General features: G+C 40.1%; 9 protein-coding genes across 12 annotated transcripts in view; 2 read left to right on the top strand and 7 right to left on the bottom strand.

Annotated features, from left to right (window-relative positions):
• Positions 1 to 29,975, bottom strand: part of vps13a (vacuolar protein sorting 13 homolog A) — a 47,238-nt gene extending 17,263 nt beyond the window's left edge. For all 3 annotated transcript variants that reach the window (XM_078250826.1, XM_078250827.1, XM_078250829.1), the window contains exons 1-51: positions 29,809 to 29,975; positions 29,055 to 29,098; positions 28,916 to 28,958; positions 28,732 to 28,827; positions 28,172 to 28,273; positions 27,873 to 27,982; positions 27,604 to 27,663; positions 27,383 to 27,442; positions 26,968 to 27,048; positions 26,415 to 26,472; positions 25,836 to 25,963; positions 25,534 to 25,640; positions 25,219 to 25,390; positions 23,312 to 23,374; positions 20,865 to 20,997; positions 20,641 to 20,735; positions 20,346 to 20,488; positions 19,808 to 20,009; positions 19,609 to 19,723; positions 18,460 to 18,596; positions 18,197 to 18,329; positions 17,716 to 17,833; positions 17,432 to 17,576; positions 17,113 to 17,221; positions 16,785 to 16,945; positions 16,481 to 16,637; positions 16,259 to 16,338; positions 16,059 to 16,118; positions 14,892 to 15,084; positions 14,646 to 14,762; positions 14,240 to 14,343; positions 13,791 to 13,958; positions 11,981 to 12,288; positions 11,682 to 11,829; positions 9,783 to 9,954; positions 9,471 to 9,595; positions 9,138 to 9,307; positions 8,478 to 8,734; positions 8,007 to 8,191; positions 7,743 to 7,886; positions 6,918 to 7,127; positions 6,549 to 6,692; positions 6,135 to 6,236; positions 5,869 to 6,021; positions 5,529 to 5,787; positions 5,008 to 5,168; positions 4,573 to 4,676; positions 3,172 to 3,484; positions 2,483 to 2,619; positions 1,112 to 1,406; positions 106 to 210 (exon numbers count right to left, since the gene is read on the bottom strand). In XM_078250826.1, coding sequence (XP_078106952.1) covers positions 106 to 210; positions 1,112 to 1,406; positions 2,483 to 2,619; positions 3,172 to 3,484; positions 4,573 to 4,676; positions 5,008 to 5,168; positions 5,529 to 5,787; positions 5,869 to 6,021; positions 6,135 to 6,236; positions 6,549 to 6,692; positions 6,918 to 7,127; positions 7,743 to 7,886; positions 8,007 to 8,191; positions 8,478 to 8,734; positions 9,138 to 9,307; positions 9,471 to 9,595; positions 9,783 to 9,954; positions 11,682 to 11,829; positions 11,981 to 12,288; positions 13,791 to 13,958; positions 14,240 to 14,343; positions 14,646 to 14,762; positions 14,892 to 15,084; positions 16,059 to 16,118; positions 16,259 to 16,338; positions 16,481 to 16,637; positions 16,785 to 16,945; positions 17,113 to 17,221; positions 17,432 to 17,576; positions 17,716 to 17,833; positions 18,197 to 18,329; positions 18,460 to 18,596; positions 19,609 to 19,723; positions 19,808 to 20,009; positions 20,346 to 20,488; positions 20,641 to 20,735; positions 20,865 to 20,997; positions 23,312 to 23,374; positions 25,219 to 25,390; positions 25,534 to 25,640; positions 25,836 to 25,963; positions 26,415 to 26,472; positions 26,968 to 27,048; positions 27,383 to 27,442; positions 27,604 to 27,663; positions 27,873 to 27,982; positions 28,172 to 28,273; positions 28,732 to 28,827; positions 28,916 to 28,958; positions 29,055 to 29,098; positions 29,809 to 29,908 — 7,086 coding nt within the window. In that variant the 5' untranslated portion in view covers positions 29,909 to 29,975. The remainder of the gene's footprint in view (positions 1 to 105; positions 211 to 1,111; positions 1,407 to 2,482; positions 2,620 to 3,171; positions 3,485 to 4,572; positions 4,677 to 5,007; positions 5,169 to 5,528; positions 5,788 to 5,868; positions 6,022 to 6,134; positions 6,237 to 6,548; positions 6,693 to 6,917; positions 7,128 to 7,742; positions 7,887 to 8,006; positions 8,192 to 8,477; positions 8,735 to 9,137; positions 9,308 to 9,470; positions 9,596 to 9,782; positions 9,955 to 11,681; positions 11,830 to 11,980; positions 12,289 to 13,790; positions 13,959 to 14,239; positions 14,344 to 14,645; positions 14,763 to 14,891; positions 15,085 to 16,058; positions 16,119 to 16,258; positions 16,339 to 16,480; positions 16,638 to 16,784; positions 16,946 to 17,112; positions 17,222 to 17,431; positions 17,577 to 17,715; positions 17,834 to 18,196; positions 18,330 to 18,459; positions 18,597 to 19,608; positions 19,724 to 19,807; positions 20,010 to 20,345; positions 20,489 to 20,640; positions 20,736 to 20,864; positions 20,998 to 23,311; positions 23,375 to 25,218; positions 25,391 to 25,533; positions 25,641 to 25,835; positions 25,964 to 26,414; positions 26,473 to 26,967; positions 27,049 to 27,382; positions 27,443 to 27,603; positions 27,664 to 27,872; positions 27,983 to 28,171; positions 28,274 to 28,731; positions 28,828 to 28,915; positions 28,959 to 29,054; positions 29,099 to 29,808) is intronic.
• Positions 29,976 to 33,062: 3,087 nt separating this feature from the next.
• On the bottom strand, positions 33,063 to 34,337 carry LOC144517561 (C2 calcium-dependent domain-containing protein 4C). The gene has a single exon (XM_078249645.1). It carries the CDS (start codon positions 34,335 to 34,337, stop codon positions 33,063 to 33,065), a length of 1,275 nt encoding a protein of 424 aa, XP_078105771.1.
• Positions 34,338 to 46,506: 12,169 nt separating this feature from the next.
• On the bottom strand, positions 46,507 to 47,466 carry foxb2 (forkhead box B2). The gene has a single exon (XM_078249734.1). It carries the CDS (start codon positions 47,464 to 47,466, stop codon positions 46,507 to 46,509), a length of 960 nt encoding a protein of 319 aa, XP_078105860.1.
• A 43,824-nt stretch (positions 47,467 to 91,290) lies between these two features.
• Positions 91,291 to 100,715, top strand: LOC144518280 (protein prune homolog 2-like). Its single transcript, XM_078250825.1, has 6 exons — positions 91,291 to 91,483; positions 95,997 to 96,176; positions 96,620 to 96,719; positions 96,922 to 97,053; positions 99,712 to 99,798; positions 100,613 to 100,715. Exons 1-6 carry the CDS (start codon positions 91,336 to 91,338, stop codon positions 100,713 to 100,715), a joined length of 750 nt encoding a protein of 249 aa, XP_078106951.1. The 5' UTR covers positions 91,291 to 91,335.
• Positions 100,716 to 106,375: 5,660 nt separating this feature from the next.
• On the bottom strand, positions 106,376 to 110,972 carry LOC144518279 (beta-1,3-galactosyl-O-glycosyl-glycoprotein beta-1,6-N-acetylglucosaminyltransferase-like). Its single transcript, XM_078250824.1, has 4 exons — positions 110,599 to 110,972; positions 110,395 to 110,488; positions 109,131 to 109,535; positions 106,376 to 109,010 (listed from the first exon to the last, which is right to left on the bottom strand). The coding sequence occupies exons 1-4, from the start codon at positions 110,910 to 110,912 to the stop codon at positions 108,453 to 108,455; spliced, it is 1,371 nt and encodes a 456-aa protein (XP_078106950.1). The 5' UTR covers positions 110,913 to 110,972; the 3' UTR covers positions 106,376 to 108,452.
• A 2,915-nt stretch (positions 110,973 to 113,887) lies between these two features.
• rfk (riboflavin kinase) lies at positions 113,888 to 117,351 on the top strand. The gene is made up of 4 exons (XM_078250823.1): positions 113,888 to 114,464; positions 115,358 to 115,509; positions 116,074 to 116,176; positions 116,446 to 117,351. Exons 1-4 carry the CDS (start codon positions 114,383 to 114,385, stop codon positions 116,616 to 116,618), a joined length of 510 nt encoding a protein of 169 aa, XP_078106949.1. The 5' UTR covers positions 113,888 to 114,382; the 3' UTR covers positions 116,619 to 117,351.
• Positions 117,352 to 118,400: 1,049 nt separating this feature from the next.
• Positions 118,401 to 122,710, bottom strand: LOC144517560 (proprotein convertase subtilisin/kexin type 5-like). The gene is made up of 4 exons (XM_078249644.1): positions 122,701 to 122,710; positions 121,936 to 122,036; positions 121,544 to 121,754; positions 118,401 to 121,379 (listed from the first exon to the last, which is right to left on the bottom strand). Exons 1-4 carry the CDS (start codon positions 122,708 to 122,710, stop codon positions 120,958 to 120,960), a joined length of 744 nt encoding a protein of 247 aa, XP_078105770.1. The 3' UTR covers positions 118,401 to 120,957.
• Positions 122,711 to 124,950: 2,240 nt separating this feature from the next.
• LOC144517559 (proprotein convertase subtilisin/kexin type 5-like) lies at positions 124,951 to 137,415 on the bottom strand. Its single transcript, XM_078249643.1, has 14 exons — positions 137,321 to 137,415; positions 136,896 to 137,032; positions 135,184 to 135,384; positions 129,079 to 129,139; positions 128,837 to 128,982; positions 128,356 to 128,562; positions 127,977 to 128,060; positions 127,576 to 127,762; positions 127,267 to 127,481; positions 125,967 to 126,209; positions 125,631 to 125,864; positions 125,363 to 125,543; positions 125,056 to 125,273; positions 124,951 to 124,958 (listed from the first exon to the last, which is right to left on the bottom strand). Exons 1-14 carry the CDS (start codon positions 137,413 to 137,415, stop codon positions 124,951 to 124,953), a joined length of 2,217 nt encoding a protein of 738 aa, XP_078105769.1.
• A 5,163-nt stretch (positions 137,416 to 142,578) lies between these two features.
• pcsk5b (proprotein convertase subtilisin/kexin type 5b) overlaps positions 142,579 to 143,808 on the bottom strand; it is a 61,424-nt gene continuing 60,194 nt past the window's right edge. For both annotated transcript variants that reach the window (XM_078250821.1, XM_078250820.1), the window contains exon 21: positions 142,579 to 143,808. This exon is cut by the window's right edge. The gene's annotated coding sequence lies outside the window, so the exon portion shown is untranslated.

The raw sequence follows: 143,808 nt of genomic DNA, 5'->3' as shown, positions 1-143,808 counted from the left end.
TTAAAATTCCAGTCAATACATCTGGCTTTTTAAATAAAGCATATGTGACAGTATGCCTGAATAAATGTTTGTCTGAATATATCAAACTCTGTGGGAGAATCTTACCAAGTAATCTTTGAATCGGCCTTTACATTTGACATCTCCATGGCTACCAACTGTATCCAGGGAGAAATCGTCAGAGAGTTCACTGTCTGAGATCATAAGACGGACCTGAGGGATAAACATCACATTCAAATACATTAAGAAATTACAGCAAATGGTTATGGATATGGATATTTGGATCATCTTAATGTTCCAGAGTCTAAGCAAAAGAAACATTGACTTTAAGTTGGACTCAAAGCTACAGTATTTTTTAAGGGTTGTCCATGATTAGTTTCTTAGTTTAATAACAACTAGTGCAGTGCCATTTCAAAACATGGCTGGTTGGAACGGGCTGATTCCAGCTTCCTCCAAAACCATTGTACTCTACTACTTACAGAAGGACCTCAAAGCACTTAATATGCAACTTAACTGTCTACTACTGACTTCCTGTGTACTTCTACTTCATAGGAAAACATGGTTCAATCAGGCTCAGTTTGGCTGCGGCTCATCTGGAGATTCGGCATGTCCCCTTTTTTTTCCCGTGTAGCAGTCACATATCGTGGCTGTTTTAGGCGATGTGGCCCGGGCGGGTGAAGCAGGGAACGCGGCTCAGCAGCGTGCAGAACGGCCATAGAAATGCATGCAACTGCCAGCAACAAAACAATGTGCTGGAGAGTCCGGGCATTCATCTACCAAGTGTTTGTGTACGATTAATTTTATCATTTTCATGTAGGGCAGACTGCAATCAGTTTTTGGCGGATGGCCACTTTTTGGCCAGTGAACCGCAAACAATGAGCCTTCTAGGGATGTAGCAAATCCCCAGCCCTGCTGGGAGACACACACACACTCAGAGATTCGTTGATTTATAGTTAGATGATAGGATTTCTTTAACTAATTCACTTCACACTTTAGCATTAAGCTCTCACCATAAAGCTGCATAATACAAATCATTTCATTTTTTTTCCCGAGATATCAAATTGAAAACATTAAATAAACTTTGTTCTTTCAACTAACTCTTTCTAACTCTTACCTTATTGTTTTTCAGGAAGTAACGAGGCTTGAAGGAAAAGAGCAGGGGCATGTCGTAGTCCAGGGGGTGTTTTCGGTGGATATCATCAGCCTTGTACTGCAGCAACCTGCCCGTCTTGTTCAACATCCAATATGGTGAGTGGATAGCAACCACCATCTGTCCCAGGTCATATTTGACATGCACTGCTATATCCAACTCAGCCCTCTTACTCTCTGTCCCTTCACCATTGTTTTCGTCATTCTCTCGTAGAGACTGGAACACTATGAAGGTGATCTCTTCCTGGTCACTGTGGAGACTGTATGACAGGATGATTTGTTTATTCTTATGAGAAATGTGATATATATATATATATATATATATATATATATATATATATATATATATTAGGGGTGGTACAGTTCATGAAAAAACATCCGATTCGGAGCGTGTGTGTGTCGCACGGTTCGTCAGTACACTGTTAATGTGCACTAACCACTTACTGCCGTAGTGCCCACTTTCGACACCTATGTTAAAACACTTACTGGAAACGACAAGGGGGATGACCGTGACGAATGCAACACATGGCAGCTGATTGGACGAACGCCTCACGTGGTTCTTGCTGCTCCCGAATTTCAAAACAGACTCTAATGGCGTCTCGTTCTGAATACAATCTCGTATTTTACGAAAATAGTTCACCAAAAAGTGTTCCTGAAAACATTTTAAGCGAGAAATAGGCCATACAGTTGCTGAATCTGTCTTCTTCTGACGTTTTTTTGATAGACAAAAGTCAGTTTAAAAGATTTTCGTCAGATTTTGAGAGGCGCCGAGCCGACTGCTCCTCAAGTGGAGTGTGGCGTGCTGCAGGTCACGTCACATTCAGAAATGTCAAGTGGGAGAGATAAGGAAGGCTGCCCGGAGTTGGAGGATGCGCCAGCGTCGTATATAGTCTGGTGTGTGGGAACATTTTGGATTTCATGTTAGCTATGATGACAGCGGAAATAAAACAATAGATAGAACTGCCACTGTATGCATGTATTGTGCAACATGAATTCAATATGCTAATTTTAGCTATATAGCATATGCTATAGTATATTTCTGGAGTGTTAAAGATTAAAAGAAAAAATAACAAGAACCGTACAGAACCTAAAACCGTGACCCTAAAACCGTGATACGAATCGAACCGTGGATTTTGTGAACCGTACCACCCCTAATATATATATATATCTCAGTTCCTGTGTTGTAGGCTTAAAAACATAGTATCTGGGAACTGTGGCCCTACGTTACACATAATTACCTTGAGTTATGACCAATATGCTCAAAATATGTAGACAACAAGAACACAATAACAATGGGAAATTAAAACATCAACAATGAATGAAACTGAAGTCAAACCTGTACTTAGCAGACCAGTTCTGATCAAAGTAGTTCAGTAGGCAAAGATGGAGACTTGATTGGTTGATGACTGCAGTGTGAAGCTGAGCAGAGTGGCCTGGGTTCAGAGTGGCCTCAGGGGCAGAAACTCCACTGTCCTGTTGAGTAGCAGGCAGAGAGGGACATTGAGTTCAGCTGTGATTCTTAAGTATCAGATTTTATGTTTTTGGCCAAAAAAGCACAGCATTAAATCTGATAACATTCTGTAAAAAACAGAACAAAGCAATTCCCTCACTCAATTTAGAGCTTGTACCACGTTGGTATGGTGAGAAATCCAGGAAGAGTAATATTTACTGTACTTAATATTAATCATGTAAAATCATGCACACCCTTTGTATTACAGGGACCATGACGGTGAATTTGCACATCTTCCCTTCAAACTGTGTACACATACTGACAATTTTCTTAAGCATAGCATATTTTTTGTATTTTTAGGTATCTATCTTCCAGGCAGCAATACAGTTGCAAGCAGAGACTTAAGGCTTAAACATCGGTGATCTGATATTTATCTCATAGAAAGCAACACATTCACAAGCTGTGGTGGAAAAAAAATAGAACCCAAATTCACAAGCTGTGGTCTTAAAAATATAACCCAAAAGATAAACAATAAGCTAACATGAATGCTGTCCTGTCAATATGACACATCATACCTTTAGTTTGTAAGAGATGGGGTAAGGCAGCAGGTTGCGTAGCAGCATGGAAGGCCACAGGTGAAGCACAAAGGGCACATCAAAGTTCTCCCCAACACCACCCGTATGTTTGAATGTCACAGCATCTTTTACTGGCACCATGTTGACCATCAGCACACCACCCTGATCTCCACGGCGATGGCAGGTCTGCTTGAGGCATGTCTCAGGCTGCTGGTTGCTGACGTCTTCGTAGCTGAAACCTTCTGAGCACTCAAACTGCTCACCCTGGTCGTCAGCGTCATTCTCGGTTATCGGCCGTAGGCTCAGCTCAGACCTAAAGGGGGGGCAGCAGAGAGCAGATGTGGATAAAGTAGTATGTACCCCTTTATAGCCCTTTCACACTGAGGGCTGACCCAGGGTTGACTTTGTGTTTGAAAGGGTTAACCCACGTTGATCGACTTGGCTTCACACCCAGGGCGGGACAAATTATGTCATTTGTTTGATAAAGGAGGGGGGCAAGGGTGGGGGGGGGTGTCACAGACTGCGCACACTTTAAAAAACCAACAACAACATACTGTGCTTTACACTGGGTTTTCACAGGCAGATTCAATAACAGCAGAGTTCAATTCACTCCCTATGAGAACAGCGGTATGAGGGAAGACCGCTGACAGTGGCGAAAGTGCCCGGACGTCCACTGCTCTGCCCAAGTCAACGTTGGAGAACGGTAGCGGAGTTGCAGTTCGAAAAAAAGCTGCCTGTGAAACCCAGCGTTAGAACATAAACATATGCAAATAGGTTTTATTAAATTATTTCATTCATAGCACAGCTAAGCCTATCTTTACTTTTAATATTATTAAAGAGACAAATGCTCTCCCTTCCTCCTAAAATGGTCGTAAATCGATAGAGTAGCCTACTTCCTTGTTTACTGATGAACCTGCAATGAATGAAATGAAGAAGAGGAAAATGAAACTACATGATCGTCAGTCTCAACAAAATGTATGTTTGTTGGTTATTCATTTGTTCTTTAGAACGTAATCGAAAGCGTACTGTACAATGAGTAATTCAAGAACTAAACATCAGTTCTGGTGGTGTACAGCTGGACTGGAGTATGTGACATTAGCTGTTCACTGAATATGATCTTTACAGCCCCTGCCCATTTCTAGTGCGTAAGGTAATTTGTATACTCAGGTTGCATCTAAATTATCATAACCAGGGATAAACATGTGTTGACTGGTTTGATTTGAATTGACAAAAAAAGGGCTGAACATGGGTCAGATAACCCTGGTAGGACCCTGGTTATTGGTGTGAAAGAGGTATCAATGAAAGTGAGATTAAGAGAGACAGAGGAAAAGGGAGACAAAAAAGAGACAGTATGAAAATGTAAGTGTAGATGTGCAGGCTTGTTAATGTGTTTGCCCTCACCTATAGGAGTCCAGAGGCACACAGAACTCTTCAGTAGGGAGAGCTGTACCCAGACATGTTGCTCCTTCAAAAACTTTGAATGGGATTGAGAAATGATTGATGATCTGCATAAAAGGAGAGAGACAATCAAGATCAATCAAGTTTATTTTTTATTTTTTTTTGTATTCCAGTTTGATCTCTAGTGCTATTCTATTTCAATACATAAAGTTCTACCTGTGCTGGGACTGCATTTTCATTTATATTGAAAATAATTAAATTATGAACTTGATATGCCATTATAAAATGAAGTTTGCAAAAGATCCAGTAGCAGATCAATGTTTATTGAAGGTAAGGTGTACTTTATATTATCATAACACACCATGACATATTTTTCACAGATAAGATAAACATATGTTTAAAAATGAGTAAACATGTCTAAGATAATCAGTGTAGTACCTGGAAAGGAGAGCGGATCTTGATGTACTTGCTGCCCTCCACAGAGTAAATCTGACAGACCAAGAAACGAGTGACTCCTGAGTCTTTGTGCATTACACTGTACATTCCCCTGCCCACCTTGATCAGGGGGATCACACTGGCTGAGGTGTGGCCCATGGGAGCTGGAGGGGGCAGAAGAAATAAGAGAAGTTTGTATGCGTTTGGCTAAGTATTTTATTTTGACATTTGTCACATTAGTTTGATGAACAAAAACAACAAGAAATACAGGGGAGGGAGAGGGGATGGATGACAACATTCATCAGAGAAGATAATTACCTTTTTTTTAAAAGCATATTATTATTATTATTATTATTATTATTATTATTATATTAAAAGCATACACCAACAATTAGGTCATCATTTAAGAAATGAAATATCCTTTTATCATTTACATGTTGAGTTGTGCTTTACCTTAATTGGAAGTCAAGTTGACTGCATGTGCATACACAGTATAATTGTGTACACAGGTTCATTTAACTTACTAGGCTGTATGTAGTAGTCCTTTTCACTCAAGGAGATCATGGCTGAGAACTGGTCGGAGTCAGTTGTGGTGGAATAGTTCATCTCCAGGGTTTCCCCATGCTGCAGCTTCACCATGCCGTTGGTGCTCTGCTGGCCGATTGGACAAAACATTGCACTGTGGTGGACGGACACTGGCAGACCCAGGCGGTTTTTTACTACAAACGGAGCTTCATCCTTTTGGAAGGAGTCAGCTGTCTGTTTTGCAGCCTCTGCAAATGCCTGGGGAAAGGCAAGAACAGGAACACTATAGATGCCTATCCTTAAGACTTCCTAATCAAATCAGTACAGCCCTTCTCTTACCGTGCCCAGGTTACTCAGCATGGCCAGACCACACTTGGAGAGGGTGATGTTGAGCTGGTCTTCACTGCTGATGACGATGGCTGTCTTATAGTCTGGGACATTGCAATCCACTTCATCTGACAAACCTGTGTACTTCACTGGCTTCTTCTTCATCTGGTTATAGGATAGTGAAACGTTAAAAACACTGTGTGCATGTACATACACTGGGCATAGTGTATGTGTGTGTGTGTGTGTGTGTGTGTGTGTGTGTGTGTGTATATCAGTACCTTCAGTTTCAGTCTCCATGATTTGAAACCATCTCTTGTCTCATCTTCTAAGGGCTCTAGCAGTGGTTCCCACACTCCCATCACCTCATTGTAATAGTGAACCTAAAGATAAAACACAAAACAAAACACAAGAACACTTTAGTAACCTTTACAGCCACGAGTTCTGACTATAACAAGCTGGAATATGTTTGAAATATTGTGGTAAATTACCATCAATAGGTTTATGGAAAGTATAAGTTAAATGGACTAAACAATATCAAAAACACAGAAAACAACTGCAAGAGTCAAACATTATTTTAGGGCTTTTTTACAGTGAAATGTTAATGTTAGAATTAGGATAAGGTCCTAGGATAAAGTTTAGGAAATAAAGATTGTGTGTGTGTGTGTGTGTGTGTGTGTGTGTGTGTGTGTTACCTCCAGATTGAGCTCGCTGTGTAAGTTAATAAGTGTGGACCAGTTTGTGACATCTCCCTGGAAGGAGGACTTGGCCAGAAGCATGGGGATAGTGTGGTGTCCCACTCCAGCCTCCAGAGTCAGACAGATCGATTTGATGGCCACCTGCAGAGATGGATAGCCAATGAAATGACACAACCTCTTCTTATGCATCAAACTGGAATACCTTTTATCTGTATAGAATAAAATACCATTGCAAAATAGATCAAGGGTTTGTGCTATAAATGTGACCAAATTAATAAATACAAACTGCAAAAAAATCCTAACTGACTATATAGCATACAATCCACAACACAGGATTATCAGTTGAGTCACAATGCAGCCAAATACCTGTAATGACTCTCCCTGTGGTATCAGTGGAGCCAGTGACGCTGTATCTTCATCCCCCTCCTCTTCTAGGAACCAGAGTTTAAGCTCCTTCCAGGGCCGCTTCCGCCACAGGTCCACAGGAACAGGACTATCCAGCTCCTCAGGGGTCTCCGCTGTGGGAGTCAGTGCAGACTGGATGGTCATCACTGTTTTGATGATGATCGGAGATACCTGGGCAGAGAGTCAGATAGCAGAGATATACAACTGTTTTATACCAATTTCATAGTTCAAAGCTACATTTTAATGTTTCTAATCTTACAAATGGTGAACTTTCTTTGCTTCAACATTTGCTTTCACTTGATGCCACAATTTCCATCGACGGAGGCTGATACAAACCTACTGTATATGAGTTAAGATGATATGTGTTGCCTAGCTCTGACAATTATTAGAAAACATGCCACTCTGAAAAGCTCTATGCTTCTTATAAACCAACACTGACCTGTGAGAAAACTACTACATGAGAGGGACACTTGAAGTGTGTCATGATCATCATTTTCTGTATATGTAAGATAGTGTAACCAGACTGTAACCAACTGGCTGACTGTATGTCTCTTTTAATGAAATGGATGCATATTAGGCAGTGAGTTAAAAAAGAGACAAGTTGGATCCCCCATTAAGGATGGTACTACAAGACACTACGGTCGGTTCAAGATGTTAAAAAAAAAGAAGCAATTTATTTGTTAACAAGGCATTTATTATCCTCCAAGTCTACATAGAACAACTAAATTATTTCACTGATTTCATTCCTGGATTCAGAATGTGTAATGATAATAATATAATAACTACCTTCAATGTGAGAGCATTGATGGAGACCTCCATAGCCTGGGGGGAGGTTGGGGACTGAGTACTCCGGAAGAACACCTGACATGGCTGCAGAACTGTGGTCACATTGTTTCTCCTCTTCTCTTTCAAGAAGGGACACGCCATCACCTAAAGAACAACCATAACAAAAAACACTTTTATATATTGGTTACTTTTGTATAAAAGATAACTTTTTAAATCTTTTGATAATCAGATTTTGCAGGGTTACATTGCAATGACAATACAAACCTTGAGGTCTTTGATAACAGCAGTCATCAATGATCCCTCTGCATCACTTTTCATCACTAGTTCACACTCTGTGGTCATCACCAGGGCCGGGGCGTCAGCACGTGTCAGGTCAGCCACAAACACAATCTCCGGGTTACGCACCTGAACATTCATCTCTGTCTTAGACACCACGGCTGGAGCTACAGCTGACAGCAGCAGAGAGCATCAGAGGAAAACATCAGGTCAGGTCGTAAGGCCATAGGGTACAAATTAGGTCTGATGAATTAAATTCTTCTTTAACTCTACTTACAGTTATAACGCACAATTTATGACCCATTATGTTACCACAGAAACACAAAAAAGATCCAAAAAATAAATTCTTCCACATGCTCTCCACTTGATTGTGCCTGATTAAAAGAACTTGCATATATATTTATTTTGCAGAATCAAAAATCACTTTCGACTAAATCAAAACTGATATGGTTAACTCACTAGACTCTTTAGATGTGACAGAGGAGTTAATATTCTTTTTCTCTCCCGCTCCAGTACTGATCTTGGGTTGTGGCACTTGAGCAAAACCCTGCTGGGTGGCCTTGAGAAAGACATCTGCCACCGTGAGAAGGAACTCCATGCTGGCACACAGGTAAACATCCTGCACCACTGTGTCCAAAGTGGTTCCATCACGGCCCTGACGGTAGTTCACCTCCACCATCATGTTCTGTTCTGCACCAGGACGCATTGCAATCATCCTGGAGAAGATATACAAAACATTTTTTGCCCCTTATTATATTGTTAGACACAGGAATTTTATGTTACAGGCTGGACCAGCTCATTCTATTTTTTTTAATAATCTACCTTTACCAGTTTTCTACATCTGTCAGTAAGATCACACTCACACTGTTTACAAACGCTTCAACAGCACAAACTGAGGACAGACAACAAAAATATCTTATCAATCAGATATATTGTAATTTATGCTAGCAATATGCATAATGTTGGTAGAATTTTAACAAAACATTTGATCGGCAAGACATACCTGTCTGGATGTGCATAGAACATGTACGTCTCAATGTGTGTAAAAGTGTTAAGTGAGGTGTGTATCTATACTGCTAACTATGTGCACGTGCATGTGTCTGTGTGTGTCCGCAGTACCTCGGGGTGACCATCTTGATTCTGGGTCTCTTGTCATCTAGAAGGCAGGCAGCCAGTTGGACTGAGGCCTTCATGGAGCTGTCGGAGAACATGTGGATGGAGGTGGAGATGGTGCCCAGAGTAAACTCTGCCAACTTTAGCTGCTCATCGTGTGAATCCAACAGCTGTATCTAGATAATGACATATACAGTGTGTAAGACTGTGCGAGTAGCCATGCAATTCTTGTAAAATGATGATGGACAGGCCTAATTTTACATATTACTTGAGTGTAGCCTAGTGTGTGTGTGTGTGTGTGTGTGTGTGTGTGTGTGTGTGTGTGTGTGTGTGTGTTACCTCATTCCCATTAGGGCTATACAAGACCAGTGTCATTGAGTCAAACTTGAAGTCAACTTTGAGTGTGCTCTTCAGCTTGCTGCTTTTCTGGGGCTCCACAACAGCAGCTGTCACTACTGTGTTACCTACAAAGTTACACAGCACAAACCATATGTTAAAAAAGGTTCATTACATTTCGGTTACAATGGTTTAAAATATTTCCATTTGAAGAAAATGTATTTTCAGATTTTGTAAGCTTTAATGTCTTATATCTAATTTTAGAACCACTATACACACACATGAACACAAACAAGCATAACCAAAGAGCATTACTGCTGGCTGGTCCAGTGGTTCCAGAGCTCTGGGACTCTTTGTTGGATACAGAGTCAGAGAAGTGATTAGTGGTGATCGGAGAGGCTGGAGGTGGAACAGCATCAGACTTCTCAGACAGATTCTCACTCAGAGTCCTCAAGACCACGGTCATGTCGTCCTGGCTGAAGATCAGCTGTTGGGAACAGACACAGGATTTGATTATAACGGTTTTTGATTTCGATTTTTACCATAAGCCTCTACCTTAAATGGGTGATAGAATGCAAAACTGAGTTTACCTTGTCATAATTGAATAATGACAGTTCGGTGGGTAAAATAGGCATACACAGATCCTCAAAGTCCCATTGACATCCCTTTCCTATGCAAATCTCACAATTTGAAACTGCAGCTGAAAATGGGCAAATCTCAACAAAGCTAAAAGTTTACGTCAACTCGGTGGCTGTACCTTATTTGCCTCTAGTCTGTACCTTTGTCATGCCCCAAAATTTACATACATTTTCTGAATACAGGTCGCGCAGATCTCAGAAACGTTATACATTGTTCGTCTGCTATTTCATCACTTCTGAGACTTTTTTTATGCGAGAAATCAACAATGTAGAGCTCAAATATGGGCCGTTTTACTAAACTTGATGGCAATGGCTAATTGCAAATTTGGTCCGACTATGTCGGAGTTCAGAAGCTCCACAGTCTGACGTGACAGCCGGCGGCTGCCTGCCGGGTTCGCTGGCATGCCGGTCGGTCTGTCCATCTTCACAGACCCCGCTGTGAGCTGGCTGGAGCTCTATCAGGAGACTCGCGGACAAGAGGCGTTTATTTCCCCGATCGTTTGTTTAAATAACTCAACACACATATCCATTATAAGATTAACTGGAACCTGTGGTTTTTCGAAATTATAATGCTCCACAAGAGATTGTGGGCGTAAGCTCGCTGACCGGGCTGACACTCGCACACACTGGCCAGGGAGCAGGCAGAGGGGAGGGAGAGCAGCGACTGACAGGGCAGAAAGATACCCGTCTCTCTTTGACAGTCTTGTAAATAAATTATATTATGTATATTAGAGCTGTCAGTCTTCCTCTATAATATCATTCGAATTTCATTTGTACTGCAGTAGCTCACAGTGGGGTCTTTGAAGATGGACAGGCCGGTCGGCAAGCCAGCGAACCAGGCGGGCACCGGCCGGCTGTCAAGTCAGACTGTGGAAGTCATCTGCAGTATGCATTAGGCGATTTCAAAAACGGCCACAGTGTAAGGAGCTTGTGTTAGGGTTTTACTGTCGGTCTGGCACATTGAAAGTTTCTCACAACTAAAACAGTTTTTTTTTTTTAAAGAAAGCCTCATATTTCCTGGATTCGGGACAACTGCATTGATTTCGGGACACATCTGTGTGTGTGTGTGTGTGTGTGTGTGTGTGTGTGGCGGGGGGGGACATGGAGACGGTGTGTACAGAGGGGAGGGGAGGGGCTGTGTGTGTGTGTGTGTGTGTGTGTGTGTGTGCGTGCGTGCGCTTCGCTCGTTGTAAACCAACCAATCAGCGCACAGCTCATCTAAATATTCATGACCATACCATATAAGGGAGAAAACCTCTTTTTTCATTCTAGGCTATTTCACAGGGTTGCATTAGGGCAAATAGAACAGCACCCGGGCCATTTTCAGCCCAACCAATGTTACATACCCTATTAGGAGACCTTAAGGAACAGTGTGAAATACCCTATATAATCATTCTATCACCCCTTTAATTGTAGGCCTATTTAATTATTAATCCAATAGGAGTCATTTAACAAACTACCAACAAAACAAAAAAGAGATGTAATCACATAATATGTCCAGATACAAATAAACATTTTATCTGTCTATACAAATTTATTTTAAATTATTCTTATGTTACCATACAGCATTACTTACACTCATGGGCTTAAGATGAGCAGTGATCTCTATGTCAGGTATGCTGTGGTACCAGTTGGATGAAAGATTTCTCTTGATTTCCAAGTCCAGGCTGACCGGCATCAACAGCTGGGTCTCTCCATGAAAACCTTCATCTTTGTATGTGGTCCTGGAAACATCAACAACACACAAGTAACGAGAGAAGTTATCCAGAGACTATGCGATTATTGTGATTCTATCAATCACATTTTTTACTGCTCTGCAAATAATCATACTTTCCGCAAGTAAACATTTAACCCTAAATACGGCTGGTGTCTGACCTGTACATCTTGAGGTCAGTCAGTTTCACAGTCATTACATCCACAACAGGCGGGATCTTAGCATCACTTTTAAAGGGCTGCTTGGAAAATCGGTTCTTGACAGACAGCAGACCAAGGTCAGCTACAATGACATTGGAGGAAGAGGAGGACTGGGGTAGGAAGATGACAGGTGCATTGAAGTGGACGTTCAGAGCGATTCGAGTGCTCCGCTCGGCCAGCTCCTTCACACCCGACGCTGCCTTTTCTGCAGCATGGACTGTCACCTCAGCCAGGGCCTCTTTAGCCTCCTGGAAGTTATTGATAAATGCCTGGGGGAAGAAAGAATGGAAACCAACAAAATATAGGAGAGAAATTAAAAGGAGTTTGGCTTGGAATGCAGAAGAAAATTAGGTACAATGAAAAATGTTCAAGTATATCATGAGAAAAGAACAGTTTTAAGTAAGTTAGTAAGTACTTCATACCATTTTTAATTATTACCTTATAAAAGATACATATAAATGAAATGCTAATGGGACAAGACTAACCAGGGCTCTAGAGTGCGACCAAAATTTGTAAGGGTGCGACTAAGATTTTTCCTAGGTCGCACCGGTGCACCTAACGTCCTCGCATCCGCTGCCTCTCCACGAACGAAGCAATGTCATTTATATCGATATGGTTTAATGTTGCGTTACATGACCCATTCCTTCTGTAAAGCCGTGCCTGTTTTTGGATCTCTCCTCCGTGCAGCCCCGCCCCCATTCACGCACACACGGCTCACCTGCAACATGGAGAGACACAGCGCCGCCGGTCCACATGCTGACTGTATATTGTTAAGTATGAGAGGGAAACCTGTATTGGTACCAGTGTTTCCGCTGGTAACTCTCTGTTATTGCGGCCGCCACGGCGAAAAACACATTAGAAGTTATTAAATGCAACTAACTTCAGTTCGTTGAGTAGGCTAATAGCGTGTGAGACGGAGCCTGCTGGACCTGGGTGAGAGATGTGACCCGCCAGAATATCATAGTTCATAAAAATGCAGCGCAGTGACGATACAGACATTTCATAGCCTACACAAGACGTGTGTAACGCCGCTGACCCGCCAAAGTGCATAATGAGTCAGCTGTCACTCTGTGAGTAACATACACTTCAGTCCATCGCACTCCCCCTCTCTCCCTCTGTCTTTCTGTTTGTCTGTTTGTTTGTTTTTTTGTTTTTTAAGATTTCGGCCTTTATTTTGATAGGACAGCTGAAGACATGAAAGGGGAGAGAGAAGGGGGGAATGACATGCAGCAAAGGGACGCAGGTCGGAGTAGAACCCGGGCGTCATCTCTCTCTTTTAATCAGCCTGTTATTGTTGTTGAAAACAAGTGAAGGAGCTTTCTCAGAGAGAGAGAGAGAGAGAGAGAGAGAGAGAGAGAGAGAGAGAGAGAGACACAGACAGACAGATATTTTATATATCCTAGGCTATTTATTTCAGATAACTTTCATTTACATGTGTTGCAGTTGTATATTTTCAAACTGGTAAAGGAAACCATGTCTTTGCATTTTATTTGAATCACAATCTGTTTTAATAAAAGAGCTTGTGAAAAGTGGCTTTGACTTAAAACTGAACATTTAGCCCACTTTGTAAAAAAATACAGAACTATATATTGTGTATCGCCATTCAGCGTTAACGGCGACGCAAGGAAAAATGTGGGTGCACCTACATTTTGTGCTGGTGCACCTAAATAAAAAAAGTTAGGTGCACCAGTGCAACCAAGGCAAAAAGTTAGTCTGGAGCCCTGCTAACTGTGAGAAGTCTTGGATTGTGACAAGGATATGTGATTCTCACCAGTATGGAGGAGACAAACTTGTTGAGGAAGATGACCTGGATGCATCCCACAGTCAGTGTGACAGAAGTGTCAACTTGGGACATGTCCAGATAGGCGTCTCCTTCTGTTGCGTCTGTATAGTTTACCATGCGGAAGGCAAACACTTCCTTATCTGCTATTGACACAGCCTAAGAAATAAATGAGAGACAATAAGAATTAAAGAGCACATCTGCATAATCAGTCAGCTACTACTCTTATCCAGAGCAACGTATGCTTACTAGTCAACACTTATGAAGCCAGAAACACAAGTACTGGTAGTTAAAAGCTGAGGAAGAGACAAAGTATGAATACAGTCTTAAGACATAGAATCTGATTATTATAGAACAAAGAGACAAGTTAAGGGTACATTAAGCGCATTGCTACAAGATAGATTAGCATAGAGTCAAAGAAGACCACTTGCTGATTGTACCTTCTTGTAAAACGCATCTTTGTCGCAGTCTAGGATCACAATGTTCTTCAGGTGGGCCTGAACCTCCATCTCCTTTTTCCTCATCAGAACCTCAGAAACCAGACCTGAATGGTTGAGAAAGTGAGACGGTGAGAAAGCATTTGTTTGCATATCCCAGCTAATGGCTTATTTGCATGCAATGCATAGAGGACCAAATCAGAAAGGTTGAATCATAAGAAAAATTAAGAACTTTAGGTGGCAACAAGTTTGTTGCTGGGGCTACCAGTGGGACACAGTGGACATGCAACACCATTTAGGATTGATGAAACACTGACAACACAAGCAATATCCACAAAAATGCAATGGAGAGGGACTGAATTTACATCTTCTGGGTCATAGAGCAGGAGATGTCACAACCCTTCCATACCTTCGATCCTAATCTCAGAGATGCTGGCTTTCTGTCCTCGAATGAAAACCTTCAGACAGCGGAGATCAGCTCTAATATGTAGATTCACCACATCTGCAAACTTTGATCTCTTTGTACCTGTGAGGAAAAAGGTGACGTGAAAGAAAAGGTGAGTAATAAAAGACATATAGTGAAGACGACCACAGGAGAATGATGGCTTTGGAATGTGAAATTGAGTGAATTGAGTGGTTTATTAGGACCAGTTACTTTTTTTCCTGGTTACAGTAGCTTCCTCCTTCTTCTCTCCCTCCCTCTCTGCCTCGTCCTCTTCAGGAATAGTGGGGAGCTCCTCCTGCCCTCCCTCCTTCTTAGTGGATGGAGGAAGGAGGTTGTTGAGGAAGTTCATGGTGTTGAGCAGAGCCTCTGTATGGAGATGGACATCCAGTGATGAGAAGGTCACCTGATGGGGAATGCAATGTCAAAATATTAGTGGAGAAGAACAATAAAATGGCATGTCTGCATATTTTGTTCTTCTACTTACTTGATTTTATACTGTCAAGAACATAAAGATAAGTTTGATTTTAAATATGTACTTTGCATCATCTTCAAGTATTGAATAAGCTCCATTAGCATGCTATAAATTTATTCCAAAACAGCAGAAATAACAACATAGAAGCTGCAAGGGTTAAGCTTAGACAATACAAGATATTACACAGATATTATTACACACCATCTAGACTGTATAGAATGAAACTGTGAATGATGACTTATGTTGGAAATGTAAAAGTGAAACTGGAACTTTCTTTCAGTGTATTTGGGAATGAGCTTTGGTCGAACCCCTCTGAACTCAGATTTTAAATATGTTAAACAATTGGTTTGGCTTAGAAATCCCTTCAAGTCCAGAGCTATGTTTACTGGGGGGATACATCTAAAAAACCAAACATATCCAAGTGTTAGTTCTCTGTAATTTTCGTGGGTACATTAACAGCCTGAATTATTCTGAGACACTGGAAGACATCCAAAGCCACACAGGTGAAAGAACGGGTCAGTGCAATGACTGAAACTGCATGTTATGAAAGTAGGCTGAGCAGCTAAGTGATAACTGGGGAGGAAGGGGAGACCCTTTGGGACAGGTTCTGGGATTACACAAAGGTAGACGATAAGTCTGACTAAGATATTGTTTTTTTCTAAAGTGGGATCCTGTAAAACTGTACGGTAATACTGACGTAACATCTTTATATTATTTTTTTATTATTATTATACACTCACTTCCATCTATATATGCTGCTCCATCTGTTTATGTTCACTGGAATATAAAGTTGGAGTCTGCCTCCATGACAATTGTATTCTACATGCTTCTGTATCCTGAAACAAAGTATGTACAGTATGTGTCCATCTACATATTAATTACTAGTAAATTGACATTTCCCTCACCTTGATGAGCTGCTCTGTATTGTTGTGTTGAGACTTGAACTCAGGACCAGTCTTATCAGCCTAGAAAAGACATACAATCCTCAGTGAGAAAGCCATGTACCTCCATTTGGAAAATAATCATTCAGGATACTGACAATTTGTTGAACTACTGTAAACAAATGGATCTGAAAGTGGTATGTTTTAACCTATATCACACGTACTTTAATATAGTCCAGGGTGAGCAGATCAACCTCTGTGTTGTCTAGAGTAGTGATCAGCTGAACCTGCTTCTCTTCAGAATCTACACAAGGAGGAAACAAATTTAAAAAACACAAATGCTTATTAGAATGTTTTTAATCACCAAATGTTAGCCAAAATTAAATTATGAAGAATGTCTCCTGAACTGTCTTAGATAACATACAGTCCTGCAAGCATCTACTGACCCACGTATTCAGGGCACTTGAGGCAGATCTCTCGTAGGTAGGTGTTAGACGTCATGTCAAAGGTGCGTAGTTTCAGTTCAGTGCCCAGACCCTCTATGTCCAAGTGGAGCACTGTGACCTCCTGATCCCCAGACAGACGACACAACTGAACAGAAAACTAGATGAACAAAGAGTGCATAGAGGAAGAGAACATGTAGAGGGACAAAGAAAAAAACAGATTAGAATAATGGCAAAAGACAATTAGAGAATTAAAACGGCGTCACAGACTATGTTTGCCACCTAGTTCAACAAGACCTCTTTGTACCTCACTGATTTCAAACTTCATGATGAGGTCAGTCATGTTCTTCTGAGCTTCTGAACTTTTCATTTTGTTTGCATAGCGCAGCGGCATGGGATTATCTGGAAAGAATGGCCGATCACCGACAGGAGAACTGGGAGCATCGTAGAACAAATCTTCCTCTGACCCTGAGGGGTGACAAAACCAAAAACACACACACAAGCACCCATCTGTTATACTGTAGGTACACATACACGGCATTACAAGGTATGTAGTGCGATAATTATGCATGTACGGCTGTGTGAGGGGTGCAGAGCAAGGAGGATATAGCTATAGAATGTGCAGCGGGTCTTACCCAATGAGGTGATACTGATGGTCTCACATGACTCGAACATGAGAGAGGAGCGCTGGTCAGCTAAGTTCAGAGGTTTTCTGGGAGTGAGCTGTGGGGTGAACGACTTTGGCTGAAGAGAAAATAACACCAAAACATTAGCCATACCAGAAAAAAACATTAACACACTGAATTGATTCAAATCTGTTATTATTAAAGTACACTGTATTCAATATATCAATTGATACCCATATTGTTTTATTTCTCCATTTTGTTTTATTTCCTCTAGGTAATTTATCTGATCCACACACAATGTGAAAAGGGACCATCCGCCTGTTCTTACCTTTGGTGTGGAGGATGAAGCAGTGCCGTGTGCAGCAGGTTTGGTTTCAGGCAGTGGGATACTTTCTACCAGCTCCAGAACATTTCGAAATTTAACATCAGAAATACGAAGAGACAGCCGAGGGAGCTCTCCAGACATTTTATACCTGGAACACATGCAAACATGGAAACAAAGATACACACGCAAACGTATGGCCTTTAACTTTAGTGTGCCTAGCATCTTCAATCTTTACAGCATGGGAAACAAAATAGGTGTGTGTATGGAAATAAAACTACTAAACTCACTTTGCCATGCGGGAGTCTTTGATGACCATCGCCCTGCAGAAAACCACTTTTAGATCCACTGGCTCTAGAATGTGGAGTGGTGACTGTCTCTGCTTACGGGCCATTTTCCAGTCGCCATCTTTAACACAGAAAATATTTACATTTCTTTTTTTCTCCACACAAAATTTTTTTTTTTAAGCATTTATGAATTTCCTTTTCCCATTCTTTTTTCCCCATGTATTTATGTATGTATGTATGTATGATCCCTCAACACCAAACATCTTCACATCATATTCATTACTTTCTTGGCAGGGCTCCAAGAGTTAACCACTGACTACAGCGAATACGGTATTCTATGTATAAATTGTGAAATACTGTAAAATGTATTAATATCTAAAAAGTCTGAGCTTCATGACTTTTAAACAGTATCTTGAATAAACTCTCAAACATACAACTCAAAAAACCCTTTCAAACGTGAAAGGCCATGCTCCTGTGAGTGTACCTGGTTTGCTATAAAGGAACTGCAGGCTGCTAAGCTGTATGTCAAAGCTGTCATATGCTCTGGACATGATGTCTTCAATGTTGCTGGAGCACGCCGACAGCTGAGGCAGATGCTTCTTGCTTTTACTGGACATCTGAAAAGACATCAAAATTAAAATGGTCAAACTTTATTACTCTAAAGCCTTCAAATTAAGCCTTTGAAAAACAACACAATTTTGTGTGGGTTGGAGTTTCAGCCCAGTGTCAAGCTTTGCCATCTCTGACCTTGAAATGTCCAAGATCCAACAGTAGGATATTCTGAGTGCCGTTGTAAAAGCCAGTCTGTGGAATGATGACATAGGAGGCCATCAGGTTCACCTTCAGGTCGAGAACTTTCTGTGTTTCGATCACATACATCAGACCTAAAAAAAAAAATCTCATTAACTTATTTGACATAACAAGATTTCTTCTTTTTTTTCCATTAATGACGACGATGATAGAGACAATCCTTGATAAAGTTCAACATCAAGCACTACGCTCAACATCATGTTTGCAATATGCAGATTATGATCATATCAGATCTATAATACTGATTTAGTTATTGGCTGAATTTAGTTGGACTGAATCATAGACTGTAAAAATAAGGATTGAATACATACACGTAATTCAGTAATTTGCTCATTTTATTTCAGATGTGGGTCCAGTGAACACTGAAACATTGAAAAAGTTTTTCATCCAGTGTTTTCTCGTATAATTGTACAGGCCTGCAGGCTTCCAGGCTAGGATTTTTTTTTTAAGCCATAAAATAATGCCAAATATCTATTGTGTTTCCCCTATATCCATTTTGCAGTGTCGCATTGCTGTGAGTCTATGAACAAGGCAACTGTCAGTGGTTAGTTCACGTCTGTAACAGCAGGACAGTCGAGTGTGTTAGCATAGCTGTTAAAGTCAGTTGAACAGGTGAAGTGAAGATAGCGTTGTCAGTAGCCTACCGGTTACAAACAGGCTCAGTAGTGAACACGCTAATGTGCCAACGGATTCGGTGTTGTGTTTTTAGCTGAGCTGGACCAGAGAATATTCAGTTAATAACATCCCCCCCCCCCCCATTGGCCAGGGTTAAGCAGTAAACCTATGGGAAACACTGTCATCCCTAAATTGCAGTATGATATTATCAATATCATAGAGCCTTGATGAATGTACCCAAGCAAACAAACTCAGGAAACAATCAGTCTTAAGAAAATAAACAGGAACACCCCAATCCAACTGACTCAGAGGCTGAGACGTGCAGGCTGCGCGTAAGCACATGGGAAAATGAAAATGACCCAGTAAAAACAAGGACTGAGGAATGAAAACATTTCCCCATCAGAGAGTTGACACCAGGCTTGGATTTAACCCCAGTATACAGTAGATGTTGTACATGTAAGTGCAACTGACCGGTGGCTGTGCGGTCTCTGAACTGCTCTAGTTTCATTAGGGTTGCATTGGTGAGCTCATCCAACTCCAGGTCGTCAGGAGGCATGAAGAACGTTGCCATGCTGTTCACCGTTATCTACACAGAAAAAAATAATACATTTGATATACACCCCTTTCATGTTTTATTCATGCTCATAGATTGCACACAGACATCACTCACAGCATCATAGATGATTTCCAAGGGTTGTGATTCCACATGAAGCCGTTGGTTTGCACTTTCATCCAGCGGATTGGTCTCAAACTGGATGCAAAGCAGTGGGGTCCCTGCTCCTGTGGCCGCCTTCCTTGATGACAGGAGGGTTGGTGCAGGCCGGTTACTGGCCAGACCAGTCACTTCAAACAAACTAAGCTGGGCTGTGATTCTGAAAAAGAGAAAAATAAACTAAATGTCAGTGCCACCCATGCCAGGATCCTAAGGATGAGATATACTGTATATATACTGTATGTGTAAGTATTGGGAGCAAAAGGGATGACCTACAAAGCCAGCTACAAAATCTCCTACAGGGATTTGGTGTTTATGAATGTTGTTTTTTTTAATTGACCAAAAGTAGATTCTTTTTTTTTTCAAATTAAACAAAATCAAAAAAAGAAAAAAGCTGGTATTTGCACTTGATATCTTATCAAATATAGGCTACTATCAAAAAGCCATGGAGGACACCCCCCCCCCCCCTAAAAAAAACCAAGATGTTATGACAAACTTGATGGCTTGTGCTCCTGATCTCTGTGTGAGTGTGGACTTGAGCTCTCCCACAGTCAGCCTGATGATCTCATTTTTGTCCTTGTTGTCTTTGATGGACACAGACAGCTTTTCCATGTGGAAATTGACCTTCATGTCCTCAAACTATGAAGAAATGACAACATAGTACAATAGTACATAATCAAAGTATTTGACACAGCTTTTGCATTTTGATCTTAGTAATGTTGTTTAAGTGGAATGGACAGCCAAACGGAAGTCTATTATTAATTGACAGGTGGATGTCGGGGGGGACTCACCTTCTTTGGCAGGTTGGGATTAGCAGCGGTTTCACTGTATCCAATGGCAGTGTAGAGTTTGGCTTTTTCAGCGGGGGTTAAGAGCTCATCAAAACCTGAGGCAGGGCAAGAGGGAATAAATGGAATATGAGGAGTAAGAAAAGCATTAGCTAACACCATAAAATGTTACTACAAAAATACACTGGAGCACTTTTTTATATCCTTGTCCGTTTTCTACATCCTACCTCCAGTCTTGACCTCTTTTGTTCCTGTACTGGCCTCTCCTCCCCAATTCCACATCCAGCCCAACCAACCCTGAGACTCCTCTTCCTCCATCTTAAGCCCTGGACGGTAAATGCGTAGGCCTGCCTTGCTTACCTGGGGAAGTAAAAAAAGACAGTTGAGTTTTTTTTGTTTTTACAATTTTCAAACAAATGAGAAATGTGACATCTTACCCTGACACCAAGACTGATTCAAAACATCTCAACAACTTGTATAGAGAATGTTTTCCCTGTGTTGGCAGTTGCCTATTAAGGCTAAGCTTAAACCATTTCTCTGGTTCATTTTCTCTATTGAGTTTGTGTCAGTACAGAGATAAATTAGACACACATATTCAATGCATTATGTGTCACATGAAATCAATCCAAAACAAAATATTATTTTGCTGGGCACTCATATTTATTTGCAATAAATTGTATGAGAAATATTCTGTTGTAGAATTGCAGTCTATAGCAAAGTGCTGTGCAGGAAAGCCAAGATTATGTAAGAATTACAGCTGCGTCATAGTGTAAGACATTTCACCCAAAACCTCAACCACTGGATGCAACTGCTGATAACTGTTACCACGGTTTGTTTTGTGCTTAGTCTTGTACAGGGGCGTTTCTAGGATTCAAGGAGGTTCGGGGCTTAGCCCAGACCCATTTAAATAAACTGAATGCAGTGCAAAACGATTGGCTTGCGCAGCTTGTTAATAGCCAGTGTATGTTCATTTCAGCTGGCCAGTTTGTAGATGTAATTTAGATGGCGCCAACATTTGGCCTAATCATAACTGGCCAGCCAACCCAAAGGCCAAGGTTTTGTTTCCTGTGGTGACTATGATGGGGGGGGGGGGGTCTGGGAGTCCTCCCCCAGAGCATTAAACACTTCATTTCCTGCATTCTTGTGAATTTTTATGCACCTATTTATACATTTTTCTGAATCAATATGCTGGAAATATCTTTATGTAAAAGGGAAACATAGATTACAATCCAAATATAAAAACATAATGGAAAATATTGCAATAAGGCTCTCAGGCATTCTGTATTGCTTTCAACTATTTATTCTCCTCTAGAGCGACTTTTCTAAAATCTGAGTCAGCACACACTCCTCTTTTGCGTCTTTTGTTGGGGAAAATGTGCATATGCCAATTATTCACCTCAATGATACATTATTCATTTTAATGTATTAATAAACCCCTGGACTGTAATATTTCAGATGTTTGAGCAAGATTTCTGCTCATGTCCAAAACTTTGTGCACATTCAAAATATAACTCATCCCATCTGTGTTCTCTGAGATTTGGAGGAGTCGTGATACTTTGAGGAAAATAAAGTTATAATAGGCTATTACAAGAATAAAGTCACTATATTTCAGAAAATAATCTACCTGCACCATAGCCTGCTGTGCATTACGTGATTGCTCTGCTGATACGGTAGATCTCAGACCGTCTGACAGACACAGAGCCCCGTTTGGGTCTCTGAATGAGACAAAGTTTAGGGAAGTGGCTGTACGCTGCTCTACATCGGAGGTGGAAAACCGAAACTACTGCAGAAATACACGAAGCAGAAATGAGTCACATCTGCCGCAGCATGTTGAGCAGAGCGCATCCATAAACCTGAAGCTGCGCAGCTTTTTACAGAGAGAGTGGACACTAAGCGACGCGCAGGTCTGCTTCAGAGCTCCGTGTGTTTTAGTCTGAACCATGGACTGGAAACGTCACGTCACAGGAACTTCAAACTAAATCATTAGCATTGCGCTCCTAAACTTTGTGTTAATGGCATCAATGTATTAGACTGATTTGGCTACGATTCCTCCGAAAATTAAACCTTTCACAGAGCTTTCCTCGCGTAGAGACGGTTGCTAGGTGATAGCAACAAATACAGCATGGTCGGACCCCGCACGTATCTGCCCGTTCTATTCGCCTCAGAAAAATAAACTGGACAAAGTTACAATTCTACCATGAGTTCTACATGGTTTTCTTTTCTTCTTAACTTGCATGTGCCATTCTGGGACTTTTTTATTCAATTATAGGCTACTTATTTTTGTAAAAAAAAAAAGAAAAAGAAAGAAAGAAAGTAAGAGATCCGGGGCTATTCATAAAACATTCAGGGCTGTAGCCCCGGCAAAATCGGCTGACGCTGCCTATGGTCTTGTATCACTTCGGTCAAATGTGGTATGTTGGTGGAAATACAGACATTTCTGAAACGGAATTTTTCTTAAATCCATTGGCGTGAATGGAAAAGTATTAACTCGTTTTTTCTTTGTCGGTGAAAAGTAGAATAATGGCGAAATAAGGATTAAAAGGACATTAACAGTTGAGCACAGAATTTGTGAGCTAAAATGCTGCAGTCATTACGATTTAATGCTACAGACACAGTACATAGTAAGTATACAAAGTGAAGATGCCCACTATAAAGTAGGTGAGACAGAGCTTACCTCCACCTCAGCCTGCTGTCTGGCCAATGTGATGTTAAAAATGTCCAAGGTCTTCTCAGGCTTCTGAAAATAGATACAAGACAAGCTGATTAGAACTTTTAGCGGCTTCTTGCTACCCCATGCAGGACTGCCTCAATTACTAAATGTCCATTATTAATCAAATCTGGAAAAGTTGATGCTTACAGAGCAGAGTAGAGACAGAGGAAAATACATTTAGATTTAATGTTGTATTTCTCAGAGGTACATAATCAATCTCAAATGCACTTCAATCAATCCTTTTATACGGTTGAACACGTTGAACAAGTGGCGTATTATGGCTAGAGCAAAGCATCACTGAAAGGATATTGAAAATGAATTATCGTTGTTATTAACTTCTTGCATATTATATTACATTTACATGTAATATAGGCAATGAATTATGGTCACTGTGGTCAAATCGGTATTTGCCAGTGTACAATTAAGCGGAAACAGCAGGTCTGAACGTCCCACCAGAAATGCATTTAGTGACGCAATAGTTGGCCACAAATGTCCAGAACTCAAAGCCACAATAAAAACACTTATAGTCAAACAACAATAATATTAAGGACAGCTTGGCTGAGATGTGATGGCTGGAAGAAAGTAAATAGGGGGGAATGTTATTAACCTTCCTTTCCCTTCTTCTTCTACATAATTTGGCTCCTGCACTCACAAATCCTGATTTCAATCTATCTATAAATTGCAGGAACGTCTGTCTGTCTGTGTGGGTGTTATGCGCATATCTCTCGAACCGTTAGTCCGATGGATGTCAAACTTGACAGGTGTCTTGCTACGGGCACAAGTAAGTGCAGTGCCAAGTTTGACATTGTTTGGATTAGAAATGCAAAAGATATCATTAAATATATATCGGTAAAAGAAGCACACGTTGGCTTTTGCCGCTGGCCACTCCCCCTCTCACACTGCATGCACACACTGACTGAGCACTACACCTGTTTGAGTTGTGACTCACTCGGATCTTTCACCCGACTCTTCAAATTAACTCATGAGTCACTCATACTACAGAGACAACACCGTCTCTCCAGTGTTGAGCCGGCAAGACGAGTGCTCAGGGACTGTCTACAAACTACAACACCAAAAAGAGATACAAAAATATTTTCAAAAATAGGAAAATGCTTATTTTTAAAAGTGCTGTAGTACAACTAGCAGGAGACGAGTTATAATTTAAGTTTGGAGACTACCTTATTTAATCATTAAATTAATAAACATTTTTGTATCTCTTTTTGGTGTTGTACTTTGTAGACGGTGCCTAACCACTCGTCTTGCCGTCTCAACACCGGAACTAAACAGAGCTGAATTAACACAATTTTTATGCATTTCTTTCACATCTACTGCAGTCAGATTCACTGTGTTCACTCGGAAGGAATCACTTCACATGGGTAGGCACTTGTAATGACATTTCGAACATGTTAAGAGGCTAAAAGCACGTTTAAAACTTGCCCGGTTTCAGCTTCCTGGGTGCTAACTGTAGCAGGAGGATAACACGGTGTAGGCAACACCGATTGTTTTCGTTTTTCTCGCTACTGACAGCACTCCAAATTTACAAACAACAGAGCTACGTGTTGAAATCGACCGGAATTCTCCTTTAACAACAGAATTCTAAATAAAATTGCTATGGGGAAGCAATGTAATAATTGTATCTATTTGAAATCAATGCATCATAATATAGGAAAAGAAGTTGGATGAAGGGTCATTTCTTCTAATAATCAAAGGCTTAAAATGTATCCAGAACTTGGTGACATTTAACATATAGTGTTTACCCCTTCTAATAACATCATATGAAGGTGTCAGTGGTTCAAATATGATCTAAGAGGTAAAAGTGGAAAACTAGACATATCCTTCCCCTCCTTGTGCTCAATTCAGCCCTGTCCCACCTCTAGTGCCTTGAGCAGCTCCTCGCTGGGTTTCTTGCTGGTGATTTTGGTCTTGTAGAGGTCTCGGTAGCGTTTTACCATTTTCCGGTGACTACGAATGTGTTGCCATGACCACATTTGGAGACGAGGCTTCACATCCACCTCCAGGATGCCTGTGATCACGTACCTCCACCTGCAAGTTAGGAAGAGAGAAGCATACAGTCAACTTTACAATCAATATTAAGTATTGGTACATACAGGGGTGGTAAAAATGTCCCTTCATATGGTCATTTGGCATTCAAAAATCAAAGTCAAATAGTAAAAGTGTTTTCTGACCATATGCGGGCATTCTTGTGAACGTGGACCATAGGTCTGTACTTCCTGTACGGCAGATTCCGCGACATCAAATCTATTGAGCCCAGCAGCTCCAGGATGCTAATGTACTGGAAAGAGAGGAAGGAAGCAATTACACATTAGCAAAGAGTACTGACAGAAATGCAGTTATCATCATTTAACAACCTTTTTAACAATTTTGAATTAGTTTTCTCTCACCATTTGTCTTTAACCTGTTTCTCCAAAAAAAAAAAAACTTGGTTTTAACCAGGCTCACACACACACACACACACACACACACACACCTGTGGTCTGTTGAGTTCAATGGCCACCTCACTGAGATTGACCATTAGGTCCACTTTGGGAGAGGAGAAGTCCACATCTGACCTGGGATTCATCCGCAGTTTAGCGTCCGCTGAGATGGGACGAAAAACTGTGGACCAGCAACAACAAATGGATTATTTAAAGCAAATTGTTAATCTTAATGATGTTTTTATAAACGTTGGTGTTGTAGTACGTGGATTAATGTTTGTATGGGCAAAATGGACCTGTATTTTGGTGGGATATGAAAATTGTGAATATGGTTTTGTGTAGCAAAGTTAACCCTTCAGAAATCTTTGAGCTCGTGCCTCAAAACTAAAATCTGCTGACATGTACTGAAAATCTGTTCAAATGTGTTGGTGATGATGGTGCATCAAGCTATGTAATTCACAAATTTCTTTCAGGCACAGCTGTGCCATTGCAAAACATTATATTCCAAGTGCAAATTCACACATTAATGATTCATGCATGTCAAGTAACAGGTAGCTTTAGATGGGTCTTATAGTGAGCATATTAGATAACAGTATAAAACTGTGAATGAAGGATGACAGTGAGACACTCACTGAAGTCATGGCTGACAGAAAGAGAGTTTTTGGTATCCACGCTTCTCTGGAGACATTGCTACAAAAACACAAAGGGAGAGGAGAGTCATTTACATTTTACCCGCTTTCTTTACTCAATAGTTCCTTAACCTCTTAAAAATTTTAATTTCTTTTTGTTACTGCTTTAACAACATGATGTAAACCATCACAACCCCACATTTATAAACATTCTACCCATTGGGCTTATACTAGAAAGAGCCGTTGTTGATGAAATAAATGGGTAATAAAATCAGCATTGATCTCAGAAAAATGTGCAGAAGCCTTGTTCCAGTATTCAACGGAGATCATTTAATGACAAAGGCCTTAAAAGGATTTGAGAAAAAGGCCTTTCATATTGTGACTATGTTACTTTGAAACTGTTGAGGGCGAAATCCTGATAAAGTTGTGTTCTGTGAGCCCACAATAATGAGGTTGTGTTGAGCCTCAATAAAGCAGAATAAGACAGACAATGGCTTGACTATATCTAAGCTGGTGGAGACAAGGGACAACACAGTAAAATAAAAGGGAGACTCACCAAGGCCTCGTCTGCACTGTGATTGGAGAAGAGCAACGAGTTGACATTCCAGTAGGCAAACAAGCTGTCTAGTTTAACCAACTGAGAAGAAAGAAAACACAAAGCAATTAAAATAGTGCCGATGCTTACCATGAGGACAAAACAGAAGACGATGTACAATGCTATCTAAAATTTAGTTATGAGAAAAAAGAATTGGTTCCTGAGGCAACTGCTGACAAACCGAACCAACTGGTTCAAATTGCCAAACACTTTTCCAAAAGGTTTCAGTTTCAGTTTACTTAAAGAGATGAATTAATCAAATGCAATGACAAAATGACAAAAAAGCGTGCAGTGTCAAACAGGATACAGTTAATATTTCATATAAAATATAAACGTATTGGTTATAAAGTATAGATTAAGTGGTTGAATTTCTTACCTTGAAGAAAAGCCTGGAATTTTCGTCCAAAAGTCTGGGATTCCAGTTCTTATCAGATGTCTGTAAGGCCAAACAAGCAGTGAGATACGGGGGCCTTCATGAGATTACTTTAAAATTGGACATATAATTATGTGTGATGTATTATTCATAATTAAGAACACCTTAAATGCTGAATGTAATATAGGATATAAGCTGACAGGAGGGACATTACAACACATTACCTGAAGACTGAGGTTTTTAAGTGACACTCCAAATGACAAAGGACAGTTTGGATTAGTGACCTGTGGAAAACAAACGAGAAAAATAAGCCTGAATAAGGACTGGCTAAGACTTTATTTACTCTGCGTGATCCATGCTGTCATTATTGGCGGATCTAAAAATGCAATCACCTCTTGCTCCCTGCGTTTATCCCTTACTGCTCACTTTACAAACACACATTTGAGTCATGCTGTACATACAGTACATAAGGTAAATCAGTTTGAATACTCACATTATCTTCATAGCGTACATGGATGTTAGAGATCTTGACCTGCAGGTTTTTGATGACCTGAGTAACAAGCTTCTCCACAAAAGTGTCCTGTTTTTCCAGATCAGGGTTCTCTGTCAAACATAAACAAATATGATAAATAAAAGAGAAAAAAAAGACCTGATTTGGTCCTGCAGCATTCCTAAATCTTTACTTTAAGAACAAAAATTTCAGATTTCTATTGCCACCTGATGACAAAGGGACACACACACACACACACACACACACACACACACACCTTAAAATCAAAGCTGAACCCTGACCTTGCTCGGCAGCCTTTAGCTTTGTCTCCTCTATCCGCTGTAACTCCCTCTGACGAGCCTCCTGTAGCTGCTTCTCCTCCTTTTCTGCATCATACTTTATACCTGGAAAGAATGGGGTCAACAAAAAATACTATTTGTCTGCACATCTCTGAAACTAATTAAATATGCATCAGGTTAACTTTACAAGTACTTTAGGGTCATTAATAAGTGAGAGACCTTCTTTGTCTGAATACTGTTGTGCTACACTTTGTTGTGTCTGCTAATCTTAAGGGTTATTCATTCAACTGAACTTGATATTACTGCTATTTTAAATGCATGCTTTGGGATTTTTCACTACAATACAAGTCATTCAAATGCAAAGATAGTAGAATGTGTTTTTTATTTTTTTAAATGTGACCATGTAAATAGCCTCATCATCTTAACATTGACATGCAGCAGGTTGATGTCCTTCAGGCAATGTATGTGTCTACTGAAATGGTGGGAATTAAGCGTATACGCTATATGATAAGTCCTTAAAACTTTTTTTAAGGTATTTAGCTGGACATAGATGACGATCATACTTGCTGTGGGGACTATGAGCAGATAGACGCCATCCAGTGTCGCCTCTACTGACTGGGTGTAGAGGTTTTTCCATGGTATCTTTAGCTCCAGCCGTCCTATTAACAGAAACACAAAGAGAGAATATCTTCTTTTGTACCAAAGGGAAAGTGGCAGATAGGGACAGTAACTACTGTACAATCTCACCTATATGGCCGGCTCTCACTTTAAAAGGAATGTCAAGTTGACTCTGCAACAAAAGAACAGTACATTATTGTAACACAAATCCATCATGAATGCCAAAATGGAATGAGCTTACTAACTTATGCATTTATTTGCAACTTACCAAGGCATTTTCCTTTATTTCAAGATTTGTAAGAACAGCATCCCCTGTGATCACAAGAGTATTTGTTTACTGATTGTTTCTATGTCCATTCTGATAGGCCAAACACATTACTTAGTATTGTGTTATAAGGCTCACAGAAACAGTCAAATCTACAAAGGAGGTATTTGGTCTTAGTCAATTGATTTAATATAACACTCAGACAACGGAAAACATATAGCATTAACGCCTTTCATGACAGGTTTGGTAACACGAGGGGATTCACTCTGTGGTTTAGCTAACGTTAGTTAACTAGCTAGTTGCTACAAATTGGTACACGTTTAGCAGTGGCTCTGAAAACTCTATTCTAGCTAACCATCTCATTTGCCCGAATAGTGTACAGAGCTATGACTTTCTGGTTATGTTTGTGAAAGGAACTAGTTTGACCTGGCTGTGTGAAAGGGTGTGACCTCAAACTCCTCGCTTCTTTGAAACTCGCATGAATGCACTAAGCAAACAGCCTTGCAGTAGCAAATAAGGCACGTTAACATAAGGTAATTGTAGCAGTCAGAAATTAACTGACTGGTCTATCCATAAACTAGTATTGGGCTGCACTATCTTGCTCACACTGGACAGCTTACGTTGAACTAGATAAACTGACACTAAAAGCTGAAGGCGGCTCTCTAACACGACTGGTAATGTCTGTTAGCATTAGCTAGCTAGCTTGGCGAGCTAGCGTTAGTCAGTCCACTAAAATGATAAACACAAGTTTAGTTACCTCCCCATATGCCAAGCTTTAGCTGTGAGCTGTCAAGGTTGACAACGTAGTCCCCTAAAAATCGGTTGAGGACATCTACCACCAAGCTTTCGAAGACCATTTTGGCGTTTCTCTCATCTAACGACACCTGTCACCATGTTTACGTTCTGAGGACTCGTCTGCCTCTGTTTGCCTCAACCTCAACGTCAGATTAGGACGTCCTGCGGTGGGCAGTGCTTTGACGTCATGTCGTACTTCACCCACTGCGGCAAGAAGCAAGATCGAGGGTACCTTTTCTCATAGTCACTTAAGCTAGATTGTTGAATAACAAAAAAAGTATTAAAATTGAGGAAACTGAAGAGCTTTCTTTTTCTTGAAACCTCTGACTAATTGTAAATTTATGTTTACATGTACCTCTTTTTATTTTTTTCTATGTAATGAATCTGTTATTTCATCGTTTGTATTACTTCGTATGGTTTTTATATATCTTCATAAGTTTGTACACTTGATGTAGCTATATGTGCTATTACTGTTTACCTGATTCTCTGTATACTGCATTTTGTCAATAAAAAAAAAAAAAGTCAAGAGGGGGAAAGAGGTACGTCCATGGAAGTATAATAATAACGGGGTACATCCATCTATCCACCGTACATCATTATAACCAATTATTTGGCGATCTATCTGGTATATATATTTTTTTTAAATCGGTCTATTTTTTTGTAGTTGTTCAGCATAGTTTTTTTTTTTTTTTTTAACTTTAACTTTTTCTTCATCTCCATATTGTTTATTTTTAGCCTGTCATCTGTCTTTTTGACGTTAGGTGTGAAATCTATGATGTCTGAATTTGTGCCATTCTTAATAAAGTTCATTTAAAAATAGAGGGGGAAAGAAGGGAACTGAGGGTAAGTACAGTGGGTACGAAAGTATTCAGACCCCTTTAAATTTGTCACTCTGTTTCATTGCAGCCATTTGCTAAAATCAAAAACGTTCATTTTATTTCTCATTAATGTACACTCAGCACCCCATCTTGACAGAAAAAAACAGAAATGTAGAAATTTTTGCAAATTTATTAAAAAAGAAAAACTGAAATATCACATGGTCAAGGCATTCATACTTTGCTGTGACTATATTTAACCTGCATGCTGTCCATTTCTTCTGATCCTCCTTGAGATGGCTAAAATTCTCATTGGAGTCCTGCTGTGTTTAGTTGCTAAACTGATTGACTTGATTAGAAAGGCACACACCTGTCTATATAAGACTCCAGCTCACAGTGCATGTCAGCGCAAATGAGAATCAAGGAGGTCAAGGAACTGCCTAAGGAGCTCAGAGACAGAATTCTATAAAGGGCACAGATCCGGCCAAGGTTACAAAAGAATTTCTGCAGCACTCAGGTTCCTAAGAGCATGCGCCTCTTATAATCCTTAATGGAAGAAGCTTCTGGGACGACTCAGAACTTTCCTAGACCTGGTCATCCAGCCAAACTGAGCAATCAGGGGAGAAGAGCCTGGTGAGAGGTAAAGAAGAACCCAAATATCACTGTGGCTGAGCTCCAGAAATGGTAGGGAGATGGGAGTGGAAGTTCTACTAAAGTCAACTATCACTGCAGCCCTCCACCAGTCGGGCTTTATGGCAGAGTGGGCCCGACGGAAGCTCTCTCTCAGTGCAAGACATATGAAATTCGCATAGAGTTTGCCAAAAATACATGATGACTCCTAGACTATGAGAAATAAGATTCTCTGGTCTGATGAGACCAAGATTGAACTACATGAATTTGCCGTATGTGTGAGAAAACCAGGCACTGCTCATCACCTGCCCAATACAATCCCAACAGTGAAACATGGTGGTAGCAGCATCATGTTATGGGGACTTCAGCTGCAGGACAGGACGACAATTGCTGCAATTGAAGGAAAGATGAATGCTGGCACAGCTAAAATAACAAAGGAGTGGCTTCGAACAACTCTGTGACTATTCTTGACTGGCCCAGCCAGAGCCCTGACCTAAACCCAATTGGAGTATCTCTGAGAGACCTGAAATGGCTGTCCACCACCCGGCACCACCATCCAACCTGACGGAACTGGAGAGGATCTGCAAGGAAGAATGGCAGAGGATCCCCAAATCCAGGTGTGAAAAACTTGTTGCATCACTCCCAAGAAGACTCATGGCTGTACTAGCTCAAAAGGGTGCTTCTACTCAATACTGAGCAAAGGGTCTGAATACTTATGACCATGTGATATTTCAGTTTTTCTTTTTTAATAAATTTGCAAAAATTTCTACATTTCTGTTTTTTTCTGTCAAGATGGGGTGCTGAGTGTACGTTAATGAGAAATAAAATGAACTTTTTTGATTTTAGCAAATGGCTGCAATGAAACAGAGTGAAAAATGTAAAGGGGTCTGAATACTTTCCTACCCACTGTAGATACACATATTGTACTATAATTATAGTTCATATCATTTAAGATAGTAAGTGGCCATTTTTATGCAGGCTTTTTATGTAGGCTAAAGGTATTGGCAAAATACCTTAACGGCACATTCAAAACATTTATTTTTATACATTTTATTTATTTCATTAATGAAACCAAACCGTACCTTGACACCAAATTGATGGTCCAAACCATTGTTATGAAAGCTGTTAAATTGAATGACATTTCTTTTTTTTCACCTTTTTATGTAAAGACATTCTTCTGGTCTCATCAGTGACTGAAATCTAGTAGTAATTTATTTCGGTTCTTATTAACAAGTTTTCATAAAATAATGCACATAAAAATAATAAGCCATTAAATTAAAAGGAAAACAAAACATAAGAGTAAATAGTAAAGTAAGTAATGTAAGTAAACTGTCTTTGAAGCACTTTTCAAATCAGTAGGCCTACTTAAAAGGTGCTTTACAGAAGGTAGACAATAACCCAGATATCTCTATTTTAACTTGCAGATCCCAAACTGTTATCGTCTGTATGGTTTTGTCTGAGAACATAACGAACATAAACATGCTACAAATCACACTGCAGTTTGGTTGGTGGTTGGATTGCAAAAATACAATTACATTTTTAGTACCTATAATTGCATACTGCATGTGTACATATTGACATATGCTACTGGTTTCTTTTTGCTTAGCTTAGGCTATACCATCTGGGATTAGTTTTTTACATAGCAGCTGCAAAATGCTGGTACAAACTATATTATTTATTATGTCCCTCTCTTTAACCTTTGTCTTTCCCAAATATTGTTATATTTATCACATATCATGTGCTGTTTTGCCACCAAATTACACAAAATGAGTTATTCCTCTACTGTTTTTTTAAGAGGGAGTAACTGAGACAGTGGTTTGGTGATTACTCCAATCACTGTCCCTCTCCTCAATGTTCCAGCTGCAGGTTTATCCACCACTTTTAAACAGAGCTGCAGTTCCTGCAGATCCTCTCTCCTGAGCTCTGTAAAGAAGAAATCTTCATTAAACACAGGGCTGCGACAGTTCCTGATGGTGGAGCTCTCCTGTTGCTGCAGCTTCCCCGGGGTCAGGCACAGATTCACTGCACAGTTCAGGGTTCGTCGGTCAGTATCATCCCATGGGCCTTCTACAGACACCACACGGACTCTAACTGTGGAAAGGGATGAGAACGTGTTGGTGGAGAAGGTGATGTGCTCAGCGAAGAGGCGCACTTTACCACGGCCTTGCAAAGGGAGGACTTGCTCATGCTGAAGTCTCTCCTGGCACTGCAGAACATCCAAGGGGAACAGGACAGGTGGGGCTAACGTAAGTGAGCTTCCCTCTAAGCTTGGAGGGCTACTGGGCGAGTTTGTTAAACTTAAAAGCCCTCTCTTCCACCTCCCTCTGTCCTCCCTGCTGTCAATTAACGATGGACAGGAGATTGATCCTTTAAGACGGCCATTGCCTGATGGGAAGTAGAGGGAGGATTTAGCACTATAAGAGGAACTGAGGGGAGATGAGTCACTGGAAGAAGGTGTTTCACTTCCAGTGCTTCCTGTCTTTGATAGGTTCTTGGATGAAAACAGAGGGAGAAACCCTGATAGTGAAGTGAAAGTTTTGTTTGGCAGGTTTGTAACTTTTGCCAGCTTGGGTGCTGCAGTAAAGCTTCTATCATACATGTAAACGGGGCCCACTGAGTGGAACAAAGACTCTTTCCTTCGAGTGTTGAGGCTCTCATATATCCCAGCCAGACCATACCCCTCTGCAGAGAATGGCAAAGGTTTCTTTGTAGCCTTCCAAGCCATTGATGCATCACTATTCTTCGTCTTCACATCCTTCGTCTTTACATGTGTAGTGTTTGAAGAAGTGCTGTTCTCGGGCATCTGGTTCTGGTGGTCTAGGTAAGGGGCCATTGTCTTAGCTTCCAGCAGCGGGCTTCTTTTGCAAAGCCTGGGGGGCAGGCAGAACTCTGGGATCGTGTCTGGGGTGAGGATGTTGATGTGCAGATTGTGAGAAAGACTGGCCTTAGAAGACAGAACGATATCCTCCTCACTCTTCCCCATGTAACGACTCAGCTCTAGAGGAATGCTCTCCATGCTCTCCCTAATCTTCCCAAAGACCCACATAGTTATTTTCTGATGATTTAATAGGATGTGAAGTCTTTATAGAATCCAAACTTTTTTTCCTTTGACAACAAGAATAAAAAAAATAATAATTTAGGTAAATCAAACAAACCATGCATGAAACAGAACATACTTTTCAGAAGTAGAAAAAGACAAAGTCAAAGTTTATTCCAAATGGTGAAATGACAAATATTTTCTTCTCACCTGCTGAGGTCTCGATGTGTCCACCTCCGAAGAAAGATCTGTATGAGTGTGACGGTTATTACAATGACAGATTTTAAAGGTGAGTGCGAGGCTCTGCATCATTGGTCTGTTGCACCTGCCTGCGTCAGAAAACAGGCTGTCCACAAACATACACACCACAACACACAGTAGTTGCGGAGTGTCTTTCGGAAACTGGGTGGATGGCAATCAGAATCAGGTGCATCAGTGTGCATTTAGTATGTAATGATCCAATGATGTGTTATGTCAGCTTTTCAGTTGATGCAATTTACATTAACACTAAAACATGCATATTGTAATGTAAATAAAGGAAGCCATAGTCACAAAGCATTATGTGTGATGCTGTAAATTCCCCTTAAACATGCAGCATACAAATTTGAAATACAATTAAAACATTTTGAGGCTACACTACAAATACATTTTGGTATCTGAGGTCAAATATTTAAAACATATATTACTATTAGATTATGTATGACCCAGTACTCTACTCATTAAATTCAGTAACACATAACACATTGACATGTCGTGTATATTGTTGTGGTCATAATGTGGTAAGTACAATCTGCTTTTGAGAAAGCTGACCTCTTGTTCAAAGGCTATTCAAAGAGAGAAGCGCCCCAGGCCTACAGAGAGCACCCACCACCTCAAAGACCTACTGACCTTTAAACAGGTCCAGACGCATAAATGACCTGATGTGTACGAGGCAACACATCACTACTGAATCTTAGTAATTTTGCGTTGATCCTTGAAAGGAAAAGAACGTCATAGCAATGAGACCAATACTGTTTATATTTACTTTAACAAATGTCTTTTTTTATTACACAACAAATGTACGTGTGCATTCAGACATGGCTCCTCTACACTCAACAGAAGGAAAGGTGACCACACAGTACATTGTGCCAGAATTGTAGGTTTACGTAACATACAGCATATATTAGTTTGACTGCCCTTACTGATTTTTAATAAACTTGTGACAGTGAATGAATAACACATAATTATCTTGTTTACTGCAGCCTCTCTACCATGATATGACTTTTTTTTCACCTTGGTTAATGTCCAAATTTTGAATGGAATTGAATTGTGATAGTGTGTTTCTAATAATTAGTACCACATCTATTTTATCTAGTCTAGATTATTCTGTTTTTATAGACTCTTCATTCTTCATGCCTCTCTGGAAAATGTTCTAATCTAATCTAAGAACACCTAACGCATGTTAGTATGATTTTTCTAAACCTCACCATGTGAAGAAACTGAATATATTTCATGTTATCTCCATACACAGACGAGGCCTGTTTGCTAAACTGGAAGGCTCTGTGAACAATGTTAAGAGTTATTCAGCCACAAGAGGGCATACAGGGATTACATTTACTTTTCAGGCAACCTTTGTCTCAGTTAAAACATCAGTGGGATATATACTTGATATTTGAGTATACATTTTGAACATTATAACATCTATACAAAATATTACAAAAGAAATGGAATGGAAATCGAAGGGTTAGTGAAATTTGTTTGCATGCACTAAAATGATCCTCTCCTCTTATTGATATAATTAAACAGTAAGTAAGTGAGTAGCAACATATTTGCCTGTGTGCCTGCCTGTTTGCATGCAGTGTGTGTGTGTGTGTGTGTGTGTGTGTGTGTGTGTGTGTGTGTGTGTGTGTGTGTGTGTGTGTGTGTGTGTGTGTGTGTGTGTGTGTAACAGAGAATGAATATGAAGATGATGACTATGTTCTGGAGGAGTCAGGAGGCTTTTTGTGGTAGTGAAGAGCAACTTTATTACACCAATAAAAACCTAGAGTGCTCTATGTAATGGAGAGATAAATGATTAGGAGTCAAAGGAGGACCTTTGCCTTTAACGGCTGTCACACTGCAATTAACACTAACGAAAGAATTGTGCATTGTTGCCAAATCTTCTACCGCTGTAAAGTGCTTCAGTGTTGAACCTTTTTCTTCCAGAGCTCTACATTTAAAAAAAAATAAAAAATTCATAATTTTTTATTTGGTGGGCTTCATTTAGTTAATTCATTGGGTAGAAAAATATGTTAACTAGTCACCCAAAATGCTTTGAAGCTTTTATGGAATATACCCTTTGTATTTTTACTTTAGGGTTAATTATGAAGACTTTTGTAGAACTCAAACTCAGAACCTCAGAAGGGGTTTCTTCTTCACAATAATCTCTATCTTTTATTGAACCATGTTAATTCAATACCCAACTTTTGAAAAACAATATACTGGTTCAATATTAGCTAAAGTTGAGTCAATCTGTGTGAAGTGCTCGGTAATTTAAAACCCTCTCATAGAACTACACTCTCAGGCCCTGACCAATTTGGTGTCTTAGGCAAGATTTCAGTTAGTGCCCGTTGCATCACATCCAATTCCACCATCAATCACCACTTCATACACTCACACAGAAATGGCGTAGCTTAATGTCTTTGAGGTTGTTTTTATTTTAGAAACATAACAAAACACTCTTGACGAAGATCCAGAGGGACCAAAACTAAATAGTAATATCAATGAATGTTAATGCTGAACAAAAGCAGTGTGCGGTATGTTCTTTTCTAAAGACTTATTTTAGAAAAAATAAGAAGAAGAAAAAACACACAAAAACAGTATTTAGGAAACAAGTGACATCAAATGAATTATGAATAGAATATTAAAGAGGGTATTGTACAAAATACAACATTAAAGAAACCAGTGCAAACAGAAAGATTTTGATATGTTTTCGATGCACCGAATTGGCCCTGTACACTCTAAACAATTTCCCTTTTATGCTACTCACATACAAGCAGCAAAGCTGTACTTCTCCATGACTTGTCCAAAAGTCTTTATTGATTATGTGGTTATCTTTAGCTTCAATTTAAATGATTAATCAGTTTCATGTTTGCAATCTGCTGCTGAATTGTCATTTTGCCATTTGAAACTCCTACTGATTTATTCAATAATCTGTTTGCAAGTTGATGAGCTAAACCTTATATCCATATTGTGAAACCATACCTTCAATAATAAAAGCACAATAACATAATCATGCATCATGTAAAATTAACATTTGAATGTCTTTCAAAGATATGGTATACATAAACAGTACAATTAAGTAAGTGTCATTTTTAGAAATTAGTATGATGAAAGCCTCCTTAAACCCATACAGAGATTATGTGGAACAAACTCTTGTGAATAAGTAGCCAAAACAGACAAGAAAAAGCATACACAACTAAACTGAAACAAATCAACTTTGTGTCACGCGCAAGATCATATTTTTTAACGTGCCTCGTCAAAGAAAATATTTATTTTCTACTATTATTACTTACTATTATTACTATCTGCAATACTGACGGACAAAAAGATGAAACTGAACAATATACAGGGTAAAAAATGACAGTAGTAATTTGAGACCTGTATTTGTAATGCTACAACATTAACAAACTCTAAACAAACATGTAACTCTTTCATACATAATTTCAAGTATTAAAACCAAGTATTATAGATTGTTTCAAATGTTTGGGCGCATAAATAAAATTGATCAAAATCAATTACAATAAAAAAGCAAGTTTTTAAATCCCTAGATTACACATAGGCTCACAGAAATGTGTCAGAACAATCAATGGTTAAGCAGTTTGACAGGGGCTGTAGGAGAAAAAGTCTGATTACATTTTGCACACTTTTTCACTCTGTACCTTCATGTAACCAAACAGGTCCTGCCTAGATCCAAGGCAGTTCGTAAGCCAAACCTTTGTTATAAGGTTTTCTCTGTAACACTGCCAATTATTATGTTTTGACATTGTGAAATGAGATTTAATATTCCAAGTACAAACTCTGAGCAGGGTAAAAGCTGATGACACACTTTGTTAATTTCCATTTCACTTTAATCATTATTATTGAGGAGTCAAATGAGTCTACATCTATGGTCTACAGCAAAGCACTTAACCTCTTATAAAAATTGCTGAAGTTTTTTTGCCAGAGAACTTCTTTGCCTGTACTCCGAAGAGAAAGTGAGAAAGTAGGGAAGTCGGAGAGGAGACACATTGGGAAGGAGGCCAGAATGGCTGAACTATTGACCTGTTTTGAATAGATAATAAAATGTAGTAATGACTAATAAGGTGCAATAATTTGGGCCAATAAAGAAAAATGGCAGATCGAAGATGATATGAGCTTCATCAGAAGACCTTACTTTGAGGACGGTGCAGAGACAATACACTTTAGCCAGAGGGGGGCGATTAAATTTGACCCCAGATCAGTGAATCATTGTCTAATTATTAAGGACAAAGAGAGAGACAGAGAGAGGAGGGAGAGTGCAAGAGAGAATAGGGGGAAGGAAGGTAAGGGGAGAGGGGAAACTGTTTTTGGAGAAGAGGGGAAAAGAGTGTAACAAAACAAACAAAAACAAAACAGACACATTCACATCTCATATGGCTGAGAGGATCAGGTCAGTGCACTTTAACCCAACAGAGGTGAGAGAGAGTGAGAGAAACAAAGTGAAAGTGTAATCAGAGAAAGAGAATGGAGTACATTATGGAGAAAAAACAGAGAAGAAGAGTTACTGTACAGTAATGTGCAGTGGTCCAGAGTGACCTGTCGTCTGGACTCTCCCCTGACAACTTCTCTCTGTCTCCAGGCCTGATGCCAATATGCTAATCCCCCGCAGATGGCCTTTTCATTGGCTAATGCTGACTCCTGTCGACACGTCCCAGATGACCCCTCGTCCCACTATTAACCACGGCAGTGAATATGGCAAGGTGACCATTACCAAGATAAGAGCAGATGTAACCGTATGCCGGCTGCCTGCTTACACTGAATCACATATACTCTTAAAATAAGTTCACAGGCACCACAACTGTACCACGTACTATTACAGTAAGTGGACAAACACTATTGGTACTTAAGCACATGGTGTTTTTGCACATGGTAGAGTAGATATTTAGGAAAGTAAATAATGTTAGAAGCCATAATTTCCAGTGTTGTGAGCAAGAAAAAGCTCTCACTAGCCGATCAATGACAGCTCCCATTTCTGGGAAGTGGGTTGGACCTTTAATATTCAGAGTGTGGCAGACTACAGGTCTTTAAATTAAACATACTGTAGGTGTCTTCATTAAAGGTCCAATGTGTAGGAATTTCTCCCATCTAGCGTTGAGATCATATATCGCAATCAACTCTCTCACACCACGCAGTTCAAAGTACGTATTACAGCTACGGTAGCCTTCATGCTTCAAAAAGCTGCTCTCTTGATCTTTTCAATATCCTTTTTCTTTTTCTGGGCGAAGAAGAACACTCCTGTTCCTGAAATTTGGATTTTGAATACGTGTGGTGCTCCATGTTTCCTTCTTCAAACTTGCCGGGGCTGGGAAGCTACGATACCCATTAGCAGCTCCTGTCAGTTTATCATGTGACAGTGAAAACACGAAAGGCGGAGCAGTATGTCCTGTATGTCCCTTACCGGCTAACGTATTTTAAGATGGCGCATGAATATGGAGCGTATACCCCAGTTCATGCGAATGCAAATGTAAAATTTCAAGCCAAAAGGAATACTTGATGAATTGAGAATTGAGAATTGAGAATTGATGGTGGTGGTAAATATTCATGAAAAAGGACAAGTTTGTGAACGGGCAACACAGATTTTGATAATGAACAACTAAACACATTACACACTGGCCCTTTAAACTGTGGATAAAACTAAATGTGGTATTTGTTAATGCAAACGTTATTAAATGATGTGCAAGATTGAGTATTAATCACAGACAAAGAGTGACAAAGTTAAGAGTAACATTTCAAAATGCAAAACATTGTTTTTAATAACCTTACAATTTCCTGTAGAATGCAAAACCGATTTTACCTTGTCATAGTTGAATAACGACAGTTCGGTGGGTAAATAGGACATACATAGAAGCTCAAAATCCCATTGATACCCCTATCCTCTGCAAATCTCACATTTTGAAACTGCCGCTGAAAACGGGCGAATCTCAACAAAGCTGGAAGTTGACGTAAGCATCCCAACTCCTAGTCTTTGTCACGCCCCAACATTTGCATAGGCTACACCACTGACCTGAGGTCAGCTTAGTCTTCTGAATCTAGCTAGGTCATGCAGATCTCCAGAGGTCCGCTATTTAATTACTAAATTCACTTCTGAGACTTTTTTTTATGCGAGAAATCAACTATGTAGAGGTCAAATATGGGCCGTTTTACGAAAATTGATGGCTAATTGCAAATTTTGTCCGACTGTGTGTCGCAGTTCAGCAGGAGCTCAGCAGTCTGCGTGACAGCGGCCGGTGCTGCCTCGCCGCCCGGCGTGTCCTACTTCATAGACTCCGGCTCGCTGTGAGCTAGCTGGATCTCCGTCACGAAGGGAAGCCCGCGGCGCTCCATACCCGCGCAAAGTCACCGTATCTGGGTTACTGAACTAAAATGCTGAGGCCCTGATGGAGCTCCAGGGCCTGCAGCTAGCCGCGATCTTTACCCATAGGATTGAAGGGACAGTAGCAGCTAATGAAATCCCTAATGTTCACAAAAATGCATTAAATTGAAATCGGACACCATAGTTAGCTTTATAAGACCTTGGGGTAGATGTTATTTAAGTGGCGTGACAAAATTCAAACTGTAAATATACTTTAATTATGCTGAAAGTGAAGCTAACTAGCCGCGATCTTTACCCATAGGATTGAAGGGACAGTAGCAGCTAACGAAATCCCTAATGTTCACAAAAATGCATTAAATTGAAATCGGACACCATTGTTAGCTTTATAAGACCTTGGGGTATATGTTCTATAAGTGGCGTGACGAAATTCAAACTAAATATACTCTAGTATGCCGGCAGCTGGCAGCCAGCCAGCTCCGCGGAGCCCCGAGTCCCAGTAGTCCAGTAGCCGAGAAACAGTGACTTTCACTGGGTATGGAGGTTGCCGTTTTCTCGTCAGATTACAACAAAATTAGACAGCCAGTCCATAAAATGTGAATTGCTGGACTGAGAACAATTTCAACACCATGTCATATTGTATTTATTGTCACTGTCTCTTTAAATTCAATTCAAGTCAATTTATGTAATTTGGTTAATTGTCTCTCTTAATTGTCTGTCTTTCTGTTTCAAGGTCCTCATGTACAAATCTCGTCAGACTGCATTAGGAGGTCAGCAGTCATCCTGTAATCTGTGACAAAAAGAAACCTCTTAAGAATATTACAGTTTCATTAGTTCTGTAAGAGGGTATGAAGACCTCTTGACCTTGTATAGCTGTACATCTCTCACACACACTTTTCTTTCTTTCTTTCTCTTCTTGCCTAATTTGTATTATTTTTCTTTGTCACACTCTTTACTTTCTCATTCTGCTTTTTTCCACCCCCCCTTTTTTGTTTTCATTTCTCATGGTGGTGGTTAGAAAAGTGAGTAAGCCTAAACCAATTTCCAGTAGTGAGAGCTATTTTTTTAATGTACTCCCTTCACTGTATTTTGATTCTGCAAATAATGAAACAATTGGATGCATTTTTATCTTTTAATAATGATGGCTTTTTGAAGGTCATTTAATAAAGATTTCTGTTCTCAACAAAGTTAATAGTTGCTGTAATTTAAGTTTTATGCCTCTATGTACTGTTTAAATGGTTAAATGGCTCCACTGAACAAGGAATCCCTACAGCAATAATAGATTTAAAGAAATTAAAACAAAGTTAGGTTGTATAACTGACGTTACCAATACATTGAATAAAAGACTGTGGTCTGAAACAAAGAATAATATTTAAGGTTGTTCGTGTGTGTGAATGTGTATGTATGCCAGTGTGCTGGAGTTAGTAAGACAACAGATCAGATCAATAAATTAAGCTGCTCATTATGATGGCCTGCTCTTGCTGGTCATTAAGAAAAACGCATGTAGAATTTGCCACCCTAACCCCTATGAAGTGTGGGTAATTACCACTAATGTATCATCACCTATTCAAGACTGTAACGTTTTGTTTCTGAGGGCTGACAGTCAAACACCTCTGACCCAAATGTTTTATTCATTCATAAGACTCTTATTATTCATTTTAAGCTTATATTTCACATAATTAACAGTTAACCTTTTTTTCATATTAATGTGAATACACTTTTATCATTGCTAACTGTCTGTTAAATGGTGTAATAATATATTTGTGTTGTTCAACAAAATATCACCGTATCACTGTCAGCCCTTCTAAACCTATAGGGTTGTTGTTGTTCTAGATGCATGAGTAGAGTCAGCTTGTTAGGAAAAACAAAGCCAACTTAAATTTGTATTTGTATTTCAACTTACTTACAAACGCAAACTAATATTACAGGCTGGTGCACACACCACTAAGTTATTGAACATTGTCCTTGTCATAAGTCATCAATGTTTTCACTGTTATTTAGGAATATTTGTATAGTGCTTGTATACATGCATGCATGAAAAGTATTAAGTAACCACGTCATTTTAAATTGCCTTCACTTCTGACTTGGCGTTTGGGTGCATTGTGTTATAACAATTCATTCTAATATAAGCTGCTGTTTTGATGTTCAGATTTAAAAAGAAAAGTCTTGAATCTTCAAGTTTAATATTTTTAGAGAAGAGTCACCAGCAAATCATCTAATAGAAAACTGGATTCTTTTTTTCTATATTTTCTAATTAGTCCATGTTATTTTAAGTTAAAACCTCATCATTGTTTTAAGAATAAATCAGTTAAATACATAGAAAACTGACAATGCAATTGCATCTATCCAACACAGAAGACTAGCAGTTTTCCGTGGTTTTAATTTTGGAGTGAGACACAACACTGAAACAACCCTTGTCATTTTTACATTGATTTACTGTAATTACTCTAAGATGCTTCACATCAGTTTGATGACATTCAGCTCATGATTCAAATTCATATGTGCAAAAATTGGTGCATCCAAGATACTGATCGCTTTTTAAAATCTCAAATGGACTACATTTTTAATATAGTGCTTTTCTATTCTTAGCGACTACTCAAAGTGCTTGGTACAGGAACCATTCACCCACACACACATTCATACACTGCTGAGGCTGCCATACACCTGCTCATGAGATAAGCATTCACATACTGATGGCAATTTGGGGGGTCTTGCCCAAGGAGACTTTGACATGGGCCAGGGATTGAACCACTGACCTTCCGAATTGTAGAGGACTGCTCTACCAACTGAGCCGCAGCCGCCCTTTGCTTTACATAGTGAAGAGAAGTTTTAGTGAGTTTGCTTATTTGTTCTGAGTAAAGAAATAAATGTGGTTTTGTTTGTGAAATTATTAATCAATAATACCTAATGATTACCTTTGAGTTGGATATGTTTTGTTAAAAAAAAAAAAAAAAACTCAAAAGGTTGTTCGGAATGTGCATGCCTGGGTAATGCAACAAACAACGTCCAAGTTCAGCTCAACCAGCAAAATGTTGATATTGACACACCAGAAACCAGATACAGGATTAGATCTAACATGGTAATGGAGCCTGCTTACCAACATGCCTACAAAAATAAGAGCATCTCTCTATTTTCCAACTTGCTCCAGAGACTTGTACTGAAAATAATTTAACATATGCTGTTAACTGCTTTGACAAAACCAGCACAGTGTCTATACCCTTATATAAAAATAAACTGCACATATACCTCCTATTAGCCTGTGCATAAACACATGTGCACATTAGGAGACCTCATGTGATATTATGATTCCAGAGGCATCTAACTGCAGTGTTGTGAGGACAGAGGATCATGGAGGGTAATAATGGCTGCATTATTACTCCTCTTATTGTGTCTTAATTAGTGGCATTTAATTATACACTAATGCAGTGAGGGCTATTAAAGACATTGAGGCCTGCTGATCAGGGAATTAAAGCAACACACGCACACACCTACAGGCAAAGGCACACACTTTTCACATAGACACTTTTGTCATTCCACTGAAATTTCAGTTCCCTTTAACTAGGAATCACAGACACCCTGCAGTGTGCGGAAATGTGTGTACGGGGATAAGAGAAAGTGATAGATGAGAAGATATAAACTTTGGAGATCTACATACATGTAGGTGCAATAGAGAAAAACTAGAGAGCCAGCAAAAATAAATTGGGGAAGATAAAGAAAACAGGATAAAATAAGAAGATGATAGGGTGAGGGAGAAGAAGATATGGGTAATCACTATTATATATATTCTGCTCGTTAGCAATGATGCCAAAATAGGTATTAATTCTTCACTCCCACGCCTCTTCTCCACTGGTGCATCTCAATTATTTGTTCAGAGGCTGGTGTGACAATAGTGTCGGCTTTGGGAGCCTTTGGGATGCTAAACAGGGGACAGGAGGTTGAATATAAGTCATTTTCAGTGGGCTAAACCTGGCGCTTTGTGCTGCTGGAGAGGAGAAGCTTCAAAGCTACATTTAAACAGAGCAAACAAAAGAGCAAAACTTGATCCAATCGCCCTGTCTGCTTTTGAAGTTGTGAAGCTGCAGCCCAGATTGTCGGCTGCTCATATCCATCTTATGAAGATCATACACACCACGTGCATCAGCACATATACCCATTGCAGATGTGATTCATGTCATGATGCCCTCACTGTCATGAATGTGTACACATAGTGATGAATTATGGAAGATGATAGCTTGACTTCAACCTAAACATTTAAAGTTTGGCTCAGGCTAAGTTTGTTTTTCACAGTTTTTTTTAGATCTTTTTTTTTCTTCAGATGCATCTCTTGTATTTGGGGGACTCATGTTTCATGTTAAAATGATGAACATTCAATGATCCTCCTGCTAAATTGTTTATATTATTTAAAATACACTTCCCCTGTGATCAATCCGAGTTAATTGTTCAAGAGGGGTTCTTGACTCTTTTCGGGTGAGCCCAGAGTCATAAAAGCTCAAGGGACTTTTATGTCATTATGTTTTGACTCAGTAAAAATGGCCAAATTACTGCATCATCACAGGTTTTATTCTTATCATTATAACTGTATGTCCCATATACAGTTACAGCCAAAATATAGTGTAAATTAAAAAGAAAGGGGATATTAATTTAATATTAAAAATGAGGATCTGTTGCATCTGAAAACTGCTGGCATAGAATAAATAAACGTAGTCATCAATTACACATTTGAGGGAGCAACTTGTGGCAATATATACAGTAACCTGTGCTGTTATTATTTCTTCTTGTAGACAGTGATATGAACACTATACAATATTTATTAATTGTGTGTTTAGAAGCAAATATTAACACAAACTCAGGAAATCAGGAAAATGTAAGTCAATCTTAATCTTAAATAAATCTTAAATTAATGCACTTGAAATGGTGTGGGTTTTTTTTGCATCACATTAACCTAATCTCACTGTAATTTAATATAAAGGAATGCCAGAGTTTAATGAAATGTATCTCAGTTTTGCTTCAATTGTGGTGTGCAAACAGTGATCCACGAAAAACGTTTAATCAAAACGAGTATTTAAATAACTACAACACCAAAGAAGATTCGGTTTTAAGTTCTTTATGAATATTCTCAGATAAATAGTGTTATAATACAAGCATAACATTTTCAATTCACTGCTAAGTAACACACAAAAAAAGTGCAACAGGCCTAATTAAAAAAGCATGAAGGCCTATTCGTCTTTAGCCGAAAGGCCTGCCATAGATTAAAATGGAACAAATAGAATAAGAGCAAAAATATAAACAGAGTTGTTAGTTTACATTTGGAAAGAATTTTAGACTGGTTGTCTCCTAAATCAAAGCTTTCTTTGGGTTCAGCATATCTACTTTTCTGATTGTATTTATCAGTGCCACATTCCAGTATGTGGCAAATGCCCTCACAAATTGTGCAAATAAATTATGATTTCAATCAACATGGGTCTAATGAAAAACTCATTACACAGCACAATGTTAACCTTATTTTTACAACTCTCCTACAGCTGCACTTAACTTAAACGATGATGCTGCTGAATAACAATGCGTTTCTTGTTTGCGTTACTTTTCAAAAATGACCCGCAATTTACCCGGTTAGGACAGCAGGAGAGCCGGGTGTAGAGGGTTGCCTTTCCCTTCCAGCAGATCGCTTTTCTCCATCACTGAGACCGGTGAGCAGAGCTGGGCCGGTCCGGACTGCAGCCCCGTCAGACTGGGCACGGGACCCAGGGATGGGGTGGGTTTTATTGGCACGGGAACGGCGGGCAGGGTTTGCCCGTTGGCATTGTGGTACAGGCCCTTTGTTGACACGCTGAAGGGCGCGTACTCGGATGATGGGGGTACGTGCACGCTACCCATGGACTCCGACAGCATCCCGACGTGCGGCCACATGGAGTTGACCACGCTGCTGAGCTGCGGGGGCACCGGGTAACCCAGGTGGTGCATGACCGAGGTGAGGGGGAGCCCGCTGGCCATCACACCCTTGTAGTCCCGTCCTATAATGTTCTCGATCGCGAATGGGTGTTTAAACCCGCCAGACTGTGCGCAAGTAATGCCCCCGTAACCCTGAAAGTGAGGGAGCCGACTCATTGTGCTTGCCGGGCCGGCTGCATGGTCATGGGGGCCGGATGCTGTGCCCAGCTTGCTGCCCGGGTGGTGGTGGTGATGGTGAAAATAATGCATCATCGGGGAGCTCTTGCAGGCCATATGCTCAGCGCGCAGCACCTTGAAGCGCTTCCTTCTCCTCAGGAAGCTGCCGTTCTCAAACATGTCACCGCAGTCCGGGTGCAGCGCCCAGAAGCTGCCTTTTCCGGGCTGATCAGGCCGCCGAGGGATCTTGATGAAGCAGTCGTTAAAGGAGAGGTTATGTCTCAGGGAATTCTGCCACCGTTGGGTATTCTCTCGATAATATGGAAAGCGGTCCATGATGAACTTATAAATGTCACTCAGAGGCAGCATCTTTTCGGATGAGTTCTGGATAGCCATCGCTGTCAGTGATATGTAGGAATATGGGGGCTTCTGGTCGCTGTAAGAGTTCTTCCCAGGACGAGGCATGACTGGTTACTGTTTAGTAGAAGGATGAATTGTTAAATAAAACAGCCTTTAAAGTTATATTTAAAATGATATCATTTAAGGAGCTAATTTCACAGTTTTCATATCAGTCTCCATCTGAAGGATCTGTTCCAAAGTTCTGAGCCATTAGATTAGAAGCTGGTCAATTTTCGTTGTATCGATTAATACAGTGTAGCCTAAAGGCCCGCTGCTGTCAGGTAAGATCCGTGAGAGGCTCCTGCATCTCAAGAAAGTTTCTTCTGAAGACTTTTCTCTGTCTATTTATGTTCTTGGCGTTGTGCGTAAAAGTCAGTCTGTGCGTAAAAGTTAAGAGGTTCTTTCAGTTTCCTCCGGTTTCCGCGGCGGTTGAAGGATGTGCGGGCCAGCTCACTGTCTGTTCGCTGTCTGTGTGTGGTGTGTGCTCCTCTCCTCTTGTGCGATGCTCCCACTCGCCGAGTGCCGTTTTTGTAAGACCCCCGCAGGTCGCTGGCTCTATTATCTGTTATCCAGACACTTAGGGGACACGTCAGGGGAGAGCAGAGGGCTGTGTGTGTGTGTGTGTGTGTGTGTGTGTGTGTGTGTGTGTGTGTGTGCGTGCGAGAGAGAGAGAGAGAGAGAGAGAGAGAGAGAGAGAGAGAGAGAGAAAGAGAGCGATATGGGTATAAATAAATGAATACAAATTAGGGGTGGGTGCGTTTCAAGACACACGTTTATTTCGTGTTTGCCAATCAAAGCATCCTGCCAGATTGACTGATTTTAAGCACTAAGCCACTGTGTTTAAAGGGACCACTCTTCTCAATATCTTTCAGCAAGTAGCTAACAACTGACCATGACATCTCCTCTGTAGCTGTAACTAACCCTGACCTTTGACCTCTCTGGTAAAAAAAAACAGTCAATCAGTTTGAATGGAACATGCTACATGTTGGGCTCCATTAATTTGCATATAGAGGTGGCTATGTCATAAACATTTCAGAAAGCATACATTGCCTATTTTTAAAATCAAGATGTCTTGTGTTCAGATAAAATGATTGAAATAACCATGACGGAGAATGTGGATTTGAATTGCCAACTTAGCACATTTCAATTGAGAGAAATAAATAGTAAAGAATGGAATATATAAATACAACCTCTTCGTTAAATTTGCTCGACTGCACTTTCAGACTTTGCAAACGATAAATCATGTCTTCCTTTGCGCACAATCATCACTGCGCTACTCCTCCGCTCTCAAATACACAAGCGCGCGCAGACACACAAGCACAGAAAGAAAGAGAGAGGGAGAGAGAGAGAGAAGAGAGAGAGAGAGGGGGGAGAGTGGTTGTTGTTGATTAATTGCTGAAAGGGGAGTCCGGCGGCTGTCTGTCTGTTCAAACACTCTCCTGTGAATCCTACAAGGATGTAAACAAACTTCATCCCCTGCACTGAATTCTGTTCAGTGGAGAACAACAAAAGCTGCTCCCCTTCCGTATATTTTTTCTCTAGCCAGGTGTCATGACTGGGTCCTTGAAGGCTCCTGTCTTCCCTGGTGCCCCGGTGGGGCCCCGAATACATTACAATAATTAAGCCTTTCGTGATTTAGCCTCCTAGGAGAGAAGTCCAACAATGTAATTAAGGGCAAGCTCGCTGTATTAGGTATGAATATTCAAAACTGTGTCAATTAATTAGCCGGTGTATCTCTCCCGTTATGTCTCAGTCCTTCAGCCTACTCAAAAGGTCAACTGTGTCGACGGAGAGCATATTTGAAAGAAATCATGAAATTGCAAGGAAAATCACTTTTTAGTGCCACCTCGTTTTACAAAGAGTGAACATTTATATATTCATGCTAAATGAAGAAAGTCGTTGTGCTTGTGTTTTTGTTTTCTTTGCATAATTGTTTTCCTGGCGCCTGAAAAATGAGTTTTGAAACTCTAAGGCCCTCAGAGGCCAACGCGGGTAAAAGCATCCTCTTTAAACGCCTGGGAAAGATCAATATTAAATCTGTTTTCACAAAGGGGGCCGTTAAATAGACACCGTGGCTGATCTGCATAACAAAATTAATTAGGTAGTCTACGGCAGTCTTCGCCTGCACCCAACTCCTGGACAAATAACTAGTTGTAAAGCACACCTTCTGGGCATACGGAACATATGCTGGAATTATCCTTAATTGACTAATTACATAAATTACTCATTAAGTTTACAGCACATCAATTATAAAAGACGTATCAATTAATTTTGCATAAATTACAAGCGGCACGCTGCACGAAGAGGGCGGCGGAGGGAATGAGGGCCGTCAGGAGGGGGTCTACTCTAAGGTGGAGCGTTTAATGTGTGTGTGTGTGTGTGTGTGGGTTTGGGTGTGTGTGTGTGTGTGTGTGTGTGTGTGTGTGTGTGTGTGTGTGTGTGTGTGTGTGTGTGTGACGGTCGTCTGTTTGTTTCCTGTCTTTAATAATTATTTGTTCAGCTTAAGGGCAAAGATATTCTTTCTCTGTATGCCATTCGCAAAGGGAAAGTGTGTGGGTAATGGCAATTATACTAATAATAATAATCTTAAAGACCTTTCTCCAAGTCATAAGGGGCTCATCGTCGCGGAGAGAGCCATTAAAATCAATTAGCGAGGCCTATTGTTTTTAATGGAAAATTAAACCAGTTTAGGACTGTGGTGCAGAATCTGTTGTGTAATGGGAAATTATTAAGAGGCTCAATACAACAGATCTTTCCATTTCCCCATAAAAGAGCGAGCAAGCAGGAGCATTAACAAAGCTGCAGTGTGTCTGCCTGTTGCCTTCATGAGTTATCTCACTCACCTAAGGTAAAGCTATACCATCATTATTCATCACAGTGGCAAACTTTGTGTACTGAATATAAAGTTTTCAGTCTTGTATTATTCTTAACCTCTCTGACCTCATATACTTCCAGAACAACAATAAGAAAACTGTCACCAGAAAAAATGATTATCCAAAAGTTTTGCAATAGTTTCTTTCTTTTGCCCAAACCTGATGCGTCATTTCGTATTGCCCACCAGTGTCTGCATTATATACATAGAAATATTTGAATTTGCTGCATACTTTTTGTCTGTGTTTAGTCATAAGATACTGTAAATGGGAATGTTACAGGACAAAATAACAGGAATACCTAACAGTACTATGGAATCCAAATCAATAGATTTGCAATCAGTAATGCTTTTTTGAGCTTTTATTGTGACTGTGCCAGAGAGGTGTATATATTATGTAGTATTTCTGCATGTCTAAAAACGACTATACCTATGTTACAGTATATAGTTTAAGTTGTGTACTTACATTATACCATGTTTCCAACAACGTTCAGACCCAGAGAAATGTATATAGTTTAAGTTGTGTACTTACATTATACCATGTTTCCAACAACGTTCAGACCCAGAGAAATGTATATAGTTTAAGTTGTGTACTTACATTATACCATGTTTCCAACAACGTTCAGACCCAGAGAAATGTTGTTTTTATTAATGACATGGGACGTGTTTGGTTGCCTGTCAGTGGCGAAATACAACCTTTGACCCCTCTAGTTATTCTTACTTCCGTGAAAACACAGGAAATACCACATGATCAGAGAGTAATTGTAAATCATACAATGTCAAATAATTATACTCAGTAGCAGTAATACAGCATTTTTTCATTGATTACATGCCACTCTGCAACACAGTAATACAGTAGAGTGTATGTGGTATTTTAATATCGATCCAGCTTACTACAATGTGCTACGTTGACAAGTGGCTCATGCTAATGCTTGGTGGCTAAACCGTACCAGAATGTTTTTGAGGATTTACAGACATTAAAAGCATGGCACCTATCCCAACAACAGAACGGATGAGACACACTTATACATTCCTTTATTTACGGTGCTATCTTGTGCTACATTCTTAATAAAGACAGACAAACAGTTCTTCGGCCACGACACCAACTCCAGGCTTCCTGAATGATAGCTGTCAATCAAGGTAAACTAAGGAGGTCCGTGGGTGAGATCGCCTTGAAAGTGACCAATCATAGGAGGGCCAGTGCCTTCTTGGTTTCCACCTCCAAAATGTCAAAAGTCAGTTGAATTCGGGTGAGCAGAAATCAACTTCGCGAGCAGAGTTTACCTGCGAGAGCATGTATGCACTCAAGGACGCACAGCAGACACTGTGGCTGCTCTGTGGGCGTGCCGCTTAGTTTTATACGTGCAGGTGCAATTCTTTCACTCTCCCTATGTTTTGTTTCACGCTCGCAGCTACCTGTACAACTCTCGATTGTTAAATTGGTGTGCGCAAAGAGTAATATCTGTGTGTGTGAAATTATATAATTTGCTCGTGAGCATGTTTTATCGTGCTTGCGAGACATGACATAATCCTGACGCCATAGAAGACCATACCAGACCCTAGGCGCAGGCGCCTGTGTCAGGCTGAAATCGAGCCGCAATAATGGCCATCTGGAGGTTTCCGGTCCGCTTCGGAGATGCCACCCTCCAATGGCAAAGTAAGTCTCACAGCGATGGGGAGTAACGTTACAACAAACTCCTTTCCCCCCGGTGCTAAAAACATCCAAGAGGGGACCCAGACACGTGAAATTTATTTTGATATTGTGGTTTTAGCTGCTCACTCCACAGCGCTGTGGAGATAGGCTGGCAATGTGAGTCTGTCTGTGAACAGATACATTTTAAATCAGCAATCATGGTTAACAATGAAGACAGCAACTCCCATGATCCCACGCAACTTCACAATGTCATCAAAAGTCTGTGTTTACATCCATTGTTTGGATTGCGAGACCCTGAGCAGCAGAAAATTACATATTGTATGTTTAATATAGTCTCGCTTTGCCAGACCTTCCTCCACAGCGCTGCGGAGGAGGGTCTAGCTAGTCCACACAGAATTCTGGGATGGGAGAAAAACGTGCTCTGGTTTATCGACATTTCTTTAAACTTATCACTATAGTCATGGGTGGCGCTAAGCGCCGGATGGAGCCCCGGTGCCACTGCAAAAAATCCTTGGGAAGGAACTTGTTTTGGTGGAACATGTGTGTGTTCAAAAGTTGTTTTAGTTGTGCAACAGAAAACTCAGATTGGACAGATAGTCTAGCTAGCTGTCTGGATTAACCCTGCAGAGATCTGAGGAGCAGTTAACCATAGTCCTCATAAATCCACCGGAGTTTAAAATTCCAACACAAACGGAGCGGCAACGGAGCAATCCCGGAAGTGGAACGTTGTGAATAGAGACTGTGGTGCTGTTATATTGGACTGCACTGAATGTAAAGTGTTCCTTTAATTTTGTCAAAACACTGAGGGTCTGAATTAGGGCTGGGCGATAGGGAGAAAATCAGATATCACGATATTCTTGACCAAATACCTCAATATTGATATTGCAGTGATATTCTAGGGTTGACAATTGGTGCTTTAAAAAAATATCTTCACATTTAGATTTTAGATAAATAATCATCAGTAATCATAATGTCTAAGTGGGGAAAAGGCAAATAATAGAACAGCTTAAACAGTCTGGTAAGTTCAGAAAAGTACATCACTTTACTGTAATGCAGCCTTTAAAACCAGTAAAATACAACACTTATGTCATATCACGATATTACGATATCCAAAATCTAAGACGATATCTAGTCTCATATCACGATATCGATATAATATCGAAATAATATCGCTATATTGCCCGGCCCTAGTCTGAATATGTTTCATACCAAGAAAAAAAGGCTCAAACACAGTGCCTATATGTAGATGTGCATTGAAGAATTTTAAATAATTATAATAATCTTAATCTTGATTTTAGAGGGTTAGCAAAGTGTTTCCTAACTGTGGACAGTTGCCAAAAAATGCTCCAAAAAAGAGATAAACTGGAATTAAAATGTGCATTATGAAAAGTACAGGCAAATGGACTTGTTAGTGCTAAAGGAATGACACGAAAAGGAAAAGGGTTACATAAAAAGAATGTGGGACCAATGGATACTTCAAAACCCAACATTTAAGCTAACCTAGAAACAACTACTAGCTCAGCGTTCCAACATCCGCAGTCGCAGACTGATATCACAACGAGAGATTTACGAGGTACAACAAAGATGCTCTGGCAAGGGGGGGCCAGGACGCAAGGTCAGCTGAGAGATGTCACCATCCGAGGTTGGGTACCAAGCCCCAAGAACAGACAGGCTTACACAAGGATGCGGAAAGGGGAATTCTTTTTTTAAATTTTTTTATAAGAGTTTTATTTTAAAGATTGTGACTGGAAATCATATTGATTATGTCTGGCTTGACTCTGGACTGAGAGTGCAACACACATTAATGCCTCCATTAGTGTAAGATTAGAGTATCACTATCTTCACCACATATGAAACCATGACATATTTTATCCTTATATTGCCTATTTGAGTTCACTGTTGATTCGAATGAATGTGGTACTGAACTAAAAGCCATTGACAGTAACAGTCAAAAAAGTACACACACACACACTTATTCATGTGTGTTTTGAGTATTACTGTATGTGTAATGTATTAATATGGGTTCCAGTGTTAAAAGTTTAGTATATTAGTTTATAATGTCGTGGACAATCCCGCAATTAACAGTAAAGGAGAAGCTTTAGCCTCTACAGCTAATTTCCAGCTGTAGTCCCCGGCCAGTTGTCAATTGGCATTGACACACACACATATATACATACACACGCACACATAATTATATATATATATATATATATACACATACACACACACACACACACACACACACAGTGGGGCAAAAAAGTATTTAGTCAGCCACCAATTGTGCAAGTTCTCCCACTTAAAAAGATGAGAGAGGCCTGTAATTTTCATCATAGGTACACTTCAACTATGAGAGACAAAATGAGAAAAAAATCCAGAAAATCACATTGTAGGATTTTTAATGAATTTATTTGCAAATTATGGTGGAAAATAAGTATTTGGTCAATAACAAAAGTTCATCTCAATACTTTGTTATATACCCTTTGTTGGCAATGACAGAGGTCAAATGTTTTCAGTAAGTCTTCACAAGGTTTTCACACACTGTTGCTGGTATTTTGGCCCATTCCTCCAAGCAGATCTCCTCTAGAGCAGTGATGTTTTGGGGCTGTCGCTGGGCAACACGGACTTTCAACTCCCTCCAAAGATTTTCTATGGGGTTGAGATCTGGAGACTGGCTAGGCCACTCCAGGACCTTGAAATGCTTCTTACGAAGCCACTCCTTCGTTGCCCGGGCGGTGTGTTTGGGATCATTGTCATGCTGAAAGACCCAGCCACGTTTCATCTTCAATGCCCTTGCTAATGGAAGGAGGTTTTCACTCAAAATCTCACGATACATGGCCCCATTCATTCTTTCCTTTACACGGATCTGTCGTCCTGGTCCCTTTGCAGAAAAACAGCCCCCGGATCAAGGGAGATTATTAGTGGTCTTGTATGTCTTCCATTTTCTTATAATTTCTCCCACAGTTGATTTCTTCACACCAAGCTGCTTACCTATTGCAGATTCAGTCTTCCCAGCCTGATGCAGGTCTACAATTTTGTTTCTGGTGTCCTTTGACAGCTCTTTGGTCTTGGCCATAGTGGAGTTTGGAGTGTGACTGTTTGAGGTTGTGGACAGGTGTCTTTTATACTGATAACAAGTTCAAACAGGTGCCATTAATACAGGTAACAAGTAGAGGACAGAGGAGCCTCTTAAAGAAGAAGTTACAGGTCTGTGAGAGCCAGAAATCTTGTTTGTTTGTAGGTGACCAAATACTTATTTTCCCGAGGAATTTGCAAATAAATTCATTAAAAATCCTACAATGTGATTTTCTGGATTTTTTTTTCTCATTTTGTCTCTCATAGTTGAAGTGTACCTATGATGAACATTACAGGCCTCTCCCATCTTTTTAAGTGGGAGAACTTGCACAATTGGTGGCTGACTAAATACTTTTTTGCCCCACAGTATATATATATATATATATATATATACATATATATATACACACATGCATATACACACACACACACTTTTTAAGAAAGTAAAAAAAGAAAAGAAAAGGGTACTAAGCAACAGTTGGTGACATTGAAGAACGGTTTGTTTATTGCTAAGGCCATATGGTCAAAATTAAATGATTTAATAATAATGTATAACAATAACTTATTTCACTAGTAAATTGCTGTTGAACGACAAAAACAACCACCAGATGGGAAAAGGACATTTACAATAACTTCAAATGCACCATGAGGCTGTAGTTTACCAGTTTCATTGAACGCACCGTCTGTGTTGTTTCTCCGACGGCAGCTGCAGATTGTTACATACCGGTGTTGAATCCTCTACAGTAAAACACAGTCAAACTTTACACCGTTTAGCGTTAGCTGTCAACATTTTAACCGTGTTTAATCCAGCTACTAGCTAGCGGTAGGCTAACGTTAGCTGCTATCGAGTATAGTGTTAACTAGCTAGCGGTAGGCTTATGTTAGCTGCTGTCGAGTATAGTGTTTAATTTGCGTCACGTGCAGCGGTGTTTGTGTTTCAGAGCATCAGAGAGAAGCGCAGACATATCAGTGGCACCAGATTTCGGTAGACAGGGTTGGCAGGAAGAAGATTTTTACAAGTAAATGTTCCAATTAATGATCTAGGAAGCACATTCTCGTCTCCCTCCTTCATTTTACAGTCCAATGGTGGCTAGAATGGCTCCGGGTCAAACGTCAATATGGAATGGATTAATCTGCGTGATTTTTTTTAATGCGTTATTTTTTCTCAGATTAATTAATCGAAATTAACGCGTTATTTTGACAGCCCTAATATTATATATATATATATATATATATAGATATAGATAGAGAAATCAAGTGGCACCCTGACAATGCCTTGTCCATTTTAAATATTAAAGTTTCATGGCTGACTTTTCTCTGGTTGTTCCTGACATGGTCGTCTTTCACATTAATTAAAGTGCTTCCTGCCTCACACACACACACACACACACACACACACACACACACACACACACCAGAAAGGCATTGCAGTGCACTTTGATTCTGGCATTGGTTTTGATCATATTGCGGCAAAATGGAAAGAATTTGTGAAAATTGCGGGAGTGTGAGGGTGCTGAAATCAACACTCAAACCACTGGCAATGAAAGGGTGCTGTCCGTGGTCCTGGAGCACTACAATTTATCATTCACGTTTTCTCATTGGTAGACGCTGAGGCATAGGCTACGCTACGGTATAGGATAGGTGTGTGTGTGTGTGTGTGTGTGTGTGTGTGTGTGTGTGTGTGTGTGTGTGTGTGCTCCCTACCGCAGGGAGCGCGGTTGAATCACCGAGCGCGCCTCCGTCGGATCTCCTCTTCCTGCCGTCACACCCACTGCTCGCTGTTGTGGGTTCGCCCCGTAGAGAAGGGGAGGACCGACGGCACACACAGCAGCAGAGAGTGCTGCAGTGCGAGCGCAGCGGGGGAATCGGAAGCGGAGGGGGAAAAACACACACACACACACACACACACACACACACACACACACCATCAGCAACAGCCTTATTGCCGAAACTTGGTCTAAGGAGAGATCTGCAGCGACGCCGTAGCAACACAGGCCGGCATGGAAGAGTATTTGCGGAAGGTCCAGAGCAGACTCGGGGTGAGTTGAGAGCCTTCAGCGGCGTTAACACCAGGTTGTGGGTGTAATGAATGAGACCATGACAGGAAGGCATATATTGCTGTGCTACAGGCTGCGTTACTGTTGCTGAAAAAGCGCACGGCAAAAGCCTCTCACGTTTATCGGTCCCCCAAGCACCTGTAGCTCGACATTATGACAGTAGGCTACAGGGGATGAGCTCGTTGTGTTTACAGGAACATCAGTGTGTGAATTTGAGGTGTTGAAAATGAGGAGCTTATTTCTGATAAGGGGGAGGCATGACATCAACAAGTTTAGCCAGAGGTGTCTTCCCTGCTATCTGGTTGCTCTGCAGATACTGACAGCTGATTTACATTTAATCCCGGACTGAATATTGGTTCACACATAAAAAAGCCTCATGCAAATACTAAACAACCTAATTTATATAGACTAAATGACTGTGGAACCTTTGGGGCACAACCATATTGTTATAGATCATGGATATGTGGTTCAATTCTTTTTACATTTCTGTATACAGTCTTGGTCTGTGTACATTTAGTCTGCCAGGAGTGCCCTGCAACACTTGCACAGACGTTCACATCAGGGAGCCTTTCATGGATGATGTAGCCTACATGCCTTTGGGCTATGGGCTGTAGGGCCATAAAAACAGCTCTTTCTATATGTGCTTGTTTAAATGGCATGACCATATTATCAGTTGCAGTGCATGGCCATGACGGTATCTTTCAAAGGTTTTGAGCTGTAAACACATACAGTATATTCTCACCTGCTACAAAGACTATTTGTGATGACTCAGTGCCCAGTTGATATTGGCTACACTTTAGGCATTTATATTTTGGCTGAGTTGTTTAATTTCTCTGATGAGTATAGAGTATAGAACGTTCCCAATGTCAGAAGTTAATCAGAAAAAGTCTGCCGGCCACTGAAGAGCACACACACTATTGTTCAGTGACTAATTAATAGTAATGATTTAGCTGTTTTGGTTATTGAGTCAACTTGGTGCTGTTTTTCATACAGGCTTGTAATTGCTTTATGCTCTCAATTAATGATATTTTCAGCCATTCAGAATATTCTGTTTATTCATGTAAACAGGTGTCTGTCGGCACAATACAAACATGCATATGAACAGACTGCCTGGAATTAAATTTAAAGAGGATAAGAGCTTTTATCTGGGATTTACTTCACATAAACGTAGGGGCTGAGGAAAAGAGAAGATCAAAGAAGCAAATCCGCAGATCAGAGAACAGCAGGGTAATTGAGTGATAAGGAGGGCAACTGATGAGTGTCATCGAATTTGCAGGTAAAGTGTAATACATGTCATGATTATCAACCATTTCTGTCTCATACGCACGGACACACACACACGTGCACACACACACACACACACACACACACACACACACACACACACGTTATCTCTCTCTCCCAGCTCTCCAATATAAACTTTGATGATTCCCTATTTTGCTGACCACTCTCTGTCACTCTCCCTCTCTCTCTCTCTGCTCTCTGTATGGCCACCGTCCAGAACATCCATACCTCTAATTGGCCGGGCTCTTAGTGCTTACTGAACCCATCTTTCTTTCATACTCAGTTTTTCTCTGTATAGCTCCACAGCTCTCCCTCCTTCACTCTCCCATCGTTTGGCATAGAGCTGAAGTAATGTGCTGAGTGGACTTCTACCATCTGTCCTTCTCAGTCTGCACACGCACACACACACACACACACACACACACACTTTGTAATTTTCAAATCCTGTGTGTAAGGTGCGCCAACGTTACAATTTATTCCAATAAATCTCTACTACAACACATAATAGGTGAGATGTAAAACAAATTGCTAGATAAAGGAGGTCCAAATTGCCTTAACTGCCTTTCTAGTCACTCCTGCTGTGAAAACAAAGGTTGGCTATTGAAAGTACAATTATTTTAAAATCATTTATTAGAATGACCGAACCAAAAGGAAAAGGAAAAAAGAAAGCATGGACTGAAATGTTCTTCGTCAGAATATTGATACCATCTCTCATAAATTACTGCTATGGAGTCTAAATCTTCTTACGTAAAACATTTACTTTTTTCTTTGTGCAAAGAACATGGTGATTTGTTCACTGAGCATATTCCACACAAATCACTAACTGTTTTCTTCTTATTTTTTAATACAAATAGTGTAAATTATACTCAGCCCAGGTCCTTCCTGTGTTTTTTTGTCTCTTTGCCTGTGTTACAGTAAGAGGGTTTCCTCTGGGTGCTTCAAGTTTGTGTCCAGAGACATGCAGTCAGTCGAGATGTGTGTGTGTGTGTGTGTGTGTGTGTGTGTGTGTGTGTGTGTGATGGACTGGTGACTTGTTAACAGTGTTTCCTTGACTTCAATCTAATGTGCTTGGACAGGCTCCAGTTACTCAAATGGGTGCAAACACCAGATATGTAAACATCTACTGTTTCAAAATACATTTAAAGGTTTTACGGCCTCATAGCTTTTATACATGGAAAAATTACTGTCAGCGAGTAAATCTCCTCATCTCAGAGTGATATTTGGCTGAATATACAAATTGAGGCAGCAGGGCATCTAAGAGAGGCTTCTATGGTGAGAAAGGGGAAAGAGCTGAGAGGGAGAGCACTCCGATTGAAGGATATCTGATGGCCAATGCGCGCGCACGCACACACACACACACACACACACACACACACACACACACACACACACACACACACAGCCTTTTCTCTCTTGCTAATGCATGGCTTCCTTTCTCTGGCTATATAGTATTGATTTATTCTCCTTTTCTCCCTCTCTCCAATGAAGGGACTGGCTGCAGACCTCCTTCCCTTATCCTTCTCTCTCTGACACACCTTCTCCTCTTTCCTCTTCATAGTGTTCTCTCCCTTTCCACTTTTTGCCTCTCATTTTCATTTCTTCTTATCTAATTTCTTCCTCCTTTCTCTTTCTTCTCCCTATCACATTTTTTCACCTGTCTTTCCTCTATTTTTTTTTCCCTTGTTCATTTTCCCAAACTCCTTTACATGTCTGATTCATCAATCTGCTGCCAATACCTACATTTCAGCTCCCCTTTTTCCATAAGCCTCTTCAAACTCATTGCCCTCTTTCCTCCAATCTCACTCCACTCCTTCCTCTCTCATTCTGAGTCTAATCAACAGCCTTTAACCTCTCTCTTCTCCTCCCTCTCTGTGCTTCGGGCTCTCATTTCATTTATCCATCTGGCTCTATGAATCTGGTAAGGCCCTATCAGGACTGGACTGGGGCAAAAAAATCAGCCCTGGACTTTTGAGACCCAGACCAGCCCACCATAATCAGTTGGACACCAACCGTCCTTGCACTCCCCTTCAACAAATGTACATACAAGCAGGATTCAATGTTAGCACCATTTACCAGTCAAATGCTGATAAAATAAATGCAACATTTTAAGGTTCACTAGCCATTTGGCTGGTGGACAAAAAGTTAATTTTGACCCCTGCATACCAGCCCTTAATACTCTTACTTAGCTGAGTGGTAGGTAAGAGAGTATGATAATGTACTGACTGATTCAAAAATGCTGCCTGGCTCCTGATGGCAAGATGGCTAAAGGTTGAGGGTAGAGCCTGGGTGTCATCAATATGTCTTGTATAGTAAATAAGTGACAAGTCTGTAAGTTAAACTAAAGCTGCAGCTTGTGTTATAGTGGAATGTGGATAAATCAGAAAGTTATAGTACTATGTTTGCAAGTGCTTTAGCTTGCTAATACATAACTAACATTAGCTTACTAACAGCTAACTTGTCCTCTGATAGACAAAAGGTGCTAAAATCATCGTTTGACATCCTTAAATCTCATGTTTTTAGCTAGCTAGCTACCGGCACTTTGTGGAGTTACTTTCGCCACCGGTGGGGGCGGGACTCAAATGTGCTCCCTCTTTATGGTAGGATGGAAGTGGGCCATAGCGGGATGTGATTGGCCAGTGTTCAGGCGTAGCACAAAATCCTGGGCCCTGTAGAAAGGCATTTTCTATGGGCCCCTCCCCGCATCCACCTATTCATTTCAGCATCTTTTAAGTCCCTTCTCACACGAGGGCCCTGGGTACTCAGTCCCCCTTTTCCCCCCAGTCCGACGCCCCTGGTTCAGATGAGAAACAAACCAGTGGGCCAATCATGTGAACTCTCTCCTCTCTGTGGGCCAGTCGGTCAAAGACCAAGGATGTGAATGGCCTGTGTTCATATGAATGACACATAAGTGGGCCAACGATGTGATCTCCCTACTCCCGATGGCTAATCCATGCCTGGGCCCTATGAACAGGAACAAGACACCAACTCCATTCCATATGCATAATAATCAGTACTTTATTCCCCGTCTAGTCCCAGCATTCAGCTCCATCAAAATCACCGGCCTCCATTGTATATTTGACAAAACAAATGTGCACACCATAAGATTGTTTTTCTACTTTCAAGGCAGCCGTTGAAGCCATTTTGTCAATAGTCAATCAATCACAGTTAACATTTAGTCGTCTTTGTATTTAGATGGATAGCATGGAGCTGGCTTGTAACTTACTCACAATGTATTTTCATTTGATAGCATCTGGCCAGCTGCAGATTGTCCACAAGGGAAAGCTGTTCAGTCACCAGCAAACCATTTGTACATGTAAACTGCAATTCAAATATAGGACAGGAAGATGCAGGGAATGCAACTGCATTTTTCTCACAAACATTATGTGCTTTCATTTAAACAAGAAGAAGTAACTATAGGCCAAATTGTTCACTGTGATAGGAGGAACTAGTCTTCTTTGAAAAATGGAGCACTGTAAAGTATGCAATTTGTGGCTAGCAAGTTTGAACGTTTTGGTAAAGATTTCTGGTCACAAAACTAACCGCCTATGTCTGATTCCTGAATAACTTTGCCAAATAATTTTAAGAGGGTAAACCAAAAAGTGTATGAAGTTGTCAAACTCATACCACTTCAAATACTCACTCAACAGTCCTGATGGGCTTCGATCAAAGTTATTTTTCAATGCCACAAAGCCAACGTATTGTGTGTTAGCTTAAGTTGGAGGATACACTGAGCTTGTGGCTGTAAGGTTGTTTTGGGCAAGAATCAAGCCAGGAAAGATGAATGGTCAAGGCTTCCTACTGGCCTTTTTCTTTGTGTAAACTTGCTACTTCCCCTCCAATCAGCGCATCCTACAAGCCCATTAAGATGAGCTACAAATAGATGGGATATTCATTGTATCCACATTTTGCTGCTTGATTAATGGTGCAGGCTGCGGAGCAGGCTTGTACTAGTGGTGAGTCAGCTTATCTGTTTTAGATAAAACATTACAGATTGACACAGAACACCCATTGCAAGATGGGAATGGGTGAGTGTGATATTGTGTGTTTCCTCTCACTTTCAGTAAGTATAATGAATGAGGATGCATGTCATTAAAGAGGAAGCCTTTGCTAATTTCTGTTATGATGTTTTGAATTCCTAAAAATATTTTTATTTTCACAAAGATTAATGTTGAATGTCCAGAGACTTGACCTTTGGGTGTGTGCACCCATTTAACTCTAGGTAAATAACTGTATTAATTAAATACCAATGCTGGAATGCCATATTAAAATCTAATACCAAGAGTCACAGTCAATAAATGAAGGGAGAAACCTAATTTTCTGCACAGAGATGAATGCTTAATCTCTGTAATGGAGCTGCCATTAATGTCCACTTAACCTAAATGAGGAGTGTTTGTCTGCATTGTTTAGTTAAATTAATGGGACTCATCACTTCTCTGATACAGCGTGTTACTCTGAGTTTCCAGTGAAAACGTTTCTCTCGCTAATTTCGACCAATGCTTCACTGTTACAAATTATTTTGCCTCTAGTGAAGTGCATATTGAATATTATTCTCTTTCAAGCATTAGCTAAACCTTGCAGCACCATGAATTCATTATTAATGCATACAGTTGGTTTCATATAACACAGTCATGCTGGCTTAAGGAGTTTCAAGTGAAACTGTTATATCAGATATCAAATCAAACAATGATGTACAGTACTGTCACCTACTTCCATTGTTGGATGTTGGAGAACAAAGAAATTAAATATCACTGAATGATGTCTTGTCAAGCATATTTAGAAATGAAGAAGCCAACAATTTGTTTATGTATTATGTGTTTCCAGGCATTAGAGGATCCCATCCATGCTGTTTTAGGTGGACCGGAGCCAGATGTTGACACTGTGGCTGCAACACTGTGCATAGCACTACACCTCAGCCAGGTAACATGAATTCTATCTCTTAGTGTGCAGGTGTTTCTACGTGTTTCAGACGGTCAAAGTTTTCAAAGGTTAAAAGGCCATATACAGTAAGGCACATGTCCTACCAGTGCTTGGTAGCAGCTGGAAGTTGAGCCAACTCTTATGAAGTGAATCTATATTATCAGCCCTCACTTTAGAAACTTGTGCTGTGTCTATACAGTATATACTACGTACTTATTGTGATAGAATACTGTTTTAGCAGTTAGTATCTCCAAAATCATGTAGATGTTCATTGATATGCTGTATCACCTAACCTTTTAAGCAAACTGCGGCATATGAATCAGGTATCCATTTGCTCCTCCTACAATATGTGTCCTGTCCCCTATTGAGCTGTTTTGTCCCTCGATACCCTGTCGAACAGTCGGCTACTAGCAACTGCATGGAGGGGGGGGCGGTGCGTGGTCACGGAAGGCTTGTATCATGTGGACGCGCCAACAGTTTTGTTGTCATTACTTACAATTCCTCATGGGGGCGGCAAAAACTACACACTATAGCTTTAACAATTTAATTTATTCAAATAAAACATACTAATTGCTTAACTTTGTGGGAACATCAGATTCCAATTCTGTTTTTAACTTACTATGTGTGTCTGTGTGCTCCAGAAGGAAACGTCAGGTAGGGTGTGTGTGCCAGTGCTGTGCCGCCGGCGATGTGACGTTACTTTGCCCGGGGAGACGGTGAGGTATCTGCGGAAGGTGAAAATTTGTGAGAGCTCGCTGCTGTGGAGAGAGGATGTAGACCTCATGAAGCTTCATCACATCGGAAAACTCTCCCTCACACTGTTGAGAGATGGACTGCTAGATAGGTAAACACACTCACATATGCAAAATATTTTAAAGCACAAACACCAGGTCAGTTTGTAGATAACTTCAGTTAATCTTTAACTGCTTTATAGATGAGATACCAGGGAAGTAATTAAAATCTTACCTGAAAAAGACGGTTCAGTGACACACACACACACACACACACACACACACACACACACAGTTGGTTTTGGCTCAGAAGACTATTTGTTGATGCAAAAATGAGATTGAAAGTATGTTTGGGTGTGCATTTCTGGCCTGTGTGTGTGCATCACTCATGACCCAAAGGGGAGTTGTATTTATGCAAATGCCTCACAATCATGGCTCCTTCCCCTGCAGCCATCCATATCTCCCTCACCCCCGTCTTCTCCTATCCTAGCTCTGAGTACCACACCTTGGAGTCCAGCATCCTGCGAGTGGTCCATCATGATGGGCAGCAGGACGCAGGGGATGATGGGGCATCGTCCGTGGTGACGACAGTCGCCGGGGAGATTCTTCAAGAGGCAGCAGAGCACATCGGAGCAGCGCTGGGGGAGACTCTCGGAGGTGAGGGAGGCGCAGGCGCCCCCCAGGGGTGTGTAATGGGGCGATGAAGGAGGACACACACAAATCCCCTGACATGACTCGCTTAACACCCACCAGGAGAGATGGAGAAAGAGAGAGATGAGGGGTGGTGAGTGTGAGTAAGGAAGAGTGCCGAAAGACACACAGAGTCCTGTAATGTGACTCTTTTATTTAAGTTAGTTTAGTCTGTTGAGTTGTTTCTGTTCTGTCAGGTCATATTTTTTCCACTTATAAGAAAATTGTTACACAAAATCAAAGAGAAATCACTTAATGTTTTAAATGGATAAAAGGCAAGACAATAATAGAGAAAATAGTAAAAGGTAGAGAGCGGCCGAGAACAAAACGTGTGTTTCTACGTGTGTACTGTGTATGAGAGTCTCACAACAGAGTGTGTGTGTGTGTGTGTGTGTGTGTATCTGTGTTAGCTTGGGTACAATAATATTATTAAGTAATAGCATACATTTTATACTAGATGGTTTACTGCAATTAAAATTACATCAGTTGAACTCTACTTAGGGTGACTTCACAAATACTTGTGTCTGATCAACAAAGAGTAGTAAATTTGCAGTGTGTGTGTGTGTGTGTGTGTGTGTGTGTGTGTGTGTGTGTGTTGTTAAGTCAGTTACAGCCTGCCAAACAGGTACTCAAGTTGTCAATGTTCAGCAGCTGTGTGGAGGTTGGGCAGAAGACATGAGTGATCTCGGTTCAATAACACTGCTACTTTTCTTCTCTGCCGTCTCTCACTGTGATTTACAGAAAGACGAACAGATAGAGAATGGTCAGATAGAGAAAAGGTGAATTAAGGATGGAGTGAAAGTTAAGTCGAGAGACGCATATAGAAAAAGAGAGATGATTAGAGTAGGAGAGTGATGTACTGTGTGTAGTCCAGTTCTAGTATTTCTCTGTGAGAGCTCTTTGGACAGTGCATTTTCAGGAGAGTTCAGTAGCTCAGCTCAATTCCTGATCTTCATAAACTCTGTTTAAAATCAAATGTTATCAGAGGACATATATAACTTTTTATCAGTTTATATACTGAACTGGCCATTAGCTATTTATGGCTAGTTTAGCAACATTTCAGCTTTTATTTACAGTAAATGTACAATGTATAGTTGTACTGTATATTTTCTACAAACTGCATATATTTTTGAGTTGTCTTGATTAAAATGAGACCAATAGGAAATATTTGGTGGAGCATAAAAAGCAACAAATTGTAAAGACTTGAAGTAGCTCACATGACCAATGTCCCAAATGTTGCTCTTGCCTTTCATTAAATGTGATGATTTACTAACTATTGTGGTACCTCAGTGATGGCACTGTGTACATATAGTGTAAAGTCTAACCTTACCAGATTTTCCACACATAGTTTCACAAAAACAACACAAAAAGTTAATTTTCTTTTGTTATTGAACCAAGACTGAACGTACATGAACTTATGAAAAAGAGCCAGAGTGTGCATCCTGACACACCCAAATGTGTTTGTGTGTTTATGTGTCCACAGAGGCCTTGCAGCTGCAAAGTGAAGCTTTGTGGATCAAACATGGCCATCGGTCAGCACAACTGGAGGAGCTCATGAGATCCTTGGAGCATTGGAGTGATGTCACTGCAGGTCAACATGATGCAGCGAAGCTACAAGGTGCATATTCTTTTATTATTTATTTTATTTACCTTTATTTAACCAGGAAGAGACTCATTGAGATTAAAAATCTCTTTTTCAAGAGTGTCCTGGTCAAGACAGGCAGCAGTACAAACACACGTACATACAAACACAAACTACACAAAAACACTAAAAACATAAAACAACTGAAACAGCAAATCCCTCAAAGTCAACCACAATCCTAAACACATTAGGCAAAACATCTACAGCCAGATGTGGCTGCCTCCAAGTCAATCAACATCCTCTTAAAAGCGATCAATGAGACCAGCTCATTAAGTTTCATGGATTTCTGTAACTTGTTCCATATAGAGGGAGCAGCAAACTTAAACGCCTTTTTCCCCAGTTCAGTTTTAACCTTTGGAACAGACAGAAGGAAAAGATCCTGGGAACGAAGATTGTAAGTCCCGATACTATTTAAACTGATAAAGGTCAGAAGGTAGGATGGAAGTAGACCTAAAATAGCCTTGTATATGAAGATATACCAGTGTTGAAGTCTCCGTCTTGATAGAGAGGGACATCCAACACGTTCATACAGTTCACAATGGTGAGTGAGGGCTTAAAAACCAGTGATGAACCTCAGAGATCCATGGTATAGCTACAGTGTCCAGTGCATGTAAACTTTGAGACAAAGCATGCATGTGTAAAACATCTCCATAGTCAAGTCAAGTGGCAGCAACCAGCCTCTTTCTAGATTCGAATGAAAGGCAGGATTTGATTCTGAAATAAAAACCTAGTTTAAGTTTTAATCTTTTTGCTAGCTGCTGAATATGAAGTGTAAAAGAAAGAGATTCATCTATTAAAATACCAAGATATCTGTACTCAGAAACACATTCAATCTTCGTATCCTGGGAAGTGAGGATTGAAGGCAGGTTTGATTTGGATATTGAATTTGAAAAAAAGCATGACTTATGTTTTTTCAGCATTTAAAACAAGTTTTAAATCATAAAGATTCTGTTGAAGCGTGTTAAAAGCAAGTTGTAACTGGGAGAGGGCCTGGTCTGGGGTGGGTGCTGAGCAATACAGTACAGTGTCATCAGCATAAAAATGAAATTTTACATTAGACACATTATGATCAATGTTATTGACATAGAGGATGAATAGCAGTGGCCCCAAGACTGACCCCTGAGGCACTCCTTTCATTATTCTGAGATAGCGAGAAGTGCTGCCCTCCGCCTGCACACACTGAGTTCTGTCTGTAAGGTGATTAACAAACCAGCTGACAGTGTGCTCAGAAAGTCCAGCCCTACACAGTCTGTGCTTAAGCACTATGTTGTCCACTGTATCAAATGCCTTAGAAAGGTCAATAAAAAGGGCTGCACAGTGCTGCTTGTTGTCCATGGATTCAATAAAGTAATTTAAAACCTTAAGAGCTGCCGATGTTGTACTATGTCTTTTTCTAAAACCAGATTGGAAGTCAGATAAAACATTATTACTGTTAAAAACATCCTTTAATTGATCACTATTTAAATTAATTGATCACTATTTAAAGAATCCTTTAATTGATCACTATTTAAACACGCAGAGCGGCTTTAATTTAACACAGAATAGTTTATACATAGAAGCAAGAGAGATGGGGTGACATACAACCCATCTCTCTTTGGTTATATGGATTGTGTCTTAATGATATAGAACCTCTGTGTTCCTTCATACAATGCAATAATAATTGTACAGTGCTCTACCATCCTCATCATGTTGTCATCTTATACAGCAGGACACACCAAATTGTGGTATAAAGCAAATAACAGACAATACAGGTGAAGCTGTAATAGACCTTTTTATGGCAGACATTTTGAGTTGTTATACTAGGAAAAGCACCTAATAAAAAATTAATGATGGCCCCATTCTTTTTATGTGTCCCAGTGGCCCTGAATTTGGTTGCACCCGCTATTTGTAAGTTCTTTCTAAGTTTAACTACAAGCTAGTTTCAAACTACTAAGTTACTAAACTGGGGTTGCACCACTTAAAGTTAAGAAATGTCGGAACTGGTAAATATTTTGGCAATGTAAAAACCGTCTGCTAGGAAACATCTGTAGTAGTCCAATCAAAAACAATCAACAATGTAGGCTAAAACAGGAAGTCTCTGTAGCATCACCATAGATGTATTGTAAGAACTGGATACCGGACTCAAAGATGGCGCCCACTCACTTGAATAAAAATTGCTCGCCGAGACATTATGATTCCCACTACTTTTCTTGGCAAGACACTTTTCTTGCAGAGTGGTTAGGCAGATGGTTGAGGTTAGGCATTGACCTTGAGTGGTTAGGGTCAGGAGCCCCATTGGTCAGGGGATAGGACCTTAACGCGCAAGCATGGACGCCAGGCCAATCCTGTCTTGCCAAGAAAAGTAGTGGGATTCATAATAACGCCTTGCTGAGTGCATAAACCACAATAGTTTTTAGCTTTTGGGTTTGCTTCCGTATTGCGTGGCCTACTGCACACTGCACACTGTGTTTCTCCTGCTCCACCCATGCGTTCCCGTTCAGCCCATAAGGTTTACATTGGGATGACATCACACACATAAAAATAGCTTTTCTAGGGTCTGGAAAACCTCTACAAATATAAAATCATTATGGATAAAAAAATTAATAAAACACAAAAAGTGTTAATTGACCATTGCAGTTTTAAGGTGCAATATGTAATACTGACAGCTAGTGTTTAAAATAGTTACTGCAGTACAAATTCCAAATACTGATGAGAGTTGTCTCCCCCGCCCCCTCCTCCCCAGACTCGAAGTTCAAAGAGGTTGCCAGTCTGAGACCGCAGCATTTGTTGCTAGACGCTTGTCTCCCATAGCCAGACAGTACTTCACAGCACAGCGGAGTAGCTAACGTTAGATGCTGTCATAAAAGCCCGTGCTCACGCGGCGCTCTGTACCCAACTGACAGACATACTTTTTCGGCTTAGAATTACAGTAGGAACCGCTAAAAACACAACTACCTTGCTGTCCTCTCCACCCGACAGACAGACACACTTCCTAGGCTTAGAATTACGGTAGGAACCGCTAAAAACACAACAATCTCCGCATCCTCTGCACCCAACGGACAGACACACTTCATTGGTTTAGAATTACAGTAAGAACCACAAAAAATAACACTACCTTGCCGTCCTCTCCAGCTGACTGAACACACTTTATTGGCTTAGAATTACGGCAACAATCACTAAACACCCTGCAAACTTACGGTCGTCTCTTTCCGATTAACAGCCCCCCTTTCTTGGCTTAAAATAACTCACCGTTGTCGGCTACGGCCGCTGAACAGGCTACACGTTGTAAACAGCCGTGGCCCGCTTGGATGGTCCTCCTGTAACGTTAGCAGTTAGCAGGGTTAGCATGGCAGCGTTAGCCAGGACCAGTCGGGATCACTTTACTGGCTGTGTCTCAATTGTTTTTGCGAGTAACCACCTTGGGTACTCTAGCTATATAATTCAATGTGAGTACACACATTTTGAAATGACATAAAATGCCCATCCCTTGTAGCCGTGATAAATTAGCCTGAAGCTAATGTTTACCTGTTCAGGAGGAAATTAGCCAACTCTGTGTTCTTTTGGACTCTAAGCTGTCTCCATCTTTCAAATACATCTCCAATATTTACCAGGGGTTTGTTACGTCTCTGGTCACGCAACTGTTAGAAACATGCCAGTTTGATTTTAAGTCGGGTAGAATTTTTCTCTGTTGATCCCGTTCGTTTTGTTTGCTGCTTTCATGGCTGTACTAACGTTACAACTGTAGCACGCTGGGTTTAAGTTTTTACAGGTATATCTGGCAACCCGGCCTGGCTGTCAAACTGGGCAGTTGATAACAACACACAGGCCAAAACACAAACAGAAATTCCATCACGAAATGTAAATTTCAAAAGGAGAAAATACTGGCATTAGCATTGTTGTCAGAAAAGATAGTATTTTAACTTAGCATGTTTCCTTAATATCTGATGATACACTGGGGTCATTTTTGGATTTATTACAGTAAATATATTACATAATATGTAATGTAATTACTTTACAGGATGTAAAAGTTTTACAGGACAATAATATTGGACCTTTAAGGTCCTGTAAAAGTTTTACATGTCTCTTTATAATGGTGGTTGACAGGGAAAATGCTTTATTGACCACAGGGGACTTTTCCGTTGCAGTAACGTGGGTGGACACTGGAACAAATTGGCAGCCAGGTTGTATGGCTGTGCCGTTCACTTAATACTGTACATCCATGAGCATCACAAGCTGTAACGTAACTGCCAAAAATGACAGTTTAAGGAGGCCAAACAATACACTGTTTTTAAACGTAACTGCCAATCCAGCAAGATGAAGGGGCTTAAACTAAATGTGGATACATTTAACATAGTTGGAGGTTCTCTCTGTGCTCTGCCGTTGACAGAATTGTCAGGTAACGTCATTGCTTAAAGTTCAGTATAATCACTGTAGTATTATTTTGCTCGATGGCACATTTTCCATAGTATCGCAACATCCTTTCTATTACCTCTCACTTCTGGTGAGAGGCCTTCATGCTTGTGTTTTTTTCTGTCTGTTGTGAAATTGTTTTGTATTCTTGTGTGTGTGTGTGTGTGTGTGTGTGTGTGTGTGTGTGTGATATAACTGTTTGTTTGTGTGTGCCGACTGGATGTAGACTTGGAGCAGCTGATGACTCTGGAGCTGAAGGAATTTTCTGATGGACAGATGACCATAGCACTTACTTCAGTGACCACATATAAGGAGGTAAATTTAAATCATAAAAAAATCTTAAAATGCCGGATTCCATTTAGTTTCTCTTCAATCAATTAAAACATGAATATAAACCAATTTACCAAATTCAGGGATTTTTTTTTCTTTTGAAATATGACAATATCTTTCTGAATGTTTGAATGTTGAAGAAGAATACTGGCCTCCTATAATTAAGGGTAAATTAAACCCAAGATATTACAGGACAACAATTAAAACTATGTAAATGTGGATTCTTAAAGCTTGTGTGCTGACATAGAAATAATGGCTAATTAATACACTTATTACTTACATTAATGGCCTCATTAGCCTCACTGGTTCCTTTTAATACATCAGGCTGATTATATTCAGATATAATGTGGTCCACTTCCCTTTGTTAGTTGTTTTCAATAGAAGCTCATGATGACTTTGATAGTCTTTTAAAAGAAAAATGTATGAATGAATAAAACTTTTTCAAGAACATGGTTATTTTTCAAGAACATGGTTCTTTTAAAAAAAAAAAAAAAAAGTTACTTTTGATGGCTTTGTTGTTTTGGATACATCACACCGGTGCTGTCATTTTGGGGATGTGTTGTTATGCAAGTAGAGGAGCCCCTCTGATGTTGTGATGTTCTGCATTTGGATGAGATGCAAATGGAGGCCTGAGAGCCTCATACACAACCAAGTATTACCTGCCTCCCCACTGATATCCTAAAATCCAACACACACACACACACACACACACACACACACACAAAAACATACACACAATTGTATAAACATTTTTGGAATGTTTGTGTTGACTTTTCTATCTTTCTATCTCTGTCACTCTCTTATTCTTCCTATTCACATTTGCAAACGCATGCACACACACACACAAACACACAGAGGATGCTTAAAGCCTTTAAGCCTACCCCTTGCTTTTCTCCCTGCTGCAACTTCTAATGTGTTCACCCCCCCCCCCCAACAAAAAAGAAATCATTCATTATTTCTTTTATATCTCCTTTTCACTTCCAAAGCCCATTTTTCTCAGCGGCTGCCTAGCGTGCGGTATTAGGCTATGTGTAAAATAAATGATGTCTGTAGCCGTAGGGGTATGGCTCTGCCTCCCCCAGAAAACTACCTAACGTCCAAGGAACATTAAACACCCAGATCCTCGTTTAGCGAATAAATAACCATTCATTTGAATGGCTTTGTCTGTGTGTGTGTGCACCGGACTTTCTGTGCATATTTTACCAGCACTGTGCCTGCATGCTGTGTGTCAGGAGAGAGTGAGAGAGAGCGAGAGCGAGAGAGAGAGAGAGAGAGGGCCCATTAGAGACTTAATATAGAATAAATGGCCAGGGGCCTGCGTCGCCAGCGGACCCTCCAACTCCACAGCGTCATGGTGAGTTACTAATGACCTGAGATCGGGCTCCAAAATGAACTCCTTATATGCATGTCATTTGCAGTGTGTATATATTTATATATTATTTTTTAATTGTGTTTGAAAAGAGAGTAAAACGGTATGAGGGTGTCATTTATTGAGGGGGCTTAGGGAAGTTCTGCCTTAAATGATTCTTTCCAGAAAACTAAATAAATTAGATTCAATTAGTCTTTAATGGTTTATGTGTTATGTGTTTGTCAAAGTGTGATTTTTGTCCCTCTGTGTGTGTGTGTGTGTGTGTGTGTGTGTGTGTGTGTGTGTGTGTGTTAGCAGTAAAAGAAAAGAGTTGAGGCTGTGATTGCCTAGTTAGCAGAAGAAAAGCTTCAGAGTGTGTTTGGTGTAACGATATGGACACATCGTATAGACTGACTAATGTATTTTTTTTACTCTGTACAAACATGCATTAGTCAGTCTGTGTGCTCCTTTATTATGTAAGAGAAAAGTGTGAATGAATGGAGTTTTATTCTTTCAAAATCACTGCGCCTGTCTCGATGTTTGTGTGTGTCAATTATATTTGCTCATCAATGTGCGCAAATATTTCGATCAATTTCTTAAAAAAATATTTCCATGTTTGCCTACAATAGCACAAAATACTGCTATTTAAAATATCATGAAAACTTTCCAATGTTGCTGCAGATGGGCAATAATTATATGAATTTGTCTGTGGGGCTATGTGATCATTTTTATTTGTAATTCAGCATGTACAAACAGCTCTGTTGAAGGTGTCATACTGTATAATGATAAAGCTGTGAAAGCTATGCTAAGTTACATATTTGCAATGCAACCTTGTCAGCTTTGCTTTATAGCATATGGTTGCATTCAGTACGTCAAATCTCAGTCTGCACCACAAGAATGAGACTTTTCTGGTTGTCTGCTATATCAATTACTTGTTTGCGGTTTAAATTTGTGCTATTTTTCTGTTGTTTTCAAAATGCCCCTGCTACACCTGCAACTATACGAAGCACGTTCCCTTATTGCTGCAGTCCGTGCATGTTGTAATATCTACTTTCTTTAGGTTCTGCATGCAGTATTTCTGCTTTCCAGAAGCAGACTATGTCTAATAATTACCAGCTAAAGTTACAGAATCTTAGTGAGTGAAACAAAGTAAACAGCTCAGAGTGCATCACCTCCATAAATGTCTGCACTGAAAATTATTGTGAATGCTTGAAGCCCAGACCTGTAATTTCTATTGTAGCCTCAAAAACAATTTGGCTTGTTGTCTGACATTTGGTAACTAAGTAAATAAATAACAAGAGCAATTTACACAATTTTGTAAGTCCTTATAAGTTGCAGTGGTCGTACATCCATTGAAGCTTGCCTAGTCTATATACATTCTATAGATTTTAAAGTATTTCTAGGAAACTTAAAAACTAAAAATATAAGTAGGCCTACTTGGTAAAATTCTGTATTAGAAATTACCAGTTGCCTTTAGTCATTTCTAGTTATTATGTATTGTTTATGTATCTATTTTTGTGTGGCAGTTTTTATGTTATTGCAGAAACATATTGTGTCTTATGCATCATAAATGTTCTATATTTGCTGTTGTTCCTCAGTATTCATTCATTCATTCTCTACAGTAATCAGCCCACACAGTGGTATTTACTTTTATGTGGTCAAGCCAACCAGGATTTTTTTTCCTTTCTGTTTTTTAAAAAGTCACCAATTTGTCTGTGTGTATAGAGGATGCTACATTGTCTAATAGACCAGTGCAGCACTGTGTCAGCTAGCAGAATAGTCACCACATGAGCCAAAAGGGGTCAAGATCCTTGCTTAAGGGCACACAGTGATTGTACAGCATCACCTGTAGATGTGAGAGACATGACAGCTAGTAGCTAAATTGGCACAAGGTAACAGAGAAGTTGGAAGCCGTTTCTTCCTTGTATGTAATGTTTTGTGTAACACTTACATGAAGGTCAAATTAACTAACATACTAAAAATACATTATTCACATATTCATGCCAGGCAGTGTGTATCAGAGGTTTTCATGGCTCAATAATTAGCGCTGGCAGATGAAGCATTGGTTGGATAAAGAGTTGTCATGCTGTGGAGTTGATGAACTGTAGGAAGGACAGGAGCCCACAGTCACAAGCACACACACAGTCATGATTATGTGAATAATAATTTTTTTTGCGTATGTTAATATGGACATCTAAGTATTCCAATTCTGTTTTAGAGTTCTTTGTTTTCTGTCTTTTGAAAGCTATTTCCACTCTTGAGACTGGAGAGAGGGGAGGGGTGGGAAAGTAATAAAAGTTAGCATTTTGGTTTGAGCTTGAAATCTTGAACACAGGCTAATCCAGTGTTCCACCAAAATATCCAAATAATTGTAATGTTTTATTTTCTCTGCGTGTAAACAAAATCATCTTTTGTTCTGTATAAGTATGGCTATCATAACGTGTGTGTGTGTGTGTGTGTGTGTGTGTGTGTGTGTGTGTGTGTGTGTGTACGTCTACGTATCTGCTTATGGGATAATGCATCTGCTTACGACCTAACATTATTTTGGACCTTTTCTTTGCTATATTTTATGTAGTGGATTTATTTGTTTAACTCTTTCTGCGCATGTGTGTTTGTGTGTGGGTGTCCATCTCTCCATCTGAGGTACGCTTTAGGTTTCATTTTGGCAACGCTGATTGTCTCTAATGTTGTTTGTTCACAGTCCTCCGGCCCTTCTGTTTGTTTATGCGGGGCCAGTTTTGCCCTACGCCACTTGCACAAATAATTATGCTCACTAATGAAGGGGCCCGCAGCCACGGCACTCGGTAAATGCCTTTCTGATGAGAGACACTAGGAGACAGCAGGTGCAGGGTGGGCCTCCCAGGGACTAAGATTGAAGACCGGGAAGTCAGGGTGTCCCACCCCTCCATCCCTCTCTTTCAATTCCTCTCTGACTTCTTTCTTTCTTTCTTTCTTTCTTTCTTTCTTGCTCCTTGGTGATTTTCTTAGTGAGGGTATTCATTAATACATACTGCTGTAGCCACTTTATAATCTTTCTATTCAAAATATATAGGCATAAACATAACATCCTATTTACAGTAGCCTGAAATTTGCTAATGCCATCAGGACACGAAAGCATTCTTGTGTTGTAGCTCTTTATATGGGAATACATTCAGACAAATGTACACAAAAAGCATCACTTGTATCTGCTATGTGGAAATAATTTTGATACCAATTTGTTTGGCTGTAACACACATTATAGGCTGTGTATTGTTTCACATATTTAAGCAAGTTTGGAAACCCCCTACATAAGACAATCATTCATACTGTATAACTTGCCCTGATGTTTCTTCCTCATAATTTTCTCTGAAACTCTTGTTCTTTCTCTCATCGCACATTTTCCTTCTCCCCCTGTGGCTTCTTTGGGCTTTGAGGGCAAACAAATAAACAAAACAAAACATTTATAGACTCAGTGCTTGCATCTTGGCCCCCAAATCCCTGCACTTAGAGCTGAGCGAATGAAGCATGCGGAGAAGGCCCATATGAGAAAGACAGACAGAAAGACATTTGGGCTTCTTTCTCTGCAAACTTTTACCCCCCCTCCCCTTTTCCCTCTGTCTCTCCAAAAACTTCCTAAGCAGTAGGCTAATACTGTGTACTTGTGTACGGGTGTGTGCGCACGAGTGCGAACAAGAGCATGTGACTGGTTTGTGAGCACATGCATGTGTGAGTTTGGCTGTGCACGTGTGGCAAGTGGTATATGTGGCACATGTGTGCGTGCATTTGCATGTGCATGTGTCAGCTCGCTCCTTGCCACCCCATTTGCTGTAGCTGTACCGCTGTGATCACAGACAGATGTATAAATCAAACCTTGCTTGATGGATTCATCAGGGTGGCGAAACGATCGCCTGAGAAGAACTTGCAACTCTCTTAGCGTTCTGTGTTCTGACGGAAAGGGTATGCAAAGAGCCTAAATGGATGAACGCTTGATTAATTCTTTGCCGGAGATGTTAGCGACAGCAGGAAATGTGTTTTTGCTTTGACTGTGTTTGCACGGGAATTTACGCGCGCGGGGCGTGAGTTATGAGGCCTGAGTTTTGTACCTAAGGCTATTGTGCATAATGATGGCAGGTTGGGAGAACTGCAAGCAGCCGCTAAAGACTTGCTACCTGTGGAGCAAAGACAACCAAAGAGAAAGGGAGGGAGGGTGTGTGTGTGTGTGTATATATGTATATGTGTGTGTGTGTGTGTGTGTGTGTGTGTGTGTGTATTGGGGCCTAGTGTGAAAGAAATATGAAGCTGCAAAGTGTGTGAGAGCAAGAGATGAAGAGTGTGACAGGGAAACAGAGACACAGGTGAAGATTTGGGTAAAGGAAACATAAAGGAACGGATGCCATTAGAAAAAAAACAAAACAAGAGATGTTACAAACAAAGTTAGATTAAAGGGAGAATAATTCCCCTTTGATGCACAAATTCTCTGTATGCCATACGATACTGTACATGGGTTTAACCTACTTTTGACCACACAAACCATTGGTCACTGGTACTATAAATACTTAGACCTCAAAGATCTTGGTCAGCAACTGTAATTATACAAAGTCCAAAGTTGGATTTTCTGTCATTAAAAGTGGTTAGTGAAAAGTTGTCTTACACAGAGATACTGCACACAAAGGGCTGTTCTTCAACTATTCCAATCTGTATTCCATCACTTTAATCGCAGTGAAGCAACTTGGCAATCAATCAATTGAAACCCTTTCTGAGAGGGTTAGAAGAATGTCTCCTTAGGAAAGAAGCTTTTCTTCTCATAGTACTACTGTCATATTCGTAATATTACCACAAGTAAACCACCAAAAAAACTCCTCCATATCAAAACAAAAAGCCATAGCTTGACTTCGAACTATCACCATCATAAACGGTACACTGATTATTTTTACATCCACCATGTTTTAAAAAAATGTTTTAAAACCTTGATATGCCGCTAAAGGACTTTAGTGTTTCACATTTAAATTTTCCCATACTTGTATTACTATCTTAGTGTTATGTTACACATATTTTTTTCTTATTATTATTTTAATATTCCTTTAATTTTGTTTTTGTTGCGGTTTCTGTTTACTGTAATTTACATTGAAAACTCTGTCTTATTGAATATAAACATTAAATTATGAAGTACAAGCCATAATAGTCCTCACTTTTTGATCAGCTGTAGCTTATCTGTAGTACTTTCATGACAAAAGCACCATGTTGTTAACAGCATGCTTTTCTCTGATGCAGTTTAAAAATTAAAACTGGTAATATTGGAAATATTTGCAGAAGCAGAACAGTTTCCAGTGACTGTCTGCTCTTTACTCAAAATGAAAGCTAATACTGTATAAACTGCATCAGAGAAGTGGCGGGCATGTATTTTACACCTGGGCCTTCAGTACTTTCCTACAGCAATTGAACCACCTTTGAATAACCTCACCATGACACTAGGACATTATCGTGTGGAATAAAGTGATTTAACACAAGGCTCAACACCTAGAATTTCAATACACTCTTGCAGAGACATGATGACTGAAGCCATCACTTTTACGCAGTATGACAGGATGCGGCATTAGGCCTACATATAGTCCAAATTAATGTAATTACCAAAGAAACAAAAACAAACCGGTTACATTTACTCATACGACGACCACAAAGCAATCAAAAACACAAATAACACAATCAGCGATCAACAGGCTTCCCCACAAATTCCAGCCAAGCTGCTGCGGCTCAACAACACACATGACACCACGCACACAGAGGCACAGCGGCCACTGACACTGCTCAAACCCTTTAACACCGGCCGCAACAATCTAAAGCAAGCAGTAAAAGGCGAAGCTAGTAAAATCATTTTACTAAAATGAAAAAAAATCCATTACACTTACCAAAAGCTGCTCATCATTTGCAGAAAAAGTACATCTTTCTTTCTTTCATTAACTTTGTATCTAAAACTCGAAACGAACAAACTAACGTTACTGCTAAGGTTATGTGATGCTAGCTAGTTTTGCTTCTCGGACACTGTACACCAACTCGTCCAAAAAATGCCGAAGTAGGTTGCAAGGCCAACTAGAAGGCTCTGTCTCGTCAAAGAATACGCCCAACAGGGCAAACACGAAATTTGATGGGCTAAAGAATATGACAATCAACAACATTGTCCTTGCTTAAACAGGTCTCAGAGTAGATTTTTCACCTGGAGACAGCACAGAGGGGAAATCTGATTGGATAAAAGCTCTAATTTATGAAATGCACTGGAAGCCGCACAACCGAGGGAGAGAGTAGCAATTAAATTACGGTAATAGACTCATGGGAACGGACTTTGTAATATATATATATATATATATATATTAGGGCTGTGTGTTAAACGCGTTATTAACGGCATTAACACAAACCCATTTTAACAGCGTAAATTTCTTTATCGCGATATTAACGTTCTTTTTGGCATAGCAAACTTTTTAGTTTTTTTCACATGCTGTTGCAACAACTAGTAACGTTAGAAAAACTACAACACCACACTGGATCTAGCTAGACGGGAAACAAAACAACAGGCACGCCGCACACACTTGTTTGGGCTTGCGAGCCAGCCAAAGAGTAGTAGGTTAACGTTACGTTTTGAGTGGATGGCGAGCGCAAGACGCCGAAATGGATGCCAATAAGATTCTGAATGGAAAGTTTATTTTAAAGAAGTTGCCAAATGGTTCCATTGACAAGACCAAAGTGATCTGTGTGTTTTGTCGTTGTGAACTGAGCTATCATCGCAGCACGTCCAGTCTGAAATACCACTTGATGGCCAAGCACACAGCTGATGCGAATTCTCCGCCCCCTTGTCAAAGCCAGGCGACAAAAGCACACTCCACTTTTCCATGTTGATAAGAGCATTACAATGAGAAAAAAATAATTGGACAAAAAGAAATCTAGGGACATTTAGAATAGATAAAAATGTGCGATTAATTGTGAGTTAACTATGACATTAATGAGATTAAAAAAAAATGTAATCGTTTGACAAATATATATATATATATATATATATATACACTGATATAAAGTAAGTAAGTACAGTGAAGGGTTTAAAGGGAAACTCTCTGTTTGTGATATCTCAGCTTACCAAAAGCTTAACAAATGAGAAACAGGTTTCTGTGTCCGGATCCTAAGGTTCTTCGAGACAGTTAGCAAGTGGATTTTTATAGCTAACATGTTGGTAATTTATAAGAAAAGGCAATCTGTGTATCTGGGGGTGGCAGAAAGAGGGAGAAAGAGGAGGGGCAGGCAATATGAGTAGTAATTTACTCAGTTAAGAGCCAAATGGCAGACAGACTGTCGCCCTGCGTGTTATCTCAGAGATTTGCACTCTGCTCGTTTTCTGACTATATTTCCCTGCCTTTGTGTGTGACAATGTGTGTGTGCAGTTTTGTGTGCATATGCACGCAGTTGGGTAGTAGCTTTAGAGTATCGGCACCATTTGAGCATTTCTTTGTTATTGTACTGTAAATCATGAAGACTTTATTGCTTTACCAGAGCTCATAGTGTACATACTGGTACATGTTGTTCATACACTGAGATTTTAGTAGACGACTGCAGGCGAATTTATGTGTGTAGCTGCATGTGTCAGGGTTACATGACATTTACTTGTGTGTTTGTACTTATGTGAGTGAATATGTGTGTTTTAACGAAACTTGGGAGGCTTCATTGCACTCATCAGGATATCAGTGTTGAGAAATGGCAGTGTCAGTGAAGTGACAGTTGTGTGTGTGTTAGGATTGATGGGCCTGAGTCTGACAGCAACCATATTGTGAAGAGAGAGGAAGATGGAGGAATGGAGGCAGAAACAGACGGAGTAGTATCGTAGCCCTCTCATCCTCACAGGTTAATATTGACACAGCCTGGGCAGATACAGCGCCTTCAGCGCTCATTAATCACTTTCAGTGGGCCCATACAAATACACTCACACACACAGGCTCAAGCAGAGAGAAGGACCACACACACTGTATGACACAGCACACAGGAAAAAAATGCAAACTTTCAAAGTCAGGCAGAATTATATACTATTTGGACAAGTCATGCAACATGAAAACATTGTTTTTTTTTAAGAATATCCAACAGACACACATTAATGTCAAACTTAGAATTCTTCTATTAGCTTTACTAAAATGACAATACCTCTTTTGTTTAAAAGTTCTACTTAAACAAGCACAACAATTTCGACAACTTCATAATACAAACAGTTGTACAACAAATCTAGATTAATCAAGCAAATATGTTTTTTTAAAAGTATCACTTTATGTGTAACTGCGTTGCAAATGATTGTTGCCATAACATTGTTGTTAATCATTTTAGAGAGAAAAAAAGCAAGTTCCCTTGACAAGCAAAACAATGAATTAATGCAACTTTCCATCCATCAATCATTGTGTGTGTCACTGAATGTGTCTGTGCATGGTGGCTTTTTTAAGAACAAATAGTTAATTTCCAAACAATAAATCACAAAGTGTCTCTCTACCCCTCTGTGCGTTTTGACAGCTCAGCTCTCATAGCTACAGATGAAGGCTTACTTGAAACCACTTCAGTTTGGCAAAAAAAATGTAATCATATGCGCAATAAAAGGCAGGGGTCTAAAAAAGTTTTCTGTAACCAAAATGTTTATTAATCATTTTGAGACTATTACAATAAAATGTAATTATTACTTTTTTATGATTGGTTCATTAATAATATAATTTCAAATCTGTCAAGTAGTTTGCATTACAGATTTTAGATCTTGATTCCTTCCCAGATTTTCTTTTTTCTTTCTCTTTCTGCTTAATTGTCCTTTGTTTCTTCTCTTTCCCAGGAATGGCATGGTTATGTGGACGAGATGAAATCATTCAGCCATCGCCATGGCTATGATGGTCTGGTGGTTCTCTTATCCATCAATGATACAGTTCATCATCCACGCCAGCAGATGGCTGTCTACTCAAACAACACAGATCTACTAAACCAGGTAAACAAAATGTGAGACCACCAACACAGCCACGTATACGTCAAGAGTGAAACATAAGTCCTTCTCTGATAAAAACAACTCAGTGAATAACTTTGGGAACTGGAAATAGGCATTGTGATGTCTGTTATTTATTATCAAATTTCCTGAATCCCTAGATATGATTTCACTTTTGCTAAATTATCGAGGATTGCAACAGCAACTTGACAGGTGTGGGCTGTTAGTTTGGGTAAAGTGCCCTATGGAGAAGGTTGCTCTGTCAAGGACGGTCAGTAACAACACAGGTTGTTGTTGGCAACCCTGTCACCTTCTCATCTAACTCTCGGCAAGAAAGCAAATAAGCGTATTTCCCAAAATGTCAAATGTTTGCAAGTAAAAGTAGAAAAACATGAAATATTACAACATGGTGTCTTTCATTGCAGATCTGCTGTGAGTTTGAAGAGTCTTCTAGCTGGTCTCTTTCTGGTGAACTGGTGGCCAGGGAGAGTCTCCAGGTCTACCACATTCCTATAAACACCTGCTTAACTTCTAGTACTTCACCTCTGCTGGCAGACGAAATACAGGGCCTCCTCAAGGACTTTGTTGACCGGCAGAGCTCTGTATTAGCCTGCCACCCCAGCAGTAGGACGTCTTCCACAGAGGGAGTGGCAGGCAGCGTGGAGTTCTCCCAGGGATCATCTGGTATCAATGACATGGATGGCTCTGACATAGAGAGAGCCGAAGGAGGCATTGGAGATGTGGTGCCAATAGCAAGGTAATGAAATACATCCCTTTGTCATCAAAACATTAAATTTGAAGAATATTAATATTAATTATTCATGGACCTTAGGCAAAAATTGTCACAATTATTTGACAGTGTTGTTTTATCTCTGTATTTAGGGTAATGGCAGATGGTGCAGAAGACACAGGAGGTATAGGAGTTGGTGCTGGTGGGGAGCTTGTGAGCCCTGACAGTGGTTTGACCACCATCCGCAGCAGCCGCTCCTCCAAGGAGAGTTCAGTGTTCCTCAGTGATGACAGCCCAGTCGGTGAAGTTATAGCAGTAGGAGGGCAAGCAGCAGGGCCAGGAGGACTCTTTCTGAGAAACGTCTCTCCCCTGGGATTGTCATCGCTTTCCCCACCTGTTCCACCAGAGAGGAGGAAGAACCACTCTGGCAGAAATAAAAGTGAAAACTTTGACCTGTTTAGTTTTAACCCAGTACATAGCAGTGACCACTCTACGTCAACAAGAGGGGAGTTGGCAAATTCTGGAGTAGGAGGAGATGAAGGAGAAAGAAGAGCGGGGAGCTCTAGCTTATCAGAACTTGAAGAGCTGAGCTTGCTGGATTTCTCTGCTCCCAATTCATTGGGCGGGCTTGACAGTAGAAATTCCTCCATTGACCACCATGGTCAAATCCATGGGAATGACATGATTGACACTGTGGTTCCTCCAACTCCAGTCAACAGCGTGGTAGGTAGCCGCCCAACCAGCAGGTGCGGGGTCAGGTTCTTTCCAGAAGATGTAGTTGAAAGGATCAATGGCCTGCAGCACAAGGACAGTGTATCATCATCATTGTCAGAGACCTGGGAAGAACTTGGCTTTGACACACAAGGAGCATTGTCCTCAAATGACAATAATGCCTGGAATAGTACCAAGGAATCTGAAAGCCTGCAGAATATTGTGGAGGAAGTTAGAGGGAAAGACTCAGTTGATTATGTGACAGAACAAGAAAGCACAGAAGAGATCTTAAAATCAGAGAATGCCCACCAGAAGAGAAAGAGCCTTGAACCCCAGCTTAGTCTGATCACGGAGCAGACTGAAACATATGGCACCTGGAACCCAGATCCTGTACGTAACGATCAATGGAACCCTGCCACTTTGGCTTATCTGCAATTGACACCACCGGAGGAGGAGGTAACTGGAAAATGCAGGGCTGATATCATTGGAGTGAAAGAAAAAACATCCTCATTGTCGAGAAAGAAAGCAATCCTAACTTTAACTCCAGACACATCTAAAGAAGAGGACGAAGGGGTACAAGGGAAAAAAGGAGACAGACGGACGGAGCTCCTAGACTTCTGGACATACTCAGCTCAGAAGGGATTTCTCAAATCGGATAGCGGAACCACCACGTCTTACCCTGAATCACTAGATATGTGGAATATGACAATCTGGGATGACAGTCTATCACCTCTCACGACCCCTGACAACTTGTCTGGAAACTCAGGTTCTTTTTGTGGGGGGAACCCCAATGTTGAGGCTGGCACATCTGTGGAAAGTCCACTAGGATTCTCTGATGGTGGAATGGTGATGTGGAACACCACCATACAGGAAGACAGCTCTTCCACAATAACAAGCCCAGAAGGACCTGAAAATGGAAAGGACCTTAGTCACATGGGATCATTGGATGCTAGTGATTCTCCCGAGACACATACATGCAAACAGGTAGAAGAACAAAAAGCTACAAAGGAGGAGAGATATATGAATAAAGTACTTTGTCAGACACCTGAAGACTTGGGGTGGAGAGGTTATGAACACAATGTGAAAATAGTCATCGAGGTAGCAGAAGGTAGAACACAGGGTGAAGAAACAGGTGATGATGACATCCAGAGTTTTCAGAGACAACAGTCTGTCTTGCAGAACTTGGCATCTGAACATTCAGAAGATGAGACTTTTCCCTACCAAGGCACTAACATGTGTGACCTACCTGTCCCTAGCATGGTCACCTCTACTTCAGAATATGACAATGTAGGAGCTGGCACTTGGAGTCTGACATCCTCCCCTGAGACCTATGCTAGCCCCGTAGTAGACATGATACAGCTAGAGCAGCAGTCTAGCCCTTTTGTAGCTGTGACAAAAGCTATACAGGTAGATGAGAGGTACAATCAGTACGAGAAGACTGATCCTCTGGGAAAGACTGATTACAGAGCAGTCATTTCAGACAAAGAACAGCCAACCAACCAGGTGTTCCTATTTGAGGGAACAAGTGAGTTGGGTCACATGATCAGCAGTGAGCGTAAGTATGACAACAAAAGTGGAGAAGGATCAGAGGAAACTGATTGGCTAGAGCAGCCCAGTGATCATTCCCCATTTGTTCTGGTGGACTGCTCCCTTGTCACTCAGACCACTTCAGACAATCATCATGTAAGTCCAGGAGAAGCTGCTGAGACACAAATCCAGGCTGATCAATTATTATCCCCAAGCATTTTTGAGTTGGACAAATTTGTTTCCAAGAAACATGTTCTGTCATTTACAATGGCCCAAAATAAAGATGGATTTACCACTGAAAGCCAATGTGGCACTGGCAATAAGAGCATTGGAAATGTGGTGGGTAAAACAACAGAAGCTATGTCTCTAAGCTCCAGCTCTGGGGGGGATAGAGACACACTAAAGTATAGCCCCGACAGCCTTCACCCAGGTAGTCAAGACGAACTCAGGTCCAATTCTGATGGAGATTCGTCATCAGGCCTAGAAATGGATTACATCATTGTGTCTGGCACAGTAAAAGAAGCTGAGTTTCATGATAGGCCTAAACAGGGTAACAGGCAATCAAAAGGTACAAGCAAGTCCATGGAGACATTTAGCATGCTTTCCTATGCTGCCACAGTACTGCGAACCCATGCCCAAGCTGCAAATAGAGAGCATAAGGAGAACACAGAACAAAGTAGGCAAAAACAAATGATCAGAGATACTGACAGTACACCTAGCAAAGTTACAGAGCAAAGTCAAGCTGTCTTATGCGCTCATTACCATGCAAGTCTTGATGATGCCACTGAGCATCACATGCCAGAAATTGTCAGTCCCAGCCAATCAAAAAATAACTCTGAAGCTTTACATCAGTCAGATTCAAGACCAACAGGTTGCAGTCAAACACAGGTAGAAGGAAGCTATGACGATAAATCAAGCATTGTGGCCAGAAGTGTGTCTCCATCTTTAAGATATCCGTCAGATCACTTCCTGAAAACCAGAGAGGAAGTTTATGTCCATTCACAGATCTCAATGGAAGATTCAGATGAGGGTGGGCAGTCACCCTCGGCACCTCCACCAGACTTTCAAGTCTGGGGGGGTCAGTTAGCGAGACAGGACGCACCACAAACAACATCTGAACCACAATCACCTGTACTTACCAACAGTTCAGTCTCCCACACCAGCTCTTTGATTGGCACCCCATTAAGTGAATCTGGTATTTCTACTGACAGAGGACTTGGATTACCATTTTCTGGAGATTTGATGGAAGAGGAGAATGATGAGGAAGAACAGGAGGAGGGAACTGATAAAGAGCACACTACCTTGCCAACATGGACTTCAGAAGTACAAAGTGCGAGTGAGGAAAAACAACAGTTTGGATGTTCTGATCTGCTTAGTTTCACTGAGGAGCTGATTGGAGGTTCTTCATTGCAACAAACAGATTTGCAAGCACTCGAATCAAAGAGGGTCAGATCCCTACAGAATACAGTGGATTACTATAATGGAGAACCTCTAAGGACTGTTGATCGTGATAATTGGTCGACTGAACAACAGACGGGAGACCATGAATCTTCTCAAGATAGCTATTCACATGTTTCAAGGTAAGCAATGCACATCAAATCAAATGTCTTAGGCTCTGTGCTTTTCTAGTTTGTCTGTTAACATTTAAAGTTGTTAAAAAAGTCAGTACAATTATACAAAAATAAAAATAAACATGCAAATGAATGATCTTTTCATAAAAATAGAAAATATTAAAGTTATTAGACATTATACTCAAAGGTTGTTTAACCCAAATTGCAAAAAATATATATATTTTTGTCATGTACATCTACTGTATATCTAGCCATGCTCTTTGAGATTTCTACCTCCACACTAATACAGTTTGTGCTGATAGGCTAGGGAAAGATGTAGCAGTATCTTTCCAGCATTGCTGCTTTTGTTCATGACTAACAGTCAGTGAATGAAGATGCAGAGCACGTCTTCTCTAGCTCGGTCTGAAGCTGGGACAGCTGGTTGTTCTTGTGCAGCCGCAGGAAGTGATGCTGGTCCTCCAGTGTCAGCAGTGCTTTTCTCTGCTGGCTGACCTGCTCCTGCGCCTTACTCTCCCTCTGATAGAGATGGTCTCGAAAGTGGAGAAGACTCTCTATATGACCTGTGAGCGCCTGCACATTATCAAACTGGAACACACACACACACACACACACACACACACATACATATATATACACACACACACACACACACACACACACACACACACACACACACACACACACCTCACGCTCCCTTAGTTCTCTGTTGGGTTTTTGAGCTTTTGAGCTACAGCTTTCTCAATGGTCTGTATGCCAGAGGAATATTAGCATCGCTGAACAGTCGAAATCAAGCTAAAAGGCCCTCCTGAGGAATTGAGTCTGATCATCTGTTTGTGTGTGTGTGTGTGTGTGTGTGTGTGTGTGTGTGTGTGTGTGTGTGTGTGTGTGTTTGTATTGCATGGGTGAGTGACAGACTAAGACTGACAGAGAGGATGTGAAATTAATATCAGTGGTGTGACTGTGTGTGTGTGTGTGTGTGTGTGTGTGTGTGTGTGTGTGTGTGTGTGTGTGTGTGTGTGTGTGTGTGTGTGTGTGTGTGTGTGTGGGTGTGTGTGTGGGTGAGAGAGAGTGAGTAAGAAACAAACTGTGCATTTGTATGTGAGTGTATTTCATGTGTTCGGCAGCGTGTGTGTGTGTGTGTGTGTGTGTGTTTATGAAATCTGTTTACGCCTCATTAAATATGCATTACCTGCCTCATTACAGCTGGAGCCCCACCACAGCTAATGGAAACAGCTCCCCTAGCTCTCTTAGGGTACAAGGTGTGGGTGTGAGTGTATGTGTGCAAGAAAATAAAGGTTTTCCCATGTAGCTTCAACTTTATGTTAGCAACGAGTACATACCATATTTTGTCTGTGTTGTTTGTTTGGTTTTGTGTAATTGTTTTAAATATACTGTATGTGAAGCAGACTGTTTACCTCTCTGTTTGTTATTGCAGACAAGTATTACAAGATATGGTTTTATATGAATGAATGGCATTTGATGTTTAGTTGTAAATCAGAATCTTATTTCATTCTGTTTTTTGTGGATTTACACATTGTTCAAAGTACCGTGTGGAGTTTTCTTGCAAACTTTCTGTTTACATTCACTGTTACTCACCAAAACAAATTGTATGTGTCCTTGAGGCCTAACAAACATGTTGAATGTATTTCCTTCCTCAGAAAACATTTGCAAAGCAGATTTGTTTGCAACTGTTGAAACATGCATTGTTTACATCCATGTTTTCCTGGCTAGCAGTCCTCTTTTTCCTTGCCTTTGCTGGGGCAGTGCTGCATTTCCTGACGCATTACCGCCACCTGTCAATCAGAATGGCAGAAATGTATATCACAACACTTGCATGCTTTAATGTGTACCTAAGATTAAGATATATCACCAGTTTATTTAACAAGCTGAAGAACATAAATTGCCCAATGGCCACTGAATTGTCCTAATTAGAGTATACTGGGCAGTTTTAATGTGTGTTTGATATATGTAAGTTAAAAAAAAACTAAACAAAAATTACATTTAAACAAAAAATACATAGACCATACAAAATACCAGGCACAGATGGATGAGGTTCACTGCATACCATTTGTATTTACAATTCTTTCTGAATTTCTCCTTCTTTCTACACTGATCCCAAATCCCCTATTCGCCTAAAAGAAGACACCAAGATGTGACTTCACAGCTTTCCTCCCAGCCAACCAACGACAACGCTGCATACCAGTGGACAGAAAGTGAGAATGTAACTCAGGGTCAAACCCAATATGGCTACAACTACCACCACATTGACCAAAGAACTGAAAACCAGAGCACCCACCCTGCCTGTTTACATACTAAATCCAACAGCCAGCAAAACACCACAGATGACTATGCTGAGTTTACAACTCATGCCACAGCTATACAGTATGGATCTGAGCAGGGTGAGAGCTATTATGAACCTGGTGGTAATGCCGAGTACAGCTTGGATAATCAAGGTTCCCAGTTTCAATATATGGCTGAAAGCCAGTATGGAGATGACTCCAACCTCATGTGTGCCTCTGAACTTCAGTGCTCTCAGTATCAAGCTGATGGCCAGAGTCAGTATGAGTCAAACCACGCTCATTACCAGTTTGACGGACAGCCAGTCTACCAATCACGTGTACACCCTAAGAGGGAAGATCATGCGCGATATGTGCCGGAGGGATATGTTCACTTTTTTCACTCAAGGTGAGCTTTCGCTCATACAAACTTAGCAATAAATGTTGCCCCTTAGTAAGTTCAACAGGTCCAGCACTCTGCTCTTTGGGATCGAATATGTCCTACTGGTATCAGCCAAAGGTCCATCCCCTTTGCAAGCTACCCTCTGCAAGACAATGTAATTTCAGATAGAGGTTTTCTTTCATTGGTCTTTCTTAAAAGCTAAAACGTGATTATTTGGGTTTTCTGTCCATTATAAATGTGTGAAAGAGAGGGAGATCAACAGTGGATGTGGATTGGTTTTCCACAGGCCAGAGCTGCACTACTGTTTATTACCACAAAGAGGCAGCACAGATCATTTTAAAACTGTGATCAATTCTTTAGATATCTTACAAAATGTTTACCCTTTGTACCATAGCAGCCAAGAATTGATATGTCAAGCCTAAATAAGCGTGTGTAAAAGTATATGATTTGTCATTGCATCGTGTTACAGGATAGACTATACATGTAGGAAAGGATTAAAGAAGCAGGAATGGTTCAATTTATGATGTATAGATTGCAAAATGTACAGAAATGTGGCTGTGCTTGTTTCCTGGTATGGACCCCCATCTTAAAGGATAGGTTCAAATGTTTTCAAGTCTGTCTTAGAACAATACTCACATGCCTATATGTCTCCTGTCCATTCTAGCCATTAAAAGATCCCTTCCTAACATAGCTTCCAATGGAAAAGATGGTGGACAAAATCCATGCAAAAATAATCCACTTCAATCTGCAGGTGTGAAGTTTGAAAGACATGTCAAGTTAGTTTTATTTATATAGCCCAATATCACACATCACAAATTTGCCTCAAGGGGCTTTACAATCTGTCCAGCATATGACACCCTCTGTCTTTAGACCGTCGATTCAGATAAGGAAAAACTCCCCCAAAAAAACCGGGGAAAACATGGAAGAAACCTCAGCAAGCGCAACCGAGGAGGGATCCCTATCCCTGTACAGACAGATATGCAATAGATGTTGTATAGACAGAATAGACCTAATTTAAACATAATTAAATTACAGTATAAACAATCCTTGGGGCGTCAGTCAGGGAAGGCCTATTGAAATATGCTATTGAGGTGTATTATGGGAAATACAGGAGGGGCCAAATGCAGCTTCCTTTTCACATTATCTCTTACCCAAGATGTATTTTTTCTCAATGAAAAGTCAAAGTCATGTTCTGGAATCAGCATTCAGTGTGTGTACATACTTGTACACTGTGTGTGTGTGTGTGTGTGTGTGTGTGTGTGTGTGTGTGTGTGTGTGTGTGTGTGTGTGTGTGTGTGTGTGCATGTGTGTACTGCAGTTTTAATGTTCCTTGTTAGCAGTTGCATCATGGTACTTGTTTTACCCCACTTTGAATTCTGATGACATACCTCCTCTTTGGGATGCACAACCCTCCCCTGTCTTTCACTCTGTGTTTGCGTGTATACACAACAGACCTTTTCATGATCAAGTGGTCATGTGACTTGATTGTGGAAAGAGTGGTTCAGTCTCTCTGCTGGGAGAAGACAGAGTGAGGGAAAGGTAGGTGTCCTGAGACAAGAAAAAAAGAAGAAAAAGCGTGTGTGTGTGTGTGTGTGTGTGTGTGTGTGTGTGTGTGTGTGTATGTCTTTGTTTCTATGATCATGTGTAATGGTTTCTCTGTACTGCCTCCCTCTATTGTTAGCAAGCCTTATGTTAATCGGAGTCTGTTAGAGGGGCTTTGGTTGGGGGGAGGTAGCAACACTGTTCAGTATTGTTTCCTCAGCCCACACGTGCAGGCTGGAATTGAAGCAGTGAGTCGCTTTCTGTCCGTCTGCTTCTGTAATCTTTTATGTCCAAAGTCAAATGAACAGATTTGCAACTCCTCATTCAATGTCATGGGAAAAGTTTGATTATTTTTTCTTTGTAGATGATTGTCTTTGGCTTGTTTGGCCCAATACTATGTGTAGCTGTGCCTATGGTGGTAGTGGTAATAGCAATGATAATTTATGTTGTGGCTCATTATTGTGTTTCTGTGCCTCTGAGCAGACAAACCCAACAGGGAGACGGTGCAGCAGGCATGATGGCCTCCAGTGAGGAGGCTGCTGAGGAGAGGGATAACAGAGAAGGTAAATATACAACGAGATAAACTAAAATAGCTCCTGTTATTTGGATATTTTAGTGCTAATTTTTGTTGCACATGATAGGTAAAAGGTTAGAAGTGTTGGCAGGTAAATTATAAGATGGATATCAATATTCAATGTTTTGTGGATATTTGACAAACTGTTTTGAAAGTGTTTAACACATATTTTAGCAGTCTAAAGGAAATTATGATCATAATTTAGGAGGCTTACTTGGATTAATTGACAAATGCTTAACTAAAGATAAATGTACTCCTCTATTGAATTTAAAAACTCTCTGCTGCGCTGAATTCTGTCTGTTGACAGAAAATCATGAGAGTCAACTTTTAACACCCGAAAAATGAATGATCTTCTTTCAACATTATTCTTTCAAGACAGGCCCCTGTTTCTGGATTAGTCAAGGGGATCCATACATTTTTTTAAGAACACCGTAAAAGTACCTTAATCTATAGAAATAAGACCAGTGCTTCTTAAAAGATAGTCACATGTGGGGAAGTTACAGTCACAGTGGATCGACAAACTTTCTCTGAAAAAAACATAAGCAAATTAAGAAACTAAGAAAAAAAATTAAACCATCTCTCTTTGACCAGATCCACCCTCCTCTGCGGATCTGTCAGGTGGGTCCAATCAAAGGAGAAAGTTGGCAGCTCCACCAATGAATGTGTCACTGGACTGCAGTGAGGGGTCTCTTCTCTCAGAAGATGCCCTGGAGGACGAGGCCTCGGATACTGGTGATGACCTCGATGTCAACATAGATGAGGACACACCTGATGAGGCTGACTCACTGGAGTTCAACAGACACGGTCAGACACACACCTGAAGATACAAACAGTGGCGGGCCGTGTATTTTGCATGTACTACGAATCAAGATCAACATGCCCGCGGTCCTGCATGAGCTGTGTCACGACGGTGGTTAACAGTTCAATCAACCCAGGGTTTCCCAATCCAGCAGCGCGCGCGTTCACATAAAAAAGGCGGTGTTTGCACAGCATGACCAATCGCAAACATCTACCAGAGCCGCATATTTTACATATATCTATAAATTGCAGGAATGTCTGTCTGTCTGTCTGTGTCTGTGTGTGTGTGTGTGTGTGTGTGTGTGTGTGTGTGTGTATTATGCGCATATCTCTCGAAACGTTTCATTTCAACCTTGACAGGTGTCTTGCTACGGGCACAAGTAAGTGCAGTGCCAAGTTTGACGTTGTTTGGATTAGAAATGCAAAACATATCATTAAATATAAAAGGTAAAAGAAGCACACATTAACTTTTGCCGCTCTAGCCGCTGGCCACTCCCCCTCTCACCCTGAGGACCAGAGACAGAGAACAGCGGAGCTTTGGCAGCTAAAATGTGACATACACCTCAGACCCACAAAAATGTGCAAAGTAGCACTACTTTGGACTGTCTTTGACTTTGAATAAACAAACGACAATTCCCGAATTTAAGGATTTTTCAGAATCCCACACATGCAAAGCACAACCAGATACCAAGTGCAGACAGAGCATGATGCCACTTATAGGCAGGCTATCTATCTAATTAAGCGAGACGTATCTGTATATATGTGTGTCCGTGTTTGGGGGAAAGGTAACCTGCACATTAGCAGACGCCACATGCAGAAGGCTTTACAACAGCGGGGGGACTCTTTTCCTGCTACTGTATTAAATTGCTGTGAGCTGGCAGAACATAACGTAGCCTGCAATGTGCAATGCGAGTTCAGAGTTGAACCGGGCAGATACATCAGTTTTCATCAGACTCACCCTGAGTCGTGTTAAGTCGCCAAAATACCCCCGCAAATCAAATCCCCTACTTCAACGTTAACCGTCAAGCCACTAAACCTGTATGGAAATGAACACCTCTGCTGAAATGTTAAATTTGTTAACGATCCGACACGAGACACCTCTCTCTCTCTCTCTCTCTCTCTCTCTCTCTCTCTCTCTCTCTCTCTCTCTCTCTCTCTCTCTCTCTCTCTGCGTACACACACACACACACACACACACACACACACACAATCCGGTTCTGGTGGTTGATTAATGCAGATATGTGCTGTTTAGCTCTTATAACGGGCCGGGTGGGTAGCGCACTGCCATGAGTCCATGACGCTAATGTCTGATTACTCCACATTTTCATTGTGATATTTTGTGATTACATTCTGAATCTACAGCGTTCTCTATCAGGTAAATATAGTAGTGCAATGTCTTCCTCTGATGTAGAAGTAGCCTACACTGTAAGTCAGTAGTAGGCTATACATTTGAGTTGCATATTAAGTGGTTTGAAGTCCTTCTGTAAGTCATTTTGGGGTACAATTTGGTTTTTATTAATTCTACAAGCAGCAATACCACAGGCCAAGTAATCACCCGTTCCAAACAGGCACATTTTCAACAGGCACTGCACTAGTAAGAAGAGCAAACTATAATTCTACATAAATATGAAGAACACAGACACGGTTTTACAGGCAAAACACAGGAAGTAAAGCTGGCAAAAAAAAACGCTTATCAATATCACTTCCCCATCAGTCAGGCACAAGATCTGACCATAATTACACTTTTGCTTTCCATAAACTGTGTTGTTTTAGCCTATTATATTATCAGTTGCAACCCTGGCAGTGGTAAGCGATCGTGAGAGCAAATAAAAAATATAAAAACATAATTCAAACCGATGTGTGGCATTGGCAACACACGGCTTAAGAAGCCGACAAATAGCCTATAGGCCTACGTAATTCCCTCCACTGAAAATAAATATCTTTCATAAAAATACCCATCAGGGAATGTTAATAGGGTTGTCGGTCTCTAAATGTTTTAACTTTTATGAGTGCACCTCTCTCTCTCCGCGCACCGAGCTGAACCTGAAGTTAACTCGTTAACGCCAAATCTTGCTTCCTAGTACAGGCCTCCTTCAGTACTTTCCTACAGCAATTGAACCACCTTTGAATAACCTCACCATGACACTAGGACTTTATCGTGTGAAATAAAGTGATTTAACACAAGGCTCAACACCTAGAGTTTCAATACACTCTTGCAGAGACATGAATACACAGTGACTGAAGCCATCACTTTTACGCAGTATGGTAGGATGCTGCATTACATACTGTATAGTCCAAATTAATGTAATTACCAAATAAACAAAAACAAACCGGTCACATTTACTCATATGATGACCACAAAGCAATCAATAACACAATCAGCGATCAACAGGCTTCCCCACAAATTCCAGCCAAGCTGCTGGGCTCAACAACACACATGACACCACACACACACAAGGGCACAGCAGCCACTGACACTGCTCAAACCCTTTAACACCAGTGTCGTGCCAAGGTACTTATCACGCCAGTGTTTTCCAAAGTTCCATATTGACATGCACCTTAGCTATAGGCATGAGTCATGCTGGTTTATGAATAACCTGTCCCTCCCTGCCCTCTAACGTGATTTCTGTTTATATTTAATTTAGTTTAATATGGATTTTCAATTAACCGCTTTGATCACCTGTCTACCATATAAGTTACATAGGGGATACACAAAATATCAGGCCGTTTTTCATCTGATCTATTTTGGAGACCCTCCCCTAGCATGCAAAGGGTCTGTCCTGTCATCATGTGTGTTATTTTCTGTGTCTACCAGGTCACAATAAACAACCTGAGATAATATGGAGATGTCTGCAATTTTCTAGCAATAGTTACAGAAAACAGGAAAACAGCAGACATCTCCATATTATCTCATGTTGTTTATTGTGACCTGGTAAACACAGACAATAACACACATGAGGACAGGACAGACCCTTTGCATGTTAGCGGAGGGGATTCACATTATATCAGGTGAAAAACAGCCTGATATTTTGTGTATCCCCTATGTAACTTTTGCTAGAAAACAGCAGACATCTCCATATTATCTCACGTTGTTTATTGTGACTTGGTAAAGTCAGAAAATAACACACGATGACGGGACAGACCCTTTGCATGTTAGCGGAGGTGATTCGCATTATATCAGGTGAAAAACAGCCTGATATTTTGTGTATCCCCTATGTAACTTTTGCTAGAAAACAGCAGACATCTCCATATTATCTCATGTTGTTTATTGTGACCTGGTAGACACAGAAAATAACACACGATGACAGGACAGACCCTTTGCATGTTAGGGGAGGGGATACACAAAATATCAGGTGAAAAACAGCCTGATATTTTGTGTATCCCCTATGTAACTTTTGCTAGAAAACAGCAGACCTCTCCAAATTATCTCAGGTTTTTTATTGTGACCTGGTAAAGGCATTGAAAATAACACACATGATGACAGGACAGACCCGTTGCATGTTAGGGGAGGGGATACACATTATATCAGGTGAAAAACAGCCTGATATAATGTGTATCCCCTCTTTAACTTTTGCTAGAATACAGCAGACATCTCCATATTATCTCATGTTGTTTATCGGGTAATTGAAAAGCCATATTAAATAAAATTAAATTAAAATAGAACTCACGTTAGAGGGCAGGGGTTAGCAAAGCCAAGGAAAAAATATTGTTCATAAACCAGCATGACTCACATAGGTAGGCCTATCAGTCGGCCTATAGCTGAGGTGCATGTCAATATGGAACTTTGGAAAACACTGTTGATTAATCCACAATAATAAACAAAGCATTAAACAATTTACACGTCGCCTTAATGTAATAAACGTATTAATGTAGATAAATGAGACGTCGAGTCTTCCGCGTCGCTATTTGTTCCATTTAAGAGGTGAATTCGGAGTGCAGCAGTTAGAGCAGCACTTTTAGCTGCAGCTGTAGTTCCAATGAGAGAACCTGTAGGGGGACCGAAGCTCTGAGTGCACGCACGCTCCCACGGCCAGGGGATACAAATCCTGGCGGGGATAAGTACCTTGGCACGACACCGGCAGCAACAATCTAAAGCAAGCGGTTAGCCTTAAAAGCTAGTAAAATCCTTTTACTATAATGCAGAAAAATACATTAAACTTACCAAAAGCTGCTCATCATTTAAAGAAAAAGTAAATCCTCCTTTCTTGCATTAACTTTGCATTTAAAACTCGAAAATAACTTACTAACATTACTGCTAAGGTTATGTGATGCTAGCTAGGTATGCTTCTCTCCCTCGTGGGAACGTACTTTGTAAAATATATATAGACTATATATGTAATTATAGAAAATATAATTCTGACAATCTCTTGGCCAGCAGAGAAGGCCTTGCTGGCCCTGATGGCCCACCTCTGTCAAACATGTATAACAGGACATGCAGACAGACACACTCACATTGTATATTATCAAAAGAAAGTACAGCAAAATATAAATTTGTTGTATGTCTTTATGGCACAAACAGGGGACTCAAAAGAGTCTAATCTGGGTGCAGGAGCAGCATCAAGTGATGCCATCGCAGGACACAGATCAGCTGAGGAGAGCAGGGAAAACAGGCTGTGGAGGAGCGTGATGATTGGAGAGCAGGAGCATCGCATTGATATGAAGTGCATTGAGCCATACAAAAGAGTAATTTCTCATGGAGGTATGCAAATACAAATGCTTAAAATCCATACATACCTGTTATTGCTGTATGTTTCATAGCTTTTGACCATTTGGTCTCTGCTGATGTCCTCCCACTTGATGTTCCCCATTCAGTTGTATCTTGCTGTTTTTTTCCCTTGTTTGAAATGGATCAATAAACTTGTAGTAAATCAATTGCAGCTCAATGTTAGAAACTACTTTGACAGAAGGGTGAATGTTTTATCTCAAAATGTCCTTGTTTGGAAACTGAAGACACATATGCCACGCCAATTTGAAATACTGTATCTGCCCTGCATTTCCCCAAGCCTCTTTTTCAGTAAGGGGGAAAGGTGGCAAATTGTTAGCAATTTCAAATCTTTTTGAGAAAATAGTTTCCTACAGGACAAAAGCACAGGTTTGTGCATATGCACTGGAAGTGAGACCCACTATCTTTTTATGTTTAAGGTTATTACGCCGAACAGAATGCCATCATCGTGTTTGCAGCATGCTTCCTACCGGACAGTGACTGTGACAATTACAATTATGTAATGGAAAACCTTTTTCTGTAAGTGAAGCCACTACATCATCAAACATCTGTGGACATGTAAACAAGCCAGAACAATGGACATTAATATGCTGCAATAGCAACATTTGCAATTGATTATGTATATTATACCATTCAATTAACAAGACATTTGCTTGTGTTGCTTTTGTTACAGTCCTCATGTTATGCTCGTCTTACACAGTGTTTTCTATTGTCTGTGTAGGTATGTAATAAGTACCTTGGAACTAATGGTGGCAGAAGATTACATGATTGTTTACCTGAATGGCGCCACACCTCGCAGGAGGATGCCCGGCTTTACCTGGATGAAAAAGTGCTACCAAATGATAGATAGAAGGTAATATGCACACAAACAAAATCACAGAAACTGTAATGTATAATAGGCACACACTCTCTCCACAGTTTTTTTTTCATAAAAATTGTTTGACCCTTGACAGACACAACAGTGTATTTGTCTCTAATAATTAGGGCCCGAGCCGAATTATTATTCCTACTTTCTTCCAGCAAATGAATCGCCTTTTTGAGGGGCTCAACATACTCAGAAACTCACCAAAATTGGCGGTTGCATCAAGTCTGGTGAAATGTATGTATTTTAAGGGTTTCGGGAATAGGCGCACAAAAATGACTCGCCAGCACCCCCTACAAAATTAAAAAAATTGAGCCCCTGCAGTACGTTTAACGTAGACTCACGAAACTTGGTACACATATGAAGCATGTCAACACGTATAAAAAAACGTCATTGGAGCCATACCCTAAACCCAACAGGAAGTCCGCCATTTTGAATTGAAAGTTCCAAATTAGTGCGATTTTGGCCATTTCCACGTCCTACTTTAATGAACTCCTCCTAGAGATTTCATCTGATCGACTTCAGATTTGGTCTGTGCCATCTTAAGACCTTAGAGATGAACAGTTATTAAAAGAAAAACTTTTCGTCATAGGGCATGGCCGTGGCGGGGCGGCCATTTTGTGCGTTTCGCCATCGAAACAGGAAGTGGGTGTAACTTGAGTGTACATTGTCCAATTGGCTCGAAACTTTTCAGGATTCATAAGAGTCCAACCCTGAGGGCATATAAAGGCCGATATTTACTCAAAGTCATAGCGCCCCCTAATGGCAATAGGAAGTAGGCCTAAAAGTCAAGGTGCTATACTTTAACGAACTCCTCCTAGAGATTTCATCAGATCGACTTCAAATAGACAATGGTCTACACCTGTTTGATGTAGGCCATTGTGTAAGGTATCATTGAACTCAGTATAGAGTTCCCTTTTCATTGGAGATGGTTTGGCCCGCCCCCTATGCTTAAGCCATGCCCCTTTCATAAATAATGACCCATTTATCGTAGACTACTGTGTGAGGTATCATTGAACTCAGCAGAGAGTTCCTTTTTCATTGATGGCGGTTTGCCCCGCCCCCTACACTTGGTACAACTTTTGTAATACACCATCTCAAATGGCGCACATTCTACCGTGCACGCTGTGTCCGACGGTTGAGCAAATACAGGGTTGCATGGATCGGCGTCCGCCTGTAACCCTGATGGGCGAAGAGGAGCAAGGGCCAGTCCAACGTTGCTTGCAGCTTAAATTATATTAGTGTTTTTTATTCTCTTTAGTGTTGTTTTTTTCTTGGACTGGGATCTTTTACATGGGGCCATTCTTTTTGATTATATATTACATACATTTATATTGAGTTTAAATAACATTATATAACATTTTTATATTATGCAGCATGTCTAAAGCAGACTGTAATGAAGAATTTCAAATCACATTTGTTTGATTAAAAAGAAAGAAAAGCAACCTTGAATGGCAAAAGTGAAAAAGAATCATCTTTGTCTTTGTAAAACCTTTTTATGAATGTGCTCTTTAGAGAAGAGAGACTTTAGAAAGATTTCTCACTCAATATCAGAGTGTATGTATGTAGAGTGTTTTTTTTCATTTAAACAAAATATTTTATATGAATACAATAATGCATGCTCAGCTAAAATTATATCAATACATAATGATTTTCACTTCCTTATTTGCTTGAATGAGTTGGTTTTCACTGTAATGCAAGACATAGCTATAACTCAGCCCATGATTGATAATTGTTTTTTAGTTCCATCACTTCTTATCAACATAGTTTCATAAGTAGACCAGTAGGGGCCATACCTATCATAAGTACTTACTAACTATCTGACTGGAATAAACATAAACCTTTTTTCTAATGTTCAACAACACGTGTCATGAATTAAGTTGTACCTTTTGACTGTAATTGTTCTGAACAGTATCCAGCAGGGCAGGTTAGCAGCCAGCCTAAGATTAACAGAACAGTTATGTCACAGATTATAAACTGTGTCAGAAATCACTCCCTCATTCACTCATTCACTACTCCCTATATAATAGACAGGCAGTAGTTTACTTTATAGTTAGCAGTAAATTGAGATTTCTGACACGATCTGATGATCTGAATGAATCATCATTTTAAGTCATCACTGATAGGTATTTGGCACATCTATAGAACGCAACACTTTGCATTGTGGGATTGTTAACAGAAATAGTGTACATACCATGGACAATAATTTGCTCACTCCATTGTGGGAAGATTTGATGGCACTTTATGGACCTTTTTCACAGCAGACATTTCTACTTGTCATAGTAGGAAAAGCACAGCTGAAATTGATAACCTTAACGATGGCTCAATTCCATCAAGTGTCCCCGTAAACTATTTCAGTGAGTCAGCATGCACAACACCAGGGCCTCTCCTAAGTGGAATGCAGCCATCATTAATGATTTTGAATACACCTGTGCTTTTCCTACTATGACATGTCAACATGTCTGCTGTGAGAAAGGTCTATTAATGTAGAAAGTTCACACTCAAATAAAATGGCAGACAGTAAATAAAATCAGTGATACGTTAAAACATACTTTATATCTGCCAGCAAGAATGGTTATGAGTTGTAGTTATTAATGAAACGTTTACTAATCTTTTTGCACCACTTCTGTCTCTCCTCCTGTCCCATAGACTGAAGAAAAACCTTAAGATGTTCATCATTGTCCATCCTTCCTGGTTTATACGGACTTTGCTGGGAATCACCAGACCCTTTATAAGGTCTCATTGTTGTACTTAACATATACTGTAGATGACACACATCACACAGGACAGGATTTACATCACAGGTTTTATTTCAGAAAGTGCACACATTGCACTCTTAACTTTACCAATAACTATATATATTCATGCCACCAGTATGTAACGAAAAGAAATTCTCACAACTCTATCAGTTTCGGGGATACAATATTTCACTATCTTCATCTATGGGAATCATTTGTGATCTATTACATGAAGCCACCACAGATCACCCTTTATGGCCCTAACTAATGGCAGGATGCATAAGAAATAAAACGACAGGCCTAAGCATGCAAAAGGATATACTTCCTGACTGAACTTATGCTATTGCTTCATCACATTGCACCATACTGAGATCAGTGATGTAGTACTATTTAGTTATTATTCTGGATTATTATTATTGCTATTTTCTGGATTTGTGACTGGACTTGGACTCACGCACTGATGACTTGGAGTCAAGGATTTATGAAATCGTACTTGAGCATTCATGAAATAGGACTCGGAAGTTGGATGAAATTTCTGACTATTTTTATGTGTAAAGGTCATAAAAATGCTGCTTCATGCAGGGGCCAGTGATAGAGTACTTGAGTCCTGGACTCGAGTCACTATTCTCTGGACTAGTGACTCGATTAGGACTCCAACTCAGTTAATGGTGAGTCGACTCTGACTTCTTTGCTGACTCGGATTCTGACTTGGACTCGAGCACTGGAGACTCGAGAATTGACTCGGACTCGACAGTGGTGACTCAACTACAATACTGACTGAGACAAACCTTTATGGTTTCTGTTTTCTACAGCTCCAAGTTCAGCAGTAAGATCAAGTATGTGAACAGTCTGCAGGAGCTTGGGGAAATCATCCCAATGGAGTTTGTCCACATTCCACCCAGCATTGTAAAGTGAGTCCGCCTGTTAACATTCACTTTTTGGTGGTCACACAAGGTGAAGACAAAAACACATTTTACCGTTGTTTGTTTGTATTTATGTGATTATCTTGAAAGCTTACAATACCACTTAATGGCAATCTGTCAGGAAACCTTGTCCGTTTTATCTATTTTTGAGCCTGCCATCATTATCTGCATAGAGTGACAATGTGAACATTGTAACATTAACTACCATGCCTCCCCTCCTCCATTCCAGTTTTGGCCGTCAACTTGACCTGTTTGTCAAAACTGTAGAAGCTTAGACAAGTCGTATAATCGTTTGTTTCCAGCGACTGTTTGTGGACTAAAAAATCTCTCACTCTGCCCCAAGGTATGACGAGGAGAGGGGTATACACAAATTTGCATGCATGAGGTAAATCACCTTACCTGCCTGTATTGATCAGTTGGTTGTGTAGAAGTCTCCCTGAAAAATCCTTCAACGCTATTGAATTTTCTCATGCTGGGACTAACCTTTGACTGCCCTTTGGCATAAAATGAGCTAGATATTGATTTTCTTACTTCTCTCAGTCTGGGATGTGGCTGTCCCTGTGAATTGGTTAATTTCACCTTTCATCTGTGACATTTTAGTAGTCACTCCCCAAGCTAGGCTGGTCTGATGGTTTCTTATGCAACTTACGTGCAATGCATAGTGCATAATGCATAGACTCCAAACTGGAAAATACTGAGTTCTCTGTTAGTATGAATGGTTGCAAAGGGTTTAGAGTTTCAGTCAGACTTTCTCATAATTGGCAGCAAAATATTACTGCAGTGTAAAACAAGGTATGGATGAGGCACAGTATTTTAATTGCAGCTGGCTAATGATAGCTTCCAGTGAGATGAGTTAGAACTATTAGCACAAAGCATTCTTGCAAAAAGCAGTGCCCAGTTAAAACAAATACTAAAACAAAGTCATCACAGTAGCAGTGTACATTGTTGTATGTTGCTTTATTGATCCCACCACTAGATTACTGACCTGACGCACCAGATGGTTTGTTACTCAGAACCATCCGAGAAGCCGTCATTGGAAACTGTATTCGAAAAGGGCAGGCACTTTCAGAAAATACTTGGCAGGTTATTTGGATGAATCATTTGTCCATCATGGACTTCAACCATTCAGATTTCTTCACTACCAACGGAGCCAGTTGGTTAATCAATTGTTTTGCCGAAGCCAGTCGGAAGAAGAGTGAGAACATCTTTTCCATCGCAAAAAACCTTCAATGCCGTTCTTTTCTTTTCTTTCAATGAAGAAATACTCTCCAGTTCTGATATAACTGATGCTATTGCAGATTATACGCTAACCTCTTTAGGAGTCGCCATTGTTGTTTTGAACGAGCAGCCGCCTCTCCGTGTCGTCACACACACCTAAACCTCAACCTGGCTGCCAGTAGCTCCTCACAGGACGCTGATTGGTGCGAGTCACAGTGGCTCAGACATAAACGCATTACTTGAAACAAACAAAACGAGATGGATTTTTGTGTGATCTCTTAATATTGCGATTCTCGTGTGATATTGTGATATTGTGATGTTGTGATATTGCGAGAATCCAGCGGGCTTGCAAGGTAACACGATTGCCCCAAAGTAAAAGAAAAACAACACATAGTGGCTTTAAGGTATGAGGTTAAAATGAGGTTAAGGTTTAGGAAAGGCTGTTTAAGGTTAAGGAAAAAAGGTCTTTATGACCCGCAGTGCTATAATGTCACACTTCTTTGCTACTGAGAGGAGATATACACAACTACTGGTGAGGACAGAATCTGTGGAAAATACTGTAGAATACCATGAAAAACATGATACATTAGATTTTATGTTTATGATTTTTAGGATTACTTTCCATTCAGCCATTTCTATTAAGATGTCAAAAAAGATCAGTGTAAAAAGAGAAACAAGTCTGTTTTCAGCTCACAGGCTACTAAAAACATTCACTAACACACTTGCTGATGCTTTAGTGGAAATGAGAGAGAGATGAGACCTTGGAAAAATCAAAGCTAATCTAATCTAAAATAATCTAAATCCAACTTTAACTTTATCCATTATCTAAGGGGCCATGGCTTGAGTGTGAAAACAATAGATTGACCAAGACCAAAAAAAGTGTTTAAGTTTTGACTGCTTTATTGTTGGGAAATCACTCCTTTAACCTTGATCACTCCCACTTTAGAGCACTGATGCTTGTTTTCCTTTCCTTCCATTTACCCTCCTATGGCAGTGTGAATACAGGCTACTAATCCCCAGTAATTGCATGTGTACTGACAATGTGGTCGCCCCCCTGACACTTGTTTACCTCCTTCACTAACCTTTGCTCTCTGCCCTCCAACCAAATGCTAAACCAGACTGGATACAGAATTGCAAGACACAACAGCTAAGTAAGTAATGGGCCATTGTTCTCTGTCAGTGAGTGAATTTAACAGAGACAAAGAACATGATTGCTATATACAGTATTTCCCCAATATTTAATGAAAAGTAATTGCCCATATATTCCAGGCAAAGTAGCGTTTTACGACAGACTAATTGTAAAATAATTTTTTGCAGCTTAGATCATTTCTATGAGGTGTCCAGAACAACATACTAAAAGTCCTAAGAAATCCTAGTTGAGGAAATATGTTAAATTCTCATCAATCCAAGATGTGTGCCAATAAGGCCAGACAACAATACACCCCAATGGGGCTATTTTTTTCCTTTACTCCTATCAAAATGAAACTTTACACAATGAAAGTACCCAAGACAAGAAAACATTTTTGTATTACAAGTTTCTTTGAAAATGAATTTTAATATGCAAATGAGCTATACACTAATCGAATATGCCCAAAATACACCCAAATAGGCTTAATTTTTTCCTTTACTCCTACCACAATAAAACTTTACATAGTAAAAGTATACATGAAAAGTAACTTTTTTTGTATTACAAGTTTCTTTTGAAATGAATTTGAATATGCACATGAGCTCCACACTTATTGAATATGTCCTAATTTGCATAGGCAGAAACACCATTCATATGTATGACAAATACATCGGCCCAATCTTCATCCAATCATCCTACTGCCAATGGGTGATGGCAATGCTGCTTTTAGACTGGCCTCCAACCTGAAAACTGCCTGGCTTGGTAGTACCTGCCGGTATAGTCTTCAGGGTCACGGAGGCACAGAAGCCTCCCCACCACGACAAGGTAGCAACAACAGGGGAGTTTTTTTTAGTTTTTTTTTAGTGTTTCTTATTTTTTTTTTAAAGTTTTTTTTTAATCCAGCCTGGATCCTCGACCCCTTCTCTGTGGCTCTTGGTTCTGGCACCCCCTATATCAGTTCCTGGTTTGTTCTTTGCTTAGTTCTTCCCCCTCTGGGTCATATTCATCTGATAAATCAGGCAACTGTGAGTTTGTGCAGCCAGTACCACAACATTCTCCGCAAATGGCAGTGCAAGTGAGTCCATGTTTTTTTCATGTGCATCTCTTTGTGCTGCAGTCTTTCTTGCAACTACAGCAGACTACATCTAATATTTCTGGTGGTGCCGCAGACTGATCGGTCATTATTGGCATAAATCTCCCATCCAAAACATGCCACCCCCAGTCTTTTGGGCCCATACGTTCACTTCCCCCTTTCCACTCCATCATTTGGTAAAAGACCCGAAGACTATGAAACTTTGCAGCTGTTGACGTTGGAGGGAGAGTTTGAGGTTCCACTGGAGATGAGTTCTGAGTTACTTTATCACAGAATCGCCTGTATCTCAGCATATCCAGTGATTCATCTTTTTTTCACTGAGATAAACCAAGAACTGTTGTTTGTTTTTGTTTCCTTGTTTACTTTTCATGTAGACTTTCATTGTGTAAAGTTTTATTATGGTAGGAGTAAAGGAAAAAATGAAGCCTATGCGGGTATATTTTGGGTAGCCTATATTCGATTAGTGTATAGCTCATTTGCATATTCAAATTCATTTTCAAAGAAACTTGTAATACAAAACTTTATACTCTTCATGGATACTTTCATTGTATAAAGTTTTATTTTGATAAGAGTAAAGGAAAAAAATAGCCCCATTGGGGTGTATTGTTGTCTGGCCTTACTGGCACACATCTTGGATTGATGAGAATTAAACATATTTCCTCAACTAGGATTTCTTAGGACTTTTAGTATGTTGTTCTAGACACCTTATAGAAATGATCTAAGCTGCAAAAAATTCTTTTACAATTAGTTCTATTTTTGTCTCCAAAATGAGTTACTTTGCCTGGACTAATATGAAAAAAAGAGGTATTGGCCCAATCAAACAGCATGCGGACACTACAGAGATAAAGAGAGTGTTTACACTCTGCTGTGTGTGTGTTAGAAGATCCTATTTACAGGGTATTAGCCACCTGCAACAGGCCTATTTAGCTTTTGCAGAGATACACAGTTTATGATCCGACTACTGTTTTTATTTCTCACATATGTTTTTCATTGGCAATCCCCCTGCTGTAAATGTTTAGTTCTAATGCCTCAATGCTTTTTTCCCCTCATCTTCTCTCCCACTCAGAGCCGACAAGAAGGGGAACTCTTTTGTTTGACAGTTACAAGATACCTGGCTGCTGCCTATCTTCTCCCTGCATTATGCTGTACTTTACCGCAGCATAATATCTGAATATAAGCCAGCCTGCAGCATGATGTGTATGGCACATAGTTGTTGCAATGGGTTAGAAAGAAAGAAGCTGTGGTAATAAAACATCAGTCCTTTGCTTGTTCTTTGAGGAAAGTACGAATCTGAGAGTGCTGCTGAACATATACAGGTCAGAGACTCGCTGTGCTGAAGGGAAGATGCTTTATCCTGTATTACTGTACCTTACACAGCACTTAATTGTGTACCCCATTCTAGCTTTTGTTTTCTTTGACAAATCTTTTAATTTGAACAATACTTTGATAATTATATAATTCACTTTGGAGGAATTACTAACCGGCTTTGTTACATTCATGTGTATTATTCTACCCTGTCAGTTGCCATCTGTATCTTTTGTAACCATGGTAATAATCAGTGTGGATTCTCAGCAGCCGTAGCGAGGTTCATGACTCTTTCACCTAATAACTAAACATATGCAAACATAAGTTGTATTACAGCCCATCTGCTCACAAATGAACATTTGTGTTGCCTGGACAATTGGGACATTACTGTACTGTGGCTCTGTCAATAGGCTGTAATGTTAAGGGACACTCAATTTAGACTGTAATTTTATGAAGTCATGGTGCACCCAAAATATGATCCACACATAAAATAATCTTTTTACTGTACACGTCTGTTCTGTTGAAATGGCATGAAACAGAAGTGCCAAGCTGATTTATGAATAGTTTACAAGCGTGTAGGTGGCTCCTGTCACAGTGTTACATTATGTCACCATCTCATTCAACACTTACAATACATACAATCTTTAAAGGCTATCATAGGCTGCTCTATTTCCACTGTATGTCTCTGTGAAAATACTACGATAATCTATGATGGCCCTGAGAGCTCAGCGCACTGCAACAAAACACAAGCAAATTAAGAAAACATGTATTTGACAACCCATGTGCAGCAAAGTGAGAAAACACAACCAAATACAGAAATGCACTGCCAATTTCAGCATAGTTTTCTCTATTTGCTTGTGTTTTCTTACTGTAAGTTGCAGTGCGTTGAGCTCTCAGAGCCACCGTAGTTATCAGTAGCTGCAGTGCTGCATGCTTTCAGTTGCTACAGTTTGATATTACTCTGATCTGATGACTCACCTAAAAGCAGAACTGTGTACCAGTGCAAATTAAGTCATGGTTTATTTTGGTTGTTTTGCTTTTTATTATATTTGCATACATTTGTGGCTTGCAAGGTATTCATTTGTTGTAAATATGTTGAATGTTTTACTTTATTAAAGATGTGTTTCTCCTCAACAGTCTTTTAAAAAAGTATGCCATACATCACAATAAACACATTGCTCATTGCATAATAATCAAAAAGTACCCAACCCATACTGACTCCTTTTTTTCTCATTAAGTCACAGTAAATTAATTAATCTTTTTTGACACCCTGTAATATCAAAGTAATACAAATGAATCCCATATAAAAGCACACTATCGACTGCTTTAGGTCCTTTTGCAGCAGCAATTTTCCCTCAGTCTATGTGGAATGGTTTGGCACTCTACATTTTCCCTGTTTTTAAAACAAAGTTACAAAGTGCTTTACATGGCTAAAACAGGAACAAAAACATTTCAGCACTGCAATGACATAAAATCAGACAATCATAACAATACAAAATAAAATGGAAATAAAATACCCAGAAGTAACAACATGAAGAGAGATATGTTAGGAGAATAAGGGGAATGTAAAGTGAAATAAAATGATGTGCTCACAATTAATAAAAAGCTTGTTTAAAGAAAAGTTTTTAGAAGTGATTTAAAGGCTGTCACTGATTCTCCAACTCTCAGATCTTCAGGCAGGGAGTTCCAGAGTTGATGAGCCCTGACTGCAAATGCTGGTCACCTTTAGTTTTGAGCTGGGACTTCGGAACACCCAGCAGAGCCCTGCCTGAGGACCTGAGGCTGCGCTCTGGAGGACAGAGTTTCTGCAGGTTTCACCAAGTCAAATTTAAGACTTTTAAGACCTTTATGAATAAAATTGAAGACCTTTATCACAACATCAACTGAGCCCTAAATTAAGTTTTTTCAAGCCAAGTAACACTAAACTTGCACTTCCCCATAGCTGTCTGTGGTACAATCTGAAAGACACTCGCACCAAAAACACGAAAGCTGATTGGCTGCAATATAAGTTGCATGTTGGTCTCATTTGTAGTCGTAATACAGCGAAATTATATTTGGACTAGCGAAAGAAAGAACTACAATACCACAGAATTAAAAAAAATAGAGAATAGGAGGTAGCGTTGTCCTAGAACATAATACTTCAGCGAATTTAAGACTTTTTTAAGACCTCAAGGAAACCCTGGAGGAGCAGCAATTGAACAATGTAACTGTGAGCTGAACCATGAAGTGCTTTAAAATTAGTTAGTAAAATCAATTCTAAAACGTACTGGTAACCAGTGAAGAGAGGCTAGGGCTGATATAATCTTACTTCTAGTAAGCAGCTGCGTTTTGTACAGGCTGAAGGCGTGAGATGTTTTTTTGGCTTTACCCTGAATACAAATACAGTGCATTAATATAATCTAACCCATAAACTAAAAGCATGAATGACCTTCTGAAGATCCGGTCGACGGAGAAAACTGTGTCAAATGCGGAGCTCAAATCAAGAATTAAAATCAAACAATCACCAGCATCAGCTGTGAGTAGATTAAGATTGTGTGTCACTTTGATGAGAGCCGTTTCGGTGCTGTGACGTGAACAGAAACCTGATAGCAATTTGTCAGAAATATCAGAATTATTCGCAAAAAAACAAGTAAACAGCAATCTCTAAAGTCTTAACAATTGTAATTTAGAAATGGCTCTAAAACAATGTAATCCAGAGGGTCAAGGCTAGGTTTCTTAAACAGTGGGTGCACTACTGCATGCTTGAGGCAAGATGGGAACATAGCCAGTGGACAGAGAGTTATTTAAAATAGTGGGACCAAAACTTTTAAAAACCTCTTTCAAAGTGCACAGTGAAAGGGCCTTGAGGCCGAGGTGCTGCAGTATAGAGACGGATCACCAGTGACATGAAAATCTGCTGTATAATTTCAATTATTTTGTTTTTTATCACTTTAGAAAACGTATATCAAATGTAAATAAGTTTTAATATATCTTGAAAATGGTTTTATTTAAATGATCTGTTGCAAAAGATAATTAAATAGCTTGTGATCAATTCTCCCATATCTCTCAGGATTCTTGGTAGCAAGTAGTGTCTTTCGTCTCAAATACTTCTCCAAGCAGTAGACAGCAATGGGATCGGTTTCTGTGTCAAACTTATTGGCAAAGAGGTGATGCTGCTTAAGCAACCACTGCAGGTCTCCAGCACCATACACACATATTGACCTGACATGGTTGCCTTGACATACTGGGTACACCGCCTCCAGTGAACCCAGTGGCCCCTCATGCGACTGCCACTTCACCAGCCGTGCAATCGCATTGATGTCGGTCATGTCGTATTTGTGGTTGGGCAACACTGAGCCAGGGACGCCAGGGATTCGTTGAATGGTTGCCCAGATAAACTCATCCGGACTGTAGGTGTCTTTGGCCCACTCGATCAGTGCCAGTACTCGCTTGTCCTCCAACACGCTGCGGATATAGCCTCGGTTGACCACAATGTAAGCATTTCCTGACATAATGGGCAGGTTAAAGGGAGGTGGCTCCTTTGTCTTTCCTTTCTCCTGAGACAGCTGAAATATTGAATTAATATGATGGTGACGGTCATTAAAGTCGACCTAAATAGAAAGTTACGATGACAAAGTTACTGTGCAAATTATCAATACAGCCATGTAAAACAACCAAAAAAGTACCTTGATTTTCCCATCAATAATCTGGTAAACATTTGACACCCTCCTCTGCTTTTCTCCAGGCAGTTTTTCTGACTCCAAGCTGTTGCCGCCCTTCAGTGAACGCAACGCACTCACAATCTCCAAGTTGGTTTTCAAAGGGAAATCCTGGCCACAAAGGTTGATGAAATATTTCCATTTTGTTTTGGCGTTATAGAGATCAGCCATACAGTTAAGATCTGCCTGGACTCGTGGCCAGGCAGCATAGACCACATTTACAGCCTTGCTGACCAAGAAGACATTTGGGAAACAGGAAGTAATGGCACTGATGGCAGAGAAGACTGAAGCCTCTGATTTTTTGTCCACATGGACACAATAGATATTTTGAGGTGCATAGATGGCTCGCAGCAGTCGCTCAAATGTCTGCACCTAGAGTATATGAAAAAAGATCAATCCATTTTTGTGTAGGTATGTTTCATATAGTAATTGTTACATGCATTTGCTTTATTTTTTATTTTATTTTTCAATTTAAAGGGGTACTTAAACAACAATTTAGTATTGCTCTTCTATGAAGCTGGGGGTACTCACAAAAGACAGAATTTTCAGAAATGGTCAAAACTGAAGCAGCAGGGACAAAAATATTGTAATAATGTTGTGTCTCTAGTATGGGACAAGTTCTTAAAAAGAAAAAAGAAACTATGTCATTAGACACCTCTGCCACAAAAATGCCCACTTTTTCAAACTATAACTTAAATGCAGGCTTTTTTATTTAAAAGAAATCATCAACATCAAGCTGAGATAACCTTGATGACATCATCAGGGTTATTATAAACTTGCTCCAGATGCACAGACGACATTATACAGCTGTTCTGTTCACAGACAGAGAAGTTCACCCTGTGACAAGTAAACTGAACTCCATGTATAAAATCAGTGGAGTGCCCCTTTAATGAATTGTTTAGACCGACTACACTGTTTAAAGTTTATTTGAATTTAAATTTAAGTAGACTTGCATTGCCAGACCCTCCTCCGCAGCGCTGCGGATGAGGGTCTGGCTAGTCTACACAGCATTCGGGGAGGGGAGAAAAACGTGCTCTGGTTTACTGGCATTTCTTTAAACCAATCATAATGTCTTGGACAATGCTAAGGGCCAGATGGAGCAACGGTGCCTCTGCAAAATAGCCTCGGGAAGGAACTTGTTTTGACAGACATCCGGCGGAATTTCCAGCAGCCCCTGAACAATCCCAGAAATGAGACTTTGTCGATATAGACACAAATCTGGGCTACATACCTTATGATGCACAACCATGGAGTAAGCCAGAGGGAATTCCTCTTCTTCCTGGCTTAAAGGGAATGTTAAGTATTTCCTACTTAACTTGAATTTCCTGTAAATACACAACATTGAACAAATATTTATTTCTGTTCAATTTAGTACATTGAAATAATAGCTTACAGTTATACAATTACTGAAACCTGGAATTTAAAAGCAACGCACCTGCAGTCTTGGGTTGCATTGATATAGTACTCATCAGGAATCTGAACACTCTTGCGGAAGTCTTTAGTGATGGTCAGTATTTTGGCCTTTTCCACTGCCTCACTATCTCCCTGCAGGATTGCTGAACAGTTGCACACTTTCTCTGGGATGTCATCAGCATCTGTATACTCCAACCAGCTGAACCTGTAGGTAGGATTCCAGCCTATTTTTGGGAGACTGAGCAGGGAAAGCATCCCTAGAAATCCCAGTGCAACAGTGAGCTTCAGCAGGAGCCGGCCATGTTTTAGTAGTTTCATTATTTGTGAGGAGGACATCAACTTTGACACTTTTACAGTGTTAGTTCTGTTTGTAGTCTATCTGCACTTAGTCTTTATATTTCTTTCATAGAATAACTGATTTCTTTTTTAATGTCTATAAAACAGTATGGGTGTAAAATATAAAGGTGACCATAGACCAAAGTTCATATGTACTTGTGGACAATGCTGAACTGCTCCTTGTTTAATGACCAGGCAATCTAATCAGCACAAAAATGAAAAAAAGATAAACAAAAGGCAAACTATTAGCTTTCAGCCTACTAAATATTACCTATTGAAATAAAAAAAGTTCTAAAACTGTACTTTTATGTTTAGTCAAGTAGATTTTTAAATATGTAGATTTTTGAAAGAATGAAGAAGTAACATTTGACATATTTTACAACAAAACAAACAAACAAAAGTAGACACTACAAGGTGCAAAGTAGGCACCCTCTATACCACATTACATAAATACTACTAGGAGATATATAATGCAGATTTTCCGGTTGATACTTTAATGCTTCAATGTTCAATTAACATTTTTTCCATACTGTCTGTCTAAATACATGTATTGTCTGTCTGAAATGCTTCGTCTATGGGGATGGGTGGACATACTCAGATAGGGGTGGTATATTCTAATGAGCCTGCGTGTGACATGAAAAGGGGAGCCAAATCTGAATTTCTTTATGAATTTTCTTGGTAGGCACTCCAGATACCCAAATGTAAGTGCAGTCTTCTTTCATAGGTTAGTATAGACCAGTCTTTCCTAAAGTTAGGGTCAGGCTCTATATAGTTGTTAGGTTAGTGTTACTGTTATAGTCATATTTTAAAAATAATTTAAAATCATGATTTTCTTTCTTTTTTCCATTTATTTTCTCTAAGATATAAGCTTACATGGGCTACCTTAACAAACAAAGTTGTTTTCAATTACTTTGTGTGGAGTGAATCAAAGACAAGCAATATTTAAATTCTTGTATGAGAACATGTCCATTTTAAAATGTGAAGGTAGGTATACATTTGCAAAATTGCTTGCTCTGATTAAGGATCTAAAAAGACTTCTATTCACCACACTTCTATGACTATTTCACAACCATAACCCTTTTTCCCTAAATATAAAAGTTTAAATTACAGTGCTGTCATACAACATACATACTATTTGCTGTATGCCAGTACTGTAATAGTAATAGGAGATAATTTAGTATTGAATGCTTGAAAATGAAACTAAAGCCTCTACATTAACAAAAGCAGCATCCGTTTTGGGCCCAACACATGAAAAAAGTGATTTACAGCTTTTGTTCCCCTAAACCACAGAATATTTAAATGCTTCCTACCTGTGATTTTACAAACAGCAGCTCCGATTTGAGTCTTCTCTCTCTCTCTATCTTGTGTGTGTGTGTGAGTGTTTTTCAACACGTACACTTCTGGAGATTACTTTTCTTAGCTGATAATTAACCTTTACAAAGGTGCGCCATATTTATCTTGCAAGCTAGTCAGAGCAGACTTGGCTTTTAGGGAGGGGGGGCTTAAAGAGACAGACAGACAGACAGTATGTGTTTTTTAAACATTAAAGCAAGTAAACATGTTCTAGTAGAAACCCAAAATACAAGTATGAACCTGAAAATGAGCCTGATACTGTATGTCTCCTATATACCATATTGTAGTATTGTACTGTAGTATAGAGAGTGCCTACTTTGCACATTGTAGTGTGTCTACTTTTATTTTATTTGTTTGTGACTTGCAAGATATTAATTTGTTGTAAAATATGTCAAATGTTTTAGCCTACTTAATTGAAGATGAGTTCCTTCTCAACAGTCTTCTACTTATGTAAAAATCTAGGCTACTTGACTAAACATAAAAGTACAGTTTTAGAACTTTTCCACCAAATCTAAAAAAATGTTCCACTTCTTTTCTTTTTTTGTGCTCATGTTTTCAATATGATATCATTTTTGATTCCCTGTTCATTAAACTAGCAGCAGCTCTAGTTATGTCAGCAGTACCTACAAGTAGTCCTACACATGAACTTTGCTCTACATTCACCATTACATTTCGTACTTAGAAAAACTGTGTTTGGCTAAAGAATTTATGTGTTCCTAACATTTCTTATCTTGTTTCCAGGGCCAATGCCATGTGTGTGACTAATCTGCATGACTAATCTGAGGACAAACCCTCCATCAGACATTTTTATCTTAGATTTTAGAACCACTATAATAGAATATCTCAGCAGTGCATGTATCAAGGTCTTTATGACTCAGGTAGGCCTTAATCGTTTCAGACACATAATGTTGTATAGGCATTAAAAAAATAAATCAGGGACTCTATGAAAAAAAATATAAAGACTAAGTAAAGCTGGACTACAAACAGAAGTAACACTTTAAAAGCGTCGTAGTTGAGGTCCTCCTCTCAAATAATGCTGCTGCTGAAGCTTACTGATATACTGGGATTTCTATGGAATGGATTCTTCCCCTGCTCAGTCACCCAAAACTAGGCTGGCATCCTACCTAACGTTACATAATCAGGTTCAAAGCTGGTTCAAATTAGTTGAGTTGCTCCACAATCTTTCCACGTACGTACCCTTGGCAACATCAGTGGTTGGGAATCACCATAGACAGTAAAATTAAATCACTGAGGTCTGTTTGGGCCATGGTTTGGGTGCTTGAGAAAAGAATTGTCCTCATGTCGCCCTCTTGTGGTTAGATTTAAACGCCAAAGGAAGCTAGCGTTACCAACAAACCTACAGTTGACGGGCTTGGTAGATCCATAGGTAGACTTAGCATCAAGTTAAGTAGGCTAAATGTATCCTATACGCTAAACAGTATTGAGTACGACGTATTAGGAACTTGCCGTGCGCTCCCATTGCCCGAGAGCAACACCTCGGGGTTTCGGTTTTCAAAACATCCAGATGAAAATCTGCGTCGTATTTCCGTAGATGGGTCAGTGTCAGTGAATGCCTCATTTGTAATTGCTATATTTCCTACAACAACTGAACGCAACACGTGTGCCTCCCGGTCCGCTTTGGTCACGCGGTCAATGACATCAGTAAAGGCTTTACTGAGACAGATGTGTACTGTAACGTTGTAACACGTGTAATATAGTACCACCTGTGATAACCAGGGCTTTATTCTCACCGTGAGTTGACCTACCGGGACGGACCCAGCACAACCAGACAATCAACACATTAGGATAAACCGTTTTAAGGACAGGGTGTCTCTACTGAAGCTAACAGTGGTAAGCTTAGCTAGCATACCTGGTGAACTTTTACCATCGCTGCTCAGTGTGTTTGACAATCAACTTTATCCAACTCGAGCAAGCTAACCGGGCAGCTGACTATATAACGTCAGCTAAATGCAAGGACGGACTTTGAACTCTACAAGGGTACGATTTCAGTTTAGCTAACTGTCGAAGAGTTCCTGGCTGATTAGCCAGTCCGACATCCTTGTGTCGTTCGAGGTCATTCTGTAGCCTCTTAGCCAGTGATTATCGGGAAGCTAGTCATGAAGAGCCTACCGTATTTCTGCCGGGGAGAGGTCATTCGAGGCTTCGGGAGAGGAAGCAAAGAACTGGGAATCCCCACAGGTGAGTTCATTAGCTATCTGCCATTAATCTATTTGAGCTTTTGAGTAACGTTAGCTAATAACCTACAATATACGTAGTTTACGTTAGGTCAGTTAGTCTGAATTGGTCCAGAGTAATTTCACCAGAGAGAGAACCAGAGTAGTGTTAACGTTAGATAATCAACATTGGCAGTCTGTGGTTTTGACCTAAATGTCCGCCAGCCTTTCTCGGATGATTCGGCAGACAACCTGATTACTGTCCATTCATAATTGTTGCAGTTACCAGCTTGCAGTGAACAGCATTGATGGCGACACCTTTTTGACGCAACGACCGCGCATTGTTTTTCTGACTGCAGTAAATGTTAGTTGAGTAACGGAACTTGACAGATGTTTCCAGAAATATGTAGTGACGTCATACCTTAATCCAGTGGTTCCCAAACTGAGGAACCAAACAGAATTGAGGCACAAGATCTAAAAACGGTTTGTTTGTTTTTCCAGGAAATTGTCAAACCATATGGTAAGTTGCGAAATAAAAACAGGGAACACAGTTTAATTTAATATTTAGCCTATATAAATGTATTTATATATATATATATATATAATATCAGCTTTTACAAAAGAGATTTTTGTCCCCAACCATGCATAGCTTCGAAACATTTGCCAAAAGTACCCAGTGTGTTACCCACTGTAACAAATTCATATCTAATAATATATAATGTTATTAATTTCTAGCCCTGGTTATCTTAACATCCAGTTAAAATGTTACTCTAACTAGATTTCTTTGGTTTAAAAAAAATGTCTTCATCTGATTTTAGGTGACATTGAGCAAGACACTAACTTTCAGGAGGAGTGGTTTCCCTTACCTTGTTCTTTCCTTCCCCTGACTCTTCCTCCCTTTCTCTCTCCCATCTCCAGCCAACTTCCCTGACTCAGTGGTGGACAATCTTCCAGCAGATATTGCCACAGGAATCTACTATGGCTGGGCCTGCGTCGGTAATGGTGATGTCTACAAGATGGTGATGAGCATTGGCTGGAACCCTTACTACAAAAATACCAAGAAGTCCATGGTCAGTACAAGAAAAGCAGCATTCACTGCAAACTGTTTTAGAAAGCGTGCACATTGCCAATCTATTTATAAGATGTTAAATAGTCTTTGACAATCCAGGGTTTAAAGGCAGCCATGGTCACACTGTGGGTATTAAATTCCCCACAGTGGGACAAAACATATTTGAATTAAAAAATGAATAACTGCTCTTAAAAATAAAATGAATACCCCTTGTGTTGAAAGAAGAGAATAGTGGCTAAAGTTTGCAATATAACACATTTATGGACACGTTTCTTTAAGCAACACCCTAAACTGTTCAGTAAAATGAAATGATTAAAGTTGTGAATTAAGTCACAAGATTGGCGCAAAGATTTAAGTCCTTAAAATATGCTGTTTTCAAGATAGTATTGTATACTTCGTACACACTCCATACTCAGCCATTTTTCTTCATTTATTCTGCATCTAAATGTTATTAATTACATTTCAGCCATTCTAATACATTCTGGTTTGATAACACAATATAATTGCAGTTCATCACATTTGACAGTTGCAGTACTCTTGTAAGGAATACTTTTTTTTATTCTAGGAGACCCACGTGATTCACACATTTAAAGAGGACTTTTATGGGGAGATTCTCAGTGTTGTCCTGGTGGGCTACATCCGTCCAGAGAGAAGCTACAACTCACTTGGTACGACACCGCTCTCTCTCTCACACACACACACACACACACACACACACACACACACACACACACACACACACACACACACACACTCCTATTTTTGTATGCCTGCACTCAAAGGTCTAAGATTTCTAATGCCTCCAGATTTAATCTTTTTTTTTTTCTTCCTCTTAACCCACCATGATTCCCCCTTCCATACACTCAATTATTCTTCTCTTTGCACCTGATTTCTTTTCTGCATGTCTTCATTTCTCTTTAATTTCTGTTTTTAACAGAAGCGCTCATTGCAGCCATAAACAGCGACATTGAGGAGGCCAAGGTCACGCTGGAGCTCCCCGAGCATCTCAAACTGAGAGACGACAACTTCTTCACCAGCGCTCCCAGCTCATCGTCAGCCCTGCCCTCCAACACTGCATCCACATCACAGACTATTATAAATGGTCACTGACAGCTGGCTGTGACTGTAGCACTTTGTGTGCACACATGCACACACACACACCAGAAAACACATAAGTTTCTATTTACACACAGGTGTATGCACTAATTAAAATGCACAGCCTCATTCTGAGATCTCTGACCCGTCGTCATGGCTGCATAAACAAACAGTCTTTTTTTATTGTATTTTTCTTTTACCTCCTTAATGTGTCTCAATTGTTTAACTTCCTGAATGTTTTTTTTGCAGACTGCTTTTGTATATACTCCCACCAGATTGCCTCAATAGCATAACTGTGTATCTCTTTGGTCTTACTGGTCCTACTGTATATTTGGAATCTTTTATGTAAGAAGGTACCTTTTAAAAAAATTTAGCATGAGGGTGACCACAAGTAACTTTGTAATAATTTGTATATAACGAAAGACACAAATGGAAGGCAATTATTTATTCTAGTTTACACAGGGACCAGGGTTACTGCATGTAGAATTAAAGGTTCAACAATACATTTATGTCAGTTTTGTTATTTCCATATATTAGGGTAAGATGTAGTAGGAATACAATTATTCTAAATGTGTAAAGCATCAAAAATAGGATAAAATATTAAAAGTTATGCACATGGCTGGCCAAGAGCTCTTTTTGTGACATCACTGGCGGATAACCGCCTGAATGTTGTTATTGTCCTAATATCAGTGATGATATCAATGATTTCCTATTATGTAATTAAAATAAAAAAAGATCTCAGAACTTACATGTTCCTGTTATTTCCCCCTTTAATCAATTACTAAAAGTTAAGAAAATTCCTGTAAGATTGCTTTACATGCGCTCCTATGAATTCTGCACTCGTAAGGGTCATGTTTTCAGCAAAAGCAGAGCGGAAGTAAGTCAAACGTCACACTGGGTATGGGAATGTGTAGATAAGTGTCACAGCAAGAATAAGAACTAAAGCATCAGTCTGGCTCATGAAGGGAAAGCCAATGTCAACGGCAAGCACACTTAAGCGAAGGAGGTACAGTGGCAGACATCCCTGAGTCGGTTGTGTCTATTTGTTAGGTCTAATATGAGAAAAGACACTGGACTCAACCTGCTCTGCTGGGGATCAGGGCCCAAAATTAGCACCATCTACTAGCCAAATGCTGATAAAATGTGCAAGTGGCTGGTAACTTTTCTTCACTCACCAGCCAAAAAGCAATGGTAAGCTATTGAGTGGCTGGTACAATTTGAACATTCACTAGCCAGTTGGCTGGTGGACAAATAAGTTAATTTTGGACCCTGCTGGGGATACAGTGTCATATTACCAAAAGCCAAATTTAAATTGATGTTACATGAACCTTATATATCATGAAAATAATTTGACATAACAGTGCTTAAGCAGCTAAGAAATTAGAACAACTTGTCTTTCGGTAATAAGTATTTATCTCTAAAGGGTCCTCATTTTCAACTAGTATGAGAACAGTGAACATTAACTAGACAACAATGGAAATGTGATCTTATAATAACCCCCTGTGACACAGATGAGGAACCAGTTAAATTAAGACCACACTTACATCAGTTTACATAGGCTCAAAACGGATCTCTACTTATTTAAAAGTATATTAATTTAGTTTTCTTACATAACACAATCTGTCACCAAATCCAATGTGAACATGTTACTAGGCTCAACAATTACAGTGAACGGCTAACAGCAGTCACTTTTGTGTTGATTTGCATGCAATTCTTTGCCAAATCACTTCAACTCACTTTTGTACAACAGCAGGTTAATTCATAACACATTTACATCAAGAGTGCACACTCACAACATAGATCAAAATCCAGCTTTATTATGAAACAATGATTCACAGCACATTTCACCTCATCCAAGTACAGAGAAAGATCCTATTCATTTACTCTTCACACTTTTCTGTGGGTGTCTCTGTTATTATCTCAGGGAGACAGCAAAAAAGGCAGATGCACAACCTTAACGTCAAAACAGAGCTAGAGTAGAAATACATACCTTTAAGGAAAAAGTCCTGCAAAATCACCAGTGCAACATTTTGCTGTGTTTTGAGCAGTACTATTCTGAACACACGCACAGACACGCATATTTCAGCATTTCACTGTGGCCTAAACAAGATGAAACCACTGAGAAAAGATGTTCCTCTCTGTGTAAAGATTCAAAGTACTACACAGGGTTACAGATCAGATTGTACTTCAGTATAAAGTTTCCTTTGAGTTTTGAGGTGACTCCTGCAGCGCGATACACTGTCCATTTTACAAATTTAACAAAGACAGTGTAACACAAAAAGTAATGACAGTAATGTTACAACTGTTATTAATAAGAGCTTTAAACCAGATGATGTAGAAACAGAGGACGTATATCCCATTAGGGAAATGTAATATACTTCCTCTGTTTCTAATGTCATAAGCATTCTGTCCAAATGTGGAGTCTGGGTTGTTAATAAAATAGACTTAAATTTGAAATTAAATGTAATGTCCTTTCTCTAAGCGATATCAGCGGACAATAACTACTGCATCATTTTATGTTTTGTAAACATATTTTCTTTAAATGATATGATTTATTCTAGAAAATGTAAACAGACACATGAAAAGTTATATGATTGTCAGCACATTCAAAACTTTCCCTGAGGTTTGAGACTCAAAAAAGAAATCAAACTCCAGTGTTCGAACTATACCGTGGCCTTTGGGGGAGCCCACTTTTCGTGTGCTTGCGACTTACAATGACTTACAAAGATACATAACAGCTACAAGTGTATGCACTATACAGGATTTACCCTATTATACTTTATCGACAGGAATTGATAGGTCAAACAGCAACAAAGCATCAGGCTGTCTTTGAGATTTCACATGAACAACTGTTACTCAGGCTACCGAAGAATACCATAATTCCTCCGTTCAATTAGGTCTAAGCGACGCACCCCAAGCTTCCATCCTTAACATTTTTGCCAGCAGCGTGTTAACATTTGAACAAAGTGCTGTGTGTCCACAGTGTGTGCAGACTGTAGTTACAGTACTGCCTGAGGCCTTTTGGAGGCGCAACACTTAGGTTTTAGTTGTTGATCTCCCTGCAGGGGAAATGGTCTCTAACATGTTCCGTTTGAGCTTCACCTTTACTCTGCAAACAAAAGTGTATTGGGGAGTTGCACCTGGAATTGCCTATAACCTGAAAACAAAGGATGCAGCCAACGGCCAAGTGTGACTTTGCTCAATATGCAAAGGTTATACTGTCAGCTATTCCATCAATCAATAGATCATCTCTCTCAAGGGTTAAAGACGACACAAGGGTTAACAAACAGCCATGTATATGGGCTCTTCCAGTCTCCAGTAATTTCAGTGAATTAGGTTTAAATTGCCGTCATGCATGAATGAATGATATTTTTGCAATTTTACACATAATAATCCACGATGATCACATTACACAAAACTGAAATTGCACGTCAAAATGATAAACTGTTAATATTTTTAGAGATCCCCCCTCCCCAAAATTTCACAAATCACGTTTTCAAGGCAGCCCATGTCTTATTAAGGGGAGCCGAGCTCCCCCTAGCTCCCCCGTAGTGCGCACCCTGTCAAACTCTTCTTCCCAATCAAAGTGATAGGTTGCATAATCCAACAGTATACCAAAACTATTTATGTTGAGGCTAGACCAATCATCAACATCGAACTTGACCCAGCAGCCAAACGTCTCTGATGACAGTCACAAGGACTTCTTCTCTAGAATTTCAGTTGCAGCCATCATAAATGTCATCAACATATTGATTGGTAACTGGCTCGTATAACTAAGATTTCTTGGAAATGTGATGTCATTGAAAAACATGGCTGGGCACCCGGGTAGCTCACCTGGTAGAGCGTGTGCCCATATGCAGAGGCTCAGTCCTCGATGCAGTGGCCGTGGGTTTCAGTTCCGGCCTACAGCCCTTTGCTGCATGTCATTCCCCCTCTATCTCCCGTTTCATGTCGAAACTGTCCTGTCAAAAATAAAGGCCTAAAATGCCAAACAAAATCATCTTAAAAATAAAAATAAAAACAAAAAAAAGAAGAATCAAAAAACATGGCTGTGTGCTTGTCACCCTCCTTCACCCACGATTGCCTCACTTGTTGATTGTGCTGACATGATTTGAAGAGATTCAACCTTAAAAAAAAATAATTAAATAGACCATGTATCTGAGGAAGGGTGAGAAATAATTGTTTGATTGAAAGTATTGTAATTGTTTAAACTACAATAATAGTAAGGAATTATTTTCCCTTATTGTAAAGCACTTTGTGTACAAATAAAAATTATTATTATTATTATTATGATTATTATTATTATATAAGGAAGAGCTACTTCTCTCCAGTCAGGTCTTGTGTGTCTTTCGTTTCATCTGTATGAATAGCTCTCATCATCATACTCCAACTCAATCTCATCTTCATCCAAGAGTCCGTACTTGAACTTCCGATACACCGTCCCATCTTGTCCCATGTACACAATGTCATCATCATCTTCTTCGTCCTCCTCATTATCCTCACACGTAACGATTCGGTCGCTGTACTCCCCAAATGAAGAGATGGTGGGTTGTGAGGCAATGCCTCCATTGGTGTCCAGTTTCTCATAGCCTCCTGCTTTGATTTTTGGTGCCATTGCAAGTGATTTAGATCTAGCATTGAGGAAGAGGAAGAGCCCTCCGCCCACAGAGAGGATAATCAGCACACAGGCAGTGACAAAGAGTTTGGCGCTGCTGCCATAAGCCTCTAAATCCTCAGCTTCCCTGAACACAAAGTTGACACCCAGGATGCACTCCTCTGAGAAGGAGATGGAGCACACCATTAGGTTACAATAACACGTATAATCTGTATACTGGGTTTGTTTCTAATTAATCCTTTGTGTGGCATGAGTACATGAGATACAGTCTGTATCTGTGTGTGTTTTGTTGGTAGTCTGTGTTCCAGTGTGGGTTATTGTTTACCTTGTGAGGCCTTGCAGTCACAGCACTCCCTGGGTATTGGTTCATCATCAGGACGCGTCTCATTTCCACAGCAGGACAAGCAGCGGCCATCATCAGACAGGATCTGGAGTGCGTGGCACACTGTGCAGCTCCACATGCTGGGACCTCGGCAGTCCATGCAGGACGGGTCACATGCCTTGCAGTTTGGCTCTTCGCTCTCGGACTTAGAGCCCTAAAGCAACAGAAGAATTTGTTACACAGCAGACTGAGTGTCACTTTCACACATTATATCTCCAACTATACTGCTTCATGATTTACAGAGCAGCCTTGCCAAACTGCAGCAATAGCTATATGTTATTCATTTTTCAAGAGGCAAATGTGAACAGAAACACTCTTTGTAAAAGAAGTAACACCTGTGAAGCAGCGTAGAAGCCTACAAGACACTGGGATTCACAGATGCCTCCCATAAACGTGTAGCCTTCATAACAGAGCTGACAGGCCAGAGCGCCCTTATCTGGAAGGAGAGAGACAGAGAGACAGAGATAGAGAGATATGACATAACAACACTGTTATGTCAAATGTAACACTGTCAAATGTCTCTGAACTGGAATTTCCAGATTAAAAGCATATCAAAAGGCAAAAAAACTAAAGTATATCATAGCTTGGGGGGAAACTATGATAGATAAGACATTTATTATAATAGTACTGTGGCATGCATTATACACTTATTTGAGAATATATACGTAGAGATGTATAATATGTTATATATAACCCAGAATATATATATATATCTATATATATATATATATATATATATATATATATATATACACACACACACAGTGGCACTCATAAGTTTATGAACCCATGCTAAAGTTGACTAAAAAAATCATCTTTTGGAAATTGATCTTAATGCCTTAATTAAAAAAGTGAAGAAAAATCCAACCTTTAAGGACACCAATTTTGTTTGTGAATGAATAATGTATCTTAAATAAATAAATGTTCTTCCTTAAAATACAGGGGGCATAGGTAAGTACACCCCTATGTTAAATTCCCATAGAGGCAGGCAGATTTTTATTTTTAAAGGCCAGTTATTTCATGGATCCAGGACACTATGCATCCTGATAAAGTTCCCTTGGCCTTTAGAATTAAAATAGCCCCCCCACATCATCACATACCCTTCACCATACCTAGAGATTGTCATGGTTTTAGTTCAGTTAGCCTAATAGCTGGTTTTATTTGCATTGAGAGATGATTTTATGGAAAGTACCCCATGCCAATCTCTAGGCATTTTTTATTCCTCTTTTTAGTCAACTTTAGCATGGGTGTCCCAATTAATTACATACTCTGTGATTAATTAATCAAAATCAATCGCATATATAATTAACGGTGCCTGAACCGATACTTTTTAAGAAAGTAAAAAAAGAAAAGAAAAAAAAGGGGTACTAAACAACAGTCGGTGACATTAAAGAAGGCTTGTTTATTGCTAAGGCCATATGGTCAAAATTAAATGATTTAATAATAATGTATAACAATAAAAAGTCTACTCCAAGGTGCTGGAAAGGAGGGTTCGGTCGATAGTCGAACCTCAGGTTGAAGAGGAACAATGCGGATTCCATCCTGGTCGTGGAACAACGGACCAGATCTTTACTCTCGCAAAGATGCTGGAGGGAGCCTGGGAGTATGCCCAACCGGTCTACATGTGTTTTGTGGATCTGGAGAAGGCGTATGACCGGGTGCCCCGGGAGATACTGTGGGAGGTGCTGCGGGAGTACGGGGTGAGGGGGTCCCTTCTCAGGGCCATCCAATCGCTGTACGACCAAAGCGAGAGCTGTGTCCGGGTTCTCGGCAGTAAGTCGGACTCGTTTCAGGTGAGAGTTGGCCTCCGCCAGGGCTGCGCTTTGTTACCAATCCTGTTTGTAGTAGTTTATGGACAGGATATCGAGGCGTAGTCGGGGTGGAGAGGGGTTGCAGTTCGGTGGGCTGGGGATCTCATCGCTGCTTTTTGCAGATGATGTGGTCCTGATGGCATCATCGGCCTGTGACCTTCAGCACTCACTGGATCGGTTCGCAGCCGAGTGTGAAGCGGCTGGGATGAGGATCAGCACCTCTAAATCAGAGGCCATGGTTCTCAGCAGGAAACCGATGGAGTGCCTTCTCCAGGTAGGGAATGAGTCCTTACCCCAAGTGAAGGAGTTCAAGTACCTTGGGGTCTTGTTCGCGAGTGAGGGGACAATGGAGCGGGAGATTGGTCGGAGAATCGGCACAGCGGGTGCGGTATTACATTCAATTTATCGCACGTGACGAAAAGAGAGCTGAGCCAAAAGGCAAAGCTCTCAATCTACCGGTCAGTTTTTGTTCCTACCCTCACCTATGGTCATGAAGGCTGGGTCATGACCGAAAGAACAAGATCCAGGGTACAAGGGGCCGAAATGGGTTTCCTCAGGAGGGTAGCTGGCATCTCCCTTAGAGATAGGGTGAGAAGCTCAGTTATCCGTGAGGAGCTCGGAGTAGAGCTGCTGCTCCTTCGCGTCGAAAGGAGCCAGTTGAGGTGGGTCAGGCATCTGGTAAGGATGCCCCCTGGGCGCCTCCCTAGGGAGGTGTTCCAGGCCCGTCCAGCTGGGAGGAGGCCCCGTGGAAGACCCAGGACTAGGTGGAGGGATTATATCTCCAACCTGGCCTGGGAACGCCTCGGGATCCCCCAGTCGGAGCTGGTTAATGTGGCTCGGGAAAGGGAAGTTTGGGGTCCCTTGCTGGAGCTGCTACCCCCGCGACCCGACCCCGGATAAGTGGACGAAGATGGATGGATGGTATAACAATAACAATAACTTATTTCACTAGTAAATTGCTGTTGAACGACAAAAACAACCACCAGATGGGAAAAGGACATTTACAATAACTTCAAATGCACCACGAGGCTGTAGTTTACCAGTTTCATTGAACGCACCGTCTGTGTTGTTTCTCTGACGGCAGCTGCAGATTGTTACATACCGGTGTTGAATCCTCTACAGTAAAACACAGTCAAACTTTACACCGTTTAGCGTTAGCTGTCAGCATTTTAACCGTGTTTAATCCAGCTACTAGCTAGCGGTAGGCTAACGTTAGCTGCTGTCGAGTGTAGTGTTAACTAGCGTCACGTGCAGCGGGGTTTGTGTTGCCTGTCTGTTTCAGAGCATCAGAGAGAAGCGCAGACAAGTAAATGTTCCAATTAATGATCCAGGCAGCACATTCTCGTCTCCCTAGTTCATTTTACAGTCCAATGGTGGCTAGAACGGCCAAACGTCAATATGGAATTGATTAATCTGCGTTTATTTTTACGCGTTATATATATATATATATATATATATATATATATATATATATATATATATATATATAGAGAGAGAGAGAGAGAGAGAGAGAGAGAGATGTTCTGGTAGCTTAGGGGTTTAGGAAACTGACACAACAATTCATGCTCAATAATTTGAAAAAACACAGCACCCGCCAAAAAAAAAAACACATGGCAGAAATAAGCCATGACAAGCTTTCGTTACCGCTGCAGGTTTTGCAGGTGGGGTGACACTTATGACAGGTCTTGGACCGGCTGTCTTGGTAGTAGCTTGGAGGGCAGCTCTGCAGGCACTGTCCCCACTGCCTCAGATAGACGTAGCCCTCCCGACAGTTCAGACAGTTTCTGTTACCACGACCCCAACACTGGCTACAAGAGGGATCACATCGCTCGCAAACCATGGTGGTGGTGTTGCCGAAGTGACTAAAATGGAGAGAGGATATCCGTTTAGTTTATGATGTTCTTTGATGAAAAAGAAGAGAATCCTTTGTGTGTCTGTGTGTTCTTCTAACCTCTCTGAACAGGTTTCAACGCAACTGCTTCCCTGCTTGAAGAATCCAGTTTTACAGTTGGCACACTGCACACTGTGACGACCAACACATGACTTACAGCTGAAGTGGCAGCGCTCACACGCACGTTCATCCTTGTCCTCCGCATAGTAACCCACAGGACACTCCTGCATACATGTGCTGTCTGATGGACACAAACAAAGCTACAATGTTTAAATGATTCCTGTTGGTGGATAAGGAGCATAGCATTTACTATTATGATATAACTTACTCAGTAAGAAGTTTGGCTCATTGCAGCTGAGGCAGTGGTCTTTGCCCGGCCCAGAACAGCGATGACAGAGTTTGTGACACTGTTGGCAATCGCCATTATGGTCCATGTATGAGTGCAGAGAGCACTCACTGTACCACACACAGTGTCCACTGGCATCTACACGCCTGTTGGTATCGCAGCTGAGGCAGGATGAGGGCTCATGGCCTGAGCAGGTCAGACATGACCTGTCACAATCTGGGAAAATGAAAAGCAATGAGACACTAATAAATCCTGTAAGGATGGAGTAGAATTTGTCTTTTCTTTTGCTTGATTAAAATAAACATCCACCTTCCCTACCTCTGCATTCATTGGTGGTTGCATCATAAAAAGAGCTTTCGGGACACTTAGCCAGACACTCTCCATTGTAACGGACAGCTTTCGGGTTGCGACACACATCACAGTCATCAAAGCCTGGTCCGTCACAAGACGCACAATCAGAATGGCAACGCACACACTCCTGTGGCTCCTCGCTGGCAAAGTAGCCATCGGGACAATCAGCCAAACACTTATTCTCATGGAGGAAGTAGTACTGGGCACACTCTGGGAGAGAGAGAGAGAGAGAGACAGAGAGAGTTATGCAAAATTAGAATCAGTACAGAACAGTGTTGTTTACATCGTTTGCAAAAAACTAAAAGAAATCTAGGCCAGTGACTACATTTTTTTTATTTTAAAACTGGACTTTACTGTTATAACCTATGATGAGTCATTTAAAAAAGATTTAACTGGACTTAATTGCTTATTGATGGGAGCCCTTACACTATTGTAGCCTACACAATGTAATGACTATTGTTATTCAACAGACTTAAAATATATATGTATATGGCTAAGTATTAGAAGTAGCCTTTTATTTGTGTTTCATTTTCTTTGCACTCATACAGCCCAATCAGCAACTCCTATCTTTTTGTGTTGTACATTTTTACCTCTTCTTCACCCCCTCCGGCAGCTCTCACTTCCTATTCCTAAACTGGCTTTTTCTTCTTATCCACTTTTCACTTCTACAACAAGACTTATAAAAAGCTTGTTTGTGTTTAACCTTAGTGATAACCATGCAACAACTACCACTCACATACTGTAATCATCAATCAAGAAAACCTATACATTTAGAAAAAAAAGTCATACCATTTCCTTAAGACCTATTATACAGTATTTCATAGTAGTTTAGTACTAAGAGGTAGTGTATATATGGTGAATTTTAGTCATCAAGAAGGACAACATGTCTGTCTAAAGTAGATACATTTCCAGTTAAAGGTACTACTACTAAAGCTACTCTGACCCTGACAAATGATGGTTTTATCTGTTTTTTACTAATGTATCCTGTATTCCCTGCATCCTTCTTGTCATCTGACATTCCTCTGGTCCTCACTTTACCCTTTTAATTCTTATATTTAGGCTTCATGTCTGAACTATTTGTAGTCCAGAGAACAGAGAAGGAGCTCTCTGCATTTCCTCCTCATCTTCCTTCTCCTGAATCTCCTCCTCCTCTATCCAGCTACTTCAACACTAAACTAAGTCACTTTTCAAAACAACACCTCTTCTTAATCCTCCTCTCCACATCTTCCATTTATCTACCCTCCACTGCTCCACCCAGCGTACTCACTCTTACACAGGCCATCTTCATTGCACTCTCTACAGTGAGTTGGACAGCGATGGCATTTTGTCTCAGTGGCGTAATAGCCCTCTAGACAGTTAGACCTGCAGGAGTGGTCCAGCAGTAAGTACCGTTTCTCACAGCTCAGACAGTGAGAGGAATTTCCCTGGCAGGATGCACACTCTGGAGCACACGGCTGGCATACACCACCTTGAGGAAACCCTCTGAGAAAAAGGCAGAGAGAGGTGAGAATGATGTGTCATTGATGTATTATGATGGTTGGTTTTCATGTGCAAGTCAAGAAAACAGGACAAGCACCTCTGACACTCCACCACACACAAGTCATTTTGGAGGTAAAGCCCACTGCGACAGCTCTGGCACTGCTGCGCGTCCTGGCACGTGACACACCCTTCCGAGCAATCTTCACACTGGCTGGACGCCTTGTTGGCAAACGTGCCGAATGGACAATGGGACGTGCAGGTCTGTCGAGCTGTCAAAAAACGACCTGAGACAGAAAGATAAATCACACCACCGATACAAGAAAAAGCAACCAGTGCACAAACATTGTCAGTGGTCAACAACTTGTTTAAATTCACACTACCTGCTAAAGAAAAAACATGTACTTTGATAGTAAGTTTGCAACATCTAAGACACTAAACATTTTCAGAAACGTTTTCAGAAGCTCAGTCTAATGGGATATACAGACAGCAAATATTTACCAGAGTTGCAGCTGTTGCAGTCATATTTCCCTGCACCAGAGCAAGTCTTACAGAGGAAGTTGCACAGCTCACACTTGCCATGACCTGATGGTAAACAGCAAACAGAGACCAGAACAAAATATGTAGACATGAATGACAAGAAAGAAACAAGATGGGATCAAAAATAGACTAAAGGATGTGTTATTGAATACCTAATGAGAAATAGAAAAAAATATTTCACTGCATGCTTCAGTAATTGACAGCAGTAATTTCATTTGGGTTTGATGTTAATGTGAGTAAAGCTGTAAAAAGTCAGCATTACATTTTACAAGTACAAGTAGAGACAAGTAGGTAATGTTGACAACATTTAGTACTGAGGTAAAATTAACATTTGCCGTACTGTTTCTGAATTGTTTCTCAGGGCAGAAAGAAAGCTGTGTGCCCTTTAAACATTCCCCCTTTGTCAGTGTGAATTCGTCCTCGCAGGAGTCACAGTCGTCATATTGTGGCCCTCCGCAGGTACGACAGGCACGGTGACAAGGCTCACATTCCCGGCTCTCCTTGTCCACAAAGAAACCTTCCTTACAGTGATCCACACACTGGCCATCTGGACACACAATTACACATTTACACTTACTCTATATGCCATTAAACTTATTATTCTTTAAATAGAAAGAAATAATGTATCATTGCTGACACTTGTTGTACTTGCCAAGAGATGGGGACTTTTACTGTGATATGTACAGTTCTTTTTTTAAAATAAGGGTTATCTACTAAATTACAGTATGTTATATCAAAATCAGATGTGGATCACAGTTTCCCCAGAAATGTCTCCAGCTGATATTCACACCATAACTCAAAATTATAAATTGCTCAAATACCAAAGACGTAGACCCCTTCTTCACACCAGTAGCACTGGGTCTGGTCACAGATTACACATTGTTTGTCTTCACACGGAGTACACATCATAGTGTCGTTTACACTGTAGGTCCGATCTGGACAGGACCGATGACAGTCTGTGCCCAACCTGACAGACAGATAGAAAGATGGATAGTATAAATATAAGGTTGTATGAATATTGCGGTGCAACTTAATTACTTAACTCTCAACCGAAGACACTTACTGATAGTAACCATCTTCACATTTGAGGCAAACAGTTTCCTGAGTCTGATCTCCTGGATCCTCTGTGGTGAAGAGCAGAAAATAATGAAATCATTAACAGATCAGGCATGTTGTGATTTCTGGACTTCCTGAAATAGCTCTGTTTGCAATCTCAAGGCAAGACAGAAAAAGAAAGCCTATTTGATCAGCATAAGTATTAGCTGTTGCAGCTTCTGTCCAACTCACATTTACAGTAAATATGATGTTGTATTTTTGACCCTTTTTGCACTGACAAAATCTATCTATTCTAACTATTCCCTCCATACTAAAAAAAACAATATAAAGATTAAGTTACTGTGGTCGTAAGCGTTAATGGTAGTCTGTTTATGTCATTCAAATGCAAAAATGTTATCTCATCTACGTGCACCCAAGGACAGTGCAGTAATTTTTTTAAACCCAGTTTCCCTAAACACCAGCAGGAGGCACTCTGACATCACTAAACAATAAATGTGTTCAGTTCGCTGTAGAACTGAATGGCACTCACAGATTAATTATCAGATGAGTGTGATCAATGTCTAACTAGCAAACAAATCTAACTCAGAAGCCCTCAAACAAATGTAAAAGCCAAAGAGATTTCAGTTCACGTGTGTGTGTGTGTGTGTGTGTGTGTGTGTGTGTGTGTGTGTGTGTGTGTGTGTGTGTGTGTGTGTGTGTGTACGTGCGTGCATGCTGTGCTGTCTGTGCAGTACTGCAGGTGTACTTTTGCTGAACAACACAAAAACAAGCATAATGTCAGTGACAGGTTATGTAGAACACTATATACACTATAAACATATTTGCTGTTAATGTGTATTTTTTTATATTGGAGACTGGGGGAACCTATGCAGGGGATATTAATAAGTTATTTAGGTGTGTGTGTGTGTGTGTGTGTGTGTGTGTGTGTGTGTGTGTGTGTGTGTGTGTGTGTGTGTGTGTGTGAATGTGTGTGTGTGTGTGTGTGTGTGTGTGTGTGTGTGTGTGTGTGTGTGTTAATTAATTAATTCCTGCTGTCAATCAAAACCATCCAACTGGTAACTGAGAAAGGGCCATGCTGTCATCCAAGTCCAACGATGTCAAAACATCTCCAAGGACAGAGGGAGCAAGAAGGGTGGCAAGAGGAAGAGAAAGATAGGATCAGGAAGCAGAAAGAGAGAGAGAGGGTAAATGAGAGATAGAGGGAGGGAGAGAAAGAGATGGAAATAACTACTAAAAAAAGCCCCTTCTGCAGACTTTCCCTAGGGACATTCATCCTCTCCAGAAAAGCCTCCATCGACCCCCACACCCCATTCCTCTCTCAGTCTCCTTCCAGCACCCACAACTTAACACTGCACTGGTTTGCACTTCAATGCAGTCGACAAGCCACTACCTGTGAAAGCAATTACTCATACAGAGAGAGACTGGGAGAAAGAAAAGGTGGGAGGGACAGAGGAGCCGGAAATCATGCCTTCAGGCTGTGTCTATGTGAAGAGAGAAAATAGCTCCCGCATAAATATTAACTGTGAAAGCCAGGGGAGGGGTGATTTCAACAGAATTTAAACTGGCATACACATTGTGAAGTATGCACTTGTGGAATGTGCAAGCACTCATACATACACATTTACAGTCTACACGCACTCACAAGCTACATATTACACTAGCACTTAGACGCACATGATATACATGCACATGCACACAATCACACATTAAAGTGATTAGCACTCAGTAAAAAGAGGTGATACAAAATCAGGAGTGGGGATGGATGAACTCAGTTTTACTCTCACCTCAAATCATCACTTCAGTTTGAGAAAGTGACATAGTGTGCTTATCAAGAAGTCTTTGAGAAGTGGATTGCAAATAGAGAAAAACAGAATAGATGTGTAAATATAATGAAGCAAAACATTCATGAGAAAGACAGCTTTTTTCAAGCACAGATATGAGCTGCACAGTATCAAAACAGCTGAGAACTGGAGGTGAGATGAACTTCAGCGTGCCAACAGCCTCTGACAGTAAAGTACAGTAATACTTCTTTCCTGAAGCCTAATGCAACCAGAAAAGATCAATAGTAGTAAATATTGAAACAAAGTAAACAAATCAAGGTGCATTGCACAGCATGTGTAAAACATATTGTCTTGAGGAGACCAGGGAGGAGGACTGGTGAAGTTTAGAGAAAATACGAACACAGAAGAGCACACAGACTGATTAGGGATGTGTCAGCAGGGGTGCTCCCTAACAAAAGATGCAATGTTGCCATGTGCCAAGGAGGGCCGAGATAATGAAGGCTATGTATCCAAAGTAAAAGTCAAGTTCTGCTGATTTTGCCAGCCTGAGAGAGCTCTTATCATTGGGCTATACAAGACATGAGCATCACTGCCATTCCCTGAGTTACACAGAGCCAAGTTTATTTTTAAAGCCCAATATCACAAATTTGCCTTAAGGGGCTTTAAAATCTGTACAGCATATGACACCCTCTGTCCTTTGGGTAAGAAAAAAACTCTACAATAAAAATCCTTTGACAGGCATTAGAAAGAGCCATATTCAAAACATGACTGTTTTTGAACCGCTATGCAAAGAGGATTAATGGGCATAAAACTGATGATGAGTTAAAAAGAAGTACATTTGTAATATGATGGAGGAGATAGGAGTGGGAGGGGCTGCTGCATCTTATCACACACCGTCAGGCTGGCGAGCTCATTGATAGATCTTACAGCACGCTACAAACTAACATACAAACACACAAACAGCTCATTTACTAACTTGTAAACCTAATCCAAAATCTTAATCCTAAACTATATCTAATACTAAATATTTGATTTAAGAACCACACTCAAATCCTCAGATGTCAACCATGTCTTCACAGTACTGTAAATGTCTAAAACTGGCTTTCATAAGCATAGAAATGCAGAATGAGAACTTAGTGTAAGCACACACACACACACACACACACACACACACACACACACACACACACACACACACATATTAGATGCCAGACACTACACTTCTGTTTCATCTTCACTTTAGCCCGTAGCATCGCGTCACAGGGCCAATCATCACAAATCTCTAATCTGCTGACTGACTTGTTTAGCTTGCAGAATTGTGATTACTAAGGGCGGGTGGGTGGCAGGCAGGGAGGGAGGCTGTGGTGGGTTTGAGAGTGAAGAAAGATATTCAACCCAGAATGCATAATGACATAATAACACCCAGTCTCTCCACCTCAGACCAGTTCAGCAAAATAACAACTTTCTATGGTGTGGATGTTGGTGAGCATTTCTGGGAGAAGGAAGTGCTCTCGTGACTCTTCATGTGGCTTGTACTGACAGGGTGAGGTGTACGAGCACAAGGAATGACACATTTCACAGTGTTGAGAAAAAGCAACAAATCTTATACAAAATACCATTCAGAAAAAGAGCCTTTTAGCATCCTGTTTAGCTGTATGCAAAGATATGTTGATTTTTGATATTTATTAACAGTCTAGAGGTAAACAGCAGTGGAAGGACTAATAATTACCGGCAGCATTTACCCAGGAGTGGAAAAGCTTCTTCTTTTTTTAACCCTTTGCAGGATAGATAATGTCTGACTCTGACATCAATTAGATTTCAGGTAGGTGTTCCTTGTGGAAAAGATAATCAACATCAGTCCTACAAAAAATAAAAAATCAGATCTTCTGCATATGAGTCCAAATACTAATGTGGCATCTAAATGGGGTATGGTGTCTGATAATTAAGTAAATCTACAGTTAAGAGATTCTAAGAGACGGTTGATTTGGTTTGTCCAAATGACTTTCCTAATGAAAGAGGCTTATTGGAATAAACAAAATGTTCAATAATTGCAGAACACATTCTATTTTAATAACTTAGCTCAGTTGTTGGAGCTCATTTTAAATAAATGTACGATCATGTATCTGCGGTAAAAGAGAGCCTAGAGCAAAGAGTGAGGTGCAACAGGGGTCAATGGCAGCATCATTAGTAAATGCCGGCACCCCACCTCATAACTACACAGTCAAACACATTTAGTAGCCTTCAGTAAATCCTCCTTTATCTTTTGGTTACAAGCTTTCCCGACACCTCACTGTATCTCACTCCTGAGGACTGAAATGATAAAAGTTTTTCTCATCTACATTTACTTTGACTGCAAGATATTGCAGTGTGCTGAAGCTGCAGCATATAGCTGCTGCTGAAGCTATAGTGCACTTGGTTTTATTTCTACGCTTTGATCGATGAAGAAGGTGAAAGCAGTAGGAAGAGAGAGAGGAGTAAGAAAAAGAAGTGGTCTATTTACTGCGTTCACATTGCTTGCAGCCTTCGTCACAGGGAAAACAGTCCTCTTTCTCTGCATCTGCAACCTCACCTGATGAAAACGGCAGATAAAATAGTGGATTAAAAATACATAACACATAAGAAAATCATGATAAAATAGCATATGTCTCTCTGGTGAAAATCATTGAGTTAATGTTAATTGCTCAATACTGGACGCCATAGTTGTTTAAAATAAGGTTTGGTAGTGGAGAAAAAGACATTTAAAGCTACTTTCAAGCTTGCACCTTTCCTGTCTGTCACAACAAATAACTCACGGATGTTGTAAGTGGAGTGCAGTTTATCTTACAGACATGACAATCAAATTACTATTACCAAAATGACCATTGTTATTTTTGCATGTTAGCATGTTATTTTTTTGTCATCAATCAATAAGATGCTGCCAGTTTAACAGTGCTTGTCTTATTTTAGAAATACACACTTTGCCTTCTGTTACCTCTTAGCTGCATTTAGTAATATTTATATGTTTTCATTTATGTCACACTGGCACATCAATCAATGTGGTGTCATTGCTCTGCCTGTGGTACCAATACAGAATGAGAAGAGAATAGAAGAGAGGAGAAGAGAAGAGAAGCTATGTTCAAGCTGTCTGTGGAGCCTGTTAAGACCTGCCTGCTACACATATGATAAGAATTTTGTGTCATCCTCCCACTCATACATGTATTATCCTCACATACAATCTCTCATCATTACCCCTTATCATTACTCTCACATTCAAGGTGGTGAAGTTGTAACTCCCCACCTCCACCTTTTCTCCTTATCTGAAATATCTTCCTTTTCCCTCAAAGCATTTCAGCTCTTTCTCAATCCTCCTTTTTTCGGCATTCACATTTTATCTCATGCAATGAGATGTGCAATGTGTTCACCTTCCACAGCCTCCTTGAATATATTACTGTAAAGACATTCAACAAATGTTCTTTAGTAGATTAAGAACAGGAAGTAGGAGCAAGAAAATCAGCAGTGACTGTTTTGTCTGGTAGGGCATTTTCATTTGTTTCTTTAAAAAAAAAAAGTTCTCATAAAGTATTTAGCTCAAATAATAGACACCATCTCATACCAGTACACAATGCAGTTTTTGTATTTCTGTTATGATGTTTATGCTTGGTTGAATGTGTTTCGTGGCCATATGTTTTTTGTCTTCTGATAATATTCATATTCCTTCACTGCTAGACTTATAAGTAACCTAACCTATATTTTATTTCATTTTATTCTATTCTAATTAAAATATGTGTACACATGTTCTATGTGTGTGTGTAGCTTGAAGAGGCTACAACATGTATTTCATTGTGCAACCCTGTGTTGTAAAAGGACAAATAAATGAACCTTGTAACCTTATGAAATATTACTGTTATCTTCAGAAGCTTAAAATTCCTCCTCTGAACTGCACATTTTTCACACCTGACGCTGAAATCCAAACACTTTTAGTACCATAGTGTACTAGCTCAAAGAAGCCAATATTTTCCTATTATGTGGTCAATCCATGCATACTATATGCAATTGTGGCTCAGTGGCCTGGGTATTAGCATATTTTCTTTTGGCCTATTTTGTATTTGAATTGTGTGCTACATGTGTGTTTCCTGAGGTGATATTTGCCAAATTCAGACCAGCTCTGTGACAGTGGTGCTGAGTGAACAGTGGCAGCTATTCATCAACAGTGACATGTAAACGGCATCTTTTTTTATTCATGCTTATTTTTTGTCATACAACATTCAGCATTTCGACTGCAGAATTAACAAAGAGTGCTTTTCATAGTGACATTAGTAAATGAGCATGAAACAAAGTCTTCTGTCTCTCACCTGAATTGCACTCCAACGGGACACACTGGCCATTTCTGATCTTATGTCCTGGGTTGCAGTGGAGGCAGTGATCTGCTGATGAACAGATGATGCAATCTGCAGGACAGGGTTCACACTGTCTCCTCGAAGAGTGAAAGAATCCCTCTGGACAGACATCTCGACACTGACTCTGAAACAGGTACCTGGCCACCCCAAACTTATCTAGATGGAGCAAGTAAAGAAAAGGAAATTTGTACAGGGAATGAAATGGACAAGAACTCTGGCAAGTGAAGAACAAAGAGTGCTGATGCACAAAACAGGTATGCAGACATACTTAATAATACTTAATAGAACTGAATTTGAGCAACTTGAATATTTATATATATATAATAATAAAAAAATGTAAATGTACATATTTATGTGCACATATTGCACATCTTGAAATGACCTACTGGCAAATGAAACAAAAATGTCTGTACTAATGTGTGTGTCTATTTATTGCCTTCTTCACCTCTTCCCTTTTTCTCTGTTACGCTCCTTTCTGCAGCTCTTTCATTCACTGTGTGTGTGTGTGTGTGTGTGTGTGTGTGTGTGTGTGTGTGTGTGTGTGTGTGTGTGTGTGTGTGTGACTGGCCAAGATATGAGAGGTTGTTTTGAGAGAGAAATGACATGGGGAGAGACAGATGGAGGGTTTCTTCATGTTATTATTGTTATGTCTCATTGAACCTCAGACAGACCTGCAATTAAATGGAACCACATTTGCAAACAGTCTGACAAACTTGCTGGCTAATTGAGAGTGTGTGTGCACATGAGAGAGAGAGAGAGAGAGAGAGAGAGAGAGAGAGAGAGAGAGAGAAAGAGAGTATCAGGGAAATCTGGTGTTAATCTTCTCCTTGGCTGACTGATATCTTAAAGTGTGTGTGTAGGTGGGTTTGTGCGAAACAGAATCTCCCCAGTGTAAATACATTCATTCTGACAGCCATAATACTGTCTGTGACACTGTGATAAACACAGTTATTACTACCATCTTCAAGGTGATATTTCTTCAGCTGTGAGTCTCTAATGACGTCCGGGTTTTATCATAACGATTGTTTTCACACTGATGAAATCATTTTTTCTTCTTCTTTTGATTGGCTGCACAGGATCCTAAGACCATAAAACTTACCAGAAGGTAAGAATTTTAAAGGAAATGAAAGTAGTCATTAAATCTAGACACAGCTTGTCTTTAACTTTAGCTACAACCTGAGAGAGGTGCAGTGACCTCTGCATAAGGATACAATGAACAAATGACTGATTCACGCCTTGGCTGAAAACTGCCTTAATCAGATTGATTTACCTTTAGAGAATTGATTGGTGGAGTCTGGCACAAATGAGCCTTGGCTTGATCCATGTGTTGTTACAAAAAAGCACGATTTCACTTACATTCCAGTCACAGCTAGATAGATGGGTTTTTATGTGAACACCAGTGCACCTCTGCAAAAAGCTACCTGTGTCATTTTAAAGGCTAAGATCGTGCTGATGTTTATATGATGGGAAAGAAAAAGAGGGAATGGTTGAAATATATAAGATCGTATTAATGGTTTTATCTGCTCCTGTAAGTTAAAGTAATGCAATAATGATTTACAGAAAGAAATATACAAATGTCAAGTTTTTTTTGAATGTTTTTTTTGGTTGAATGTGCATTTCATTATCAAAAATCTTTATTTTTTGAATCTTGACTCAAGTTAGTGTACCTCTGTCACAGCTTGTGCAGTTGTCAGGTCCCTCATCAGTACACTCATGGCAGGTGTGGTGACAGAGATGGCACTGTCTCTCCATGGCATAACGCCCCGTCTGGCAGCGGATGCTGCAGCGCCCATCATCAAATAACCTGCAGGGGTGGATGTGGTTCACAAAGAACATGCAAAATCAGTAGTAATAAAATAACACACATATTGTGCGATATGCGTAGTTTGAACTGTCTGAAATCACTATAGTACTAGTGAGTAACACAGTTTATATGTTTATATACAAATATATATATATATATATATATATATATTTGTATATAAACACAACAGACACTGTATACACACTGTACAGACAAATAAGACTCCATCCTCAGCAGTATGACTTTGCGTCTTTTGAATATAGATGTTTGTATGTCAGTGGTTCTCACCGTAGAGTGGGGCAGCTAGTGCAGTCCTCTCTCTCCGGACCCATGCACTGCAGACAGGTAGCATCACACAGGTGGCAATTTCCATGTTGACTCATGTACTCTCCTACAGACGGAGAGCAACAGTGAACAACATGACCTGACATCTGCTGCTTCAAGAACCACTTTTCCAAGAAGAACCTGTCCTAGTTGGTTTCTTTTTGACAAATTTCATAATAAAGTTCTTTATTTTGATTTGTTTACCAGCTTTGTTCTGTTTGTTCATTTTACTTGAGTGACTTGAGTTTGATGCTGTGATGTGTCCTAGTTGCACCAATTATAACCAACAGTCAGTTGTTGTTGTTGGTTTTTATTTCCCTGAAGGTCCAGCTCATTTATCTCTGGCTTCTGACATCTCCTGCACAATAAAAGTTTTGAAAAAACTCTTTTTGTTTTCCTGATTTGTTGTCATATTATGTGCAAATACATTTCACAGGTTTAAAAGCATCTTTGGCCCCTTGTAAGTTTAACAAGGTGAAGATTCCAAAATCAACTCAAGACTTTTTAAACAAACAGATTAACTGATTTTCATTAATTACACATTGTTACTGAACCTCTACTTTACAGATAACAGAAACATGAATCGATACATCTGTTGAGATAATGTATGTTTATATCTAAAGTAAACTGATAGGACCATTATTGTTGTGGCTATTAGTTTTAAAGGTTTAGTGTTTGTGCACATGCATTTGAGTATCTGCAGTGCCTACGCATCCACAAGCTGTGAAGTAAGACAACCCGTCTGTTTTTTTTGTGGGTTTCCGAGATCAGAGAACATGGGATTTGAAACAAGCCTTTCAGATTTGGCTGCCCTTCCTATGTCACATGCAGGCTCTTTAGAATACACCACCCCCCATCTGAGTATCGGCACCCGTGGCTTTGCAAAGGTGCAACATATTTTTCTCACAAGACCAAGGGTGAATACAGGTATATTCAGACAGACAATATGATTAAAATGTCTTTTTGAACAATAAAGCACGTAAACATGTTCTAGTAGAAACCCAAAATACAAGTTTGAACCGGAAAATGAGCATATGTCTCCTTTAAGCACTGCTGACTCACAGCAGAACGTTCCTACAGTTTAAACCCTTTGTGTGAGGGGAGTTTATATGTTCTCTCCATGTTTGTGTGGATTCCTGCCACAGTCCAAAGACATGGTGAACTGGAAATGATCCATGAATGTCTCTCTCAGACCTTAAACAGGACAAGCTGAGAAGAAAGGCTGGAAAATGCTTCTTTGTGTTTCACAAAACGTCTTGACTTGATCTAAAAAGGGCCATTCTGTAAGCAATACTTTTAATGACCTGTATGAGGTACCAGGTAATGGCCACCTCAGCAGGTCTCACCATATCATAAAAGCAACATTTTGTAATAATACCAACTTGTCATTTTCTTGTTTATTACTTGAAAATAAAATGCCTTCCTACAGCCCTATGGCCACGTCCTCCACCGTTGAAAATGCTGAAAATGTGCGTAGGTTTTGGGAGGTCGGAAAGTTTTTGTTTCAAAACAAAGTACAGGCTGGAAATTCGAGTTTTGAGTGCCAGAAATATCAGCACCTGGCAAAGCAATTGTTAAGTCACTGACATTGATCAAAAGCATTATCACAGTCCTGGTAGGTATATTATTGTCAGTTGGTTTGCTTACCAAATTAACTTTTCATAAGCCGCATTAATACGTAAACTTTAGTCACATTCACCCTGGACACACATAAGCTATTGTGTCCAAAGTTGCAAAAGGATTGAGAAAGAAGTTACAAAACACACATCAACCTTCATCTTCACACTTGGCAACATTGAAAAGATCCATAACAAAAGAGGCAAAAACATTGTCTCCTATCCCACCTTTGTATTAGACAAAGGTGACAGACACAGGCCCAGGCATGAGGATGGAGCAGTGTGTTTTTGTGTGTGTGAGCATCCTTCAAGGCAGTGGCAAGGTTGTCTGTGCTCTTTGGCTTTCTGTGAAAAGCTCAATTGTTCCTTTCAAAACAAAAGAGCTTCTTTGTGAACAAACACAACAGGCGGTCGCTTCCCATTCAGTAGAGCTCTGCTGAAACCATTCAAACAGCCCCCGAATAAACGCCATCACAAACACACACACAAATTGTCTCCCTGTCTTTCTGTTTGTCTCCCCCTCACTCACGCAAACAAACAAACACGGAGCCAAGTTCTCAAGGGACGGAAAGCCGCACAACTCCACTCAGCAAAAGAAGACACTTTGGACTCCCACTGCCAGACTAAAGAATAATGGAGCGGAGAAGAAAGAGAGCTTGTCACTCTGGGGAGTAAAACTTTTCCTCTGTTATGGACTCAGCTGACCTTGTGAGGACATTGACAGTCTACTCTGTCAGGAGAGAGCTCTGTTGGCAGATATCACACGGACATCCACCACACCTGGTCCTTAATCCCAATACCCTGGCCCTTCCACCTCGTGAGACCTGCACACACTTGGTTCAAGAAAGTGAAAAAACAATTATATATTCACTACATCCAAATGGTGGTCACGAGAATATTAACCACATTGTTTATCGAATATTGTGTATTTATTACTACAGGGAAGTGGTCATTCCTCTTGACCTGAGTTGAGATAGGCATTATTAATCCCCTTGGGGTAAATCATCCACAGTATTTTACCTATCCTTACTATTTAGTAAGCCAATGCCTTATTCAAGTGCAATGTCAGGATTATTACCTAATAATGTCTATTGGGGTGGGAAGTACCTAATAACCACTGGGCCACAGTGCTGCCCGCCCATGAGTTAGAGCAGGATAAACTAAAATTTGTCATGGCTTCCAACATGATTTAAGTGCCAGTAGATGCCAAAATGGGCAGGATAATGTTAATTATGGCTTGAATCAGCACTGAGGAAAGCTCAAACCATGACTAGAAATACAATTAACAGAATCAATTGTTTGGAGTTTGGTGAGGATTGAAATAAGCATTTATGTGCAGGATGCTGAATTTTATATTATTTCTAAATGAATGAACATAATGACTGTAGAAAAACATGTTTGAGTCTTGAAGGATTGTGCAGGATTCGTAAAACGGTCAGAATCGTACTGTAGGGTTTCTCTCAAACAAACCCCATTATGCATTAGTGTGAGTACTGGTCACAGTTGGCACCGGTACTCGACACCTGTGAATAACCCGTGTTGAGTCACTTACACCAATGGATAAAACAGGTAACCTTAACAGCATCAATGAACTTTAGAAAAGAATGATGTTTAGCAAAATCCACTTGCTGTTACACATTTGACAATGGTATACATAAGCCTCTTTCCGATTAAGTAGTTACAGGAACGTAGTTATAGGAAGAGTCCACTTCTAAACAGTTCTACTAACTACTCTCCCCACTACTATAGCCGCTTTCCGACCAGAGGGATTTTTGCAGTTCCTAGAACATAAAATTCCTAGAACTCTTTTTTTCTCGCGTTCCGACTGGACCAATTTTGTCTGTTCCTGTAACTCTTTTAGCTCCTACTTCAGGGCAGGGTCTTTTCACTGTTCCCTTTTCAGCATAGGAACCTAGGTCAACGAGGGTCGGGTTTCCAGTACAGACAGACCAACAACGGGACAATTTTAACAATTTTCACCATCTTATTCATCACTAAATTCACTTCTGACAACGTTTTAGGCGAGAAATGAACTGTTTTGATTTTGAATGAAGGCAGTCTTGCAAAAATTGATCCCGAATTGACAATTTGCTTCAAAGTTTTCGGAGTTGAGAAGCTCCATGAAGTGAGGCGACAGCCAACAGGCGCCTGCCGGGGCCGCTAGCTCATCGCTCGGCCATGACTGGCTCAGAGACCCCGCTGTAAGCTGGAGGTCTCTCAGACCGCTCTCGTAAATAAGAGGCTTTTATTTCGCCGTTTTATTCCGCTGCATAAAACTCCACCTCGCTGGCCGGCCGTCTCTCTCTCTCTCTCACACACACACACACACGTCCACAGCGCAGCAGGCAGAGGCGGGGGAGAGAGAGATACCCGTTTCTCTTCAGGAGACTTGTTTAAATTATGACAATTATGCTATATACATTAGATTTAGTATTTAGTTCATACTTTTTTTGGTGTATTTGTTTTCTGATTTTAACACTATAAAGACCGTTGTCGTGCTTGCATCACTCCCTTACCCCTCCTATAGTCCCTATGGCCACTTGGCCAGTGCGAATGCAAATGGAAAAAACAGTTTTGGGGGAGAGTAGTTAGGGTAGATCTGTTTAGAAGTGGACTTTTCCTATAACTACGTTCCTTAACTACTTGGTCGGAAAGCGGCTTATGCGGAAAAGGGAAAAGACCCTGCCCTGAAGTAGGAGCTGAAAGAGTTACAGGAACTGTGGCCAGAGAAACTTAATAATCCCCAAATTAGTCCAGTCAGAACACGAGAAAAAAAGGGCTCTAGGAACGTTATGTTCTAGGAACTGCAAAAATCCCTCCGGTCGGAAAGTGGCAAGTGAAAATGATGTACGAGTTCCACTACATAGATAGGAACTAAAGTTGTATTGGGATGACAGGGAGTTTGGCAATAGTTACTTATGAAACACCTGCTTTGTTGTAGATATATATCTTATATCACATACTGCTTCATGTGTATCATGACTGAACACCAACATTGGCGTGTTTCCTGGAAGGCTGTTGGATGAAAGTTAAATATTACTACTAATACAATATATATTTTATGGGTTAGAATGCAACATCATAATGAGGAAAGTTGTTATCCATTTCCTCCTCAAACAGAACTGATTTTTGAGTTGAATTATAGCCTTGGAGTTGATATCTGCAACAATAGTAATTGCTGCTGTTGCTGGAAGAAAAGAAAATGCTGAAAAACTGAAAAAGAGTAACTCAAAAATAAGTTTTAGATTCAGACGTTGTACCTATAATACAGCAGTAAAACTTTGCATCACGGACCAGTTTTTAAATTTCCACCTAGTTGTCAGTGAGTGCACGTCTCCCTTTAAGTGCTCTGCCTGGGGCATGTGTCTTTGTCCTAATCAATCTGATCGAGTGCTGAAAAACTAAAAGTTTATAAAAGCTATGATCCGAATTTTAATGATGTCATTCCCTTTCATGAATTTCATGAAGGAAAAAAAACCTCAATGAGCTTGAAAACAGGGAACCTAATGTTTTGGAAAGTAAGAAAATGAACAAAAATGCTAATGTATGAAATAATACTGATGAATACACTGTCAACAATGAAAACTGAAAACAAAACAAAACATGAACAGATTAAACATTTTAATGAGAACACTTAAGTAAAAAAAAAAAAAGATTTTCAAAACTAGGACTTTGAGTAACATTAATAATGCATTGTCACAGATATGTCACAGGTACACAATAAAAACAGCTTTTATTCGAGGGGTGTCTGTGTGTGTGTGTGTTAGTGTGTGTTTACTACCACACAGTCTAAAGTCAATTCAAGTCATCTTAAACAATGACCAAGAATACTTTTTGTTAACCAAAAAAGGGGATTCATCAACCTTTATTACAAATCATCAAGAACCATAACCAGTTGACAGTACAACAATTCATCTAATACTGTAAATGCTTAAGCTGCAGGTATGAAAACCCACACAAATAGAATAAGAATCTTAAACATTATATTTGCGGTTCATTATTAGAAACCAGCACCACCAGAATAACCTTTGAGTTTCATCAGGTAAGGTTCAGAGACAGACAGACAGGAGGAGAACCCAGAAATCTGATCGGCCTTAACACAAGTACAGTTTTGGCTCAATATGATTTACCATTTCAGACACATTCCTGGTTCTGCAGTGATGCCGTCAGTTCGTTTTCATTTTTAACAGTTATTATGTGAATACAAACCAAATTGATTGACTCATTGGGTTTGTTTTACATTTTTTCTTGGGTTGACTGAACATGCAGTTCTACTCCCTAATGTGATTCAATATCTACATTTTGAACAAAATCCCTTTTCTGAAATAATTGAAAGCAAAACCGCCACAGCTCTGATTTGCACCACAGCAGTTTGTAGTCTGTCTGCCTGTCAGAGACCTTTGCCTGCACATGAAACATAACAGAATATTTTCTGTACTGTCGTTGACCTTCTGTGTTGAAAGTGTAGAGCAATACTTAGGTTGATATGCATTGCCATCATAATGGAATGACAAAGAGTGGAAACTTCTACAAATCTATTTCATTTGACAACAGTAATATGTCGGGATGCACCGATAGAGGTCAATGATAATTATTGGACAAAATTCCCTTTATCTGGGTAACATATGGTATGTGGAAGACCAAACCAACACAGAAGAATTGCAGTTCCCTGCAACAAATATTTCAATTATTTTATCCAGTGACAACAAAGTAATGGTGGAGCCTTAAATTGTTCTGTCACAGTAATGGATGGAATCAATACTCAGTTTTGGGCAAAAGTTTCCAGAGTCCAGAATCTGCATCATGAGTGAAGAATGGGCATCGGTGCATCCCTAG

This window comes from Sander vitreus, chromosome 5 (assembly GCF_031162955.1).
Source record: "Sander vitreus isolate 19-12246 chromosome 5, sanVit1, whole genome shotgun sequence".
Classification (NCBI taxonomy): Eukaryota; Metazoa; Chordata; class Actinopteri; order Perciformes; family Percidae; genus Sander; species Sander vitreus.
The sequence above is the reverse complement of the archived record's forward strand: the minus strand, read 5'-3'. Positions and strand labels throughout refer to the sequence as shown.

Bases quoted from the DNA above. Each gene is read 5' to 3' on its own strand.
- LOC144517561 (XM_078249645.1), bottom strand. From the start codon at position 34,337: ATGTGGGTCTTTGGGAAGATTAGGGAGAGCATGGAGAGCATTCCTCTA.
- foxb2 (XM_078249734.1), bottom strand. From the start codon at position 47,466: ATGCCTCGTCCTGGGAAGAACTCTTACAGCGACCAGAAGCCCCCATAT.
- LOC144518280 (XM_078250825.1), top strand. From the start codon at position 91,336: ATGAATGTGTCACTGGACTGCAGTGAGGGGTCTCTTCTCTCAGAAGAT. The intron at 96,720-96,921 runs GTAAGTGAAGCC...TTGTCTGTGTAG, and splicing joins GTAATGGAAAACCTTTTTCT to GTATGTAATAAGTACCTTGG. The intron at 97,054-99,711 runs GTAATATGCACA...CCTGTCCCATAG, and splicing joins TACCAAATGATAGATAGAAG to ACTGAAGAAAAACCTTAAGA.
- LOC144518279 (XM_078250824.1), bottom strand. From the start codon at position 110,912: ATGTCCTCCTCACAAATAATGAAACTACTAAAACATGGCCGGCTCCTG. The intron at 110,489-110,598 runs GTGCGTTGCTTT...GTGTATTTACAG, and splicing joins AATGCAACCCAAGACTGCAG to GAAATTCAAGTTAAGTAGGA. The intron at 109,536-110,394 runs GTATGTAGCCCA...CATATACTCTAG, and splicing joins CCATGGTTGTGCATCATAAG to GTGCAGACATTTGAGCGACT.
- rfk (XM_078250823.1), top strand. From the start codon at position 114,383: ATGAAGAGCCTACCGTATTTCTGCCGGGGAGAGGTCATTCGAGGCTTC. The intron at 114,465-115,357 runs GTGAGTTCATTA...TCCCATCTCCAG, and splicing joins AGAACTGGGAATCCCCACAG to CCAACTTCCCTGACTCAGTG. The intron at 115,510-116,073 runs GTCAGTACAAGA...TTTTTATTCTAG, and splicing joins AAAATACCAAGAAGTCCATG to GAGACCCACGTGATTCACAC.
- LOC144517560 (XM_078249644.1), bottom strand. The intron at 121,755-121,935 runs GTGTTACTTCTT...CTGTTGCTTTAG, and splicing joins GCTTCTACGCTGCTTCACAG to GGCTCTAAGTCCGAGAGCGA. The intron at 121,380-121,543 runs GTAAACAATAAC...TCTCCTTCTCAG, and splicing joins TGACTGCAAGGCCTCACAAG to AGGAGTGCATCCTGGGTGTC.
- LOC144517559 (XM_078249643.1), bottom strand. From the start codon at position 137,415: ATGAGTCAACATGGAAATTGCCACCTGTGTGATGCTACCTGTCTGCAG. The intron at 128,563-128,836 runs GTATTTGAGCAA...TTGTGTGTCCAG, and splicing joins AGAAGGGGTCTACGTCTTTG to ATGGCCAGTGTGTGGATCAC. The intron at 126,210-127,266 runs GTGAGTACGCTG...TCTCTCTCCCAG, and splicing joins TGAAGATGGCCTGTGTAAGA to AGTGTGCCCAGTACTACTTC.